The sequence below is a fragment of the Asterias amurensis genome, chromosome 10 (genome assembly GCF_032118995.1).
Source record: "Asterias amurensis chromosome 10, ASM3211899v1".
NCBI classification, from domain to species: Eukaryota; Metazoa; Echinodermata; class Asteroidea; order Forcipulatida; family Asteriidae; genus Asterias; species Asterias amurensis.
Genome location: NC_092657.1, coordinates 22107452 through 22224034, shown reverse-complemented (window position 1 = coordinate 22224034; position 116583 = coordinate 22107452). Strand labels below are relative to the sequence as shown.

General features: G+C 38.0%; 2 protein-coding genes across 3 annotated transcripts; one reads left to right on the top strand and one right to left on the bottom strand.

Moving 5' to 3' along the window:
- Window positions 1–1836: 1836 nt before the first annotated feature.
- LOC139942818 (uncharacterized) lies at window positions 1837–113489 on the top strand. 2 transcript variants are annotated; one of them, XM_071939593.1, is made up of 72 exons: window positions 1837–1969; window positions 9727–9948; window positions 11727–11874; window positions 13225–13290; window positions 15012–15080; window positions 15541–15606; window positions 15954–16031; window positions 17114–17182; window positions 18566–18715; window positions 19916–19987; window positions 20656–20727; window positions 21083–21154; window positions 21591–21677; window positions 23283–23360; window positions 24864–24995; window positions 25567–25716; window positions 28239–28316; window positions 29498–29635; window positions 30950–31093; window positions 32313–32528; window positions 33575–33643; window positions 34687–34752; window positions 36317–36391; window positions 37595–37663; window positions 39024–39092; window positions 39993–40064; window positions 41711–41779; window positions 45294–45434; window positions 46001–46072; window positions 49507–49578; window positions 52085–52150; window positions 52919–52996; window positions 54425–54612; window positions 56107–56221; window positions 56946–57139; window positions 57789–57852; window positions 59387–59605; window positions 60256–60345; window positions 61442–61620; window positions 61986–62083; window positions 63228–63459; window positions 64388–64531; window positions 65071–65243; window positions 72360–72529; window positions 73479–73690; window positions 74943–75083; window positions 76405–76592; window positions 78460–78613; window positions 81097–81260; window positions 82623–82685; window positions 83811–83913; window positions 84895–85074; window positions 86064–86197; window positions 86381–86515; window positions 87025–87099; window positions 87923–88072; window positions 90618–90722; window positions 91559–91666; window positions 92908–93067; window positions 93669–93852; window positions 95609–95694; window positions 96475–96570; window positions 96703–96884; window positions 99199–99435; window positions 100201–100373; window positions 101942–102085; window positions 103493–103678; window positions 105077–105174; window positions 106563–106633; window positions 107216–107281; window positions 107634–107760; window positions 111531–113489. In XM_071939593.1, the coding sequence occupies exons 2-72, from the start codon at window positions 9816–9818 to the stop codon at window positions 111716–111718; spliced, it is 8712 nt and encodes a 2903-aa protein (XP_071795694.1). In that variant the 5' UTR covers window positions 1837–1969; window positions 9727–9815; the 3' UTR covers window positions 111719–113489. The 2 variants fall into 2 exon arrangements, with proteins under 2 accessions (XP_071795694.1, XP_071795695.1); XM_071939594.1 differs by lacking the exon at window positions 49507–49578.
- On the bottom strand, window positions 67920–69923 carry LOC139943404 (uncharacterized). Its single transcript, XM_071940216.1, has 3 exons — window positions 69863–69923; window positions 69231–69431; window positions 67920–68641 (listed from the first exon to the last, which is right to left on the bottom strand). Exons 1-3 carry the CDS (start codon window positions 69921–69923, stop codon window positions 67920–67922), a joined length of 984 nt encoding a protein of 327 aa, XP_071796317.1.
- Window positions 113490–116583: the final 3094 nt, after the last annotated feature.

Sequence of the window (116583 nt, the reverse complement as noted above, 5' to 3'; positions counted from 1 at the left end):
TGTGACTGGTATCCGCTCAGGATCAGGAACAAAAGATTGTTAAAGGAACACGTTGCCTTGGATCGGTCGAGTTGGTCTTTGAAAAACGTTTGTAACCGTTTTTTATAAAATGCATATGGGTAGAAAGATGTTGTAAAAGTAGAATACAATGATCCACACAAACATGCCTCGAAATTGCGTGGTTTTCCTTTTACCTCGTCGACTAACACGTCGGCCATTTATGGGGGTCAAAATTTTGACTCCCATAAATGGCCGACGGTGATAGTTCGCACAGTAGAAGGAAAACCACGCAATTTCGAGGCAAACTTGTGTGGATCATTGTATGCTACTTTTAAAACATCTTTTCAACCATATGCATTATATAAAAAACGGTTAAAAACGCTTTTGTTTTGACCAACTCGTTCGATCCAAGGCAACGTGTTCCTTTAAAGGATTTGGTGACTTTTTCAAAATGTCCATAGATTTACATTAAACTTACAGGGTTTGAAGATAATGATAATTGAAAGCTTCCCTTCAAATCTTACTTACTGAGGTGCTGTAGTTTTTGAGAAATGAGTAAAATAATGTAATGAAAATACGTTTGTAAATGACTAAAATAATTTTCGTCTCATGAGACGAAAATTGTTTTCATGACATTGTTTTACTCATTTCCCAAAAAACTACAGCACCTCAGTAAAAAAGAAGCTTCAGGGAAGCTTTCTACTATCATTATCTTCAAACTGTGTAAGTTTAGTGAAAATCTGTGGTCATTGTGTTTTTTGTCCTACAAAGGTTACATAGACCCTGTAAAATCAATGCTAATAACAGATGTTAATTTTGCATCAGGGATGAACAATAATATAGGCCTAATTTATTTTTGTTGAACCATTTACACTGATTTGTGTTATGCACTGTATACTCAGTACTTTCCCAAATTATATAAAAACATCCACAGACAAATCTTGACGTATGGACTTTTTCCACTTTTATAAGGACTCTTAGAAGAATGAGGGTATAACTTTGAGCTTAGAGCCCCTTTTGAAAAATCACACCAGTACCCAATCTTCAAGAAAAACATTTCTCTTGAAAACTTTCACAGAGCCAAAAAAATAGTAATGAAGGACTCCTAAAACCACCATTGCTTATTTCCACACTGCATTTCTAATCAAATAAACTCGAATGCATTGTCCGATTCATGAAAATAGCATAAGATCGTTGATACTTATTTCTATTGCCAAGTTGGAATTAAATATGTTTTGACAAGCACAACATTTCAGACAGAATTCTTCTTGTATTTACAGCAATTTATATGGGGGGTCAAATTTTTGACTCCCATAAATGGCCGACGGTGATAGTTCGCACAGTAGAAGGAAAACCACGCAATTTCGAGGCAAACTTGTGTGGATCATTGTATGCTACTTTTAAAACATCTTTTCAACCATATGCATTATATAAAAAACGGTTAAAAACGCTTTTGTTTTGACCAACTCGTCCGATCCAAGGCAACGTGTTCCTTTAACCAGTACCTTCTGCTCAACAACACTGTATTCATAATTTCAATGCTGAAAGCACACAAACTTGCTAAGAATGGAATAGTATCGCTTAGAAGAAACAGGTTATCGTCCAAAATTACACAAGTGCCAGTACACATTGTTGTGACTTGTGTCTCACTCAATTTTTAGACAAGGAAATAAATTTTCAAAGCAGTATTTCCTGTTTAAAACAACTTTATGAAAATTTTGGGCCGTGTTGACAGTTACTGGGGTGATTTGGGCTCGATTGGGCTATTTTGGGCTTTACGGATGTAGATGCCATGTGCGGTGGTGTGTGTCAATGCATACATGATCCAGACAACCACCACACGGACGGCGCTAGACGATCTTTGGTCCATACCAAAATGATGTTGAACTTCTACCTAGTACCTGCATGCTTCAACCGTTGCTGTCTAAACTTTCTGGAATTATGTTGCTATGTGGCGTGAAACGATAAGGTAATTTGAGTAATTTACGTCTAGATTGGTGTTGAGTTGTCGATAATGTCTAACGGGAATTTGAGCTCTGCAACGAGAAAACAATGTATAGAATAGTTTTTGACTTTGCAAGTTGTTGAACTTGTAGTCAGTTCGTGCAGTTGAGGTTCGGTCCAGTACCTCCGATCAAATCGTTGTTGATTTGATCATGATCAAAAGGGCAACCATAGGTCATTGTATTGGTGGTTAATCTACTCTTGTTGCCATAGATTAGAAACTTGTATGTATATTTTAAGTTGTATTCGGCCTTCAGCATTAGGCCTATAAACACAGCCGCTGCTACTCGGTAGACCCGGCTGGGGCTCTCCTCTGTCCGTGTCTGTACTCGGCGGTGTTATATCAATTTTGCTACATAATGACATTTGCATTTTCGTACGAAAATGTGAGAGCCAAGTGATTTACTGTCTAAAGTTGTACTGCAGCCGGTTTCACGAAATGCTAGGATTAATCCTTTCACGGGTTAGAACGAGTAACCTGTCCTAACTTAATTTGGGTTTAATGTGACCTAACGTTCTATGGTATCATAAAGTATCATAATGTATCGTCCTAAGTCCTAGGTACTAGTAGTAGTAATTGTACGTAAGGATTAATCCTAAGTTGTGATGAGTTTGGTGAAATCGCAGCTGTAGTATTACTAATAAATGCTACCATTGCCATTAAATAAACATCGTTTGTCTCACCTACAGTGGGTGCGTTCGTTTAGCTTCCCTGGGTCGACCCTGGTGTGTGGCGTTTGTTTTTTTTTCCAGGACGAACGTGTGCAGATAATAACCCACGTTCGTCCTGGACAAAAACCCCGCCACACTCCGGGGTCGACCCAGGGAAGCTAAACGAACGCACCCAATGTATACTGTGATGTATTTTATTATTCATTGTACTGTAGTAGTGGTTTTTAGGCTATTTTAGAAATAAAAGCTTAACAGATTTGGAGGCTGAATTGAGTTTAATCTTTAACATCAAAAAAGAGTAGTTAAAAATATAATTTAATAAATATTGAAATTAAACACAATAAGTAGAATAATTATTTATAAAATCGTTTACCAAAGTACATGGATATGAGCATGACAACTAGACCCAGTAACTTGGGCGCTGCAGCCTATCTCACAATTTTGTCAATTTCGGTCGTACCAGTACGACCGTAAATGAAAAAAAAATGAAAAAAAGGAGTACAGGGCCCCAGTTACTGGATGACAACAAATAGACAACAATGACAGCAACTCACATAACATTGAGGCATGGGTTAAAGGATAGTTTTTTATAGTAGCCTTGATATTACCTCATGTAGAGAATCCTCTTATCTGATTGGTTAAAAATGGAGTCATGAAAATAGCTGTGCCCCCTTTTTCTACCAAGATGACGTCATAGTGACTACGCCCGGGGCATAGTCAATTCAGGGCATAGTCAATTGTTAATGCCTGCTCTAAAAATAATGCAACTTTGATGTAGAATATACACGAATAGCATTCCGTGTCACGGCGCGACCTTTCTTCGCAGATGACCTTTCAACGTATAGTTAGAGTGTTGTTGATTAGAAGAATCTTTATTCGGTATATAAAAGAAATATTGACTGCTTAGTAATCAGGAAACAGTTAAAATAATTATAGGCCCTCGGTGATTTTAAAACCATGGCTATGCCCCTCAGCTTCGCTTCGGGCATAGTCATGGTTTTGACATCACCTTGGGCCTAAAATTTTAACTATGCCCCTCATAGCAGTCAATATTTCCATAATAGTGTAGGCCTTATAGTTCCGGATCACTTCAACTCACAATAGACCCTTGCATTGGGCAAAACACTACAGGGGCGGCTGAGCTCACGCACAAAGAACAGCTTTCGTGTTCGTCCAATCATTTGCCTCCTTTGACCCTAGTGAGGGCGCTTTTTGACCTGAGTGAGGGCGCATTTTGAGCGTGTGACGTCACACGCAAGAGGTCTATAAAAACAAAACAATAAATTACTTCTTCTGTTTGTGAAAACACCAAATCAACAATCGAGCATAATATAAGCTGCCATCGTTGTAAAGTTTGTTTAGTTTATCACGGCTGGCGCCTGTGTATGCTTTCTTTGACAACAAAATGATATAAGGGGCCTATTTCACTGTGGGTCTTTTGTGAATTGGTACTGATTTCAGACTGGAGTCCAAGTCCAATAATCCATTAACAAACTAGAAACTCCAGTGAGTCCAGGTCTGGCTAGTAGGCCTGGGCGAATTATTCGAATATCCGGTTAATGGCGAATAGGTTTTCCTATCCGTAACCGCGAATGCCTTTTTTTTCTTAACCGGAAATTCCGCATAGGGCGCGAATAGCTATTTATAAACCGGATAGTTCTGTAATTACAACCAAGTAACCGGATATTCTTTAATATCCGAATATCCGCGGACGTCGGGCGACAACTGACATGAATGTTTTGTCTGAATCCTAATGAAACTTCTATTAAGACAGCATAAAACAGCATAAATTAAGTATTTAACTATGCTCACCTCTGGAAGAGTTAAAACAATGACATTTCTGACGTAATTTGTTCAAGGCTATTTTCAAGGCACACAAAACCATTTGCAGGGTCAACCAATTAATGTGAAAAGTCAAACAAAGCTAAACAAGTTGTTGGGAATTCCCCAGAAAGTTTGTAAACCTGGGGACCCAGAGAGAAGAATACAGGTCGTCCTTGGCGTGACAGTTTGGATGTAGATGGACTGAGTAGCTTTGCATTAAAGGCTCTGGATATGTTGGAAATTGCTCAAAATAGCTATAAAATAGCATAATATAAAACTTACTTGGCAACAAGCGATAGAGAGCTGTTGATAGTACATTGTGAGAAAAGGCTCCCTCTGAATTAACATAGTTTTTGAGAAAAAGGAAGTTCTCACACAAATATTAATAGGCTTAAAGGCATGCAGTGGACACTATTGGTAATTACTCAAAATAATTATTAACATAAAACCTTTCTTGGTTACGAGTAATGGGGAGAGGTTAATAGTGTAAAACTTTGTGAGAAACGGCTCCCTTTGAAGCGACGTAGTTTTCAAGAAAGAAGTAATTTTCCACAAATTTGATTTCGAGACCTCATAGGATGTGAGGTCACGAAATCAAGCATCTGAAAGCACACAATTTCGTGTGACCAGGGTGACTTGTCTGTCATTATAAACTCACAACTTCGACGACCAATTGAACTCAACTTTTTACAGGTTTGTTATGTTGTGCATTAATGTTGGGATACACCAAGTGAGAAGACTAGTCTTTGACAACTACCAATAGTGTCCACTGTCTTTAAACTCGAGATACAGGATTCCTTTGTAGAGCATTTTGTGAAATCAGCTGCTGTGCCTTTAAACAGACAAGTGTTTATGTAAAGATTTGGTTGAATGGTCTTTTGAGATGACTGTTGTTGGTCTGTACATCTGGACAGCCTTGGGGGTCAGTAGAGTTAGTAGAAGGGATTAACGATCTAAGGGTTGTATAGGGATTAGGCGGTTCAAAAGGATTGTGAATTGATTGCAGATGAACAGTTAGGGTAGTTAAGTGTTTGAAAAGCTTAGCACCCACAATAATGCATTGTGCCTGCATGCTTGACTGGGATTACCTGTCCTTACTCTTATGCCTAGACACCTTGTATAATCAATAGACAACACATCACTGCACATTGGTGGTAGAAAGTTCCATGAAAATCAACCAGTCTTTTCATGTTCAGATGGACAAATTTGATACATCTATAGGGCCTAACAAAAAATGTTGGGTAAAATATTATATAGGATTTGAGGCATTGCATGGTGAGGTATTAATGTATATTTGGTTTGCGGTAACACCATGTGTGTATCTACTTGCCAGGTAGAGTTGTTCTTAGAGAACTGTCTTGCTATATTCTACTGTCGCGGAGTAGATACTCGGAGGTTCGGGAGACTTCTCAGTTCTGAAAAGAACTGTCCTGCTTTTTAACTATTACCAGGGCGGACGGTATAGAAATAGACTTGACTATTACTTTAGTAAGAAAAACCGTGTTAGTCTAATAGATGAAAAATGAACTTATAAAAAAAAAAAATGCTCTTAAAGACTAAACTATTAGAAAAACTACTTCGCGTACAACAACTACTTCAATCATCAGGGATGTGATGAAGTAAGAGTTGTTGTTACAAAAGCTCAGAATGCAGTTTTTCTAATGTCAGTTAGTCTTCAAAAAGTAATATCATTTAAAGTTCTTGCTGTAAAATATTAATGATTAATTAAACAAAATTTCCCTGTAATTGCCCTCCCTTTAAGTGGGATGCATCCGGCATAGACTTATTGTAGTGCAGCCATCTTGAATTTCTCTCATTGATATCAATGTAACCAAACCGAGGCTAGAAGAACACAACAGTCAGATTCCTATTGCAAAATGATTATTCAAGGCAGTGGACACTATTGGTAATTGCTCAAAATAATTATTAGCATAAAACCTTACTTGGTAACGAGTAATGGGGAGCTATTGATAGTATAAAACATTGCGAGAAACAGCTCCCTCTGAAGTAACGTAGTTTACGAGAAAGAAGTAATTTTCCTAGAATTTGACTTCGAGACCTCAGATTTAGATTTTGAGGCCTCGAAATCAAGCATCTGAAAGCACACAACTTTGTGTGACACTTGAGGATGTTTTTTTCTTCCATTATTGTCTCGCAACTTTGACAACCAATTGAGCTCAAATTTTCACAGGTTTGTTATTTCATACATATGTTGAGATACACCAAGTGAGAAGACTGGTGTGTAACAATTATCATTATTAACACCCCTTACTAGTATTCTCCCTGCTCATTGGTTTAGAGCGCGTCACATGACATGTCTTAGTTTTGTCCGTGGATTGTAGCATGCAGGTCTGTAACTTAAATAATAATAGTCTGCTCCGGGGATCACCTCGGGAGTCATAGTTTTAACCATAGCACTCGAAGCAGTCAATATTTGTATAATAGTGTCCAGTGTCTTTTTTATATTGTTTTTTTGATATGAGGAACAATGAGCAAGATGGAGTCATCATGCAGTCTATAGACTGTAAACTTTGGGTGGTTTCTAGACAGGGGGGTACATGTTGTACCCGTGTAGTAGATCATTGCATGAATTGGTTTCATATTGGTTATTTATTAATAGACAGATCAATTGAAAACATGTACATTGGATACCGGATTGGTTTGAACTTGACGCATTGTATGTACATAGCCCAGCAATAATCACTCTCAGAAACCTTTAGAGACATGTTGCGATTTTGATTTGAAGTACAGTTGCGTGTAAATAAGCTATACAGTGTATAATACACTAGCCTACTGGGGTAATAAACTGTGCAGTTTAAAAAGGTTTTTCTTGCAATAAATGAATTGATTTTTGATAACCAAGTGTTAGGCCTAAAAGTAGAATCAAATTGATAGCCCAAAGGGAAACAATGGCAACATCTAGGTCCAGGATGAATGTTCCCCAGCCTATGGATGGACAGACAAAGATGACCTGGAGCCATACATGAAAAGACAGGACAAAAACGGGTGTAAGGCAGAAATATATTCCAATATCATACAATTTTTTAGCATGGTAATACAAATTAAGTTTGCAGTTAAAAAAATAGTTAAGAGAGTCTGTTGTCTACTGATTTTAAAGAGACTCAATTCTATTCCAGATTAGAGTGCAACACTGTATGCCATTATTGGACAATGAGTTTGATTTTTCTTAGCAGTGGCAGTCAGTAGACTAGTCCAAGGCTCTGTACGCAAGCACCGGCCCGCTCTGAATTCACCAGGTAGCGTTGGACGACGAACTGCATCAGTAGACTAGTCCAAGGCTCTTTACGCAAGCACCGGCCCGCTCTGAATTCACCAGGTAGCGTTGGACGACGAACTGCATCAGTAGACTAGTCCAAGGCTCTGTACGCAAGCACCGGCCCGCTCTGAATTCACCAGGTAGCGTTGGACGACGAACTGCATCAGTAGACTAGTCCAAGGCTCTTTACGCAAGCACCAGCCCGCTCTGAATTCACCAGGTAGCGTTTGACTACGAACTGCATCTGGTACATGTACTGGTATGGTACTGGGTATTTGATATAGTACTGTACTTGATACCTTGGGGTCGAAGCATAGTTTTCCGAGGTTTTCAAACCTCGTACGTTAACAAAGCCCCCAAAAACTTTGAAAAACCATGTTTCGACCCCACAGTACTGTTATACACCGTATAGTACAGGTAGCACTGTATCCACATCGATGCAGTTTGTGAATTCAGAGTGGGCCGGTGCTTGCGTAGTAGAAAGCCATGGACAGGGCTACAGCCGGGACTGCTAGAACACACACATGAAGTAAATAAACTAGTGCCACTAGAGTTTGACTGGCAGTGTAATCTGCTGGATCCCAAATTCACACATTGGACTGTTTGCAAGACTGCATACAACATGTACAATGGTGCCTTTTATATTCAGTTGCCTAGTTACTATCAAGTGCTTCAATAGCCAATGAATGTTGATGACAGTGCCAAGTTTCAGTGTGTATTGATGTTTGATATTGACCAGTATTTGTGCTTCAGAGAAGGGTTAGCCAATGAATGTTGATGACAGTGCCCAAGTTTCAGTGTGTATTGATGTTTGATATTGACCAGTGTTTGTGCTTCAGAGAAGGGTTAGCCAATGAATGTTGATGACAGTGCAAAGTTTCAGTGTGTATTGATGTTTGATATTGACCAGTGTTTGTGCTTCACAGAAGGGTTAGCCAATGAATGTTGATGATTGTGTACAGTGCCAAGTTTCAGTGGATATTGATGTTTGATATTTACCTTACCTTTTGACCAGTATATGTGATCAATTGGCAGGCTACAGCTACATGTATTAAAGATTTCATTCAGATAGGGGGACTTATTAAAGTCAGTTTAAAGGCAGTGGACACTATTGGTTATCATCATCAAACCTTTCTTGTTTACGAGTAAAAATGGGGAGAGGTTGGTAGTATAAAACACTGTAAGAAACGGCTCCCTCTGAAGTAACGTGGTTTTCGAGAAAGAAGTAATTTTCCACGAATTTGATTTTGAGACCTCGAATTTAGATGAGGTCTCGAAATCAACTTGCATCTGAAAGCACACAACTTCGTGTGACAAGGTTGTCTTTTCTTTCTTTATTATCTCGCAACTTCGACGACCAATTGAGCTCAAATTTTCAGAGGTTTGTTATTTTATGTATATGTTGAGATACACTAAGTGAGAAGACTGGTCTTTTACAATTACCAATAGTGTCCACTGTCTTTAAAGGAACACGTTGCCTTGGATCGGCCAACTATAACACAGTTGGCCATTAATATGGTAGTCAAATTTTTGACTCCCGTAAATGGCCTTCCGTGTTAGTTCGCAAAGTAAAAGGAAAACCGCGCAATTTTGAGGCAAGTTTGTGTGGATCATACTTTTAAAACATCTTTCTACCCATGCATTTTATAACAAATGGTTACGAATGCTTTTTACAGACCAATTCGTCCGATCCAAGGCATTGTGTTCCTTTAAAGCAGTTTTAACTCATTTGGTTTCAATTTTGTTTGTCCAAATGCCTTTAAAAACTGTAAAGACCCATTTGAACGAGCAAGTCATGATCTTTGCTGAATTTATTTAAAACGATTGTCAAGCAATAAAGAAATTGAGATCACATGAGTATAAATATATTTTAGTTGTGAAAAATAAGCACTTTGAATACCCTTCTCAGGTGCTTTGCAGAAAGATTCAAAATCATGTTTTTCTTTCAGTCTAAGAGTGTACTCTCAAGGTAAAGAAAGTGATCAATAAAAGTTTGGAACATCAATCAACAAGGCCTTGGTGCTTTGAACTTCTCAGGATGAGATCCAAGTCGACCCTCATCGTCCATCTTAGTTTCCTTTTGTCCACACTCAGTCGAACAGGAGCCAACTTCTATGGTGCAAACTATTGGAATGATCGTTACTCTGCGCAAGGGATCAACTATGAGACTGGTAAGTTATTGATAACAAGTTGACTGTTACAGAGATACCAACATACACGATTTGGGCGTAGCAAATACGATTTCGAGCCGTGACTACGACGCTACGATAATACTCAATAAAACACGCTAAACAAGCCACCCAATATAATTTTATTAAATCGTAGGATACATGCAAACAACGAATGAACTATTAAGTGGAAATAAAAATTAAGAAAAATATATAAATAATTGTAACAGAAAAGAAAAAACACTTTTAATTTGAGAACGCAGTGTTGAATAATAGCGGCGAATTCACTGTAACAATATACGTGTCTCGACGTAATGATTGTTGCGTGCCCTCTGATCCCCCGCTGGCTGGCTGGATGAGTATTTTTACGCTAGTGCATTGCTGCAAGATCGTACCCATTGATCTCTATTACACCATGGGGAATAGTGCACACGTGCGTGGGGAATGAGGTTGTGTGTGAGCTAACGTGCCCAAAGATCGTATAGCGCCGCCATTACAAACATTTGTAGCTGTTCTGGTGGTGCATACAGAGGTAATTGTTATTTCACGACAATGCCTGAAAATGAGCTAATTAGCATTGTAGAGAGTAGTAGAAAGATCATTTTAGGGAGCCCAGCCAAAGCCACGCTCGCCCTTAACTTTTGGGAGATGCTACTCTTTTTTAAAGTTCAATGTTGGCATCTCTGCTGTTATCAATTCTATGCAAATGTGGAACAACCTCCCAGTATTCATTAGAAACTGTAACTCTTTGCATGTTCAAGAAATCTCTTAAAACATCTGTACTCGGTTGTATCGACCCAGTCCCTGCAGGTTTTCAGAAGCCGACTGATGCAACTGCGGCTCTGCTAAATATTGCTGTTGCCTTTTGTTCTTTACTCGCACCCCCTTCATCACCCAGTTTATGGTCACTACTTACGCGTTCCTGTACCCACGCCCTTTGTACTGCACATAGTACGACATTACTCGAGGAGTCACCAAACTTCTAAGAGGAACTATACTTGAAGGAAGATAGATAGTATCAAATGTAATATTGTTGGCCATTAGTTTGCTCTTGTCATTATGTGTATAGCACTTTCCGCTCTGATCTTGTCATTATGTCAAAAAGGCACTTTGTAAATGCTCTGTCAGGCCTGTAATAATAATAATAATAAAACCGTTCTTATATAGCGCAATCACCGTGAGGTCTCTATGCGCTGTACATGTAAAAGGAAATTTATCAACAATTATTGTACAAAAAACAGATATGTTTTTAACCGGGTTTTGAATTGTTCCGATGTCTCAGCATGTTTAACAACCTCTGGAAGACTGTTCCATAACTGAACTGCTGCATATTGGAAAGAGCGAGAACCATACGACTTGGTTTTGATAACTGGGGGGGTCAGAAGGGATTTATTTGAAGATCGCAGATTCCTGGTTGTTTTGTACTCCTGAACTAAGCTTTGAAGATAAACAGGGGCAATACCATGGATACATTGATAAGTCAGAACCCAAACTTTAAAATCAATTCTAGCCCATATTGGTAGGCAATGTAAATCCTTATGCTTCAGTTTTGAAAGGGCAAGGTAAAGGATACCTCGATGAGGAAATTATAATTTTTTTACTGTCGGAGCATTTCAAGGGCACCAATCCAATGAGGGGCAGCGAAGCAATTACCTTAGTTGCCTCGGTGAAGTATCGGGCCTGATCTGTTGTAACCTACATGATTTACATGTAGGGCATGAAGATACTGTATTTGAGTATGTATTGTTTTAAAATGGCAGCTTGTGATCTCTCTTGTATAGGTTCTGATATGTTTAATGGTCTATGGTCGGCAACGAGTGCTGTGAGCGACAACTATGGCCGTCCCAATTCAGACTACTCATCAAGGTCTTGTTCCTGCGCTTGTAATGAGAATGAAATGACTGTAGACTGTACTGGGACAACAACTGTGTAAGTTAGTCTGTGTCCAAATCGGTGACTTTAGCTACACAGCTCTGGCTAGATCAGCGCGCCTGTCAGTGTTGAAAATAGGCAGATGGGCGCTATCACAATGTAGCTGTAGCTGTAGCCGGGGTGACTGTTTCGGACACAACCCTTCTCTCAATAGACCATGTTTAAGAAAAAAAAAAAGAAAAAAAAAAAAACAGCTTTAACCCCCCCCCAAAAAAACCCCACCAAAAACACACTCCTTAATCCTTTTTGTAACAGGCACGACGCTGGGATTCTCTGAAGCTTGTTAATTTGTACATCGGGAAGTCCTAAAAAATGATTACAAAAATCAATACATGACATTACATGTATGGAAGAGTCTCTCTGTTGATTTCTTGTTTATAGGCACTGGACATGTTTGGTAAATGTTTGGTAATTGTCAAAGACCAGTATTCTCACTTGGTGTATCTTGTAATGTGCACAAAATAACAAACCGGTGAAAATTTGGGCTCAATCGATCAGCGAATTTGCAAGAGAATAATAAAAGAAAAATGCCCTTGTTGTACAATCTTTTGTTCCCTCAGACGCACAATAAAAAGCTTCAGCTGTAAGTATTTAATTATTTGAGTGGAAATTACCCCATTCTCAAAAACTACGTTACTTCAGCTGGAGCAAGTTCTTACAATGGTTTATACTATCAACAGCTTTCCATTGCTTGTTACAAAGCCAAGTTTTTGTGCTAACAATTGTATTGAGTAACCAATAGTGTCCACAGTGCCTTTAAGAAGAGTCGTACTGAGACAGCACCCTAAGCCCATCACCAACCAGACCCCTCTACTCTAGGGCCAACAATGGCTAAGCAACTTTGGACAAAATTAAGCATGTTTTACGCAAGAAAAAACCTGACAAACAGACCTTGGAATACAAAACACAATGTTTTCATTGAATGACCAAATCACTGTCATGAGAAATGGATCTCTGCTTTGTGCAACCATGGGGACCCAATCATAGTATTGACCAACATAAATCATGGATAAAGACCAAGTAGGCCTTTACCTTGGTTTTTGGAACTGTTAAAAAAATGTAGACAATAAAAATACCACAGATATGTACAATTTTCATTGACAAAAAAGAAGGTATTTATTTATTATTATTATATGTTTTTTTTTTTTTTGGGGGGGGGGCGGGGAGCTTAAAGGGCAAGTTTGCGTTTGGTAATCACTCTTAAAACCAATGACAACATCTTTTGGTTAAAAGCCCTTACACCATTTAGACAGTAATTTTTCTTTGGAAGACTGGTACAGAGTATGAACTTAATAATCAATCAGCTTTAAGGTTGAATCTAATAAAGTTGCTTTTTGTTTGTTCTAGAACTCTGAAGAATTACAATTTTGAGAACCTTACTGCTGAAACGTTCCATCCGGGCACGACAGAAATGTGAGTATACTGCAACTTAAAACATCCCCCTCAGGTCTGGTCTGCTGGCCAGTTGAAACACCCAATTCCCAGTCGGAATTCTGTCCAACTAGTCTCGCTGGGTATTAGATCGCTGCCACTGCTACACGTAAACCACTGATATTTGAGCTCTACATTGGCTGCCTATTGACCCAATTCACCTGACGTCATCATCAGAATAATCTTGGATGCACCATATTGGTGGGCAATGTCACTGTGCGTTATTCAGTGAAGTACGCATTTTAGGCGATGCGGCGTTTACACGTAAACCTATTGACCACCAGAATTGTGAGCAAGGCACAGTCGCCGTGTGTGACGTGCGTGCAAGGGGTCAATACCACAAAGAATCCAATTCAAGATCCTCCTACTCACAACAAGGCTTCGTACTGGACTAGCTCCATCCTACCTCATAGAACTCATCAAACCCAAATTTCAAACTTCCTCAATACATCTCCGCTCATCATCGACAGCACACCTGCAACTAACTCCTGGTCCACATACCCATACTCGCTACGGTGAACAAGCCTTCTCCGTTTGTGCCCCCAAACTTTGGAACAATCTCCCTATCATCATCCGCGATTCCCCGACTGTGAACACATTCAAAACTAAATTGAAAATTTACCTTTTTATATTTTACTCATGAATTACACTTTTTTTCCTTGTTTATTCCTAGTGGTTATTTTTGTAAAGTGCTTAGAAACTTTGTATGAAGCGCTATAGAAACTACCTCTAGCCACCAGGCAATCTCGGTGGTCTAGTTGGTATGACACTGCTTTAGAATTGCAAAAGTCGTTGGTTCGAATCAGGTGATTTTTTTCACAGAACTCATGTAAGTACCGAGTATGTAGACAGTGCTAACACACATTGGTGTAAACGGGTAAAAACCAAAATGAAGAAATGTTATATTATAATTAATGATGGTTCATGATTCCAATAACGTACTGTAGATTTTTTGCTACATGCAGTACAATTAAAAAAGAAACGGACCTATGAAAAAGCTGGCGGACCAGTGAAATGACAAACTAACTGGTACTACTGGCTACTTGCCAAAGGGAAGGTACATGTTTGGTAATTGTCAAAGACCAGCCTTCTCACTTGGTGATCCCATCATAATGCACTTTTTAAATCTTTAATTTAATTTATATTTTTATTTTAAAGGTGCATAGATTAAAAAAAATCGCAATGTTTCTTTTTTCAAATAGGCATAATCATTGTTAAAGGCACTGTACACGTTTGGTAATTGACAAAGACCAGTCTTCTCACTTGGTGTATCCCATCATAAGCATAATATAACAAGCCTGTCAAAATTTGGGCTCAATTGGTCATCGAAGTTGGGAGGAAATGATGAAAGAAAAAACACCATTGTTGACGAATTTGTGTGCTTTCAGATAGTGAGAAATTACCTCTTTCTCAAAAACTAAGTTATTTCAGAGGGATTCATTTCCCACAATGTTTTTTACTATCAACAGCTCTCCAATGCTCGTTACCAAGTCAGTTTTTAAGTTAATATTTGTTTTGAGTAACTACCAAACATGTACCTTCCCTTTAAGGGCAAACTCTGACATAATTCAGATGGTACACAATGCGATTCATTGACACAGTACTTATGGCTCTATGCCCCTCCTGTTGTATTAGTTGTGAAGAAAACAAACCATCGCTGTTGATAAAGTTAAAGTTTTATTTGTTTCTATTTCTCTACACAGCACCATTGTCAGTAATCTGAAGACCATACATCCTGGTACTTTTGCACTTCTCAATAAGCTCACTAAATTGTAAGTAATAAAATACATTCCATAAATATTATTGATTTGTGTTATTGAAACATAGCCTCGTGACAAGTTAAAAATGTATGGTTTTGTTTACTCGGCTGTTCTTTTTTCCTGTTTTTTTTTATCTTAGGTAGACCTCTGCATGTTTTTACTCTCTTAGTATTGATTATTGTATAGTCACATAGCCATTTAGAAAGACTCTGGTAGGGTCAAAACATCAGGGCCCATGTTCATAGAGCTGCTAAGCTCAACAATTTGCTAAGCATGAAATTTCTTCCATGTGATTTTCAGGAAAAGGAAACAACAGCTGAATACCAGTAACAAGCAATATGCAACAAACAGAAATATGGTTGGGAATCCTGTTTTTATTAAGGAAGAAAGTTCATGCTAAGCAAATGTTTGTGCTTACCAGCTCTATGAAATTGGGCCCTGTCCATTAACCATTCTTGTTTATATTTTACAGAACGATTCACAACACAGATATAACAATATTCCCAGATGTATCAAACTGCACAAGTCTCATATGGCTGTAAGTATACTATTGTCTTAACAATGTATGGTTAAACAAGGGAGCATTGACTAGACTCAGGATATGAACCTGAGTGCTGGCGCTTTACCATGTTTACCAACTAATGCAGGCGTCAGTTTGAAGCCTGGACCCACCATCCTCACATCATCACTTTTCTTCACCTGAGCAATTTATTTGAAAGGTCAGGATCTTGACCCCATCACTTCACTCGGCAATGTATGTTAGTCTAGGGGCCTGTCTCAAACCTCGGCTTGAGCTCCACTTTGAATACAGTGAAAACACAGCAGTATGAACCAGCCTATTATATATATCTGTTAATCTCTTATGTTATTAATTTTCTTTCACAGGGATCTGACGAGAAACAAAATCAACTTGTCTCCACTGAACTACAAGACCATCACGTTTTCTCCAACGCTTGAACGAGTGTAAGTAATTGCGTGTCATCTATGATTGTACACATGGACTGGCAGTGAGGTCACTAGAGCACGCCTATTCCCTCGAGGGACCGCTAGTGACCAGAACAGGGATTTTGATTTCCTGAGGTCCAGGGTTGGATTTCATAAAGAGTTAAGATATACCTCGAGTTAGGATGAGTTTCTACCCATCCCATCTTAGGAATACTATAGCCTCAAGATTGTAGTACTTCTAAAGAGTCCTAGGACTAGTCCTAAGTTAGGACTAGTCCTAAGTTAGGACTAGTCCTAAGTTAGGACTAGTCCTAAGTTAGGACTATCTTTGTGAAATGGATCCTAGGTCCCTCTTCTGGTTACTGTCGGGCTAGAGGGGGGATAGACGTGCTTTATAAAATAAGTCTCTTCTCTAACCGTCCTAAAATGTCCAGTTTATTGAAGGCTTCGGCAACTATTTCCTGCATTACTACCCGCGTTTGATGTCTTGAGGTGCGTCTAGTCCATGGTGGCCTAAATCTCATTCAAAAGCCTATATTAGATTACCCCAAGTGGCAGTGTTTTGAATTTGAGCCATCGAGAATACAGGTCTAGCAAGAGGTTTGTTATGAAGATTTTTAACTCCTGGGGGTCGTGCCAATCTGCTGGCAGCAGGAACACAAAGGCTAGGACATTTTGTTTGATGGCATCACAAATAATGGGTTCGTTTGATCAGCTTCCCTGTGTTGACCCCACGGTGCTCATTTGGGTGAGCCCCTGACAAGAGCTAATCGAAACGACCACTTACCCTCTCGTGGTGATGTCATGCACCTCGGGGCCAGCCCCAAGTGACCCGTTCCACAAGCAGGGCACTTGGGGCTGACCGGGGTGAGCCCCTGGAATGACGTCAAAGCTATTCAACCTACCTTGGGCAGATCGGGGTTGACCCAGGGAAGCTAATCGAACGCACCCAATGAAGAAAGTTGGAAGACAAAAGGGGATGGAAGGGTCTAGTTTAGCCACAAAATCTAATATGGGAAGAAAGAGAACATTTATGAGGCAGACTATAAAGGGGGATATATATAATCCGTGATATCTTATTAATATTTATCTTTCTTCAGGAGTCTGATGGAGAATGAAATTGACTGGTTACCACCCGGATTCTTCTCAAAGACAAACATTCAATATCTGTAAGTCAAATGTCATCATATGTCCAAGGTCACTCATACATGTCGTAGATCCTTGCAGTGTGTAATCTTTGTTTTCTAAGTGGACTCCTCTATATTATGTGTATTCTTTATTTTACCTAACTATTCTTTTTGGTGTTAAAGGCAGTGGACACTACTGGTAATTACTTTAAACAATTATTAGCATAAAACCTTACTTGATAACGAGTAACGGAGAGCTGTTGATAGTATAAAACATTGTGAGAAATGGCTCCCTATGAAGTGACATAGTTTTCGAGAAAGAAGTCATTTTCCACGAAATTTGATTTTGAGATTTAAGAATTAGATTTTGAGGTCTCGAAATCAAGCATCTAAAAGCTTAAAACTTTGTGTGACAAGGATGTTTTTTCTTTTATTTTTATCTCACAACTTCGACGACCAATTGATGTCAAATTTTCACAGGTTAGTTATTTTAGTTATTAGACTTTTTACTTTATCAGCAGTGAGAAGACTGGTCTTTGACAATTACCAATAGTGTCCAATGTCGTTAAGCACTTTGACAACACTTTTGAAAATTATTATTATCAATATGTTGTTGGTGTGTTTTTGCTGAGTGGTCTAGTTCACCGTACCCATACTTTGGTGTTGTCAGCAGCAGAGTGTGGTTTCGAATCCTGGTCATAACACTTATGCCTTTGAACAAGGCACTTTTAACCGTAATTGCTTCTGAAATAGCTGGTGTATGAATATTCTCATTAATTTGGAATTGCACTGATACATCTGGGTTATAATAAACCAAATACAACTCTCTTATGTCACCCATTTATTTATTTATTTATTTATTTATTTCTTATTTACCCTGAGGAATCTTTTTGTGAGATTAGGGGCCTACTCATTTTCAAAGGTGCCCAGTATTAAAACATCCATTAAAAAAATGTATTAATGTAGTAACCTGCCGAATCGATAATGGAATTCAACTATAAATATGGCGAATGGAAAAGGCATCTACTTTGTGTCTTAAACAATGGACCAAAGCACCTTGCAATGTTACTTCCCCTGTGTGTTTTGACCCTAAGCCTTCTTGAAGCATCGTAACTCCTTCGGACATTGTGTCAGACATTGTGTCAGAGTATGCAGCACTGGCAGTCAAATAGACGATTAGGTTAAAAACAAAACAATAGAACAGGTTGCTTGTCATTCACATCAACAATCTCTACCTTAGCGGGTACCAATTTACTACTGGGTGATGAGAAGCAATTATGGTAAAGTGACATTCACAAAGACACAACAGAGATTCGAACCCCAATCTGAACTTAAGTTCAATGCTTAAGACCACACGTGTCATGGTCGGGATACGATTTGAAACTTGTTTTGCAAATAATTTCTATTTGTTATTTCTTTTGTCAGTGGTCTTAGCAGGAACACATTGACAAAGTTCCCTAGTGACTCTCTTCAGAATATGCTAAATTTGACGTTTATGTCGGTTGATGAGAATCAGATTACATCAATATCAAAAAGGAATCTGCTGCCGTTAGCTTCCACTGTTATTCAACATCTGTGAGTAGCTTTAAATTTTTGTTTAATAAGAATAAAAATATTTATGGTTTTACACCGGTGTCTGTTAGCACTGTATATTCAGTACTTACCCCAGTTCTGTAAAAAATATCACAGGCATATTACTCGGGTGGGATTCGAACCCAAGACCCTTGCAATTCTAGAGCAGTGTCTTACCAACTAGACTACCGAGGTTGCCCGGAAGCTAGAGGCAGTTTGAATCCTATGTTTTAGCAGCGGGTAAAGCTTCCTGGCAGTCTCGGTGGTCTAGTTGGTATTGGTATGACACTGCTATAGAACTCAAAGGTCGTGGGTTTGAATCCCACCCGAGTAATGTGCCTGTGATTTTTTCACAGAACTTGGGTAATAACTGAGTATACAGTGCTAACAGATTTCGGTGTGTATAGTTAAAGCTTGTGTTTTTGCTTTATTCTTACACTGTGATGGTTTTTCACAGGTATAGAACTTGGATGTGATTCGAACCCACACCCACACCATTGCAGATTTTTAAACCAGTTGGTTATGAAAGAAAGCTGTTTTTGTGTGAATCTTAGACTGGTTTGTGATGTGTTTTTATATCATTGGAACTTTGGAGGGGATTCGAACCCACTCTCACACCAATGTAGAGCAGATTTCTTAACCAGATAATCATTAAAGAAAACTATTCTTGTTGTGGTTGGTTTTGGCCGTTGGTCTGGTGTCATTCGCCTTTGGTCGTTGGTTTTTGGTCGATGGTATTTGGTCGATGGTAATTGCCCGTTGGTCATTGGTGTGAGGTTTTTGAAAGCAATTATTGTGTCTCCAATGATTGGAGTAGTTAATTGCTTGTGAGTTCTTGAGTAGTTGAAACGTGCTTAGGCTGAGTATTTGCTATGTTGTCCATACATAATTAAACACGGTCTTTGGTCATTGGACTTCGATCCTTGATCCTTGGCCAATGGTCTTTGGTCTTTCCCAAAGAATAGAACACTTTTCCAAATCACATCAAGGATGCTCAGACAATCAGATCAAGAAACTGCTCAAATTTTATCTTTTTTCAACAAGTGTGTTATTAATTTCATGTAACTGTCTTGAGCGCCTTTGAAATTTTGTTGTTGATTTTGGCGCTGTATAAATGTTTTCTGATTGATTGATTGAATTATACATGTATAGTTTGGTTCAAACATTTTTATTTTCATATTTTTTTTTCTTTTTTTTTTGCAGGAATTTCAGCAATAACTTGATAGACTACATCGCACCCAAAGCATTCAGACAACTCCAGCTTCTCAAGATTCTGTAAGTCTCATTTTGAAGCAGCCATCAAGAATGGTTACTTTATATCTAATGGCACTGGACATTATTGGTAATGAAAGCATCAAAACTTATTTGGTAACGAGCAATGGAGAGCTGTTGACAGAATAAAACATTCTGAGAAACAGCTTCCTCTGAAGTAACGTATATTTTAAGAGAAGGGTACTTTCTCACTGAAATATTAAAAAGACTGAAAGCACACAAATTTGGTGTAACAGAGGTGTTATTTCTTTTGTTATTCTCTTGCAATTTCAAGACCAATTGAGTCAAAATTTGCATAGATTTGTTATTTTATGCTTACATGTATGTTGGGATACACCAAGTGAAAAGACTGGTCTTTGACAATTACCAAAGGTGTCCAGCAGCCAATTTCACAAAACACTTTGATTAATCCTATCTCGAGTTAGGACGAGTAACCCGTCCTAACCCGTCCTAACTTAGGACGGGTTCAATGCGTCCTAACGTCTTCAGTTGCGGAATTAAAGTTGTCCTTCGTCCTAAGATTAATTCTTAGTTAGAAAGAGAACACAACCCCCAAACAAACATCATGATTGGAGAAACACTTAAAACTGATTGAAATACCAATGTTGTACTTATGTATGTATTGTCTTTTTGTTTTTTTTCATAAATTTAATTTGTTTTATTATTTGTAGTGAACTGCACAGAAACCTGCTGACTGATCTGCCTTCACAAACAATGGATCAAATCCCACAACTTCTACATCTGTGAGTAACAATTTATTGACTAATAAATAAAACTGCATTTGTGTTGTGCAAATCATTGCTACTGTAAGTCTCTATGCGCTCGATATAAAACAGGAAAAGAAATACCAGAAATACCAACGGAACAACTCGTTTCTGATGAACAGAGTGTGGGTTTGAGTCCCAGGCGTGACACCTGTGTCCTTAAAGCAAGACACAAACCGTGATGCTTTGTCCCATGTGTTATGAAAGAACCCAGTGCACTGGTGGCAAAGAGAAGGGGGTTTGCCCCGGTGTTTCTGGTTGGATTGGCAGCATAGTGTGCCACATGTAAACCATTACATGGTGCTATTTTGATTTTCTATTTGTTTGATTACAGAGATTTAAGCTACAACAAACTAGCAGCTCTGAGGGCCAAGGCTATAACCGATCTGCCGTTTCTACGAACATTGTAAGTCAAAGTCATGTCAGGATTTCTGAAGACAAATTATGATGCAATCAAGCTATATGAATATGTTGTGTGAAAACTGTTTTTATAAACCAGACAAAATAGCCAAACTACTTTTTTTTAAATTTTTTATGTTGGCAGCTTTCCTTCCTGATAACTAAAATCAGACAGGGTTTGAAATAAAATTTGTGTTGAAAGAAAATTTGTTGATTGATTATGTTCAATAAAGAACTCAACTTTATACCCCACGTTTTCTCTTGAGATCTCTTGGTGTTAAACCAAAAGTTACCCTTTACAATCCTTAAAGATGTCTTTGATCATCCACTTTTTTCATCACTGGTTGTTCCCCAAACCCATAACCTTGCGATTGCATGTCAACCAGTCTAACCGCTCTTTGTATGACTTCAATATTATTATTATTTGTATCTATATTTTACAGGGTGTTACACAATCAACTAGAGGGATTTGAATTGTCTGTCATTCGCTACAATGCTTTCATTGGAATAGGCGGAAATCTCACAGAACTGTAAGTTAAGCTGAATTTCTCAGTTTCTCTTTCCCTTTTTGATCATGCAACAAAAAACGTAATAGCCTGACATTTCAACCCTAGCAGAGTCTTCCTCGAAGGCTTAAGAAAGGCTCCGCTAGGGCTCCAACTATTTTAATTGTGAAAACCATTAAATATTTTCTCTGTTTTTGACCAAAATTCTTTTTTAAAATTATTTGTTATAACTAAGATCAAATTCGTAAGTCAATGAAGATAAAACCATGTTGAACACCTTAGATTGCAGAGTGGGGCTTTCTAAAGCCAAATATAAACTTATGTAAGCAGGCTTCACACTTGCTTGCTTTCAAGCTTGCAAGCTTTCACGCCTCCAGTCATAGTTCAGTTTGTTTTCAAAGGACTCTTTAATGGTGGTAGGCAGTTTTCAATAGCTAGTTCTGTTTTACAATTGACTTGAAACAATAGGTCATAGCACAAGAGCTGTCTTTGAAATAAACCTCAGGGAATTTTGGTAAATCGTGTACGGTATAAAACAAGCTGCCAAGATAAACTTGGCCGCTGTGCTGTAATTTACATGTAACTACGTATGACAGGTTTAAGTACAGTGTACTGCATTACTTTACAATCAATACAATGGTGAACTTGGATTTCACCCAAAATCCTTCCGTGGTGATTATGTCTTGTCCCGATTTCATAGAGCTGCATAAGCACAAAATGTTGCTTCACATTTGTCAGCGCTGCAGAAATGAGCAGGATACCAGTCACACAAGTACTTGTACTATGGTAGTTTGGCTGGTAACCGTATACTGGTAAGCATAATTTTGTTGTGCTTAGCTACTATTTTCCTTCTTACAAGCAGGTCTATAAAATTGGGCCATGGTAATGCGCATTTTGGACATGCATTAGAGACACAAAGTTCACAAACTTAGCCCTGTTGTGACACTTGTGTCCTTAAGCAAGCCTCTTAACCATTGCTTCATCCTTCGGTCTCGGACTTACACCCGTTGGTCCCATGTGTTGTGTAACGCATGTAAAATAACCCAGTGCACTTATAGAAATGAGAAGGGGCTCGCCCCGGTGTTCCTGGCTGTGGCTGCACCTTGTAAACCCCGATAAAGTGCTACATAGATGGGTCTCAGAATTCATAACTTCAATAATATATCTTCCTGTATTAATGTAATGATTAGGGTAGATGGCCCTAGCTTTCGATCCGAACCGGACCTTCTTCAGAGGCATAAAACAAATACAAACAAATAAATATCTTTTTATAGAAAAAGAGAGGGGAAAGGGATTAAGGGAAGGATCCAGAAAGAAGCGGGAAAATAACAGCCAATCAAAGTTTTTATTTCAGAAACAATTGGTGGCTATGTACCAATAGGAGTAAAGTGGTGAGGACAAAGGATGTTTAGTATGAAAGGATGGATTACTGGACCATGAAAGTGGTAAATGCATTGTTCGATAACAATGCAGGGAAACATGAAAGGGTAGAATTAGAGAGCAAGTTGCATCATGATGGGTTAATGTATTAACCCATATATATACTAAGCGCCGTGAGTAACTTGTCGGTAGATACGTGCTCTATATTAGACTTTGATGTTATTATTATGTCTGTTTTCTTGCCCTCAGGTATTTAAGTTCCAACAAACTGACGTCATTCCCCCATGGCTTTTTCTCTGAGGAAACATACGACAAACTTCGAGACTTGTAAGTGATTATTATGAAGCTAAAAGGCACTGGACACGTTTGGTAATTACTCAAAATATATTTATTAGCATAAAAGCTTACTTGGTGCGAGCATTGGAGAGCTGTTGATTGTATAAAACATTGTTAGAAAGGGCTCCCTCTGAAGTAACATAGTTACGAGGTAATTTCTCACTAAAATATTTGAATCTAAATAAAAGATTTCAGGCCTGAAGCCTTTCTCAGGCATCTAAAAGCACACAGAATTTGTGCGATAAAGTTGTTTTTTCTTTCATTATTTTCTTGCAACTTCGATGACCAGTTGGGTACAAATTTTCACAGCTTTGTTATTTTATGCACGGGATACACCAAGCGAGAATACTGACTGGTCTTTGACAGTTACCAAACTTGCCCAGTGCTTTTATATCATATATCCAAGTTCAGCTTAATGTCTCATACAACAAAATTGCCCGGTAATTTCTGCATAATTGTGCTTTATTGCTATAAAGCACAATAGCTAATGATTTAGTTCACCGGACCCAAGCTTCGTTGTTGTCAGCAGCAGATTGTGTGTTTGATTCCCGGTCATGACACTTGGGCCCTTGAGCAAGGCACTTAACAATAATTGTTTCATAAAAAGTAGGGAAGGCAGTGCATTCTGCTCTAGCAGCCAGGCTTGGATGATACCCATGCCTACATCCTTAGGGACTGTGAAGGGGGTAACCGTGTTTCAGCCCCAGGGGTAGGTGGCTCCTAGTGGATGATACCCAAGCATACATCCTTACGGACTGTGAAGGGGGTAACCCTGTTTCAGCCCCAGGAGTAGGTGGCTCCTAGTGGATGATACCCATGCCTACATCCTTACGGACTGTGAAGAGGGTAACCCTGTTTCAGCCCCAGGAGTAGGTGGCTCCTAGTGGATGATACCCATGCCTACATCCTTACAGACTGTGAAGGGGTAACCCTGATTCAGCCCCAGGAGTAGGTGGCTCCTAGTGGATGATACCCATGCCTACATCCTTAGGGACTGTGAAGGGGGTAACCCTGATTCAGCCCAGGAGTAGGTGGCTCCTAGTGGATGATACCCAAGCATACATCCTTACGGACTGTGAAGGGGGTAACCCTGTTTCAGCCCCAGGAGTAGGTGACTCCTAGTGGATGATACCCATGCCTATATCCTTACGGACTGTGAAGGGGGTAACCCTGTTTCAGCCCCAGGAGTAGGTAGCAACATGTCTCTGGTAAGAATTGATCCGGGTCAACAGTCAAAACCTGGGCCCAATTTCATGGCATTGCCGAATTCTGCGCTTATGGTCACAATTCTCCACAAGCATCCGCCAAATTTCTGTGCTAGCTGTGTAAGCGTAGAATGCCTAGTAATGTGGAGTACGCACGCGCACAAGCGCAGAATTCCCTGCTTCCGCAAGTTACCGATTCTTTGCTTATGGCAAGCAGAGACATGAAGTTGGGCCCAGTTAAATGTAGAAGTGAAGTGGTTGTCCTTTAGTTGAATGTTTTTAATTGCAGGCACATTGATCATAATGAGATAAGCAACATAACAGAGTTCACTGACGATCAGTTTGACGGCGCTCTGACTCTCTACAGCTACAAGTTGACTTTACACGACCCGTTTGCTAATATACCATACTTGGAAAAACTGTAAGTACACAGTTAGTTTGGATGATCTTCCCATCAAGATGGAAGTGTCGTGGCTGAGCGGTTAAGGGCACCAAATTAAAACTCTGGTGTTTCTGATCAGCAGAGTTTGGGTTCGTATCCCCCAGTCGTGACACTTGTGTCCTTAAGCAAGACACTTAACCATTGCTTCGTCCTTCGGATGGAACGTAAAGCCGTTGGTCCCATGTGTTGTGTACCACATGTTAAAGAACCCAGTACACTTATCAAAAAGAGAAGGGGTTCGCCCCGGTGTTCCTGGTTTGATTGGCAGCGTATTGCACCTTATAAACCATAACATCAGAACATGGTGCTTTGTTAAAGAAGCAGCTCTTATATTTCATATGTTGTCCCACATACCTTGCAAGAAAAAAATGCATTTTAAAGAGCCTTGGATGAGTGTCATATGAGTGATGGGTATGCACGCAGTATAAGAAACCACTACTAATATTGTTATAATCGCTGCAGATTTTCTATGATTTCTTAAAAAAAGGACCACAATTTGAAATGAAATTTCAGAGCAACTTGCATTGATTACTTGTTTTTGTTTTTGCAGGCATCTGGATTCAAATCGAATTGAAGGAATTAATCATGATGACTTGTGTAAAATGATCATCTTGAATTGGCTGCAGTTGGATTCTAATTTACTGACTGATGATACATTGGATGAGAATGCCTTTACGTGTCTTACCAACCTTGGAAGTCTGTAAGTATTTTTTTTCTTAATATATGGTTTATGGTTTATTTAAAAACATTCAAAAAATTGCGGTCCAACGATTGAATTGGATTTTGGATTTACAGTATTACATATCTGCCAACTTTGAGGAATGAAAAAGAGGAATCAAGCAAAATCAAGCAAAATCATGTGATTCTTACAAAAAGTATGCACCCTGAATGTGCACCCTAAAATAAAAAAATATTTAAAAAAGCGAGAAAAATGTTGTCTGGATTTTCGGCAAGCATTACGAAAGTTAAAACTGCAGCGTAGACAAAACATTCACAGAAACAAAGGCCACAATTCTTAAATTGTAACAATGTGTTGTGCATCCTCGTTTTCAAGATATTTTTGTAGCATTCCTTAGAGTAATTCCACAAGCGCGATGCGTCCTTGTGGGATCATGGTCGGACTGCCATATTACTTGTCGCAAAAGAACACACTCACATACACATAAGTCGTGTGGGAAAACCATGTGTGCCTAGTCTTGTCTCAAGGTGTTGGCTTTTTAATACAGCTTTTAGTAAAGCGCCCTCTCTTGGTGCAACCGAACAATGGCATTGAAGTACGTGTGTAATATGGCCATCGCGCTAGACAAAAAATAACAACAGCAGCTCCAATGAAAGACCAACGCGGAGCATTTTACGCATTTTACGCGACAAATATATTGCTTGGAAAACATCTACATGTACCTCCATGGGAAAACAAGACGGATAAATAATTGATACATCATACCGTTCAAAATATTCATAAATCACTGTATTTAATTCACAATGTACATGATTTTAAAGAAATGCGTAACAAAGGGTGAGTAATTAGTAATCCGTAACACAGCTCGTATTTCCGTAATATTTCCGTAATGATTACGCCAAAATCGGAATGGTTGGCAGGTATGGATTAAAAGACATTCAAAGCAAAAGGTGAAAATTTGCCCGAGTGCATAAAAAATGGACTGTAAAATTTTAAAATTTAAAAGAAAATATGTGTTTGGTTTGCAGTAATACCATGTGTGTATCTACTTGCCAGGTAGAGTTTGTTCTTAGAGAACTGTCTTTCTTTATTCTACTACCGCGGAGTAGATTTATCGGATTGTTCAGGAGACTTCTCAGTTCTGAAAAGTACTGTCCTGCTTTATGTACTACCCGGGCGGAAGGTATAGAAAATTGGCTGGGACTACTACTTTAGCAAGAAAATGTATACATGTATACATACATATACGTATTTATCAGGCGCCTTTTTTCCTAAGGTTACAAAGAGCCTACAGAAGATGCAACAGAAAAGTTGAAACTAAAGTTGTTCCAATACATGTATATAGTCATATAAAACAGTCAAGTATTTGGGTATAGATGAGTCTCAAGCATTTTCTTGTATTGTGTACTATGCATGCCTTTATAGCACAATATTATTGAAAGCTGGCATTGTTTATCATGCATTCAAAACCACAGACGATAATATAAAATGGTCAAACAGTAGGAGGGTTGACTATGCACTGCGTAGACATGGTATTGTAAGCATGGCTTAGTTTAGGCCAAATAAAACAAAATCTTGTTGATTGTCCTCTCTCATCCTTTTTTGAGGCCGCATCTTTTTGTTTAATGTTTTGTATTTTCCATAAAAAAAAAAAAAAATCATCTTTTTAGAACTTGTAATTACATAAAGTAAGTGATCACTTTATACTGGAGAAATTGGTTGTCAGTTTAAATGCTTGGAATGAAATACAAAATAAGAAGGCCCTCATCCTCATCTTTTTGGAAAAACCTGGACGATCAACTGGTATTTTGTTTTACTTGGCCTTATATCACTTATTAAACTCGTTGGTTTTATTAAATTGCAGGTATCTTGGTTCTAATAACTTCAAGTATGTCCCTCCAGCCGTCCAATACCAAGACAGAGTTCAATCACTTAAACTCATTGGTTTTATTAAATTGCAGGTATCTTGGTTCTAATAACATCAAGTATGTCCCTCCAGCCTTGCAGTACCAAGACAGAGTTCAATCACTTAAACTCATTGGTTTTATTAAATTGCAGGTATCTTGGTTCTAATAACTTCAAGTATGTCCCTCCAGCCGTCCAATACCAAGACAGAGTTCAATCACTTAAACTCATTGGTTTGATTAAATTGCAGGTATCTTGGTTCTAATAACTTCAAGTATGTCCCTCCAGCCGTCCAATACCAAGACAGAGTTCAATCACTTAAACTCGTTGGTTTTATTAAATTGCAGGTATCTTGGTTATAATAACTTCAAGTATGTCCCTCCAGCCGTCCAATACCAAGACAGAGTTCAATCACTTAAACTCGTTGGTTTTATTAAATTGCAGGTATCTTGGTTATAATAACTTCAAGTATGTCCCTCCAGCCTTGCAGTACCAAGACAGAGTTCAATCACTTAAACTCATTGGTTTTATTAAATTGCAGTTATCTTGGTTCTAATAACATCAAGTATGTCCCTCCAGCCTTGCAGTACCAAGACAGAGTTCAATCACTTAAACTCATTGGTTTTATTAAATTGCAGGTATCTCGGTTATAATAACTTCAAGTATGTCCCTCCAGCCGTCCAATACCAAGACAGAGTTCTCAGCCTGAGTACACTGTAAGTACCAATCTATTACTCCAATATTTCTTAAAGACACTGGACACTATTGGTAATTGTCAAAGACCAGTCTTCCCATCACTTGGTGTTTCTTAACATACGCACAAAATAGCAAAACCTGTGAACATTTTAACTCAATTGGTTGTTGAATTTGCGAGATAATAATGGAAGAAAAAACACCCTTGTCACACAATTGTGTGCTCTCAGATGTTTGATTTCGGGACCTCAAAATCTAATTCTGAGGTCTCAAAATCGAACTCGTGAAAAATTACTTATTTCTCGAAAACTACGTTACTTCAAGGGGAGCCGTTTCTCGCACTGTTTAATACTATGAACAGCTCCCCATTACTCATAACCAACTAAGTTTTTATGCTAACAATTATTTTGAGTAATTACCAATACCGCCACTGCCTTTAACCCTTTTGTTACCGAATTGTTTGGACATAAATCAGTGCTGGTGACTGCAGTATTTGACTACTCAAGCGTGCAGCACATATTTTTCAATAATAATATGAGGCATTTATATTGCGCATAATGCATGAGCCTCTCTACGCAACACAAAACAAAGAACAATTACAACATTTACTAAAAGCAATTGTTACAATAGAAACATTCAAACAAACAAGTCTTTAAAAGTCCCTTTAAAATCCAAAGAGAGGCATAGATACACCAAGTGAGAAGACTTGTTCACATTTCCCCAATTTTGTATAATTTACATTTGTTACCAGTTACGACACTCAAATGCAAACATGGTATAGCTCCTCAATACATGTATCTCAAAGAATTAATCCACGACTATTGCCGACTAGAAATCTTTGTTCTGGCTTGCAAAATCTCCTCACTCCTTTTCCAGCCACCACCAAAACATAATATGGCAAAAGGCTTTTCAGGTTGCATCTCCCTAATAATGTAGAAGAAAGCTCCTCTCTAGAACAGTTTCAGTCTATTTTGAAGACATATCTTTTTGTCAATAACTTATATTTTTCATTGCATGCATTTTGCAGTTCTTTCTGAATTGTTTGTCATTTTTGTGTTCAATAGTCCTGGTTTGTTTCTCTTGACTTTCCAAAGCGCTTTGAGACTTCACTGTAATTTTGCCCTACATAAAAACTGTTCATTATTATTGTTATTAATGCGAATTGCATTGAGTCTTATTTGAATGGTTGTTTTCTTATTTCTAGGAATCTAAGAAGCAATGACTTGACTTTTCTGTTAGCTGGAGCATTTTCAAACGTCACCACGCTAAGATCGTTGTCTCTTCATTATAACAAAATTATCTCTGTTGAGAATGGAGCTTTCCCATTGGATATTAGGACCATGTGAGTATTGTGGAATATGCCAAATTGTTATTACTAGTGTTATTAAAGACACTGGACACTGGTAATTGTCAAAGACCAGTCTTCTCACTTGGTGTACATGTATCTCAACATATGCATAAAATAACAAACCTGTGAAAATTGGTTGTGTGCTTTCAAAGTTGTGTGCTTTCATATGCTTGATTTCGGGACCTCAAATTCTAAATCTGAGGTCTCAAAATCAAATTCTTTCTACTACGTCACTTCAGAGGGAGCCGTTTCTCCCAATGTTTTAAACTACCAACCTCTCCCCATTACTCGTTACCAAGTTAGATTTTATGATAATAATTATTTTGAGTAATTATCAATAGTGTCCACTGCCTTTAAAGGAACAAGATGTTCTTTGGTACCAGTTTTCCTTTGGCTGGGGGGGGGGGGGGGGGGGTTGTATCTGAGGGTGGGCCTCTTTTGTTTGTTACTGTCATGGTTTTTTATTTGTATGTTTTATTAATTTATGTTTTAGCTCCTGCTTCATTGTTTTAAAAGTTGTTCTCTGTACCAGTTTTATTTTGACTGTTGAGGGTTTTTAGTCCATTCGTGTTTGCCTATGTTTTTGTTTTTAAACCGTTGTCCCTTCTTCTGTTGTTATGGTGTTTTGTGGATGCTGTTTTGGCAACAATCTGGATTTGCTTTTGTTTTAATGTTTTCTAATGTGTGATTTTTTAGCGTTTGAGCGCACTCTCCTTAAATACTGAAATAAGGGAATCAATGTGTGGTGAAGAGGTTTTCAACTCGAGATTTGATCTTGATCATTTTACCGAGACGAAAGAACCAGGTCTCGGCGGGTTTAAACCACGAGTTGAAAACCGATTCAACACACTTTGACTCCCATTCATAAACACCTTTTCGGTCAAAAACATCATCACTGTTTGGTCAAAAAGTAAAATAAATGCAAAAATTATAATTGTTAAATGATTTCTTTCAACACAACACCCCTCCAGCTATATGAAATATTAAAGCCCTCGGTCGCCCTCGGGTAAACAACTCCTTATAAGGGAATGCTTTGCGCGTCGCGCGTATCGCGTGATGTGGCACAACTGTTTCAGCCATTGCTCTCGACCAATGGGAATGAAGAAACTGTCTTATAAGAGTACTGTGCAAGGTCGTGTGTCACGCCCATGAATTAACACTTTTTACCGGGCATAAACAAAGGTTTATACACACCCACGTGATGCGCTCTCCACCAATAGGAATAGCGAAACTGTCTGAGGTATTTATGAATATATTTATATATTTTTTTAAAGTTATTAATTTGACAATTGTTTTGTTTATTTACAGAGACTTGAGTTATAATGATTTTTACTTCCTGCATGAGAACCCATTCCGGAATCTCACAATGCTGTCTTCTCTGTCTCTGCAATATAATGAAATTGATGTTATACCAGACACTGCGTTTGATGGTTGTTCATCACTAGCTAACTTGTAAGTAAATCAGCACATCTGTACAATATCAGTAGTAGTAATAGACATCCGTCCGTCAATACTGACGATGGACTGCGCCTGGTGGGTTGTCCTCTCTCTTGCAGCTACGGCTGTGGCTGAGAAGTCAATTTCTTGCATGGCAGTCTCTGCCACAGTTGTTGCAGACTTACAGGGAGGGGGCTGACACAGGGGGCTGACACAGGGGGCTGACACAGGGGGCTGACACAGGGGGCTGACACAGGGGGCTGACACAGGGGGCTGACACAGGGGGCTGACACAGGAGTGGGGGCTGCTACTCGCAATTTCCTCCTCTGCCTCTTCTCCTGCAGCAAGGAAGTGCGCCTCTCTTCAGCGTGGTGGACCCCTGTGGCAACTGTTTGTCTGTAATCAAGATCTATAATAATAAAAAAATGAGTAGGGTAGATGGCCTTAGCTTTCAGTCCAAACCAGATACTACATGTAATACCGTTTCTAAGCCCTATGCTGTGTGTGTCCTTTGAGACTATAGTAAAACCAGGGCAAAAGCATCAAATACAGAGACAAATTGTACAAAAACAATGCAATAACAAAAGCAGAAATCAACATGAGAAGGGTTAACAAATAACCAGAAATGACCAAGCTGCAGAATGGGGTTCTTACATAGATGTGAATAATCTTCAACATAGTTTTAAATATTAATAATTATATCAAAGTCTTATATGGCGCATCTACCAAACAAGGTACTCAAGGCGCTATGTACAAACTTTCAGAAAGATATGTTATTGAAGTGATGAATTATGAGACCCAATTATGTAGCACCTTATAAGGGTTTACAAGGTGCTACGGCGCTTACAGCAGCCACAGCCAGGAACACCGGGGCAAACCCCTTCTCTTTTCGATAAGTGCACTGTGTTCTTTGACATGCGTTACACAACAAATGGGGCCAACGGCTTTACGCCCCATCCGAAGGACGAAGCAATGGTTAAATGTCTTGCTTACACATGTATATAGGCAAAAGGGTCACGACTGGGGGATTAAAACCCACACTCTGCTGATCAGAAACACCAGAGTTTGAATTCTGTGACCATTGTTACAAAATTGCCACAATAGTTACATGTCTTTGTCAGTTCCTCCAATGACATCACAAATATCTCCATATCGATTCTCATCTGTATCGGCCTGTGTTGGATTATAGTCATCGGGACAATTGTCACAAATTAACATTTCTTTGTATCTACAGATATCTGTATGACAACAAAATTGGTCGGATCTTGAGAACCACAATTGAGGATTGTCCGCTTTCTGGCAATGTTTATTTTCATAATAATGAGATTGCATATATTGAGGATGGATCCTTTGCTCATATCACTTCAACAAGTCGAATTTATCTTCAGAATAATCGGCTCACCAAAATACCCAACGGAGGAGACTTTGCTGATATGAGTTTTTATTATATGTAAGTATTCAATAATTGAGACTTTACCTTTTGTACGGCTACCTAAAGCACACATTATTTGTGTCATTTCACATGTACATGTAGGTACCAAATGAGTGAGACCTTACCGATCGTGGTACTACATGTACTTAAAATATCACATAGTTGTGCCTTTATCAAATTGACTGCTTTTTGTAAGTAAGTACCACATAATTGAGACTTTACCGATCATATTGCTACCTAAAGTATCAATTACTTGAGCCTCTACCAAAGTGTCTGCTATTTATGTGCAAAATCCAAATAATTGAGACTTTACCGATCATATTGCTACCTAAAGTATCAATTACTTGAGCCTTTACCAAAGTGTCCGCTATTTATGTGCAAAATTCAAATAATTCAGACTTTACCGATCATATTGCTACCTAAAGTATCAATTACTTGAGCCTTTACCAAAGTGTCCGCTATTTATGTGCAAAATCCAAATAATTGAGACTTTACCGATCATATTGCTACCTAAAGTATCAATTTCTTGAGCCTTTACCAAAGTGTCCGCTATTTATGTGCAAAATCCAAATAATTGAGACTTTACCGATCATATTGCTACCTAAAGTATCAATTACATGAGCCTTTACCAAAGTGTCCGCTATTTATGTGCAAAATCCAAATAATTGAGACTTTACCGATCATATTGCTACCTAAAGTATCAATTACTTGAGCCTTTACCAAAGTGTCCGCTATTTATGTGCAAAATCCAAATAATTGAGACTTTACCGATCATATTGCTACCTAAAGTATCAATTACTTGAGCCTTTACCAAAGTGTCCGCTATTTATGTGCAAAATCCAAATAATTGAGACTTTACCGATCATATTGCTACCTAAAGTATCAATTACTTGAGCCTTTACCAAAGTGTCCGCTATTTATGTGCAAAATCCAAATAATTGAGACTTTACGGATTATACTGCTACCTAAAGTATCAATTACTTGTGCCTTTACCAAAGTGTCCGCTAGCAGTTTCAAACAGAAATCTGTTTTTGTTTTTATTTCCTTCTGTTTTTTTTTTATAGATCTTTCCAGCAAAATTTTATCACAAGCATCCAGAATGGAACCTTTAAAAATATCAAAGGAAGTTATCTGTAAGTTTAGGCTTTTTAGAAAAGCGTCTTAACCTTTTTACAAAACAAAAACCAAGAGCTAATTGTGTGAGATTCCCATGGATCTGGCAAACTGGAACTGGCCTGTTGTTACTGGCACACTCGGTCGTCAAATGATGGAATACTATGGTTATGGGTTCGAACCCCATTCCAGTAGCTTTCAGATCACTAAGATGGATTCGAATTTCACTTGTAGCTTTGGAATCACTGGGTGTTCTGATGGTAGAATACGATGGCTATGGGTTCAAACCATTCCATTAGTTTTGAGATCCCAAAGATGGTAAAATACGATAGTTATGGGTTCGAATCCCATATGTAGCTTTGGAATCACTGGGTGTTCTGATGGTAGAATACGATGGTTAAGGGTTCGAACCCCAGCAATAGCTTTGATATCCTTAAGATGGTAAAATACGATGGTTAAGTGTTCGAATCCCACTTGTAGCTAGGAGATCCCTAAGTTGGTAAAATACAATGGTTATTGGTTCGAATCCCACTTAGTAGCTTTTGAATAACTGGGTGTTCTGATAGTAGAATACGATGGCTATGGGTTCAAACCATACCATTAGTTTTGAGATCCCAAAGATGGTAAAATACGATAGTTATGGGTTCGAATCCCATATGTAGCTTTGGAATCACTGGCCGTTCTGATGGTAGAATGGGTTCGATCCCTACCAATAGTTTTGATATCACTCAGGAGTGAGATAGTAGAATGCGATGGCTATGTGTTCGAATCCCACCAGTATTTTTGTATTAAAACCTTGGTTGTTGGTTGTCATAAGCAGTGTTAGGGTGTTCAAACACAGTGCACTTATAGAAAAGAGAAGGGGTTGGCCTGGTGTTCCTGGCTTGATTGGCAGCATACATGTAATGCACCACAGCATCTTGTAACCCATTACATGGTGCTACTAACAAGGTGCTGTACTTCAAAATAAAGCTCCCATACCTTGCAGAAAAAAAATACTGAGCGTTTTAAGAACCCAGTATTATTTTATTATTTTATCACACAACTTTTTCATTTGTTTCAGTTACTTATCAGACAATGATATTTCCTTCCTTGAGCCGCATGCTTTCAAGGATGTTTCATGTACATAGTAAGTATCATTATAGGCACTGGACACCTTTGGTAGCACTAAGTAAGTATCATTATAGGCACTGGACACCTTTGGTAGCACTAAGTAAGTATCATTATAGGCACTGGACACCTTTGGTAGCACTAAGTAAGTATCATTATAGGCACTGGACACCTTTGGTAGTATTGTCAAAGACCAGCATTCCCACTTATTCCCACATACATGTATGTGTATCCCAACATATGCATAAAATAACAAATCTGTGAAAAATTTGCATGAATGGGAGACTTTTTGAAAGCTCTGCCACTAGAGGGCAGCAGACCTACCAGGTAAGGGTGCACAACTCCTATAGCAAACAATGGTAAATGATAAAAATTCAAAAATACTCAAAAAAATTTAGAAGTCTCTCAGCCTCTTGAAAATTAATTCAGATACATTGTCATATAACTAAACTTCAGATTTCATTTTTTGGTAGGTCAGCATTTTCGAATTTTTGTTAATTACCCTTGAAGACGCACTCCCAAAAACTCATGCACACCGCTTGTTATCCTTGGGGAACTCGTGTCCAGTACGTCCTGTTCCAGAACAGTTTGGTTTATGCTGGCAATGTGCTATGAAAAACAAAATACAGTTTGGCTAAATCTAAAATACAAAATCAAAAACACGTAAAACACAAGGTATTTGCTGTCAGTGACCGTCAGTCATGCTTCTCCTATTCCTAAGTTGTTGACATTACCTGGTGAAGAGCGCCCTCTCTTGGTGATTGGCAGATAGTCTAAAGTTTCCCATTGGTCATTGAAGTTGCAAGAGAATAATGAAAGAAATAACACCCTTGTTGCACCAATTTTGTGACCTTTCAGATGCCTAAAAAGGCTTCAGGCCTGAAGTTTATTACTATTTAAAATGAGAAATTACCTCTTTCTCACAAACTATGGTACTTCAGAGGGAGCCGTATCTCACAATTTTGTATACATCAACAGCTCCCCATTGCTCGTTTTAAAGGGTGCGTTCAGACACGGTACTTAAGTTGGTTTACACATAAGTCATGGTTCAACTCGATCGAGTTCAACTCAGTGTGTCTGAACGGATCTAAAGTTAGTCCGAATTGAGTTAAACCCACAAAAGATAAACCGTCCAGGGAGGGGGTTTATCTTTAGACCGCTTCGGGTTTATCTTTTAACACTGTGTGTGGACAGAATAAAAAAAGACCACATCCGGTTTAACTCACAACAGGCGACACATTGACCTCCGTAATCATTACGTAAACACACGGTGACCAATGAACAGGACAATAAACAGGATGTTAGAGTAACGGGTCGCGTTTTCTTTGACCTCTTAAAACCAAATATAAACCGGATCGGGTTTAACTCAGTGCTGTCTGAACGCAAAGGGGTTTTATTTTTACGATCACGCCTGCTGCTGGTAAAAGTTAAACCGGTTTGGGTCTAACTTAGTACACTGTCTGAACATACCCAAAGTTAGTTTTTATGCTAACAGTTATGTTGAGTTTGTTTGGGGCAAACATGCTTTAAAAAAATATATAAAAAAACCCGATTATTATTACTTGTTTTGTTTTTGTTTATAGTGACATTAGTTTGAACAGCAATCCACTATGGACAATGAGTTCCTATTCTTTCCACACAGTCAGCTGTAGATATTTGTAAGTATTCTTCATCACAAGGCTTAAAGATGACACTGGACACTATTGGTAATTGTCAAAGACCAGTCTTCTCACTTGGTGTATACCAACGTATGCATAAAATAACAAACCTGTGCAAATTTGAACTCAATCGGTCGTCCAAGTTGTGAGATAATAATGAAAGAAAAAACACCCTTTTCACACGAAGTTGTGTGCTTTCAGATCCTTGATTTCGAGAACTTAAAATCAAATTCTGAGGTCTCAATATTAAGTTCAAATATTTTAGTGAGAAATAACTTCTTTCTCGAAAACTACATTACTTCAGAGGGAGCAGTATCTCACAATGTTTTATACTATCATCAGCTCTCCAATGATCGTTAACAAGTAAGTTTTTATGCCAACAGTGATTACCAATAGTGTCCAGTGCCTTTAAGTCATGTTCCCATTTCACGTTTTGTACCGCTGCAACGCAGAGCGTTACAGTGACTTGCTTTGGTGTAATTTGTCCTTGCCATTACCACCTGGACTTACAAACCACTACGTTTGCGTTTTACAGTGGTAGGTTTACAGTCGCGCTAGGTTTACAGCGCGGAGCTGTTCCAATTTGACTTTTTAGCAGCCCTGTAAAGTTACCATGGCTGCGCAGAAGTGTTCTGTGACCTTCTTTGGCTTGTTAGTTTTACTTCACGGTTGTGGTAATTTGACGGGGAGGTCAGTTCACTGGCTTGCCCAAGGGCTGTTTTTTACTATCATCTTCATTAGACTAAGTTTTATTTAAATCTGTGATCTTAGACGAGTTTCTTACCAATTCTGTAATGTTAGCCCCCCTCATAATGTACAATTTTACTAATATTTGTTTGTTTGTTTGTTTGTTTGTTTGTTTGTTTGTTTGTTTGTTTGTTTGTTTGTTGTTTGTTTGTTTGTTTGTTTGAATGATCTTCCCATCAAGGGAACTTGGCAAACTCCCACAAAAGGATATAAACACCAAGCTGGCAACAGCCAATCTCTCTCATACAAACATTGGTTTAATGTCTAGGATTATGAGTTGCACAAATCAAGAAATTGTGATACAGTAACTAGACGACAATATTTATTCTAGTCATTGTGAAAACAGCGGTTAGCTGGGGGATTCGATCGAGCCCACAACCTTGTGATTGCAAGTCCTGCAGTCTAACCACTCGTGGCTATTTGATTATAAAATGAATATTGATATTGTTTTGGCAGGTATATGACATCATTAGGATTGTCAACTATCCCATCCTTTGCTTTCAGTGGATTAACTGCATCTAGATTGTAAGTATTCATTAGGATTGTCAACTATCCCATCCTTTGCTTTCAGTGGATTAACTGCATCTAGATTGTAAGTATTCATTAGGATTGTCAACTATCCCAATCCTTTGCTTTCAGTGGATTAACTGCATCTAGATTGTAAGTAGTCATTAGGATTGTCAACTATCCCAATCCTTTGCTTTCAGTGGATTAACTGCATCTAGATTGTAAGTAGTCATTAGGATTGTCAACTATCCCAATCCTTTGCTTTCAGTGGATTAACTGCATCTAGATTGTAAGTAGTCATTAGGATTGTCAACTATCCAATCCTTTGCTTTCAGTGGATTAACTGCATCTAGATTGTAAGTATTCATTAGGATTGTCAACTATCCCATCCTTTGCTTTCAGTGGATTAACTGCATCTAGATTGTAAGTATTCATTAGGATTGTCAACTATCCCATCCTTTGCTTTCAGTGGATTAACTGCATCTAGATTGTAAGTATTCATTAGGATTGTCAACTATCCCATCCTTTGCTTTCAGTGGATTAACTGCATCTAGATTGTAAGTATTCATTAGGATTGTCAACTATCCCAATCCTTTGCTTTCAGTGGATTAACTGCATCTAGATTGTAAGTATTCATTAGGATTGTCAACTATCCCAATCCTTTGCTTTCAGTGGATTAACTGCATCTAGATTGTAAGTATTCATTAGGATTGTCAACTATCCCAATCCTTTGCTTTCAGTGGATTAACTGCATCTAGATTGTAAGTATTCATTAGGATTGTCAACTATCCCATCCTTTGCTTTCAGTGGATTAACTGCATCTAGATTGTAAGTATTCATTAGGATTGTCAACTATCCCATCCTTTGCTTTCAGTGGATTAACTGCATCTAGATTGTAAGTATTCATTAGGATTGTCAACTATCCCATCCTTTGCTTTCAGTGGATTAACTGCATCTAGATTGTAAGTATTCATTAGGATTGTCAACTATCCCATCCTTTGCTTTCAGTGGATTAACTGCATCTAGATTGTAAGTATTCACTAGTAAAGAGACCCTTGCTATGTATTAATGGGTACCTGCTAGGGTAGAGGTTGATATTGTGTATGACAAAGCCTTCTGAGCGCCACGGCAGCTCGGGGCCGGCTGTATACTCCATGGGGAGCTGAGAAAGATTACAGGGATGTTATAAGCCCAATGACCAGGGCACTAATGTAAATGCATTGATACGGTTTATTGTGAAATGCGCTATATAAGAACTTAATATTATTATGTCAAATTTAATGGTTCGGGCAAGCTTTTGCATTGAAACCCTGGTATGATTGTGCAGTACACATTGTATACGCTGCAATCTGGTAACCTATTATTATTTTTATTGCAGGTATATGGAGTCCAATTCCATTACAACAATCGAGGAAGAAGCATTTGATGTGTCTATAAGTTCCCAACTGTAAGTCCATACTTTTGATTATTCTGATGTCGTATTAGTTTTTGTCAAATCTTGTGGTGTGTCATGGTCGAGCGGTTGAGAGCACCAAACTAAAACTCTGGTGTTTCTAATGAGCAGAGTGTGGGTTCGAATCCCAGTTGTGTCACCTGTGTCCTTATGCAAGACACTTTACCATTGCTTCAAATACTGGTCATTCTGAAGACCATAGAAGGCTCCGCTCTGCCTCTGACGCCACACGCATGGTTGTTCCTCGCTCCTATAAAATGGCAGGAGACAACCTATTTTTCAATGCAGATCCTAAGCTTTCGAACCAACTGCCCTGTGAAGTATTATTATTATGAGAACAGGGTCTCATACTTTAAAAACGTAACTTCACATACCTTGCAGGAAAAATACTGAGTGCTTTGATACGGTCCTAGGGGTATGATAAAAAGTGCTATATTCATGTACATAAGAACCAAGTATTATTATTATTATTATTATTATTATTATTATTATTATTATTATTATTATTATTATTATTATGGCCACTTGTAGTTGCTATGGCTATGGCCATTTAAAAGATTTTGTTTATGCAGGTGTCGAGACACACAAGGCCTAGAGGCTACTATAACAGGTGGGCTACATTGTACAATCAACTTTTTTTCTAGGGGCCGTTGCCACCTACTCCTGGGGCTGAAACAGGGTTACCCCTTTTACAGTCCTTGTATGCATTCTCGTACCCATGGGCTTATGGCGTGGCAAGATCAATCATCCCGGGGAACAAGGTTGTGCGCTAACCTGTAACCAGCTGGTCATTATCAACCATTTAAACACCCCCACGCGACGCACTCTCCACCAATCATGCCAATAGGAATAGCGAAACTGTCTTGGGTATTTATGACTATTCTTTACTTACAGGTACTTACAGAGTAACAAGCTGTATGATATAAGAGGCAAGATGTTTGTGGATGGATCAAGTGTTAATGAACTGTAAGTATTATTATTTATAACTAACACAATTCAAGAACTGACTCCACGGTTACAATTCTATAGTAGTGGTCCTGGCCAATTGTCTATACCTTCTGCATGGGTAGTAAATAAAAAAGCATGACAGTTCTTTTCAGAACTGAGAAGTCTCCCGAACAATCCGATAAATCTACTCCGCGTAGTAGACTATAATTAGACACTTATCTAAAGAACAAACTCTACCTGGCAAGACGATACACCCATGGTGTTACCGCAAACCAAATTTATGTCGATACCTCACCATGCAATGCCTAAAATCCTATATAACTAACACCCGTTCAGAAAGGCGCTCCAGTGTAGTGCCTAACCAAATCCTGAATTAACTACATTGACATCTGAAACATTTTGGAATGTGTGGATGCGCTAGAAGTCGAAAGATGGACGCTTGCAGTTGTTTTGAATGACTCTGGAGTGCCTTGGTTTCAGACGTCGATCTTGTAATAAGCCGAGCCAATGTATGTTAAGTTCCCCCCTCTGAAATGGAAATTTATTTGGGTCGACCTAGAGTTGCTCCTGATCTGTTTGGTTCGGCGTGACTCTGGCTCTCCAAGAAACTGGTGTAAGAGAAATTTATTTTGGTCGACCTAGAGTTGCTCCTGATCTGTTTGGTTCGGCATGACTCTGGTTCTCCAAGAAACTTGTGTAAGAGAAATTTGCAGTAACGCCTTGTGAAGATCTCTTTTGAGTAGTGTTGGTTCTGTAAAACAAATTATAAAAATGTGAAAAGGAAACAAAAAGTTTACAAAGTGAGTGTGAGCGGGTTTTAATAAGTCCAGTGATTCTGACCCACAGTAGGACTTTTTCACCGCTGTTCAGCATATTCTGTTATTTGTCATCAGCAACATGCTGATGACAAATAATAGAATATGCTGAACAGCGGTGAAAAAGTCCTACTGTATTTCTTTATTATAAGTTTTCATTATTACGTTTCTTATTTTATTTATCAGATTAGTTTGGTCGTTTTTGAATGATTCAAGGTTACTTTCATGTAAACACTTTTAAAACACTGTTCGAAATAATTTGCATAGAAACAAGAACCTGTGAATCGGTGATATTTGTGCCAATAAACTCACAGGCAGTAACACCATAAACCACATGTTTACACCTCATCAACTTTTGATAAAACAAGAAAGATCCTGTAAAAACTGCTCTTTCCCAAGCCAGTGAGTTTGTCATTTGAAAACTCATGTCTGCTTTATAAACACTGGACACATTTGGTAATTGTCAAAGACCAGTCTTCTCACTTGATGTATCTCAACATATATGCATAAAATAACAAACCTGTGAAAACTTGAGGCTCAATTGGTCATCAAAGTTGCGAGATAATAATGGAAGAAAAAACAGATGCTTGATTTCGAGAACTCAAATTCTACGTCAGAGGTCTCGAAATCAAATTCAAATATATTTGTAAAAAAATTACTTCTTTCTCAAAAACTATGTTACTTCAGAGGGAGCCGTTTCTCACAATGTTTTAACTATCAACAGCTCTCCATTCTGTGTTACCAAGTAACTTTTGATGCTAACAGTTATTTTGAGTAATTACCAATAGTGTCCAGTGCCCTTTCAATGGGGGATTCATGTAATGATGTTTTATTTGTTGTTTCCCTCAGGCATCTAGAGAATAATGAGCTACCTTCTATTCCTCCAGATGCTTTTGATGGAGCCACTTTGAGTACACTGTGAGTATACCGAGAGATCAAGTTAAGAATGCGCCTATTTTTGACCATGTGAGGACGCTCTAAATAGTATTTTTATCACTTCCGGGGGGCATACGCGATTCGTCCTGCACAGTTTCAATAGGCGTTCTGTCACTTTTGTTGCGCTGTAGTTTAAAGTTGCTTTAGAGGTGGATTATAACAGCCTTAAAAGTCTTATTGTCCGTGATGCATTGTCTGTTGGTAATGTGTTCCAGTCTTTAATAACTGATTTGGGTTTGAATGAATATCCCCTGGAAGTGATTGACAGCGCCCTCACGCGGTCAAAAATATGGCCCATTAGTAATAAATCAATCAATCAACTTTTTAGTCAATAAATGTGATGCAATCAAGTAAATAGTAATAATAATAACAATAATAATGACAATTTATAAAGCACCCATCCATGTAAACATGCTCCTGGACGCGGAACAACTAAAAGAAAACCCATTAAAATCCATACAGTTACAATCTACATGTATAATACCCTAGAGAAAATACAGTTCAAAATGTTATAAATGCAGAATTTCTACACAACAATAACTGCAGAAGGATTTGGCATATCAACTCCAAACTTGGTTTGTGGACTGGTCTTTGGATCCCCCAGAAGCCTATTGTTTTTGGAAATGTACATGTAAAAGTCATTGTACATGTATGGCTGAAACAAAAGAAGTGTTTTTCAAGCAATAACTCAAGAATGAGATTAATCTCAGCGGGGCATTTATAGAAAACTATATCACAGCGCTTACAAAAACTGAAAAATAAATGCACAATAAAACAACAAAAACCTATCGAAAAAGCTACATACACAATGTTTGAAAAGCATGAGAAAAAGAGAAAAGCTTAAACAGGGAAGAGATGTGTTTTCAGAAGTTCTTATACATGTAGCACCTTTGCTTAAAAAGTTGTAAAAGTATAGAAAAAAAAATAGATGCTAGAGAATGAAACCAAGAAAAAGGGGTTGAGTTGTCATTTGAAAAAAACATTGACAATTTTCTTTCAATGCTAATTTGAACCCTTTTCTTGTATGTACTCAAAACAAATTTTGCTTGGTGAGAAAGACTGAAACAAAATAATAGATTTATATTATTTTGAAAAAAAGCTTAAAGGCAGTGGACACTAGTGGTAATTACTCAAAATAATTATTAGCATAAAACCTTTCTTGGTGACCAGTAATAGGGAGAGGTTGATGGTATAAAACATTGTGAGAAACGGCACCCTCTGAAGTGCCATAGTTTTCGAGAAAGAAGTAATTTTCCACGAATTTGATTTTGAGACCTCAGATTTAGAACTTGAGGTCTCGAAATCACCTTCGTGTGACAAGGGTGTTTTTTTCATTCATTCATATCTTGCAAGTTCGATGACCGATTGAACTCAAATTTTCACAGGTTTGTTATTTTATGCATGTTGAGATACACCAACTGTCGAGGCTAGTCTTTGACAATTACCAATAGTGTCCACAGCCTTTAAATAGCTGGAGCCAATTTCACGAAACGCTAGGATTAATCTTATCTCAAGTTAGGATGAGTAACTCGTCCTAACTTAGGATGGGTTCAATGCGTCCTAACGTCAATGGATATGGAACTGAACTCTTCATGTCCTAAGATTAGTCCTAAGTTAAGAAGAGTTTAAATACAAAAATGAGTTAAATGAATAAATATAATATGTAAAATAATCATAATAATAACAATAACAACTACATGTAAATAACTAAATAATTCAGATACCCTATAAAATTGTTAAGTACGTGTACCCTCGGCTTGCCCCTTCCCACCCTCCTTCCAAATGAGAATGTGTTTACACCATTGTTGTTATTCTTTGTTTCCTAGACTTATGTACAGCAATGTGTTAACAACCTATCCTGCTAAAGCTTGCCACTCCACCCCCCCTTCCAAAAGAGAATGTGGTTACATCGTTGTTGTTGTTCTTTGTTTCCTAGATTTATGTACGGCAATGTGTTAACAACCTATCCTGCTAAAGCTTGCCCCTCCACCCCCCCCCTTCCAAAAGAGAATGTGGTTACATCGTTGTTGTTGTTCTTTGTTTCCTAGACTTATGTACGGCAATGTGTTAACAACCTATCCTGCTAAAGCTTGCCCCTCCACCCCCCCCCCCATCCAAAAGAGAATGTGGTTACATCGTTGTTGTTATTCTTTGTTTCCTAGATTTATGTACGGCAATGTGTTAACAACCTATCCTGCTAAAGCTTGCCCCTCCACCCCCCCCCATCCAAAAGAGAATGTGGTTACATCGTTGTTGTTATTCTTTGTTTCCTAGACTTATGTACGGCAATGTGTTAACAACCTATCCTGCTAAAGCTTGCCCCTCCACCCCCCCCCCATCCAAAAGAGAATGTGGTTACATCGTTGTTGTTGTTCTTTGTTTCCTAGACTTATGTACGGCAATGTGTTAACAACCTATCCTGCTAAAGCTTGCCCTCCCCTCCCCCCAAATGAGAATGTGATACACTATTGTTGTTATTCTTTGTTTCCTAGATTTATGTACGGCAATGTGTTAACAACCTATCCTGCTAAAGCTTGCCACTCCACCCCCCCCCCTTCTAAAAGAGAATGTGGTTACACCGTTGTTGTTGTTCTTTGTTTCCTAGACTTATGTACGGCAATGTGTTAACAACCTAACCTGCTAAAGCTTGCCCCTCCACCCCCCCCCCATCCAAAAGAGAATGTGGTTACATCGTTGTTGTTATTCTTTGTTTCCTAGACTTATGTACGGCAATGTGTTAACAACCTATCCTGCTAAAGCTTGCCCTCCCCTCCCCCCAAATGAGAATGTGATACACTATTGTTGTTATTCTTTGTTTCCTAGATTTATGTACGGCAATGTGTTAACAACCTATCCTGCTAAAGCTTGCCCCTCCACCCCCCCCCTTCCAAAAGAGAATGTGGTTACACCATTGTTGTTATTCTTTGTTTCCTAGATTTATGTACGGCAATGTGTTAACAACCTATCCTGCTAAAGCTTGCCACTCCACCCCCCCTTCCAAAAGAGAATGTGGTTACATCATTGTTGTTGTTCTTTGTTTCCTAGATTTATGTACGGCAATGTGTTAACAACCTATCCTGCTAAAGCTTGCCCCTCCACCCCCCCCCATCCAAAAGAGAATGTGGTTACACCATTGTTGTTATTCTTTGTTTCCTAGATTTATGTACGGCAATGTGTTAACAACCTATCCTGCTAAAGCTTGCCACTCCACCCCCCCCCCCCTTCCAAAAGAGAATGTGGTTACATCGTTGTTGTTCTTTGTTTCCTAGATTTATGTACGGCAATGTGTTAACAACCTATCCTGCTAAAGCTTGCCCCTCCACCCCCCCCCCCTTCCAAAAGAGAATGTGGTTACATCATTGTTGTTATTGTTTGTTTCCTAGATTTATGTACGGCAATGTGTTAACAACCTATCCTGCTAAAGCTTGCCCCTCCATCCCCCCCCCTTCCAAAAGAGAATGTGGTTACATCATTGTTGTTATTGTTTGTTTCCTAGATTTATGTACGGCAATGTGTTAACAACCTATCCTGCTAAAGCATTGGCCAGCCAGAATCTACAAGAGATCAATCTCAACAATAATCAGATTGGATCACTACCAGACAACGCTTTTGAAGGACAAACTAGTTTGAGAGAACTGTACGTAAACTAACAAATAGATTGTGTGACAAGATTAGGCCTTAATGTTAAAACAAACAGTAAGGTCTCAAATCACAGACTACGCTCTTTGAATGACAAACAAGCCTGAGAGAACTTAACGTTAAGTAATAAATAGATTGTGTGAAAAAATTAGGCCTCAAAGTTAAAGGCAAACCACAGACAGTGCTTTTGAATGACAAACTAGCTTGAGAAAACTATACGTAAAGTAGTAAATAGATTGATTGACAAAATTAGACCACAGAGTTGAATTAAAAAAATTATGCCTCAAATCACAGACAACGCTTTTTGAATGACAAGTGTCTTACCAACTAGACCACCGTGATTATTCCAATCCGTTATTTTAGCAGGGGGTACTGCAAACGATTTATTGGATGAACAATTGAGTTCAAATTTTCACAGGTTTGTTATTTTATGCATATGTTGAGATACACCAAGTGAGAATACTGGTCTTTGCTCCACTTTTACTTTAAGCAAAAAGTCCCCTTCCAATTTTTAAAGGGATACGTATTATTTTATTCATTTTCCATAATTGTATTTTTTTTCAGAAACTTGGAGAATAACCGACTCACCGATCTTCCAGCTGGTATTTTTGAACCCCTAACCAACTTACAGGAATTGTAAGTAAAATACATTCATATATTAAAACTCGATTTTCATTTCAACATTTAAGACATTTAAAAAATAGTTGCATAGATGTGATAGATGTGATACTGTCATTTCCTCTTGAATAGTGTGGGTGTACTGACCAATATCAGCAAATATCAATCATTTAAATTAATACACTCATTTAATTTCACGCATTTCCCCTAATCCACTCAAACTAGGGTTTTGTTTTAGGTACATTTATAAACTCAGTCAGTTTCCTTTTTTTTTTGCAAACACAATTTTTTATTTTGTTTTCTCATTTAGATTCGTCTCAGTCAATCTATTTCATTTAGGCATTCTAGACTACACTTTGACTATTCTTAAATTGAATGTCTACTACCTATTTAAACCCGATGAAGTTGAATGGTTGACCAGGTCTTGCTGCTGGCTTTTACCAAATTGAATAAGTCTGGTGGCCCAATGAAATGGAATGATCTTATTTGACCAGTGAATGCTAAACTAGTGAAATTGGATCACTCCTTTTGATTGTCGAAAGCTGACTTATTGTACTATTCTTTTGAATTAAAATTGAGTAAGCAGTATGTCGAACTGAATAAGCCTTTTTGAGGTATGGTGGACGTGATACGCGCGCGTCACACGACGCGACTGATGCCACGCTCACCACGTTGGTGGTCATTATGTAGGTTTATGTGTAAACGCCGCGTCGCCTAAAATGCGCACTTCACTGAATAAGATACGTTCTATTTCTATGGTCAATACGCACAAATTTACCACAACTTTACAGTATTGTAGCAATGTGTCCGCCATATCTCAAAAAGGCTTATGAATTTTTGTTGAAATTGGCCGGTACTAAAATATTTGCTTTTTTAAATGTAACAGTGTTCATGGTTTCATGCATTATCATTCCCATTTGTTTTCTTGCCGCTATTGCTGTATATTTGGTCTGCGGTAAGACCATCTACTGTACTTGCTGGGTAGAATTTATTCTTCCAAAGAGAGGCTATTTTGGTAATCACTCTTAAGATTCATGGCATTACAAACTTTGGGGTAGAAGCCTTTAGCCTTTGATAGTAGAAAGCATTTTTTGAAACTTTTCAATTCAAAATATTGTGGTTATGTAACAACATATATTATCTTTCAGTACGCGCTAATCCACCAATCAGTAGGCGCTAATCCACCAATCAGAAGCTCGAACTACTAGGGGGATAAAAACATTTATCTTCCAGTACGCGCTAATCCACCAATCAGAAGCTCAAACTACTAGGGGGATAAAAACATCTTCCAGTACGCGCTAATCCACCAATCAGAAGCTGGAACTACTAGGGGGATAAAAACATTTATCTTCCAGTACGCGCTAATCCACCAATCAGAAGCTCAAACTACTAGGGGGATAAAAACATTTATCTTCCAGTACGCGCTAATCCACCAATCAGAAGCTGGAACTACTAGGGGGATAAAAACATTTATCTTCCAGTACGCGCTAATCCACCAATCAGAAGCTGGAACTACTAGGGGGATAAAAACATTTATCTTCCAGTACGCGCTAATCCACCAATCAGAAGCTGGAACTACTAGGGGGATAAAAACATTTATCTTCCAGTACGCGCTAATCCACCAATCAGAAGCTCGAACTACTAGGGGATAAAAACATATATGCTACGACCTCTGTTTTATATCCCACTTCCTCTGTTTTTATTACACAGTGCGTATTGTGAAACGTCATTTTGTCACGCTCCGTATACGGACAGTGAACAAATTCCATTCTGAACTTTGTGCGCGTGATTGGTCGTGAAATAACGTTCTGAAATTTTGAACTTTGCACTTTGCACGTGAGACTGGAAGATAAAATCATTATCACACGTGCCCTCGTGAAATACAACAAATTATAGCGCGTCTGCGTTCCATATCCAACTCGGCCTTCAGCCTCGTTTAGTGGATTAAAACAATGAAAACCAAAGTATACTATGCCTTTCTGAACTTGTCTTGCTATTTATTCTACTGCCACGGAGCTGTGATTGCTTCTCCAATATTCAAAGCTTATTTACATTATTTTATTCATGTGCATTGCATTTGTACATAACCATTGTTATTTATTGCTATCTTAGCTTTATACCTATATCATTGCTACTGCATATTCATTGTTGCTTATTTGCATAAAGTCAAGGTTTTCATACCTTGATCATTTACATTTTTGTGATGCGATCAAGCTAAAACAGTCGTTTTGTTGGAAATATCTGTATGGAGAAACAAGCCAAAAACAGAGGCAAAGTTTTCAAAACTATTTTGTTTTGAAAAGTTTTACTCCAAAATATATTTCTCTATTTGAAGCTCCCTTCCTGATAAAAAAAAACACATCAAAAATAGGTTAGAATCACAGTGAAAAGAAAATATGCAGATGTATTTTCAATAAACTAATTCACCTTAAAGGGAGGGTACACGTTTGGTAATTGTCAAAGACCAGTCTTCTCACATGGTTTTGGGCTCTCAATTGGTCATCGAAGTTGCGAGAGAATGATGAAAGAAAAAACACCCTTGTTGTATGAATTTGTGTGCTTTCAGATAAGAATAAAATACTTTTATTATTTAAGTGAGAAATTACCTCTTTCTCAAAAATTATGTTACTTCAGAGGGAAGTGTTTCCCACAATGTTTTACATGTATATTATCAACAGCTCTCCAATGCTCGTTACCAAGTCAGTTTTTAAGTTAATAATTGTTTTGAGTAATTACCAATAGTGTACCTTCCTTTAAATGCTACATGTAAACCCTTTTTCTCAGTTTTTTTCTCTCACATCTCTTTGTGTTTCAACTTTTACAATTACTGAACCCAATGTTATATCAACATAGTTTGAACAGCATTAAAGGCAGTGTACACTATTTGTAATTGTCAAAGACTAGCCGTCACAGTTGGTGTATCTCAACATATGCCTAAAATAACAAACCTGTGAAAATTTGAGCTCAATCGGTCGTCGAAGTTGCGAGATAAATAAGAAAGAAAAAAACACCCTTGTCACACAAAGTTGTGTGCATTTAGATGGTTGATTTTGTGACCTCAAGTTCTAAATTTGAAGTCTCAAAATCAAATTCATGGAAAATTACTTCTTTCTCGAAAAATATGGCACCTCATGGAGCCGTTTCTCACGATGTTTTATACCATCAACCTCTCCCCCATTACTCGTCACCAAGTAATGTTTTATGCTAATAATTATTTTGAGTAATTACCAATAGTGTCCACTGCCTTTAAACCATATATTGTGCTCTGTCTAAATGTAATTTTGATAAAGGACATGGATCCAACAACACATTCTACTTCATTGCATCACAATTTTTGCCTGATTTGCATATTCATTTATTCATTCATTCATTCATTACTGTCTGTTGCTTTCATTCCATGCATACATAATCACTCCATTTCTTCTGAAAATGGTGCGCTATGTTACATGTAGATTGCTCTCCAATAATTTAATGCAGCATGTGGAAGGTGTATTTAGTAATGCACCAACAAGTCTACAGGAGATGTAAGTAAATCAACCATCACTTCATTTTATAACAGCCATACAGAATGAGTCAAAAAGAAGTTGACCGGGATTGGTGATGTTTTTCAAAACAAACAGTTATAATGACACCCAAACGTTCAGTAAGCATATATTTAACAAGCACTTTATTAGAAGAAAAATGAATGAAAGAAATTGATCATTCCTAAGAGGAGTTATGTCTATTTAAAAAAAAACACTCATTTTGCAAGCTGTCCACGTAATACTTGACAAAACAAATGAATGCTTTGTTTGTATACCCTTTGCTACTCAAACTAAAGATGTTTAGATTCAGTCCAGTATTAACAATCCATGGACAGCTTACCAACATGAGTGCTTAACATCTATTATATGAGTGCTTTCAGTAAAACAGCCATAACTTCTCTAGAAACTACCCTTTTTTTTTGCAGATAAGCAGGAAATAATGCTTGTTTAATATCTGCTTCACTGGGGGGTTTTGAGTTACAATTGTTGTTATGTTTTTATAGTATAATTCTCAGTCAACTTCATCTTGACTCACCCTGTAGAGGTATATTTTACATCTTTCTATCCCTTTTTGGTTTTGTTTTGTTGTCTTTGCTTTTTGCTTTTATAAAAGGGCTGTTCCACACGGCTTATTTGAACAGCCTCCTTACTTTTCATATGGTTACATTTTATTCAGTATCATTTTCATTGGTCATGTTTACTCTTTGCTTGTATTTTACTACTGTGAATGTGTCCTAATGATTCTGTCTTTTCTTGATGTGAGTGAGGACGATAATTCTTTATTGAAAGAAATAAAAATATATCATTGCTGGGTCCGAATTTAATGAATGCATATAAAATGTTATAGCGAACAGAGTAGTTAAAAATTGTACAGTTAAAGGAACGTTACAGAATTGATAAGAAACAAAAATCGTGAAGAGCACAGATTTACATAAAACTTAAACAGTCTAATGATGATGATAGTAAAACATATCCCTTGAAATATTTCTGTCTGAAATTTCATATTAGATAAAAAAATATATAATCTATTTTCGCATTTGGAGTTTATCGCTCAGGGTGCGTTTTACTCAATTTTATTTTGGCATCATGCTATGCAAAATTTGTAATTGTTTTTTTTACTATTCTCTTGTGACCCATATGGCTGATCGATCTCAAACTTCTACAGGTTTGACAGTTTATGTATATGGTGGATTACATAAAGTGCTTACACTGCCAGCAACTGTGATGCTAGCAAAACAAATTCTGTAATGTTCTTTTAAAGAAAATGAACAGTATGGAGCCGATTTGACAAGCCGAGGCTGGTAGTAATCAGTGTGCGGACAGACAGAGACAAGATAAACGGACAAACAGAGACAAGACCAACAGACAAACAGAGACAAGACCAATAGACAAACAGACAGTATGGAGCCCGATTTGACAAGCCGAGGCTGGTAGTAATCAGCCCATAGACAGACAGAGACAAGATAAACGGACAAACAGAGACAAGACCAACAGACAAACAGAGACAAGACCAATAGACAAACAGACAGTATGGAGCCCGATTTGACAAGCTGAGGCTGGTAGTAATCAGCCCGTAGACAGACAGAGACAAGATAAACGGACAAACAGAGACAAGACCAACAGACAAACAGAGACAAGACCAATAGACAAACAGACAGTATGGAGGCTGATTTGACAAGCCGAGGCTGGTAGTAATCAGCCCGTAGACAGATAGAGACAAGATAAACGGACAAACAGAGACAAGACCAACAGACAAACAGAGACAAGACCAATAGACAAACAGACAGTATGGAGGCTGATTTGACAAGCCGAGGCTGGTAGTAATCAGCCCGTAGACAGATAGAGACAAGATAAACGGACAAACAGAGAAAAGACCAACAGACAAACACAGACAAGACCAATAGACAAACAGACAGTATGGAGGCTGATTTGACAAGCCGAGGCTGGTAGTAATCAGCCCGTAGACAGATAGAGACAAGATAAACGGACAAACAGAGAAAAGACCAACAGACAAACAGAGACAAGACCAATAGACAAACAGACAGTATGGAGGCTGATTTGACAAGCCGAGGCTGGTAGTAATCAGCCCGTAGACAGATAGAGACAAGATAAACGGACAAACAGAGGACGTACAAAATAGGAACAAAACAACTTACAAACAACAACAACAACAACTTGTTTAACTAAAATGAAAATATAAAAAAAAAAAAAAAAATGATGATATACCTGGTAAAGCAGTCAATGGACAGCTCAGAGATAATGATTCTTTTGTAGGAGGCTCAAAAACGGTCCACTTACTATTATGGCAAATCTTGTCTCTGAACTTTATTTTCTCAAAATTGTATGTTTAGAGTTCAAGGCTGTTTTCCAATGGAAGGGCTGAGCGAACCTGTAGTGTTTTATGCAAGGATCTGTCTATTGACTTTTATAGACCCGTTACATAACGCTACCCTGTAACCTACTCCACGTTTTACCAATTTTCTTACAAATTTCTTTAATTTTGCAGAGATCTCTCGGGCAACGAGCTGAGTTTCTGGCCAACAATGCCAAGCCTACCAAACCTAAGAACACTGTAAGTCCAATTGTCAATTGAAAGTGATTTTCTTAGTTTAAAGTTATAGACATTGCCTTGGATTGGGCAATGGTCTATGAAAAGCGTTTGAAACCGTTTGTTATGAAATGCATTGGTTTGAAAGATGTTATTAAATACAAATATGCCTTGAAATGACACGGTTTTCCTTAAACTTCGTGAACTAACACGGCTCGCCAATTTGTGGAGTCAAAGTTTTAACTACACAAAAGGGCCGTTCGTTTTAGTTTGAAAATTAAAAAGAAAACTGTGCAATTTCGACGCATATTTGTGTGGATCATTGTAATCTACTTTAAAACATCTTTCTAACCATGCATCTCATAACAAACAGTTGAAAACGCTTTTTTTGTTCCTAAATTTTTCATTAACCATTTGTACATGTTATATCAGAAACAGATACAAAATTTCTGTTCCCTTTTTGACTACAATGGAAATCTTGATCTAAGGCCTTGAAAAAACCCAGCAGCAATTGATGTGGTGCCATGTGCAAGGTTCCAATGTTCAATAGTACATTTTCTCATTAGACATGTAAGATGTGCCGCTCACCACTGGAAAATTGCTGTGCCCCTTCAAGATCGAAGTTCAAGGACGGCAATTTGGCATGTCTTGCTTATGGACACAAGTGTCACAACCGGGACTCGAACCCACACTCAGCTCTCATTCGCTCGACCTCATATTCTTATGAAACGGGCTATTTGTTCAAAGATGCAATGGAATTACTGAACTGAACCTATTGTTGATTCTTTACAGGGATTTATCAAATAACAAGATTGAATCTGTTGGTATCCAAGCGTTCCATCAACTTAGCACAACTGTCTTCAGCACACTGTAAGATCTTATTAATATCCCCTACTACTACATAATTAAGGGTGTCTCAAGAAAAAACTAGACACTTTTGAAATGGCTGCCGAAATAAATATATGATTCTGGGGAAAAATGTGTATATGTATGGATAGCTTATGTACTCAACTTTCATATGACACCAAAAAGTCCAAAAATAATTCATGCTTGGGTGAGCACTGCTCACTTTTGTAAAAGGTATGAAAATGAGACTTTGAAGAAAAACCTTCACCCCACACTTAAAGGCAGTGGACACTATTGGTAAATGTCAAAGACTAGCTTTCACAGTTGGTGTATCTCAATATATGCATAAAATAACAAACCTGTGAATATTTGAGCTCAATCGGTCATCGAACTTGCGAGATAATAATGAAAGAAAAAAACACCCTTGTCACATGAAGTTGTGTGCGTTTAGATGGTTGATATTGAGACCTCAAGTTCTAAATCTGAGGTCTCGAAATCAAATTTGTGGAAAATTACTTCTTTCTCGAAAACTATGGCACTTCAGAGGGAGCCGTTTCTCGCAATGTTTTATACCATCAACGTCTCCCCATTACTTGTCACCAAGAAAGGTTTTATGCTAATAATTATGTTGAGTAATTACCAATAGTGTCCACTGCCTTTAAGTTATTGTAAGATTAGTTGAACATCTCATTGATTTACTTAATAACAAGATGGGAATTGATTATTCAAGATCAGTTTGTTGAATAAAGGAATGTCTTACATGTTGGCTACTTCTTCTTCAGGTTACCCATTGACCTGAAAAATAAAAGTAGCCATCATCTTGGATTGAATTTTGTAAGCTCCAAAGGACTTACCTCTCACAAATTGGAATCCTAATTCCTGCGCAGCCACATTTTCATACCCTTTTACAAAAGTGAGCAGTGCTCATCAAAGCATGAATTATTTTCAGACTTGTTGGTGTCATCGGTCATATGAAAATTTAATCCATAAGCTACATACATACATTGTATAAACCTTTTTCCGCAGAATCATATATTTGTTATTCTGCAGCCATTTCAAAATGTGTGCATGTATATTTGTTTATGAGACACACGGTATATTAAGGTTTGCAGTAACACCATGTAATGATACATAATCTTTAATTAAGTCGAGACTTTAGAGCCACCACACTCATTTAGAGGTTTTCATTACATGGTGTTACCACAAACCCAAAAAATCTTCAAGAAAAACATTTCTCTTGAAAACTTTCACAGAGCCAAAAAAATAGTAATGAAAGACTCCTAAAACCACCATTGCTTATTTCCACACTGCATTTCTAATCAAATAAACTCGAATGCATTGTCCGATTCATGAAAATAGCATTAAATCGTTGATACTTATTTCTATTGCCACGTTGGAATTAAATATGTTTTGACAAGTACATTTCAGACAGAATTCTTCTTGTATTTACAGCGACCTTGGCAATAACGTCCTGGGTTGTTCATGCAATATGTACTTCTCATTGGTCTACCACGATGACGCCATTAAAGGAGGTGAATGTTCCACGCCGCATGAAGCCGATGGAGTTACATTCGTTTATAGCAATAGCTACAGTGAGGACTATTTCCAACAATGGGATAACCAACTACTCTTCCAATGCGGTGAGTTGCTTTCATTTGCTCAACTGGTTTACTGTTTTAATGGGTGCGTTCGTTTAGCTTCCCTGGGTCATCCCCGATCTGCCCCCAATAGTCTTTGACGTCATTCCAGGGGCTCACCCAGGTCAGCCCCCAGTGCCCTGCTTGTGGAGTGGGTCACTTGGGGGCTGGCCCCAGGTAAACGACGTCACTACGAGAGCGGTGAGTGGTTAGCTCTTGTCAGGGGCTCACCCAAGTGAGCACCGCGGGGTAGACCCAGGGAAGTTAAACGAACGCACCCATTAAAGGGTATGGGTACTTTTTTGTAGGACACAAAACACAATATCCACAGATTTACATTAAACTTACACAGTTTGAAAATAATGATGTTAGAAAGCTTCCCTGAAAGTAATAATAATAATAATAAAGACTTGTTATGCACACATATCCACCCTGCTGGGTGTTCAAGGCGCAGTAAAACCAAAAAACAAAACAAAAACAAAACATAACACAAAGAAAAACAGACACAACAAAATTAATCCTTGAAAACCTGTGACATAAGATAAGTTTTGAGAAGAGACTTGAATTTTGCGGTACAAAGACAAGATCGAAGATTAAGTCATGTAAGTGGTAGAGAGTTCCAGATGCGTGGCGCGGCTGAAGAAAAAGACCTGTCACCCCATGAGTGTCAAGACTTGGGTTCAATAAGGAGAAGCATGGAACTTGATCGAAGATTTCTTGATGGAGTGTAAACTTGAAGCAATTCACTTGAAGTACTACTTGCTGAGGTGCTGTAGTTTTTTAGAAATGAGCAAAACAAATCACAAACATTATTTTAGCATGTAAAGTGTATTTTTGTGTCATTGTTTTACTCGTTTCTCAACAACTACAGCACCTTACCATGTAATATTTTTAGGGAAGCTTTCTACTATCATTATCTTCAAAAGGTGTAAGTTTAATGTAAATCTGTGGACATTGTGTTTTGTGTTACAAAAAGTACCCAAATCCTTTAACCAATTTGCTCTTTTATCATAGGTTCATTTTACTAAGCCATGTACAAGTGTGAGTGTCATGACTAAGAGTTTAGAGCATCAAATTCAAGTTCAGGTGGTTAAGTCACAGAGTGTTGGTTCGAATCCCGGTCATGACCCTTGTGTCCTTGAGCTATTTGCTTTACTATAAATGCTTCTCTTCACCCAGGGGTTTAAATGGGTACCTGCGAGGGTTGAGGTGAATATTGTGTTTGAAAAAAACCTTTGTAGCACCACGGCAGCTAAGAGCTGTATGCTCCCCAGGAAGGTGAAAAAGATTACAGGATTTTTATTGGCCCAGTGATCGTGAATTTGATTCTCTAAACCACTTAGTCATGACACTCCTTCATAACCACAGGGTCGCTGTGAAACAGTTGCAGAAGGAGACATCAAAGCCATGGCTTTCAAAAAGGGCTAACAAATTTATAAGATTTAACACAAAATTCACAAAGTCTAGTTTCTAATGTCGCTTATCTTTTCTCTACAGCTCCTTACAATGTATCTGCAACAGCACCAGATCTTGAGCAGATCCTAGTGACTTGGATGGAACCAGTCCAGATTAATCCAAACATCACAGTAAATGAAACTGACTTTAGTGACTGGTGAGTATGTACATGTAGTGGTCTACACAGATCTTGTCAAGTCCCCTCCTGCTGAAGAGCAAAACCTACCAAGTACAGAGGGAGGTGGTCTTTGCTGGTTGTAGGGGTTAATCTCTGATTTGGTTACTCTCTTTGATTCATTGATTTGTCTTATCATCTTTGCTTTTGTATATGCCCTTTCTTGCCTTGTTGTATTTTAAGATTTAGGAGACATACACTTTTGGGGGATAGTTATTTTTTAAACTTGTGTGCTCTCCTGGGCACCCCACTGTTGTTTTACTTTGGTTTCGTACATTAAGTATTTTTAATGTGTGTGTATGTGCTTGTTAATGTGTTTGCCAGAATAAATATTAGTATTAGTAAGATATTGTATAGGCCTATAGTATAATGTTGGCCAAGCTGTAATATGTAATATTAATATTAATAATAATAATACTAATGGAGTTTTGTAAAGCGCCATATCTGTGGTAATTGTGCTTTCTCGGTTGTTAGCTGCATTGAATCCTTGATGTACATGTATCTTTAGGAAATGATTCATGTACATGTACTTCTACATTTTCATTCCATTGTCCAGTTGCATTTATTTCAATATTGACTTTGAGTTGAGGTACAGTACGTGATGATAAAATATATTCAAATGATCTATTGATTTATTATCTGGTTATTGTGTAGGACACTTTATACAAACTATTTGTTAATCTTGTTTTTATTGTTTGTTTTGCAGGCAATTTAGTGTGACGTGCACCAGTGAGACAGCAATCACATTGTATGATATAACAAATAGTAGTTCATTACTCTTTGATGCCGATGACATGGTACAGACGGGTACCGACTATTTATGTCATGTGACGCTGATGTCTGGAAACTACACTAGTGTTGCGGATGAATATGTACCAGTGACCACGCTGGAGAGTGTGGGTACGTTAATCTTACATTATACTTCTTTTCCTTTGTGCGTTAATCAGGGATATGATTTCTTTGTTTTTAACCGGAAAACAATTTTTTTTTTAACAGAAGTTCAATTTGCAAATAGATGTTTAATTTTTTAATAGATGATAAATTTGTTTAAAAAATAAAAATAAAAATAAAAAAATAAAAAATAGATAAGTAGTTTTTATTTGTTAATATTAATTTGTTTTTAATAAAGATCAAATTCACAAAACATAGAGACACAAACCTTAAAGAATGCCCCAGATTGCAGAGCTAGGGTTTTTAACAGATAAATCTACATGTATGTTCATGTGTAAACAGGCTTCCCCAAATTGAGTTCACTACCTAAAGTTGTTTTCACTTATATATTATACACTGTACCACTTCAAGTGTGTTGTGTCTAATTTTCGAGAAAGACTCTGCTAGGGTCAAAACATTGGGGCATTCTCTAATTTGTTTGCATAGGTCCTTTTAGTTGGTAAACAGTTCGCAGCAGCTACATGTAATTCTACTTTATAAAGTTGTTTAAATTTTGTTAACTTCTATCAAATAGTCGTGTCTGTTTCCTGGACAGATAGGTGTATACTGTGTTGTTTCTTTTGTCTCATTTCTGAATGTCTTGGTTTTTTTTTAATAGCTGAGACGAATGCAACTGCTACTGGAATGGATCTTAAACTGGCCGTTAAATACTATGACTTCAGGTAAGCTTATGGAATGGATCTCAAACTGGCCGTTAAATACTATGACTTCAGGTAAGCTAATGGAATGGATCTCAAACTGGCCGTTAAATACTATGACTTCAGGTAAGCCAATGGAATGGATCTTAAACTGGCCGTTAAATACTATGACTTCAGGTAAGCTAATGGAATGGATCTTAAACTGGCCGTTAAATACTATGACTTCAGGTAAGCCAATGGAATGGATCTTAAACTGGCCGTTAAATACTATGACTTCAGGTAAGCTAATGGAATGGATCTTAAACTGGCCGTTAAATACTATGACTTCAGGTAACATAATGGTGGCACTCATAATCCTAGCCATAGTTTCTTATATTTGGTATGGAAGTGTCGTGGCCGAGTGGTTTAGAGCACCGAATTCAAACTCTGGTGTTTTTGATCAGCAGAGTGTGGGTTCGAATCCCCAGCCTTGACACTTGTGTCCTTAAGCAAGACACTAGATCATTGCTTCGTCCTTCGGATGGGAAGTAAAGGTGATGGTCCCATGTGTTGTGTAACGCATGTAAAAGAACCTAGTGCACTTTTGGAAAAGAGAAGGGGTTCGCCCTAGTGTTCCTGGCTGTGGCTGCTGTATGCGCCGTAGCACCTTGTAAACCCATAAGGTGCTAAATAATTGGGTCTCAAAATTCATCACTGCAATTACCTCTTTCTGAAAGTTTGTATATACTCAGCGCCTTGAGTACCTTGTTTGGTAAATACGTGCGCTATATAAAACTTTGATATAATTATTATTAGTATTATTATTTATTTATTTATTATTATTAGTCTAAAAATGAGTGATTATGAGTAGGAATTATGTGAAAAGTTGGGCTCAATTGGTCATCAAAGGTGCAAGAAAATATAGCAAGAAAAAACACCCTTGTTGCACAGATCTGTGTGCTTTCAGTTGCCTGAGAAAGGCTTCAAGCCTATAGTCTTTCTCAGATTCATATATGCCAATGAGGTGAAAAATTACCTCCTTCTCAAAAACTAAGTTGCAAGTCATTTTAAATAGTGTTTGAAACTGTTACTTATTAGAATTGATCACTAATCGTTCCCTTATAGTTTTGAGAAATCAGAGTTCACCAATTTTGAAAGGAAGTCATCACAAACTAAACCTACGCGGTGTCAGTGTTTTTATTTTTATTTTCAGAATTTCATGTCTGCATTATAAATTTCTCAATACCACTTTTTTATTTGTTTATCAAAACTTGCAAGTCATTGGAAAGTAAGGTTTTAAACTGTAACTAATTAATGATAATAATAAAACAGTATTTTATAGCGCAATTTGAATCAAACATTTCCAAAGCACTTCACAGCAAAATGAAAAGGATTTAAAAAATGAGTCTAATTCACAGTTTAAGCCTACCAGCAAAATTATATAAAATTAGGCAAGACCAGCTGTTACCTAAATAAATTCATTAAAAATACTAAAAACAACTAAAAGGAACTGTGAAAATATAGTTTAAGTACTCAGAAAACCTTTAATTCAACTTTATTACTAATTGTTCCTTTATAGTTTTGAGAATCCTGACTTCACTCCTGTTGGAAAAGATGTAATCTCAAACCCAACCTACGTGGTGTCACCATACGGAGCGTGGTTAGCGATATCAGAGAATCCTTCAGGAGATTCCTTCTCACGTTGGTTCCGTCAAGATCCATCGTTAAATATGTTGATAGAAACAGACCTAGTACTGGAGTGGGTTAACTCATCTGGTGTTATCAACCCAATAAACAGGTAAGAGGTTTACCCCTTAGATTAGACCCTAGCAGCCACAAACGGCTTGTACTGGAACGCCCATAGTAGCCACAATTGGCTCATTCTCACGTTGGTTTAGACAAGATCCACCGTTGAATATGTTGATAGAAACAGACCTAGTACTGGAGTGGGTTAACTCATCTGGTGTTATCAACCCAATAAACAGGTAAGAGGTTTACCCTAGAGACCTGAGCAGCCACAAACGACTCATACTGAAATGCCCATAACTTTTTGTTTTGGAAACGGTCGATTGTTTTAATTAGATATAAATGTAGATGTATACATGTACAACAAATTTAACTTGTGAGAATTTCATTTCAAATTGTGTTCAAATTTTTGAGATATCGCTGAAAATCTGGAAGTATGTCCACGCAGGAAGAATTATCCCTCAAACGAATACACAATCTCAGAAGCGTTACTGCAGTACGAGGGCACACAAACTGATAATAATTTACATAACCACATTACATGTATTTCACATTGATGCTTTTCAGTTTTTTTTTTTTGGGGGGGGGGTTACAACCAAAAGTATTATTATATAAGCTCTCATTCTGTTTTGCCAGGTATTACTCAGCTTCATATTATCCAGTTGATGGTCTCTTATATAAGCTCTCATTCTGTTTTGCCAGGTATTACTCAGCTTCATATTATCCAGTTGATGGTCTCGGCTTCACTGCACAGGGTCAGAGAGATTGCAACTTCATTCTTCATAACTTTGGGTAAGTTCATATCTGCCAACTATTCACATTTAATTGAAATTGTCCAAAACTGCTGCAACAAAATCAGAATGTTCCAATTTCTGACAAGAGCTGCAATGAATAAGATAGAAAAGTTCAGGCAAAAGAGGGTGCCATTTGCTTTAAGACAGTAGAAACTTTCTTATAGTGTACAATTAGATTTGTACATTGCTTTTTTATCATGTGTATATGTAAGTACTAAGCTTTCTTGCACAACTTCTTGCGTTGCTATCTGTGTACTCATAGATTGTTGTTTCTGTTTTTGAAGTTTCAATGTTGCAGGTTAATGTAAGTTATTCCATAGAGTGGTTGAGCACTGTGGTTGTAATGCTGTCTTGATTCCTACTCTACCTAAAAGATAAATTAACTTCCAGTAGTCTACTTGAACGGGGGGGGGGGGGGGGGGGGGGGGGGGGGGGGGCTGCTCTTCACTATGCTTGCTGCCTGCTTCCCCGTCAGCGCCCTGTGCTGGATATCCAGATGGAGTTTGCACAGTAGCTATCAAGTATAGATTTTGAATTGGGTCATGGTACTTGTGTCTTTTAAAGGAACACGTTGCCTTGGATCAGTCGAGTTGGTCTTTGAAAAGCGTTTGTAACCGTTTGTTATAAAATGCATATGGGTGGAAAGATGTTGTAAAAGTAGAATACAATGATCCACACAAGGTTGCCTTGAAATTGCGTGGTTTTCGTTTTACCTTGTGGACTCACACGGTCGGCCATTTATGGGATTCAGATTTTTGAGTCCCATAAATGCCTGACCTTGTTAGTTCACACAGTAAAAGGAAAACCACGCAATTTCGAGACAAATTTGTGTGGATCATTTTATTCTACTTTTAAAACATCTTTCCAACCATACAGATTTTATTTAAAAAAACGGTTACAAAGACTTTTTATAGACCAACTCGTCCAATCCAAGGCGACGTGTTCCTTTAAAAGACACTTTAAATTTGCAGATAATTTTGGCAAATGTCTGAGAAAGTTTTTTCATTCTTTATTCCAATGGAAATATTAGATAAGAAATGGGTCTCCTAATTGATGTAAATTATTGAGTTGAATGTTTGTTTTTGTCTCCATAGATTTACAAGTGCAATACGTACTGGTATGACGTTTAATGGTTCAGAGATCATTACTATTGGAGGTGGAGATGAGATCTGGTTTTATGTCAATAAGATTCTAGTCTTGGAACTTCATGGAGATATCTCAGGAAATCCTATTAAATGCAAGAAGATCAACTTGGCTAACGCTGGACAAGAAGGTAATATAGGAATGAGGGAAAACAATAAATATCAAATGGAGCTACTGTTATAAAAGTGGCTTTTTAAAGACACTGGATACTATTGGTAACTGTCAAAGACCAGTCTTCTTACTTGGTGTACCTCAAAATATGCATAAAATAACAAACCTGTGAATCTTGAGCTCAATTGGTGGTTGTAACTGCGCGATAATAAGAAAAAACACCTTGTCACACTAAGTTGTGTGCTTGGAGATGCTTTATTTCGAGACCTCAAAATCTACTTCTGAGGTCTCAAAATCAAATTTGTGGAAAATTACTTATTTTGAGAAATAATCAATAATGTTCACAGTGCCTTAAATGACACTATTATCTGTTTTGTTTCGTAGGAGGAGGATTTGTCATACCAGAGGAAGGAACGATTGTAAATGGAGAATGTGTCATTACTGGCTCTTTGACTGATGAGCAGGTCTTCTTACAGCTAGAGGTAAGTGGGTTCAGAATGATTCAATGTTTATACCAGAAGAAGGAACGATTGTAAATGGAGAATGTGTCATTACTGGCTCTTTGACTGATGAGCAGGTCTTCTTACAGCTAGAGGTAAGTGGGTACAGAATGATTCAATGTTTATACCAGAAGAAGGAACGATTGTAAATGGAGAATGTGTCATTACTGGCTCTTTGACTGATGAGCAGGTCTTCTTACAGCTAGAGGTAAGTGGGTTCAGAATGATTCAATGTTCATACCAGAGGAAGGAATGATTGTAAATGGAGAATGTGTCATTACTGGCTCTTTGACTGATGATGAGGTCTTCTTACAGCTTGAGGTAAGTGGGTTCAGAATGATTCAATGTTCATACCAGAGGAAGGAACGATTGTAAATGGAGAATGTGTCATTACTGGCTCTTTGACTGATGATGAGGTCTTCTTACAGCTTGAGGTATTAAAGTGGGTTCAGAAATCATTAATGTTCAGGTCACCTTGAATTTTCCTGCGTTGTGTATGGGACTTTATCTTCCAGTACGCGCTAATCCACCAATCAGATGCTCGAACTACTAGGGGGATAAAACATATATACTACTTCCTCTGTTTTATATCCTACATGTACTTCTTCTGTTTTTATTACACAGTGCGTATTATGAATGTCAATGCGTCACGCTCCGTATACGGACAGTGCAAAAATTACATTCTAAACTTTGTGTATGTGCATGCTGTTTGTCGCGAAATAACGTTCTGAAATTTTAAACTTTGCGCATTGCACGTGAGACTGGAAGATAAATTCGTTATCACACAAGCGCGAGTGCAATACAGATAGGATGCAGAAATGCTATATTTATCCGCATTCCACTCGCGCTTGTGTAACTTATAATGTGTTGAATTATGAGATCTACTCTTTTTAAAAAGCACCATGTAATGGTTTACACATTCCTCATTTTGTCTTCATTACAACAGGCTGGAGTGAGTTATTTCTTTGATATCTTCCACACTGAGCGTAACCCAGTTTATATAAACCTACTTCTCACGTTATTATATCCACAGACTGGAGTGAGTTATTTCTTTGATACATGTATCTTCCACACTGAGCGTAACCCAGTTTATATAAACCTACTTCTTACGTTACTATATCCACAGACTGGAGTGAGTTATTTCTTTGATATCTTCCATACTGAGCGTAATCCATGTTCCTCAGAGATCTTCCTGGAGCTTCAAGGGGTCACCTTCCTCTCCATTGAAGCTGAGAACCCACCGGTTGACTACTCAGTAACGATCAATGAAGATCTACATCTTAACGCTGTCATTGAATCCATTTGGGTCGCTGACGTCTTTTCTTCTGGACCCAACTTTCAAGTCACTATTACAAAAGGTGTGTACATCAGATTTTGTTTGTTTGTTTTTAAAACCCTTCTACTGTCTGGCCATTAAATGATCTCCAGGTTTGGTCACAAAAACACACTATGTGTACATCTTGAAAAAAAAACAAGAATAATAATAAAAGACGCTCTACCAACTAAACTAAATCACAGCGCTCACAAAAAAACATCAAGTACAGGAACAAAAAAATATAATAATGAAAAATTAATTGAATTACATGGAATGAAAGCCACCTGTAATGCAAGAAGACAGAATATGTAAGAATGGAATATGGGTCCCCCATGTCTTCTCTTCTGGACCCAACTTTCAACTTTAAAGTCATTATTACAAATGGTTTGTTTATCAGATAACCCTCACTGATGATGATGTGGTATGCTATGCTGATCTCGTTTATTCTTCACTGAAATGCTAGGTTTACTTCTTAACAAATTTTACTTTTAAGTTTCTACAAAAGTAGGTTTAATATTTAGTACTGCCTAAAGACACTGGACACTATTGGTAATTGTCAAAGACTAGCCTTCACAGTTGGTGTATCTCAACAAGTGCATAAAATAACAAACCTGTGAAAATTTGAGCTCAATCGGTCATCGAAGTTGCGAGATAACAATGGAAGAAAAAACACCCTTGTCACACAAAGTTTTGTGCTTTCAGATGCTTGATTTCAAAATTTGAGGTCTCAAAATCAAGTATTTGTACGTGGGAAAATTACTTCTTTCTCGAAAACTACATTACTTCAGAAGGAGCCGTTTCTCAACAATGTTTTATACTATCAACCTCTCCCCATTACTTGTTACCAAGAAAGGTTTTATGCTAATAATTGTTTTGAGTAATTACCAATAGTGTCCACTGCCTTTAATTGGTGAATTGTCAGAAAAAGAAATTAACATTTTTGTTTAATTTTTTGGTTTGTGTTTTCCCAGGGAACGAGGCCAGACATTTCACACTGAAAAACAACACAGCAGAAAATATTGCTGATGGTGCTGAGCCCCCAACTGAGCCACCTCCAGATACCTATTATGCTAATGGTACAGCCTTCATTATATGTGACACTGTACCACAAATCGGTAAGTTCATTAGCAAAAAGGTGTGGTTGATTGGTTAGATTATGCAATTATCAAATTATCAAAAGTTAGTTGAGGTTTTGTTGTTTGCAAAAAGGTTAAAAGACCTGGGCCCAAATTCATAGTGCTGCTTAGCGGCCAATTTTTTGCTTACTGTGCGATGTCTATTTCATAGCGCTGCTAACCAGAAGCACACGAAAAGGCATGCTAACCTTCCGGTGCTTACCACACAAAAATAAATGACGTCACAATGCAAATCCACGGTAAACACGCAATATGGCCGCCCAATTTTTCTGCTAACCTGTGAAATACGCCAAGGCTTAAGCAAATTTGCTTACCGTTAAGCAGGGCTATGAATTTGGGCACCGGATGTTTTGACCCTTCTAGAGTCATTCTTAGAGGCAAAACATCATTCTTTCCTCACTTTTAAAGCTAAAAGGTTGGTTCATTTTTCCCTTGGTCATGTTGGTACATGCATGTGTGTTCAAGAACACACGATTTCAGGTATTGAGAGCCGTGGATTGTTTTCATTATTGTTTCAGTACCTGAACTGAATGTAAGTGAGACGGAAACCTTTGATGTCCATTCTGATAAAGCACTAATTACCTTGGCAACGGAACTGGACTTTGAAGCTGGGTCGTCATCATATCTTCTTATAATCAGCGTGATTGACGTCAATGCAAATCCACAGTATGAAGGAAGTGTTACAGTGCAGGTGAGAACAATCCCTGTTTACCAGGGCGGGGGACCAGCCACCGATTTCACAAATTGCTAGGATTAATCTATTCAAGAGGCTGAGTAACTCGTCCTAACTTAGGACGAGTTCATTGCATCCTCAAGTCTTTGGTTGAGGAACTTAACTCAACCAAAGTCCTAGGATTAATCCTAATTTAGGAAGAGTTTGGTGTAAGCGACAGCTGGCACTCAAATGTTTGTATTCTTAGTAATACCGAATAAGAGCAAGAAGAAAGCTCAATTTTCATCTTTGTCCGCTGTGCATGTCAACTTATTGGCATGTCGTTGCCCAGCGGATAAGAGCATTGAATCCAAGTTGTGGTGTTTCCGTTCAGCAGAGTGAAGGTTCAAGTCCTGTCCATGACTCTTGCGTCCTTAAAGACACTAAACACTATTGGTAATTGTTAAAAACCAGTCGTCTCACTTGGTGTATCTCAACATACATGTATGCATAAAATAACAAACCTGTGAAAGTTTAAGCTCAATCGGTCATTGAAGTTGCGAGATAATAATGAAAGAAAAAACACCCTTGTCGCACAAAAATGTGCGCTTTCAGATGCTTGGTCTTGAGACCTCATGTTCTAAATCTGAGGTCTCGATGAAAATTACTTCTTTCTCGAAAACTCTATCACTTCAGAGGGAGCCGTTTCTCACAATGTTGTATACTACCATCAACCTCTCCCCATTACTCGTTACCAAGTAAGGTTTTATGCTAATAATGATTTTGAGTAATTCCCAATAGTGTCCACTGCCTTTAATGCTTTATGGTGGAAGTCTAGCTATTAGAGAGGTTTACTGTTATTGCTGCTTCCTTCGGGTTGGGCATACACTAAAGCAGCTAGGTTCCATGTTCTGTTGTGTAAACAATAAGTTCAATTGTCACAATGAGAAGGGGTTCGCCCCGGTGTTCCTGGTATGGTTGGCAATATTGTGCCTCAGCACCTTGTAAACCATTACAGGTACATGTATAAAGGGGTTTATCTTCAAGTACGCGCTAATCCTCCAATCAGATTTGCAGAATGGAGTGGTGATAAAAACCTATATTGCACGGCTAATATCTGCTAATATCTAATACCTGCGTCATATGTCATGCGTCTCGTGGGATATGGGACGCAGGCGCTATATTTTTCCGTATTCCACTTGCGCTTTTGTGATAACTTATATTGTCTTGTACTAAAAATGCCTCACAGGAAAAGCACAAACTGTTGTAGCGTACCCTGAGTGTCACTGAGTGACGAGTTTAAGTCCCATAATATGACACAACTTTTATGCAGTTGAATACGATGGAAGTCTTTATCTTAATGCAAGAACTGCCTCCGACATCAAGTTTGTCTCCAAACAGAGTATTAGCTACATTTATTCTTTAACACTTTACATATTATGTATTTATTTGACTACAGATTCAACAGCCAGTGTTATATAAAGTAAATTAGAGAAGTGTTCAGTTTTATTGTAACAATAATAGTAATATTTGTTTGGGGGATGGGTCGAACAAAGATATCACTTGAGTGGGATTCAAACCAACGACCTCCGGATTAACGTGCGGGCACTCTACCAACTGAGCCATCTAGCCCTATGTTGGCGGTCTCCCTATTTTGTCAATATCTTTGATCGGGGGTGCCAAACAATAATAATAATAATATTATAATAATAACAATAATAATAATATTAATAATAAAATGCATTATGGCATTTTATGTAAAATACCCCAAAGGCATTAACGTAAAAACATAAAACCAAGACAATGACATATTTTACAATAAACACATTTCAAACTTAAAACTCAAGTAGCCAAACAATTCAAAATGAAATTAAACCCAAAAGCCTTACAAAGCATTGTAAAATCACAACAAAAGATCTTAACACCAAGTTAAAGCAACTCTAATTTGTTTTAAACCTGAAAAAAAAAAAAAAAGCAATTACAAAAAGTGACAAAATTTAACTAGTGTAAAAAACAACATCCTTGCAAATCACCAAGTGAAAAAAAAAAAAAACAATTGTGGCTGGGCACTCCTCATTAGGGTTAACCCTTGTGATATATGTAATACAAAGTACACAGTCAACCCTCCTACTGCCTGACCATTCAACATCATCTACTGTTTATTGAGTGAGGTGCTCTATTCAATATAATATGTAATACAAAGTACACAGTCAACCCTACTACTGTCTAACCATTCAAGATCATCTACTGTTTTTTTAGTGAGGTACTCTATTCAATATAATATGTAATACAAAGTACACAGTCAACCCTACTACTGTCTGACCATTCAAGATCATCTGTTTTTTAGTGAGGTGCTCTATTCAATATAATAGGCTATATGTAATACAAAGTACACAGTCAACCCTCCTTCTGTCAAGTCTTAAAATCATTCAACATCATCTACGGTTATTTTGAGTGAGGTGCACTCCTCAACATATGCAAATACAAAGTACACAGTCAACCCTCCTACTGTCTAACCATTCAACATCATACTGTTTATTGAGTGAGGTGCTCTATTCAAAATAATATGTAAATACAAAGTACACAGTCAACCCTCCTGCTGTCTGACCATTCAACATCAACTACAACCAAGTTGGTTTTTATGTTAACAATTATTTTGAGTATTACCATTAAAGTGCAGTGCCATTAAAAGGTGCAAACAAAATTGTATAGTGATTATTTCATGAGATTTTTGATCTGGTCTTGGTTTAGGAGACGATCAAACATCATGAGATTGCTGTATGCAGCTGAACCACTGTATGTGGTTAACATATGATTCTCATCAACCGTGTTAGGCATACCCAAGTACAGCTTAGTGTAGCGCCCCTCGATACCAGCGATTGGGGTTCTAGTTTCATCTTGTAGCATGAATTCCCCATCAATGTAAAGCTTCACATCCTTCACTACTTTCTGTTTTATTTCAATAGTTACAGCCAAGTGAAACCAACTATCTAAAGGGATTCTATTTTTCTTATATCTCTTATCAATAGTATTTCTCACCGATCGGGAAATAAGTGCAAACTTTTCTAAGTCGCTTTTGTACAACAGAGCAAAACCCACGGCCTGACTGGATTGTCCTCCAGAGCTAATGTAGTAACGGTTCCCAGTGAAACCTGATGACGTATTAATCTTGAGCCATAAAGACCACGTCATAGATTTACAGAGACCCGGGTCAGATATACAGGTGTCTTTGAAGTCACCAAGATCTAGGTATGATCCTACCTCAGCATACACAGCGCATGCGTGATGAGCTACGTCAGGACCAGGAACCATCTTCACAAGGTCAGGGTTCCCTCTGACTTCAAACCTGTTGGGATTCACCGATTGGTTCCTACATGGGATGTTAATGTCTCGCTTTGCTCCAAGACTTCGATGAAGAATGACATTGGGGAGCTGAGCTTGTTCTGGAAAGTGAACATGAAGATGTAATAAAAACAATTAACAACTCTTATATGGAACTCGGTTAACACTCACAGGTCCAGGTTATCTTATGACAAACCCGCCTTGACAAAAAGTGCAGTATAAATTGATATTATTATTATTATCAAAAGCATATCACCCCCATTCTAAACCCCCATCCATGTAGCTAAACCATCTTTGAAGTGGTGTCTAGGTTCAATTATGTTTAGATGTGGCTTGGTCCAAAGTCCAGCTAGTGAGTGTGGTCAACATCTGGTCACCTAACCTTAAGCCAACCCAATCACCGGTCAAGAGCAGCTTGGATCTGTCCCGCCCAAGTGCGCATCCCTCCAGCGATACTTAAGCTCAACCACCACCAGTATGCTCTTGAAGACGAGCAGAGTATACTGTTCAAAACGTCGAGACCATGGGCTCTTCTCAGAGCCATCACTCACACAAAAGAGATTTAAACATGGTTGCAGCCGCAAGTTTGCTATTGATTTCTACATATAGTTTCTTCCTTTAAATCCACACCATGCAAGAAAAGCTTCGAACAATCTTTAACGTATAGTCTATTTAAGAACTTACTTGAACAATTGAGCCATTGTTTGATGTCACCCAAGTTGATATCATCGAAGTAGTTGACGTTGAAAGGTCGATATGGTGTAATGGTGTTCCTACCACCCAGTTGAAGATCAGTGCAACTACATGGGTCTATCACTGGGATCACCCAACGAAGCTGCTGGCTTGACCCAGGGTCAGGCTCTTGACCAATCAAGCAAACCATTGCTAAGGAAGACAATAACAATAGCAAGGGGTGAACAATGAAAGGTCGATAGGGTGTAATGGTGTTCCTACCACCCAGTTGAAGCTCAGTGCAACTACATGGGTTTATAACTGGAATGACCCATCAGAGCTTCTGACTCGATCCAGGGTCAGGCTCTTGACCAATCAGGCAAACCATTGCTAAGGAAAACAATGTAGCCCACACCTTGAAGTGGCCTTCAGGCCTTGTGTGTCTGGTGACTTGCATAAAAAAATAAAATAATGCGCCTCAAACAAATATATTGACTGTTTATGGAGAATGTTAGCGTTACACATTGTCCATATTTAGCTCAGTAGGTAAAATCCCAGAAGGTTAATCAGGAGGTACACATTCAGCCCTGGCCAATTCGTTTTGGTTAAATACCAAATGAAAACAAATATCTTATTTCTCTTACCAGCATATGATGCAGTGATGGCCAATGATAGAAATACCGTCTTGTAAAGTTGAGGAGACATTGTCATTACACGTGTACACGATCAGCAATCGTTGATCTCAGTTTGTTCGTAACAGAGTGTGAATGCCTTTGTCGCTCCTCTGTGGTTCTTATATAAAAATGTAATTTGCTAATTACAAAAGCTTCACTTAATGATGGAGAAACGCTAAGTGGATGCAAGCATTATCCCTGTTGGAGTTACGCCTGACTTGTTGTAATTAGTAACACTCAATTAATTAGGCAAATTATCTCTTATTATATATTCATCTTATCCTAAGCGAAATTTAATGGTCTAGAGTTTTAACCCTGGCAGAGTCTTTCTTGAAGGCTAAATTAGTCAAACTCACTTAGGCAAATTACATCCTATGTTCTATTAATATCTTGTGCAAAAAATAAATTGCATCGCAATGACATGTATGTCTTTATCATAAGTCAAAGGTCTGTAGTTTTGACCCTGGCAAAGTCTTTCTCGAAGGCTAAATGTCCCTGTTGGAGTTATGCTTGACTTGTTGAAATTAGTCAAACTTAGGCAAGTTATCTCTAATTATCTATAATTCTTATCCTGAGTGTAAACTACACTGCCTCATAACCGCGGCTTTATGATAAGTTAATGGTCTGTACTTTTGACCCGGGCAGGGCCTTTCTCGAAGGCTAAATGTCCTTGTTTGAGTTATGCCTGAATTGTTGAAATTTGACAAACTCACTTAAGGCAAATTACCTCTTATTATCAATTCATCTTACCTTGAGCGAAAACTAAGCTGGTTACAGGTTTGGTAACTACTCAAAACAAATATTAACTTAAAAACTGACTTGATAACGAGCATTGGAGAGCTGTTGATAGTATAAAACATTATGAGAAACAACTCCCTCTGAAAAAGCAACATGTAGATTTTGTGAAAGAGGTAATTTCTCACTAAAATAATAACTGAAAGCTCACAAATTTGTGTTTTTCTCTCATCATTTTCTCGCAACTTCGACGACCAATTCAGCTCAAATTTTCACAGCCTTGTTATTTTATGCTTATGATGGGATACAACAAGTGAGAAGACTGGTCTTTGACTATTACCAAACGTATACCTTCCCTTTTAATGAACTGGAAGTTTGTCCCTGGCAGAGTCTTTCTCATAAGCTACATGTAAGTGACAATACGACACACATAAGAGGTATTCTAGTGTAACCGCAGCAGTGAAGTTGAAACAAAAAGGAGGGGAAGTAGAAAACAAACAGAAAAATCTTGTATTAAAACTTCTGTTGCTTATCTTTCATTGCATTAATGGTTCTGCTCCTATATATAACATTTCTTTGGTAAAAGCTTATACTCCTGTGCGATCTGTCCGATCTTCCAATACATGCATGCTTCAAGTTACTAAGAGTAGCAAGTCATGGGGCGATACATGTAGGTCTTTGACTGGACCCTCACTTCTGGAATGACTTGCCTCTTCAAATCTGAAACATTTCTAATCTCAATACTTTCAAGATTAAGTTGAAAACCACATTGTTTAATCTCGCCTACGTGTAAGTGTAATTGGTCTATTTTGTCTTATTTTCCTTGCTGTGTGTGGTTCCCCCTCCTGTGCGCCTTGAGCACCTCATTTTGGTGGATTTTGGCGCCCTATAAATATTCTTTATTATTATTATTCATATTATTAATAAAAGGCAAGGGATGAATAAGGAAAAACAAAGGGCATGGAGGGGGAAGGGATGGTAGAAAGGAGGATGGAAACATAAAAGCAAGACTAAAATGAGCAAAAAAGAGAAAAGGAAACTGAAAAAAAGAGACACAACCCCACACGGCCACGACCTTCCGACCTTCGCAAGTCACTGCCACACTGAGTCCATTTAAAGGGTCCAGCTACTTTTTGTAGGACACAAAACCCAATGTCCACAGATTTACTTTATAACTGGACAGTTTGAACTGGACATGATGGTAGAAACCCTACCTCAGGCCTGTATGCTTCGTTTTTGAAAGGGCAAGGGCACCAAGGCGTTTTCTCTTTGGCAAAAGGCACCCTATGAGGAAATTGTAAATTTTTACTGGAGCATTTCAAGGGCACCAAGGCAATGGCAAGGGGCAACGGAGGCAATCGCCTCCGTTGCCTCCGTAAAGTATCAGGCCTGCTACCTTAAAAAAAACCTTGCTGAGTTGCTGTAGTTTTTGAGAAATGAGTAAAAACAAGAGCAAAACAAATTTCGTTTTAGGAGATGAAAATTATTTACATGTAGCATGTAAAACGTATTTCCATGACCTTTTCTACTCATTTCTCAAAATGCAAAAACTACACCACCTCAACAAGTAATATTTTTAGGTAAGCTTTCTACCACCATTATTTTCAAACAGTGTAAGTTAAATGTAGATCTGTGGACATTATGTTTTGTTTCATAAAAAGTACCCAAATCCTTTAAACCACTGTTATAATAAAATTGTAATTTTTTTTTTTTCTTTTTCTTTTTCTTGTAGATAACGGTTCTGGATGTGAATGACAATTGCCCTGTTGTAGCAAATAACAGTCTGGCGTTTTTCCCGATACCGGTACTACAGCAAGAATCCTTGACTAACGTTCTAGCGACGGATGCTGATAGTGGAGTCAATCAGGATATAACTTATCATACATCAGATATAACACAGATGTAAGTTGGGATAGAATATTTAAATAATTTTGGGGGTTGAACAAGAATTGACTAGAGTGGGATTCGAACCAACGACCTATGGAGTGACGTTCCGGCGCTCTACCAACTGAGCTATCTAGCCCTATATTGGCGGTGTTCCTATTTTGTCAATATATTTGTTCGGCATGTTAATCCGGAGGTCGTTGGTTCGAATCCCACTCTACCCATTTCTTTGTTCAACCCCAAAAATCATTTCAAAATTTACCCAGTCAGTTTATATAGAATATATAAATGCAAAAACAAAACACAAACGTCCACAGTTTTACATTTAACTAACATGATTTAACCCTTTGGTGCACAGATTTATTTAAAAATAGTATATGTCTTTAACCATGTTTTTCTCAAAATGTTTCAATAGAATGCCCTGTTGAACATCACACCAAACGAAAGCTCAACAATCGATCTAATCAACCCAATTAGACGTGTTTTTGGTCGTTGCTAGCGACCACCTTGTGCACCAAATGGTTAAGATAGTTAAAGTAGAAAGCTTCCCTGAGAACTGAAGAATATTACTTGCAAAGTAAAACATTTCACCAGTATAACTGTTGTCTCAATGAAACATAAACTCTGTTTGCATGGTTAACAGATTTTGTGCGACTCTCCTGAAACATTGGTTCATTGTTTTTCACTAAGCTCTCAAAAACTTGACAACTAATGATGCTGAAACCTCTATAGGTAAATTATATCACATACACCTTCATTGACAGTGAGTAGGGATTCATGTCACGGCCAAAAACGTCATCTACCCTGACTTTTTTCGACCTTAGCAGACTCGTTTTTTTATGACAACACAACACACATCAACAAGTCTCTTAGTCATTTGCAAATATGTGAATATTTAATTATTTACTCTTACCTTGTTTTGTTAATAATAATTAATGTGAATGTTTTTCTTTGTGTAATCTTACAGCCCGATTGAGAACGACACTTTCTCTATTTTGGAGTTAACAATAGCAGCCATTGATGGCGGAACCCCAACCCGTGGAACCATTGTTAACATCACAGTGACTATCAGTAATACCTGTTTGTATGACGCTATCTATGAACCAATCGATATCCACTTTGATTCAGCGAATAATGGTTTCTTTCTACGAGTCCCGAAATATTATGTTATTGTGTTTGGTAAGTATTTTATTGCTTTTTAGTGGTCTTGCTTCTAATGGTATTACATGTAGCCCTTATCGTTTGTTAATGTTTTTCATGTGTCAATGTTTTTCTGTATGCGAGCATTTGAATTACCCTTTTTGGGATCTACATGTAATAATATAAGTTATCACACAAGCGCGAGTGGAATACGGAAAAAATATAGTGCTTCTGCGTCCCATATCCAACGAGGCCGAAGGCTGAGGTGGATATGGGAGGCAGACGCGCTATATTTTCCGTATTGCCACGAGCGCGCGTGTGATAACTTATATTATTACATGTAGATCCCAAAAAGGGTAATTCAAATGCTCGCATACAGAAAAACATTGACAAATATTGACACATTGGCAAACTTGGCGCGTGACATAGAACACACAAGACGCATGGTAGTGATATTAGCCGTGCAATATAGGTTTATATCACCACTCCATTCTGCGAATCTGATTGGAGGATTAGCGCTTACTTGAAGATAAAGATTATTGTATTTTATTGTATTATGTATTGTGTTCAAATTCAAAATTTAAATCAATTCAATTCAGAATTGGGTTTAAAAACCGGGACAACTTCACATGAAAAGGGTGCTTTGTGGTACAGTTTTGCACAAGTAGTCTCCACATTAAGAACTCACTCCGAGGTAGTGCAGTTATTGTCGATCCTTTCAGCTTAAGTAGTATGTCCCAGCCAATTTTCTATACCTTCCGCCCGGGTAGTAGTTACAAAGCAGGACAGCTCTTTTCAGAACTGAGAAGTCTCCCTAAAAATCTGATAAATTTACTTTGCGGTAGTAGAATATAACAGCAAGACAGTTCTCTAAAGAACTACCTAGCAAGTAGTTACACATGGTGTTACCGCAAACTCTTCTGGGCAATAGGTCCTTTTCTGTAGCTTTAGCCAGGGTGTGGAACCAACTCCCACTGACTGTCAAATCATCTCCATCCATCACAACATTCAAGACAAACTCACCTGTTTAAACAAGCATACTCACACAATCCTCAGTCCTAACTTGTCTTTCTCTCCTTAAACGCCATGAGCTCCTTCTTTAGGCGGCCAGCATTCTACTTTAAAATGTGCTCTTTATTATTATTATTATTAATTATTAATAATAATATTTGTACCAGGCAATAGATACAATATCATTTGATTCATCCCTAGGAAACTGTAAACATCGGCCTGATGAGCTTTATTGGCTCGAGACAGACTTGACTTGACTAAATAATGTTTTCTTCTATAGATTGTAAAGATGATCTTGGTTTACGGAGCGGAGTAATTCAAGACTCTATGGTGTCTGCTTCATCCCATTACGATGAACCTCACACAGCGAATCGAGCGAGACTTTTCGCAAACGCTAGCTCAGATGGAAAAATCGGCTCAGGTGAGGCATTTCTAACAATAGAACTTGATCATGCTGCCTCCATCTTGGTCATGTTTCTTGTATCAAATAACAATTATAAATGCTAGTAATCATTCTGCAAATAGGAACCAGACTATTTTGTTCTTCCACCCTTGGTTTGGTTGCATTGATCTCAAACTGATCTCAATGGGTGAAATCAATATGGCTGCACCATGATTAAGGTCTATTACATGTACAACTTGGTATAATAATAATAAACATTTATATAGCGCCAAATCCATTAAAAATGCTCCCAGGCGCTTTACAACAACAAAAATTTTAACCACAAAAACAAAAAAATTAAAAGGTCCAAAATTAAAATCCATAATTAAAATCCTGCTTACCGCCAAATTCTGCGCTTACAATCACCATTATTTGCTTACATAGGCAAGTGCTAAATTTCTGTGCTAGCTTTGTAAATGAAGAGAGGCCTAGTAAGGTGGATTATGAATGCGCATAAGGACAATTTCCTGCTAACCCGTGAAATGCGTTGATGTATATGTAAGTGCGAAGTTCACTTTTTGCATTAGCACTGTGTCTTTACTTACGGTAAGCAGAGCTATGAAATTGCTCAGTTATCAATCACTCAGGGCTCAAATTTGGAGGTAAAACCAAGAAGACTGTAGGGCTTGCAGCTTGAAACTTTTACCGGATTAGATAATTTGTTACAAGACCACAAAACAGGAATCAAAACAAGAAGAACACTTTCTAGACAGTTTAACTTTTGAGCTGTTTTTGGAAGCACTAACAGAAAATTATCTAAATTTTTCGTAGACAGCTTGGGTCAATCCTGCCGATCTCTTAAATCCATACTTTGTAGCAACATGTAGGCTCCAGACTCTGTCAACCTTGTTTGGTGGGCTCAGGCCAGTAGCTCGAGCGGCCTCTAGGTCTTCACCAACCAGATGCCGATGGGATTCTGCCCCTGCAATTTTTGGAAATTTTTTAAAAGACTTATTTTTTGCTGGGCAACGTGACCACTTTGGCCAAAAGTACCTCTCTGCAGTGGTGAGCATCACTGAGCTGAGTGCCCGATGTGAGCGCTAATTAAGATGGACAATTCAAGAAACTACAAAAGACTCACGTGTACAGAGAGACTTGACTGTTTTCTTTCTATTTACATTGGAATATCTTTGAGTTTGGACTTCTTTGTTGCATCTTCTGTAGGCGCTTTGTAGTCTGTGGGAAAAGGTGCCCCATGTAAATGTTGATTTGTATGCATGAAGTACAGGTTATATTAAGTTATATTCTTTAGCCCTGATGCAAAAGTAACATTTATGCATCTCTCCTTGTTAAACCCCAGGTTGGATTGCCGGTGCTTCCGACACCAATCAATGGCTTCAAGTTGATATGGGAATTGTTAGCATCTTCTCTGGAGTAAAGACTCAAGGAGTCGGTGACGTTGAAGCTTGGATTGAAACTTACTACGTAGAATACTCCAATGACTCTAGTACATGGATTAGAATTCAAGATGCTGATGGTAATGATGAGGTAAGATTGATTGGTTAAGAAGGTTTACATGTAATTGTTTAATTGTTTAACCATTGGATAGAGACTTTGGCCGTGTCCGAAACGGCGACTTCGGCTACAGCTACGGCTAGATCGCGTGAGTCTGCTATTGTTCAACACTGGTAGACGCGCTGATCTAGACGTAGCTGTAGCCGAAGTCGTCGTTTCGGACACGGCCTTACTGTATAGAATACTCCAATGACTCTACTACATGGATTAGAATTCAAGATGCTAATGGTAATGATGAGGTAAAATTGATTGGCTAAGAAGGTTTAATTGTTTAAACTTTTAACTTTAACCGGGTGTCTCTAAACTTCCTTACTGTTAAAAGCAGTGGACACTATTGGTAATTACTCAAATGAATTATTAGCATAAAACCTTACTTGGTAATGAGTAATTGGGAGCTGTTGATAGTATAAAACATAGTGAGAAACAGCTCCCTCTGAAGTGACGTAGTTTTTGAGAAAGAAGTAATTTTCAGCGAATTTGATTTTGAGACCTCAGAAATAGATTCTGAGGTCTCAAAATCTGAAAGCACAAATCTTTGTGTGACAAGGGTGTTTTTTTTCTTCTATTATTGTCTCGCAACTTCAACGACTAATTGAGCATAAATTTTCACAGGTTTGTTATTTTATGCATATGTTGAGATACACCACGTGAGAAGACTGGTCTTTGACAATTACCAATAGTGTCCAGTTTCTTCAACATGTTCAAGGTTAAAGGCAAAGTAAACCTTTCTTTAAGAATTGTCCGATAGCTTTGATCCTTCGTAAATGTAGTTGTATTGAATCAAGTTAACCTTTGAAAATTTCATTTCAAAAGGTGGTCGTGTTTGTATATCACCCAAACTACCGAACAAATATGTCCATACAGTAAGACAAATTCCTATAGGAATACACAATCTGAGCAGGTACTGCGGAAACGTTTCTTATATCTAAGTTTTACCCAGTCAGTTTCCATTGTGGTTTATATTGATATCTGGAACAAAAAAGTCGCATCCCTAAAGGTGATCCCCTAGCTGCCGCTTCCCAGGTTGTATCGTAATTTGGGTGTGATCCCTGGCTACACGGCAGTTAACGGTTGTATGGCTTCTGACTGGCACCCCCGAACAAAGATATTGACAAAATAGGGACACCGCCAATATAGGGCTAGAAAGCTCAGTTGGTAGAGCGCCGGCACGTTAATCCAGAGGTCTTTGGTTCTAATCCCACTCTAGTCAATTCTTTGTTCAACCCCCAACTCTAAGTTTTTTCGGCGATAAAACTTGATTTTTATTTTATTTGATAACGTAGTTTTTCAAAGTGAAATGTTTCTAAAAATCTATTATACTATCCAAAGCTTGTGTACATCTAACCATGTTAGTTGTTATTGCCCTTAACTTTCAGAGTCATTACTGAACGTATACATTGTACAGAGCCTTTAAACAATCTTACTAGCCAACAAAATTTAGACTTAGCCTTTCAGCTTGCCAAGAGAGAATTTTTCCCCTAATTTGGTTTATAACAATGTCAAATAACAATGTCAAAAAATAAACCACAAGGGAAACTTAAAGACAATGGACACTATTGGTTATTGTCGAAGACCAGTCTTCTCACTTAGTGTATTAATCTTTGGCTAAATATTAATTAATGTTTTTTTTTACCGGTCTGGAATCCACAAACAAAGATATTGTCAAAGCTGGGATGCTGCCAACATAGGGCTAGATACCTAAAATACCAGATATGCAACTTTTCAATCACCCAGCAATATTTGTTTTCTATTTTATCTCCTAGCTCAGCAATTAGAAAATTCAAAACTTCATAAATACGCAAATGTCAACGTTTCTATAATCAATGTTTTACGTTTTCAGTTATTTACAGGCAATGTAGATCAGGATTCCGTCTCATTCGCTTACTTTGACGAGGTCTACGCCCGATATATTCGTTTTCTACCTCAAAGTTGGCACAGTTTGATTGGATTACGGGCTGAGATCGTTGGCTGCTCCACTGATAAACGATTCAGATGTAAGTATAAACCTTTATCATGCTACCTCCATCTGCACAGTATAGGGAGAGGATGATCTTGGTCATGTTCCTTGTATCGAATTACAATAATGAATGCTAATAACCATTATGCAAATAGGAACCAGACTATATTGTTCTTCCAGCTTTGGTTTGGTTTAATTATTATCAATAGGGAAAACGAAGATTGCTGCTCCACCATGATAAAGGTCTAAAGGCTGTCAGCTCGCTAAGGAGAATAATTATATCATAGTCAAGTTTAGTTGGTTCAGGTGACCGATACTGGCCACAAGCTCTTTCATTTCCTATTCATAACATCACACATCTGCCACAATGCCTACCTGCCATGGCGATAGTGTGAATGCAGTAAATGGTAGAAGGGGTAGTACCTCCCGTTAATGACGACGACGCTGTTTAGCATCTGCGTCTGCTGCTTGCCACTTCAGCTGAAGCAGATCCAACTTGCACTGCAGCTTGCCAGGCTGTCCTATTCTTAACTGTTTAAGGTGCATGCAACCCTTTTTTAAGATTACTTGCATGTGATAACACAGGCTGAAACAGCGTCCTCACGCTGATGTTAAAGAAAGACCCGATTGGCTGATTATGGTGTGGTATGTGCATGTGCTCGTAACTGTTGTTTCTGATTGTCAGTTGAGACATGAGAGGAATTTATACTTGTTGCATGCTGAATGCATTCCGATAGCAACATTCTAACACTGGATTTCATAAACAATTTTCGTTTTTCATTTCGAAAAACATGAGTGCATATAGTTTTAAATTTATTTAACCCTTTTAAGTCCATTAATTTTTGTATGATAAAATCACTATTCACCCATGAATAATATTTTGGTTTTGTTTATCTCCAACTGTTTCAAACTGTTGACTCATAGTCGGGCATCTTTTGTCCTCAGTAACTGACAGCTTTTATCAATTTTCTACTTTTCCACCTGCATGTGAAATAATGTTTTTGAGTGATGCAATCAAGCTTAAAAGATCCTAGCATTAAAACACGTGTGTCAATGTTTTTTCAGTAAACAACTCGACTTTAAACTCTTTTTCTCTGTTTTATTCTTTCGCATCTCTTGGTACATATTTCTTCTTTGGCAAGTTTTTAGCTAAAGGTTGTATCAATAAGGGTTTTTTACAGTGTTACAGCCATTATACACTTTCGGTAAACAGTATTGTCCAAGTCCCACACTTCGTGTATCACAACTTATATATAAAACAACAAACCTGTGAAAATTTAGGCTCAATCGGTCATCGGAGTCAGGAGAAAAAAACATGAAAACCCACTCTTGTTTCCGCGCGTTTCGCCTTGTCATGACATGTGTTTAATATAAATACGTAATTCTCGCTAACGAGAATTTTTATTGTTTCAATGTTTTCTCAAAAAGTAAAGCATTTCATGGACTAATATTTCAAGAGAAGTCTTTCACCATTACCTTCTGTAAACCCTGTAAATTATTTGTAAATCTGTGAACTTTTTTTGATTTTTCTGTACCGAAAGGGTCCAATGGCTTTAAAGCGTAGATTATGTATTTTTCTAAATGATTTTTTTTTGTGTAAAGAGCTTGATCGACGAACAACTATTTTTCTCCTGAGGATGACAAAAACAAGCTACGTGAAATGTTGAGACCAACTACAAAAAAACTCACTCCACGATATTGAAGTTTGAAACGAGAAGTCCCCTCTGTCCACTATTAAGTGGAAATAATAATCCTGGCCTGTTACTCATCCTCTTGTCCTAACTTAAGACATAACCTTAAGTTTTTAACATCTCCTAGGGCCAGTCCTAACTTACAACTTTCTTTGTGAAATCCACCCCTGGGTTGACAAAATCTCATTTTTGCATGATCGAATCTAAACCTTATAATTTACCACTTAAAGACACTGGACACTATTGGTAATTGTCGAAGACCAGTATTCTCACTTGGTGTATTTCAACATTTTTTTTGCATAAAATAACAATACTGCGAAAATTTGAACTCCATTGATCGTCCAAGTTTCGAGCTGATGGTGCAAGAAAAAACACCCTGATGTGCTTTCAGATGCTTGATTTTTAGGACCTCAAAATCTAATTCTGAGGTTTCAAAATCAAATTCTTGAAAAATTACTTTATTTTAGAGGGAGTCATTTCGCACATTGTTTTATACTAAACAACCCAGCTCTCCACTGCTCGTTACCAAGCAAGTTGTTATTCATAACTAATTATTCATTGTTTCTTAATAACGTTTTTTATGTTTTGTCCTCTAATTTTGTTTTGTATGTTCGTGGTTTGTTGTGAGTGCATATTATGTATGAAATAAAAAAAAAGAGCTTGCACTTCAAAAAAAGAAGTTGTTATGCTAGTAATGATAAATTACCAATAGTGTGCACTGCTTTAAATGAGAATGTACATGTACATGTACATGTATACTTCTAATACAATAACCAATAACTTGCATGCCTGATGTCTTCCTAACTATATATATCTATCTACACTGTAGATCTAACACAATGTGTACGTTGTGAGACGACTAACTACTGTATCGGGGATGGTATCCAACGACCATGCGGCCGATGTGATCCACCTTCAGACTCATGTAGTAGATCCGCTTCTGAACATTCATTTGGACATGCTTATGAATGTGTGTCATGCCCTATTGGATGGGTAGGTAACATCAAGGGGGTAGCCTAGCAGTTATAAGGGTGGGTTTGAGTCCCATTGCAGCCATCCCAGTTTAGCTTCTTACGTGAGCTGTTTAGGGATTAAACTACTCAAGATGACACTTCTAAACATTGTGAATGTGTGTCATGTCCTATCGGATGGGTAGGCACAACATCAATGGGTAGCCTAGACGTTATTCAGAGCACTGGACTCAAGCTCTGGTGTTTCTGATCAGCAGAGTGTGGGTTCGAGTCCCGGTCATGATACTTCTAAACATTTCTTTGAACATGCTTATGAATGTGTTTCATGCCCTATCGGATGGGTAGGTAACATCAGGGGTGTATCCTAGAGCTTAAGAGCCATTAGGGCGGTTAAGAGAACCAGACTCAATCTATGGTGTGGGTTCGAGTCCTGGTCCTGACACTTCTGAGCACTCGTTTATGAATGTGTGTCATGCCCTATCGGATGGGTAGGTACCATCAATGGGTAGCCTAGACGTTATTCAGAGCACTGGACTCAAGCTCTGGTGTTTCAGGGGTGGATTTCACAAAGGTACATGTAGTCCTAACTTAGGACTAGTCCTAGGCAATGCTAAGAGATAGGACCAGTCCTAAGTTAGGATGAGTTACTGGTCCTAACTTAGGACCAGTCCTATCTGTTAGCATTGCTTAGGACTAGTCCCAAGTTAGAACTACCTTTGTGAAATCCACCCCTGATCAGCAGAGTGTGGGTTTGAATCCCAGTTGTGATACTTCTAAAAATTCATTTGGACATGCTTATGAATGTGTGTCTTACACTATTGGATGGGTAGGTAACATCAGGGGGAGTCTAGTGGTTAAGAGTGTGGGTTCGAGCCCCAGTCGTGACACTTCTGAACATTCATTTGGACATGACTTCATAATATAATCCATACATTAAAGAACAAAGTAATGCCTCAAAAGAACGAGGCGTTTTAATGTAGATCAAATGTCTTCAATGTGAGTTCTATTCAATGGCTTTTCCTCTTATGCAAACCACTTTTTAGTTTAGTCAGAATGATGAAAACTTTTGCCATTGTGTTGATTTATTTGTAGTTGCATGTCGGACGGATATGCCAGTTGTCGATTTCACAAAACTCTTCCTAATCTTATGACTTGGGACGAGTCCCAACCCTGCATGGTAGCATGCAGACCTTAAGATTAATCTCGACCTAACTAATCTTAACTCGAACAAAAGACGCGTCCTAACTCTTTGTGAAATCGACGGCAGACCTTGTAGTCAGGAACACTGTTTAAAGTGTGTGACCACTCAGGCTGATATGAGTTTCATTCTTTTCAGAACTGCCAATCATTGCTGATTTAACTGATTTTGTTGATTTATTTGTAGTTATGTAAAGATGGTTATGCCACTCCTTGTCCAACCTATCACCACGGTAGATGCAATGCAACGGTAAGTGAGTTTAAAGGCAGCAGACACTATTGGTAATACTTGTAAGCATACAACCTTACTTGGTGACGAGTAATGGGGAGAGGTTGATACACGTAGTATAAAACATTGTGAGTAACGGCACCCTCTGAAGTGACGTAGTTTTTCGAGAAAGAAGTAACTTTCCACTAATTTGATTTTGAGACCTCGGATTTAGAACTTGAGGTCTCGAAATCAAGCATCTGAAAGCACACAACGTTGTGTGACAAGGGTGTTTTTTCTTTTATAATTATCTCGCAACTTCGACTACCAATTGAGCTGCAATTTTCTCAGGTTGATTATTTTATGCATATGTTGAGCTACATCAAGTGAGAAGACTGGTCTTTGACAATTACCATTAGTGTCCAGTGTCTTTAATCTCTAACAACTGTAACAATTTAATAGATGGAAATTGGCACATGGGATAAAGAATATTAAGTTTCTTTTTAACTTGGTACATTCTCAAGCTCTGTGAAAATGACTAGTTGGCTAGTCGGATAAAACAACACTAGAAGCTTAAAATATCTCATATCTGCCTTGCCATCTTGGTGTGTTCCTTTCTTTTTCTTATGTGAGGATTGCAGTAGCACCAAGTGTAAATCGGTCTTTAGTAGTACCAGTTCTGAATAGAATCGCTGGTTTAATTTCATTTCATTTAATATTTCTGGTTGTGAAGCCAAGAACTCTTAGAAAAGCAAACTTATTCACTGTAATAATATAATAATAATAACAATAAAGGTGTTTATATAGCGCCTTTAACACAGATCAAAGCGGTAAACAACAAATAAAACAAGAACAAAGCAAAGAAGGAAAGAAAAATAGAACAACAAAGGATTAATGACGAGGCTGACTGAAACTGTACTAGCCGAGAACCAAAATGGAGAGAAGACAGGAAAGGAAGTTTCCGTTTTAGATGTGGGAGGGGAACCCCAGATAATTAATTCAGGGAAAACCCACTCACCCAGGAAGGGACTGAAAACCAGATAGACGTACATGTAGTGCCCTTGGTTTGATTTGAATCGGGGTTCCATGGGTGGAACGATACCACTACACCAACCTGGCTGCTATTGGCTGTCAAGCCTCTTTCAATAACTCTTTTTCTTTGTACAGTATTGTCCGGAAACCTGCACCCTATGTGAGCCGGGTACCGCTTGCTTCAGTGGTGTCCAGTCCATCTGCCCAAGAGGATACTTCTCAATAGGGTCTGACTCAGGTGAGCAGGGATGAGATTTTCTCCAGGTTTTTTATAACTTTTTTTCTTTTCCTTGTTTAAATGTTTTACATTTAAAGCCATTGGACTCGGTACAGAACAAAAAACAAAATTCACAGATTTACAAATAACTTACAGGGTTTACAGAAGGTAGTGGTGAAATACTTCTCTTGAAATATTATTCCATGAAATGCTTTACTTTTTGAGAAAACAGTAAAACAATATAAATTCTCGTTAACGAGAATTACGGATTTATTTTAAACACATGTCATGACACGGCGAAACGCACGGATACAAGGGTGGGTTTTCCCGTGATTTTCTCCCCAGTCTGATGACCGATTAAGCCCAAATTTTCACAGGTTTGTTATTTGATATAGAAGTTGTGATACACGAAGTGTGGGGCTTGGACAATACTGTTTACCGAAAGGGTCCAATGGCTTTAAGATCAAATAAAGATGAAATTCACAAGAACATGAAGATAAAAACTTATGAAACCACCCAAATTGTAGAGTAGGGCTTACATGTAAAAAAAAAAAAAAAGTATGTATGTAAAGCAGGCCTCGCCCCTGGAGGCTTGCATGCTCGTTAGCTTTCATGCTTTGTGCACGCCGTGCTTTCACATTTTGCGCTTATAGTTTAGGTATTTTGCAACAGCCTACACCTGGGTAAGTGATTTGAGGAATTTCTAGGCATGTCTATCTGATAAGATATTTCTAAATTTTTGGTTTTTACCCTTACACCGATGTGTGTTGGCACTGTATACTCGGTTACTTTCCTGAGTCCTGTGAAAAAGTATCACAGGCATACTACTCGGGTGGGATTTTGTCTTTTCTTTTTTTCACAGGACTCGGGGGAAAGTACTGAGTTTACAGTGCTAACACACATCGGTGTATGGGTAAAAACAAAAAATTAATATTCTTTATCCTCTTTATAACATCTATTATATGATAAAATGTTGCTGTTTTGTTGTTTATTTTTCAATAGAGTTTTGTAAGCAATGCAAGCCTGGTACATACAATAACGATACAGCGCAATCATCATGTCTGAACTGCCCTCCAGGCTACCAGAGCACTTCAGCCAAGACGTCATGTGCACCATGTGAGGTTACTGAGTGGTCTGTTGGAGATGGCACTCTCTGTAAATCATGCTCCAGTCAAGCGGAATGTAAGTTTCAAAATTCTTCTTTATTCCAAAGGACTCATTAAAATAAAACCTCTCCTCGATACTTTACTGAATTTACCACCAGTCCAATCACACACTCCTTTCAAGCTCAGATACAAGAAGGATTTTCACAAAACCTCAAACCAGATACTCTTCATCTTTTAAAGCAATCTTTCTTGTCAATAACGTCATTCACTTACTGAGTTCAAAACATTGCTTAAAACTCACATTTTCTAAGATTATGTTGTTTACTCTAAAGGCTTTTTATTTCCTTCTCGTTTCTTTACTGGGAATAGTTGATTGTTGTAATATCGTTGTTTTAAACTGTTGTCGTAAGAAATGCTATCCAAATGCTTAAATTATTTTAATTAGTACTGGTATAGAACTGGTGGTGTGTACAAACAATCAACTGCAATTAAACTCAAGAATTGGCAATTATGATCAGCAGAGCATTGGCTCAAGTCCCAACTTAAGCGTTCTTAAAGACACTAGACACTATTGGTAATTGTCAAAGACAAGTCTTCTCACTTTGTGTATCTCAACATATGCATAAAATAACAAACCTGTGAAAATTTTAGCTCAATCGGTCATCGAAGTTGCGAGATAATAATGGAAGAAAAAACACCCTTTTCACACGAAGTGTGTTCTTTCAGATACTTGATTTGGAGACCTCAAAATCTAAGTTTGAGGTCTCGAAATCAAATTTGTGGAAAATTACTTCTTTCTTGAAAACTACGTTACATCAACAGCTCCCCATTACTCGATACCAAGTAAAGTTTTTTTTTGAGTAATTACCAATAGTGTCCACTGCCTTAAAGCAAAAACAAACAAATAACCATTAATGCTTTATCCTTCGCATGGGTCATAAAACTGTAGTCTCGTTTGACCTAGGAAGCTGGAGTTGTTATGATACTTGAAGTAAAGTGTTAATATTAAAACTGAAATTATTTGGTGTTGTGTATTTTCTAATTTTCTGTAATGTACTTGATCAGGTCCATGCATGTCTGATTCCGGACCCTGTGCTGATGGTGTATTCTGTGTGAATCAAGGCTCAGGGAATTATGTGTGTGGGGAATGCCCTAATGGTTTCTCCGGAGACGGACTAAACTGTGCTGATATTAATGAGGTAAGGTTTCCTTTCTTGATTAACAAGGGTTTATCCCTTGGTTCATTCCCCTGTAATTAATTGGCTGTGTTTAAAAAGAAACCATTTTCAAATCCTCTTATTCTTCTTTGATTTACATGTAAACAAGCATCAACAACTTTGGTTTATTTGTCAAATAATCTTTCTTGTATGTTTTTCTTGAAGTGTGACACTCATGATCCGTGTTGGGGAACTTGCATCAATCTAGTACCAGGCTATGAGTGTAGTGCTTGTCCAGCAGGTTTTGTAGGAGACACACCTCATGGTATTGGTGTTGATCATGCTCAGGCAAACCAACAAGTAAGTCTAGTTCCTTCTTGCATCAATCTAGTACCAGGCTATGAGTGTAGTGCTTGTCCAGCAGGTTATGTAGGAGATACACCTCATGGTATTGGTGTTGATCATGCTCAGGCAAACCAACAAGTAAGTCTAGTTCCTTCTTGCATCAATCTAGTACCAGGCTATGAGTGTTGTGCTTGTCCAGCAGGTTATGTAGGAGATACACCTCATGGTATTGGTGTTGATCATGCTCAGGCAAACCAACAAGTAAGTCTAGTTCCTTCTTGCATCAATCTAGTACCAGGCGATGAGTGTAGTGCTTGTCCAGCAGGTTATGTAGGAGATACACCTCATGGTATTGGTGTTGATCATGCTCAGGCAAACCAACAAGTAAGTCTAGTTCCTTCTTGCATCAATCTAGTACCAGGCGATGAGTGTAGTGCTAGTGCAATCAAGCACCAGTAAATACAATTTGCCATCTTCAGGATAAAACTAAAAAAAAAAAAATTGTGATTGTGTTTTTTTCTCAGGTTTGTACTGATATTGATGAGTGTTCTATGAACAATGGCGGATGTGACCCCGTTGCTGAATGCATTAATACTGACGTAAGTTTTCTACATATTTATGGCCCTTTGGCATCAAATTTCTTAATTTTAGTCTCTGAACAGCCTGTTTAGTTCAGACATTTATATGGTTTGTACTTGTATCATATTATTTATGGACAAATTGAATGTGCTTTGGACACCATTACCAAACCTTAAAGGGTCTATGTAACTTTTGTAGGACAAAAAACATAATGTCCACAGATTTACACTAAACATACACAGTTTGAAGATAATGATAGTAGAAAGCTTCCCTGAAAATATTACGTGTTGAGGTGCTGTAGTTTTTGGGAAATGAGTAAAACAATGTCATGAAAATAATTTTGGTCGCATGAGACCAAAATTATTTTAAACATTTACAAACATACTTTCTTGACATTGTTTTACTCATTTCTCAAAAACTACAGCACCTCAGTAAGTAACATTTGAAGGGAAGCTTTCCACTATCATTATCTTCAAACCCTGAAAGTTTAATGTAAATCTATGGACATTTTGAAAAAGTACCCAAATGTTTTAATAGCCTTCACCGTACATGTATGGTGTCAAGTGATGTATGAGGCTTTACATGATAACAAATCAAGAAATAACTCTAACTATTAAACTTGCAAGTGTTGGTTGTACTTTCAAGATAACAAGTTAGGTTATTCATGATGCATCTGAAAGCACACAAGTTTGTTCTTTCATTGTTTTCTTGCCATGTCAATGACTAATTTAGCCAAAGTTATGCACATGTTGGGATAAACCAGTGAGAAAACTGGTCTTTGACAATTACCAAATGTTTCATGTGCCTTTTCATTTGTTTTGCTTTTTTTGCTTTTATCCACAGGGAAGTTACAGTTGTGGTTTCTGCCCTCCTGGTTACCTTGGCAACGGTATAATCGGATGTACACCTGGTGACTATTGCATTCTGGGTAAAAACAACTGTCATGAAAATGCAACGTGTATATCAACTGGAGCTGGTACATTTGTCTGTGAGGTAGGTCATATTATGAGGAGAACACTATTACAAGGGTGTCATGGCTAAGTGCTTTAGAGCGGCAAATTCAAGTTGTGGTTGTAAGGATTTGGGTACTTTTTCAAAATGTCCATAGATTTACATTAAACTTACAGGGTTTGAAGATAATGATAGTGGAAAGCTTCCCTTCAAATATTACTTACTGAGGTGCTGTAGTTTTTGAGAAATGAGTACAACTATGTCATGAAAATATGTTTATAATAGCTTAAAATAATTTGGTCTCAAAATTATTTTCATGACATTGTTTTCTACTATCATTATCTTCATACTGTGTAAGTTTAGTGTAAATCTGTGGACATTGTGTTTTTTGTCCTACAAAAAGTACATACACCCTTAAAAGGCAGTGGACACTATTGGTAATTACTCAAAATAGTTATTATCATAAAACCAATTACTTGGTAACGAGAAATGGGGAGAGGTTGATAGTATCACACATTGTGAGAAACGGCTCCCTCTGTAGTGACGTTGTTTTCGAGAAAGAAGTAATTTTCCACAAATTTGATTTTGAGACCTCGGATATAGATTTTGAGGTCTCGAAATCAAGCATCTGAAAGCACACAACTTCATGTGACAATTGAGCTCAAATTTTCACAGGTTTGTTATTTTACGCACATGTTGAGATACACCAAGTGAGAAGACTGGTCTTTGACAATTACCAATACTGTCTAGTGTCTTTAAGTCATCGGAGTGTGGGTTCGAATCCTGGTCAAGAAACTTGTCTCCTTTAGCAAGATACTTGAATTGCTTCTCTTCATCCAGAGGTATACATGTAAACTGCTCACAAAAAGTAAGGAAACTTTTTTCAATCCAGTATATTTGTTGTTATTTAATACTCTCTTTGTATATGGTATATATCAATGCAAAGCTGAACCGTTCCTCTTTAAAATGATACCACATTTGCAATGATTACATGTTGCTGGACTTGGCTACACGAATAACAATGAGGCAAAGTCACAAATCAAATGTGCCAAAATTACCGTTGTCTGTGAATGGTCAATAGGTAATGCTCAATAATCAAACTGATCAAGCTTTTCAGAACCATTAATGGTTTACATCATGATTTGCACCAGTGAGCTCATCGGAAACAATTAACCCTCATCTCATGAAAAACACCTTGTTTGATGGGTATTTGCAAAACGATATTCTACAGCCGAATGCAGTCCCATACTTGCAGACTCTTGAACCAAACGCCATCTTTCAAGAGACAACGCTCGCCCCAATCGAGCCCGACTGGTGACTGGCTACCTGAACAATGTTGGGGTGGACTGGATGGATTGGCCTGCTAACAGTTCAGACCTGAATCCCATGGAACATCTGTGGGACCAGCTTGGCCTCACTGTTTGCGCCAGAACCACCAACACATCAACTGTGGCTGACCTAACCAGGTTCCTTAATGAAGAATGGAATGCCATCCCTCATCATCAGCGAATCACAAGACTTGTGTGCAGCATGAGAAGAAGGTGCCATGCTGTCATCAAGGCTTTCGGATCATCCACTTGTTACTGAACTTTTTGTATCAATAAAGTGTATTAAGATCAGTAAGTTGTCTTGCTCTATACCAAACTTCTTGTCTCAATAAAGTGGATTAAGATCAGTAAGTTGTCTTGCTTGTTTGAATTACAGTGTCAATTTGATTGTTCACACAGTAACACAAAATTGCTAATTTTGGCACATTTGATTTGTGACTTTGTCTCATTCTCATTAACGTGGTCAAGTCCAGCAACATGTTATCATTGCAACTGTGGTATCATCTTAAAGAGGAACAGTTCAGCTTTGCATTGATATATTTTTATACCATATACAAAGAGAGTATTAAATAATAACAAATATACTGGATTGAAAAAAGTTTCCTTACTTTTTGTGAGCAGTTTACATGTAATTGGGTACATGCGAGGAAAGAGGTGGATATTGTGTTTGAAAAAGCCTTTGGAGCGACACGGCAGCCAGGGTTGTTTCACTCTCCAGGGAGCTGAGAATTTTATTGGCCAAGTGACCAGGGCATTGTAAATTAAAAGTACAGTGAAACACTTATTTTTAAATATGCTTTGTAAGAGCTACATGTAGTTAATATTAACAAACTTTATTTGACAGTTTATAGTAACATTGTTGTATTTGACTGATGTTACAGTGTCACAGTGGCTGGGCAGGTAACAGTAAATTGTAACATTGTTGTATTTGATTGATGTTACAGTGTCACAGTGGTTGGGCAGGTAACAGTAAATTGTAACATTGTTGTATTTGATTGATGTTACAGTGTCACAGTGGTTGGGCAGGTAACAGTAAATTGTAACATTGTTGTATTTGACTGATGTTACAGTGTCACAGTGGTTGGGCAGGTAACAGTAAATTGTAACATTGTTGTATTTGACTGATGTTACAGTGTCACAGTGGCTGGACAGGTAACAGTAAATTGTAATATTGTTGTATTTGATTGATGTTACAGTGCAACAGTGGTTGGGCAGGTAACAGTAAATTGTAACATTGTTGTATTTGATTGATGTTACAGTGTAACAGTGGTTGGGCAGGTAACGGCGTGTATTGTGACGTAGACATTGATCTTGATGGCCGTCCAGAGTTCACGCTCCTATGCAGTGCCTTATCATGTAAAGCTGTAAGTATTTCATAATATTCATCTTTGTCAAGCTCTAGCTCTAGGGAAGGTGGGTTCTTTTTCTTCACCTTCCACCTTTTTGACCCAGGTTCCAATCCCACCGGTGTACGGTATTCTCCTCTTAACACCAAAAAAGACGCCTTGCCCAAATCTCAGTTAATCTCCAAGGCACTGGACACCTTCAGTGACTGTCAAAGACCAGTATTCTCACTTGGTGTATCTCAACTAATGCATCAAAAACAGACCATTGAAAATTTGGTGGAAGTTGCGAGAGTTTAATGGAAATAAAAAAAAAAACCTTGTTTTGTGTGAGTTTTTTAGATGATTTTGAGACCTCAGCTGAGGTCTCAAATTCAATTCAAATATTTTAGTGAGAAACTACTTTTCTTTCACAAACCATGTCACTTCAGAGGGAGCCGTTTTGCACAATGTACATCTGTAGTATACTATCAGCAGATCTCCATTGTTCGTTACCAAGTAAGTTTTTTTATGCTACAATTATTTTGAGTCATTACCAATAATGTCCAGTGCATTTAAGCAGCATCTACATGTAGCAACAGAGTCCAGCATTCTCATGAAGACGATTTGTGCATACTGATCGAAACTTAGAACCACTGGTTTATTTCAAAACTGAAAACGATTTGTGCATACTGATCGAAACTTAGAACCACTGGTTTATTTCAAAACTGAAAACGATCCCAGCATACTGATCAAAATGTTGAGTTGTCAACCACTGGTTCTTCATAGAACCAACACTACTCAAAAGAGATTTACATACTGTATTTACATATGGTACCACCGCTAACCTCTGATTATTTTTTCTTTCTTTCTATCAGGACAATTGCCCACAACTTCCCAACAGTGGTCAAGAGGACACTGATAGCGATGGCATTGGTGACTTATGTGACAATGACGATGATAATGACAGCATATTTGACAGTCAGGTAAATCCGCATTAATTTGTATCCTTTATTTTGTGCAAAACACAACATCCATCCAACATGTTGTGTCATGGTTGGCTTGTGCGTAAAGCACTCGCCTCTCACCAAGGTGACCCCGGTTCGATTCCCGGCCAAGGCCGTAAGTGAGTTGAGTTGTGCGTTTGTTCTCTGCTGTGCCTTGAGGGTTTTTCAGACCATCTGGTTTTCCTCCCTCGGAAAAAATCAACACTTTTGAACTTGGCTGTGCTCCGTGGTCATAATGTGTTGATGTGGCTGGCAGCCAAAGGCGCCCTTGCATGCCTGCTTCTTGAACACATTGTAGCTGCGTCAATCGCGATTCAGCTCGTAGCTGCGAGTAAGGATGATTAGCCCCCCCAAATTATTATGATGTTTTAATGTTATCAACCAAAGCTACCCATTTGTACTCCTGGGGTGGATAGAAGCAATCATGGTAAAGTGGGTTGCTCAAAGGCACAAGTCCACGACTGACCAGGCCAGGATTCGAACCCACATTCTGTACATTACAGAACTTGAATCTACCGCCCTGGACCTCTCGCTTGCGACACCCTTTTAAAGGTGATACAGTAACATTTGAATGCAGCCAACAAATTCCAGACAAATAAACAAATTAGGGCAAACCCCTAATACCTGACTCGGTTTTTTTACAAGCATTACACGTCATATGAGACTGCTTGTTTTTGTATTTCCCATTTCAAAGGGCGAATCATTTATAGTTGAGTGTCTTGCTGACGGACATAATAATGTGTCAGACCAGGGCTCGAACCCATATTCTGCAGGTTTGAAAACTTGGTGCTCAACATGACGCATGGTTTCATTGTGCGCTTGTGAGTTTATCCCCCTAGACTGCTCGGCCACGACACCCCATTTCTGACCTTGTATTTGTCTCATTCAGGATAACTGTCAGTATTTAGCCAACTATGCCCACAAGTAGACTCTGATGGTGATGGAGTGGGTGACTCTTGTGATAACTGTCCCTCACTGTGTGCTTGAATCCACCCCCCTAGACTGCTCGGCCACAACACCCCATTTCTAACCTTGCATTTGCCTCTCCTATTCAGGATAACTGTCAGTATGTAGCCAACTATAACCAAGTAGACTCTGATGCTGATGGAGTGGGTGACTCTTGTGATAACTGTCCCTCACTGTGTGCTTGAATCCACCCCCCCTAGACTGCTCGGCCACAACACCCCATTTCTAACCTTGCATTTGCCTCTCCTATTCAGGATAACTGTCAGTATGTAGCCAACTATGCCCAAGTAGACTCTGATGCTGATGGAGTGGGTGATGCTTGTGATAACTGTCCCTCAAACAGCAACCCAGATCAAGCTGACACTGATGGAGATGGACAGGGAGATGAATGTGACTCTGACAGTGACAATGATGGTAGGAAAACAAATCCCTTTTGAATAGTTTTTACTACCCAAAATCAATACAGAACTTGAAGAAGGTGACTCAAAATTACTCAACGTTGCAAGAGAAGTACACAAGTTTGCACTGGTTTGAACTTTTATAATTATTGAACCTTCACATTCAAATGAACTACTTTGCTCTCAATTATTACCAATTCTCAACCTGGTTCTTGATAATTTTACCGAGACAAAGTCGAGGTAAATTATCAACAACCAAGCCTCGGCGGGTTTAAACCACTAGTTGAATACTGATTCAACACACTTTGATTCCCATTCATAAATATCTTTTCGGCCAAAAAACATCAACACTTTTTGGTCAAAAAGTAAAATAAATGCAAAAATTTAAAATGTTCAATGATTTCTTTCAACATAACACCCCTCGCGCTATGTAATGGTAAGGCCCTCGGGTAAACAACTCCTTATAAGGGAATGCTGTGCGCGTCGCGTGTATCGCGTGATGTCACGCCCATGTTTCAACACTTTTTACTGGTCATGAACAGGTTTCCACCAATAGGAATAGCGACACTGTCTGAGGTATTTATGAATAACTGGTTGTGTTTTTCTCTAAACTGTAGGTATTGATGATGTTTCTGATAATTGTCCCCTCATCCCCAATGTGGCACAAGATGACAGCGATAGTGACAATGTCGGTGACGTTTGTGACAATTGTCCCGATGACTATAATCCAACACAGGCCGATACAGATGAGAATCGATATGGAGATGTTTGTGATGTCATTGGAGGAACTGACAAAGACATGTACGTATTGTGGCAGTTGTGTAACAAATGTCATAGATTTCTATTTAATGGAAGTGTTTCTAGGATAGGAAGTAAACTTGCGGGTACAACCATGTGTAAAACCTCTTTAGTTTGAGTGTTGGCTCTGAAAAGAGCCGGTTTGGTCTTGGCGTTTCGAACAGTATACTCTGCTCGTCTTCTGGTGTTTCTGATCAGAAGAGTGTGGGTTCGAATCCCCAAGCAAGATACTTTTGTCCTTATATGTATGTACAAGACACTTAGCCATTGCTTCGTCCTTCAGGTGAGACATACATGTAAAGCCATTGGTCCCATGTGTTGTGTAACGCATGTACAATAACCCAGTGCAATTATCGAAACGAGAAAGGAGTTTTTGCCCCGGTGTTCCTGGCTGTGGCTGCTTAATGCGCCGTAGCACCTTTTAAACCCTTATAAGGTGCTAAATTATTGGCTCTTAGAATTCACAACTTCAATACCCATATTGGTGTATAAAATGTATACACTAAGCGCCGTGAGTACTATTGTTATTATTATTATTAAATCTGAGTTTGATATTTGTCACTACAATTGCATCAGTTTTACATTTTGATTTGTATATGTTCTTGCTAGGTAGATTATGTTCCTTTTGTAGCCCTGGCGGTCTTACACTTTCGTTTTGTACTACAGTGATGTCCTGGACATCAGGGTACATTTCTGGGGTGGAAAATTTTCACAGCTTCATAACTCAAATCTTACCTGCAACAAGCCACAAATTTCAACAGATTCACATTCTATGGCGGCATACATTTTTCTGCGGTGGGTTTTGGTCCTCATATATTCCTCACAAATCCGTCATTTTCGTGAAATAATGCAGCTTCCAACGTAAACAAATTCCCGTTTTGATCGTTTTCTCACAGTGTTGTCTGTTGCCGGCCGTGCGTACGCGTATACATTCGCGTGCAAGACGCATGATGCAAGCTTAGACGCATGAATTCTCGGTCACCGTATCTTGACTGCACAGCGTTAAACACGCAACACAACTCAAAATTTGCGCGTCGTCCGTGCGTCTTGCGTACACACGGCAGACTGTGAGAGGAGTACGAACAAAAATGGGAATTCCTTATTGTTGGGAGCTGCATTATTTCATGAAATTGACGGATTTGTGAAGAATAACTTACGATCAAAACCCACCGCAGAAAAACATATGCTGCCATGGAATGTGAATCTGTTGAAATTGGTGCTTTCTTGCAGGTCAGATTTAAGTTATGAAGCTGTGAAATTTTTCCGCCCCAGAAATGGGCCTCAATAGTTAGGCATGTTAGGACTCTGTTCCTGTGTACAGAGAAAGAGTCCTATATAGGGCTAGTTCCTTTTGTAACTTGTCTTGTTATTTATGCTACTGCAAAGAAATAGATTTTTTCAGAATTTGGGACAAGTTTTCAAAAGAACATAACCTATCCAACAAGTCAATCTACACATGGTGTTACCGCAAACCTAATACTCAATGATACCTAACCATGCAAGATGGATATTTGCCAACCATAATGTGTGTGAGAAATAATATAAGCGGAAGTGTGTAACCCCAAAGGGCAGAAGATAGACCAACATTTTATGGGGCCCAAATCTGTCAAAGAGGAAGCAATAGAACTGCGGAGCACAACAATTTTACAACGTGGGGTCTGGTCCCCATATTGGCCCCCTAGGATCCATCCTTCCAAACCCCTACCCCAACCCAACCTCCCCCAATTGTTTTTAATTGATTTCTTCTTGTTTATTATAGGGATGGTGACGGCATTTTAGACATCTTTGATAACTGTGAGAGTAATCCTAACTCAGATCAATCAGACAATGACATGGATGGTATTGGTGAGTCAATTAAGAAAAAAAAGTTGTTGGGGTTGAACAATGAATTGACTAGAGTGGGATTTGATCCAACGACCTCCGGATTAACGTGCCAGCGCTCTATCAACGGAGCTACATATATCTAGCCCTATATTGGGGGGTGTCCCTATTTTGTCAATAGCTTTGTTTGGGGGTGCCAGTCAGAAGCCACATAATCGTGTGGTATATAAAAAACCTTCAGAATATTACCAGGTTTTACGTTTCTTATATTAATCCTCTTTGTCTCTGTATTCATTGTTTACCCCTCGCTTTTACAACCTTGTGGTTTAAAAAAAAAAACCTTCAGAATATTGCCAGGTTTTACATTTTCTTATATTAATCCTCTTTGTCTCTGTATTGATTGTTTACCCCTCGCTTTTACTGTGTGCTTTCAATTTTTCTTTCTGTCTCTCTATTCACAACCCTCCTTTCACAGTGATGTTCGCAAGTGAGTTGAGCAAAGTTGTACTGATGCGAATATTCGTTGCAAATTTGTGACGTCAACATTCGTATTGCATTCGCTTTCGCAGGAAGTATGAACCGGGCTTTACACTTGTCCATGGTTGTCAATAACATGTAGCCTTCAAGAAAGGTTTTCCAATGAAAGTACCTTTAGCAAATGAAAATGGCTTCTTAGAAGATTTTCTTTGAGAGTCTGTTTGAGAATGACTCTAAAACCGCTTTTGAGAATAACTGTCATGGGTTAAAATGTGAGACAATTTAAAAACTTCAAACCTTTTTCTACTTTGTAACATTTTATCTCAGGTGACCTTTGTGACAATGATAAAGATGGCGATGGCATTACAGATGACAATGACAATTGTCCCTATGTGTCAAACAGTGGACAGGAAGACACTAATGGTAAGGAATACAAACAAGTTTTCTTGATATTGTGAATGAAAAGTTTCAAATCTTTGTGACACTGCAAACCCTACTCCTTTGAAATAGTTTCCACCCTTTGCAAAGTTTTAAATTCTACTTATTGTCTAACAGGAAACAATATTGGAGATGTTTGTGAGACTGACTACGATGGAGATGGAACTATAGATAATGACGACATCTGCCCAAACAGTAACTTATATCAAGTAACTGATTTTGCGACAGATTTCCTTTCTGTTGAGCTGTATCCAACGTTAACAGACGCTACAAGTCCTATATGGATTGTTACAGATACTGTGAGTAACAAAACCTTTAACCAAAAAATCACTCTTAAAGGCACTGTAGGCATACACGCTTGGTAATTACTCAAAATATATAGACACTGCTCTAGAATTGCAAGGGTCGTGGGTTCAAATCCCACCCGAGTAACATGCCTGTGATATTTTTTCACAGGACTCGGGAAAGTACTGAGTATACAGTGCTAACACACATCGGTGTATGGGTAAAAAACTAGTATTCTTTATCCCCGATGCAAATTTAACATCTATTATATCAAAATATATATTTGCATAAAACCTTACTTGGTAGCAAGCAATGGAGAGCTGTTGATAGTGTAAAACATTGTGAGAAATGAATCCCTCTGAAGTAACATAGTTTTTGAAAAAGAGGTAATTTTTCACTAAAATTTTTGTCTAGAAGCCTTTTATTTTTACCTAAAAACACTATTTTGTACAACAAGGTTGGTTTTTTTCTTCATCATTTTCTTGCAACTTCAAGACCAATTAAGTCAAAATTCTCACAGGCTTGTTTTTTATGCATATGTTGGGATACTGGTCTTTGACAATTACCAAAGGGTTTTGGTACCTTGTGTAGATCAAGTTTTCAACAATGACATGAATCCCTACTCACTGTGAATTCAAATTTTCCTCTAGAAGTTACGGCTTCATTAGTCGTCACGTTTTTGGGGAAAAAAGTAAAAATCCAATTTTAGTATTCCGTGGAGCTTGTGGATTGTATTCATTCTTCATTCATTCAATATACGTTTATTTTATTGCTGCCCTTCATACATTTTCACATTGTAACAAAGTTTGTCAATTATATTCAAATTATAAGAAGTAGTACACAGTAAGATATGACAAAATTTATAGTTCACAATGGTTTAGATAGTTATTTTGTTTATTTTTATTTAAATACCTTCATTGCACAAATACAAAAAAATGACATCAATGCAAAAGGGAAACTCTTAACAGGCACACAGGCCCACTAAATGGGGACATTTGTTCACACATCAAAATCAAGACAAGGGACAAGCACAATTACAATTAAACAACCGAAGAAAACAAAGAAATACTACAAAAGTAAAAAATAAAAAACATAAAGAAAATAGAAAAACTACAATTTAAAAATGGCAACAAAGTATTGCACAAGCATTGTAAAAATAAACCGTTATGATTAATAAGTTTAAAGTAGGACAACAATTACTGCAAGGTGAAGCAGACTTTTTGTGCATTAAAGGGAAGGTACACGTTTGGTAACTACTCAAAACAAATATTTACTTAAAAACTGACTTGGTAACGAGCATTGGAGAACTGTTGGTAGTATAAAACATTGTGTGAAACGGCTCCCTCTGAAGTAGACTTCTAGCTAGAAGTCTTTTATTCCTCTCTGAAAGCACACAAATTTGTTCAACAAGGGTGTTTTTTCTTTTATCATTTTCTCCCAACTCCGATGACCAATTGAGCTCAAAAGTTCACAGGTTTGTTATTGTATGCATATGTTTAGATGCACCAAGTGAGAGGACTGGTCTTTGACAATTACCAAAAGTGTACCTTCCCTTGAACCTATTGACAGACAAACAGTAAATACTGTACAGGATATCAAAAAGCGTTCTGCGAATCCTCATTAGCTTTGCATTCCATATAGATAATATATAAAGTGAGATATTTAATAAAAGTGTTAAAGCCATTATACACTTTCGGTAAACAGTATTGTCCAAGTCCCACACTTCGTGTATCACAACTTATATATAAAATAACAATCCTGTGGAAATTTAGGCTCAATCGGACATCGGAGTCGGGAGAAAATAACGGAAAAACCCACTCCTGTTTTCGCGCGTTTCGCCGTGTCATGACATGTGTTTATAACAAATCCGTTATTCTCGCTAACGAGAATTTATATTGTTTTACCGTTTTCTCAAAAAGTAAAGCATTTCATGGACTAATATTTCAAGAGAAGTCTTTCACCATTACCTTCTGTAAACCCTGTAAATTATTTGTAAATCTGTGAACTTTTTTTTTTTTTTTTTCTGTACCGAAAGGGTCCAATGGCTTTAAAGGTTGATATAAAAGCAGCTTTGAATCATAAAATAAGACCACATATATCTTGAGAAATAGAATAAGAAACAGTAAGAGTTTGTCCCTACCTTTCATCATTTTTGTGACTTGTTACCAAATGTTTGCCTGTGGAGTGCCACCTTATTACAATTACTCTGCTATGACAACAATTGGTTAGGGTTAGGGTAACAATGATTCAGAGATATTTGGTTATTCGGAGATTCATAAAAGGGAAATGATTAATGAGTTCTAATTTCTATTTTATTTAACCAAACAGGGCAAGGAAATTCGTGACATCAGCAATACCATCATGCCTTGCATGCTTCTTACCCACGTTGCCATGGCATCAGTAGACTACACTGGTACCATGTATGTCAACACCAATGAAGGCAGTGAATATATGGGCTTTGTTTTTGGTTACCAGTCGAATCGGAAGTTTTACGTTGTAATGTGGCGGCACAGTAATGCTAATAATCCTTCTGACAAGGCTGGCATCAGAGGGATTCAAATTAAGGTAAGCTTGAAATTAAAATAAAAAATGATTTTATTGATTGATTGACTGATTGATTTTTTTTTTTTTTTTCTCATGTTTTGTTCTGTATTTGATTTACTTGTACTATTGAGGTCGAAATATAAAATAATAATTAATTAGATTGTATTGTACTTTATTTATTTCTATTATTTATTACAATTATAACAAAATCTAAACTTATAATACAATAAAGAACGGGGGGACAGCAAGAACAAACACTTAACTTAAAAGTAGAGAATGTATTTACTTCACAACAAAATTCATAATGGTTTTATCTTGAGAACTCAATACAAATAAATTTGTCCTTCTCAGATAATGAAAGGAAAAATCTAAATAACTTTGGAATCAAACAATTTCTTTCTGAAAACAGTTTACTGTGGGCAAAAGCAAATGATACAAGAGTGTTCAACTGAAAATAGTGCCGAGTTAAAACACCTTTGTTTGTAGTTTGCTGGTCCAGTCAATATAAACTGATGTAAACTACAGCTTTATTCCAAATGGGAAACAAACAAGAAAATACCCAAGATTGTTTTGCTTTTCTTTTTTCTGTTTATACCATGGGTGGGCCAAATCAGTGCGAAGAACTGGTTTCCATTTGGGCCCTGCATATTAAAGTTAAGAACAAACAATTCATATTAAAAAGTATACAGACGATCGCATTATAAAACTAATGATGGAAACCTGTTATAGTAGTAAGTGTAAAAGCCTGTTCTCACCTAAGCATCAATTTCTTGTTGATTTGTGCAGAGAGTGAACTCCAACACAGGACCAGGTCTGACGTTAGCCAATGCTTTGTATCACTCGTACACAACAGCGGATCAGGTGGAGTTACTATGGCATGATCCGTATCTACAAGGATGGCAACATCAGATTGCATATAAATGGTTCCTCACTCATCGACCCGACATTGGCCTAATAAGGTACTTACATTTATCCCAAACCATTATGAGCTTATGTAGACTCACTACTATGGCATGATCCTTATCTATGGCAATATCAGATTGCATATAAATGGTTCTTCACTCATCGACCCGACATTGGACTAATAAGGTAGGCCTTACACTCACATTTACATGTACCCTGACCCCAAAAGTAACCAATATGGGTTTACATAGAATCCCTACGGCTTAATCCTCCAAAGTTAACTGATATGAGTTTGTAGGATGCCTACTGCTTTAATCCTCCATAATCAACCAATAATGTAAGAATATATGATTGCTGTACTGAATTAATCCTCCAAAATCAACTGATTTAACTGATTTTAAAGGAACACGTTGCCTTGGATCTGAGGAGTTGGTCTTTGAAAAGCATTTGTAACCCTTTGTTATAAAATGCATAAATGGGTAGAAAGATGTTTTAAAACTGGAATACAATGATCTACACACATTTGCCTCGAAATTGCGTGGTTTTCGTTTTACTTTGCGAACTAACACGGTCGGCCATTTATGGAAGTAAAAAATTTGACTCCCATAAATGGCCGACTGTGTTTGTCGACGAGGTAAAAGGAAAACCACGCAATTTCGAGTGATACTTGTGTGGATCATTATTTTATACTTTTAAAATATCTTTCTAATCATATGCATTTTATAACAAACAGTTACAAACGCTTTTCAAAGACCAACTCGATCGATCCAAGGCAACGTGTTCCTTTAATGATGTGCAAAACCATAGGTGTGACACCAACCAATGGTGAACCATCCCTTTATTAGTAGGGGATTTGAATGATTGTACTAGTCTTCCAAAAACAAATGATAATGATATACCATCCCTTTATGATGTGAAGTGGCCGCACAGATATGAACACCGAAGTCAAGCTGTGGTGTTTTTGATCAGCACAGTTTGGGTTCAAGTCCTGTTCTGAATAATAGTAATAATACTCTATTCTTTTATTGCGCCCATTCCATAAAACGTACACAAGCGCAAACAAATAATACAACTGGTAAAAGTGGGATGGGATGTACAACCATTGGTTCTTTATGTGAACTTATCGTAAGGCAAAGGGGCTCACCCCGTTGTTCCTGTTTTGATTGGCTGCGTATTGCACTTCAGTACCTTGTAAACCATTAACATGGTGCTATAAAGGTGAGGTCTCTTACTACAATAACTTAGCTCGGCATACTTTGCAGGACACTCATGGGGTGACAGGTGTTTTTCTTCAGCTGCGCCACGCATCTGGAACTCTCTGCCACTTAATCTTAGATCTTGTCTTTGTACCACAACATTAAAATCTCTTCTCAAAACTTATCTTATGTCACAGGTTTTCAAGGACTAATTTTGTTGTGTCTGTTTTTCTTTGTTTTGTCTGTTTTTCTTTGTTTTGTTTTGTTTGTTGTTGGTTTTACTGCGCCTTGAACACCCAGCAGGGTGGATACGTGCGCATTGCTAATAATTATTATTATTAGCATACTGCTGAGTGCTGAACGTAGTATTCTTCTTCCAATAACCAATAATGAACCATTCCTGTGTGATTTTTTTCTTTTCTTTTCAGAGTGGTAATCAAAGAAGGTGAAGACACTTTGGTTGATTCAGGTGACTTGTATGATACTACCTACCTAGGTGGACGGCTTGGTGTCTTTGTCTATAATCAACAAGATGTCATATGGTCTAGACTCGGCTATAAATGTGCTGATAGGTAAGTCACTATACTGGTTGATTCAGGTGACTTGTATGATACTACCTACCTAGGTGGACGGCTTGGGGTCTTTGTCTATACATGTAATCAACAAGACGTCATATGGTCTAGACTCAGCTATAAATGTGCTGATAGGTAAGTCACTATACTGGTTGATTCAGGTGACTTGTATGATACTACCTACTTAGGTGGACGGCTTGGGGTCTTTGTCTATAATCAACAAGATGTCATATGGTCTAGACTCGGCTATAAATGTGCTGATAGGTAAGTCACTATACTGGTTGATTCAGGTGACTTGTATGATACTACCTACCTAGGTGGACGGCTTGGGGTCTTTGTCTATACATGTAATCAACAAGACGTCATATGGTCTAGACTCAGCTATAAATGTGCTGATAGGTAAGTCACTATACTGGTTGATTCAGGTGACTTGTATGATACTACCTACCTAGGTGGACGGCTTGGGGTCTTTGTCTATACATGTAATCAACAAGACGTCATACATGTATGGTCTAGACTCGGCTATAAATGTGCTGATAGGTAAGTCACTATACTGGTTGATTCAGGTGACTTGTATGATACTACCTACCTAGGTGGACGGCTTGGGGTCTTTGTCTATAATCAACAAGACGTCATATGGTCTAGACTCGGCTATAAATGTGCTGATAGGTAAGTCACTCTACTGGTTGATTCAGGTGACTTGTATGATACTACCTACCTAGGTGGACGGCTTGGGGTCTTTGTCTATACATGTAATCAACAAGACGTCATATGGTCTAGACTCAGCTATAAATGTGCTGATAGGTAAGTCACTCTACTGGTTGATTCAGGTGACTTGTATGATACTACCTACCTAGGTGGACGGCTTGGGGTCTTTGTCTATAATCAACAAGACGTCATATGGTCTAGACTCGGCTATAAATGTGCTGAGTGCTGATAGGTAAGTCACTATTAAGCTTGGGCGGTTCCAGAAATTTGGGGCTCAGTTCCGGTTCCGAAAAAAAGCTTGGTTCTGAGACATACCCGGTTCCAATTCAATATAAAACATAAGCCGCCCGTCCCGAGCTCACACACACACAACTGAGCCGATCTATTTTAACTGAAAATAACCAAATTAATCAGACATCGGTCCCGAGCTCACACACACACAATTGGAGCCACCCCAAGTCAATCAGACATCGTGCCACCGAGCACCTATTCTCCCTGCATTTAAACAAGTCTTTGATTTAGCCGGCAGTATGTCCGTTGTGTAGCAGTACGTCTGTTGTGTAGCAGTACGTCCGTAGTGCAGTACGTCCTTAGTGCAGTACGTCCGTAGTGCATGCAGTGTGGCAACAAGAGGAAGGAATTAAATTTGCATTGATGGATTATTCCCTTCAAGATATTTTAATTGGTTTATTTTTGCAGAGTGAATCAGGCCTTACAGCTAGATGGAGTTGATGATTACGTCATCCTACCTACCATAGAAACGCTACAATTAACATTAAGCTTCACGTTGGAAGCATGGGTGTATCTGCCGTCTGGCTACCCCTCTACCATCATGCCTGTATTATGTACATTGGATACTACACTGTGTATGTACATTGAGAATGGGTAAGTCTAGTGAGTTGTTTGTGAGTAGCTGTGAGTTGTTGATGAGTAGGTTTGGTTTGAGTCTTTATCCATCTACCAGAATGGGTGAGTCTCATGAGTTGTTTTTAAGTCCGTTCACTTTTCCGAGTGCCTTTTGACTGGGACCACTAAATGATGGGGCCCACGCTTAACATGGGTCCACTGGGCTGAGGCCAATGGTCTTAGGGACGAGCCAGTCAATTTATAATCATGTGACAATTGATTAACAACGCATGTTTCTCACTGTGAAGGATCTTAAACAAAAACAATTTATAATAAATTGTTGACTTTGAGTCTGATTTAAAGGGTGAATGTACTTTCTGTTGAACAAAAAACACAATGTCCACAGATTTACACTAAACTTACACAGTTTGAAGATAATGATAGTAGAAAGCTTCCCTGAAAATATTACGTGCTTAGGTGCTGCAGGTTTGGGGTAATGAGTAAAACAATGTCATAAAAATAATTTACGTCTCATGAGACGAAAACTATTTGAAGTACCGAATTCCTTCAATATTTTTGAATTGTGTACCTTCCCTCTAATACTTTTGAATGATATTGATTAACGAAGTATTCTTAAAACACAAGAGACTTATAAAAAATCAATCTTCTCTTAGTTAGTAGGGATTCATGTCATGGCCTAAAACTTGATCAATGAAAGCACCAAGAGAGCTAATCACAGCAACATTGTCCTTACCAGATTAAGGTTACTAACCAAACTGCTATGTCACATTTACAATTTGTGACTGCTGACCTGCTCATTTCTGCTAAGCAGAATTTTTTGTAGCTACATTTTCTTCTGAGCAGCTCTTTGAAATTTGGCCCTGGGGTCGATATAGTCCTAAGTTAGGACGAGAAACTCATCTTAAAGCCATTGGACACTTTCAGTACAGAAAAAAAATAAAAAGTTCACAGATTTACAAATAACTTACAGGGTTTACAGAAGGTAATGGTGAAAGACTTCTCTTGAAATATTATTCCACGAAATCCTTTACTTTTTGAAAAAACATGAAAACAATATAAATTCTCGATATCGAGAATTACTGATTTATTTTAAACACATGTCATGACACGGCGAAACATGCTGAAACAAGGGAGGGTTTTCCCGTTATTTTCTCCCGACTATGATGACCGATTGATCCTACATTTTTACAGGTTTATTATTTTATATAGAAGTTATGATACAGAAAGTGTTGACCTTGGACAATACTGTTGACCGAAAGTGTCCAATGGCTTTCTCATGATAAGACAAGTCTTAACTCATTTTGAAGTCCACCCGTAGTCAGTTAAACCTTGATGATTAAAATGAGGGTAATGCCCCAGAGCACAAAACTATTGTTTCTTTTTCTAATTTGTATTTGTTTGTGTTATTTATTGAAGGAATCTTATTGCTAAAGTAGGGAGTCAAGTTGCTGTAAGTTCATCCACTGTAACTAACTCTACTTGGAAACATCTCGCTGTAAGATTTGATGCACAAAGTGAGTATAGGATGTTACAGACCAAGAGTGGATCTTTTTCTCGTTTGTGACAATCTTATAAATATTCGTTTTGCAGTAACACCATTGTGTATCTACTTGCCAGGTAGAGTTTGTTCTTAGAGAAATTTCTATATCCTACTACGGCGGTGTAGATTTAATGGATTGTTTGGGAGACTTCACAGTTCTGAAAAGAATTTTCCTGATTTTTAACTAGTACCTGGGCGGAAGGTATAGGACATTGTAAAGTATATAACTACTTAGGCTTATAGGATTGTATTAACTGCACTACCGCTGAGTCAGTTCGTGAATTGGTCTCAATGTTTCGACTAGCTTGCTCGAGTCATTATTAGGAGACAATCTTGTTTGGAATAAAGAAACAAGTCCAGATTTGTCCTAGTGATTATAGTTCATGTGTATCTACAAAGCAAATAAGCTCACAACAACTTGTCCTCCTCACACTTTAAATTGAGGGAATACCTTTGGGTAATTTACTCACCAAAAAAGAGATACCATAAAAACGTGCTTGATAAGAAGTATTGCAGCTGTTGAAAATGTACACAATTTTGAGAAACAATTCCCTTTAAACATACAGGGATTCAAAAAATATTTGACTCTGAGAAACATTTCTGCAAGAAACATTTCTCAGAATGTGTATTCCATTATTGTTTAATCTTCCTCTACAGACATAATTCCTCTAAATTTGTGTGATATCTCAAAAATGCTACCACCTTTAAGAATGAATTTTGCTCAGGTTAGTTTTATCAGATAATATTATATCAAAATGTTACATGTAAAAGGGTTAAAACAATCAGTCAGAACAAAAAGCAAAGATAAACTTCTGTTTTAACTGATCTTAAGTTAAGGTTAATACATTTCATATTGGCTTAATTCCAACCTCGTCCCATTAAAGCCATTATACACTTACGGAACAGAAAAAAAAAAGTGAAGACTTCTCTTGAAATATTATTCAATGAAATGCTTTAGTTTTTGAGAAAACATTAAAACAATTATTAATTCTCGACATCGAGAATTACGGATTAATTATAAACACATGTCATGACACGGCGAACAAGCGGAAACGAGGGTTGGTTTTCCCGTTATTTTCTTCCCATTTCGACGACCGATTGAGCCTAAAATTTCACAGGTTTGTTGTTTCATATAAAAGTTGTGATACACGAAGTGTGGGCCTATGGAAAATACTGTTTACCGAAAGTGTCCATTGGTTTTAAGACAGCCTTGTTTCCATGTGGATTGAAAGTAACTAGAAGGGGCTCAATCATTTTGAGAAGGAGGTTGATATGATTGTTGGATTAACTGCAACGGGGCTGGGACCAATCAAGGCCTTTCCTGATTGACAAATTTTGTTAATTTGTATATGATTTTTTCAGATGCTGAGCTGAGTGTGTTCATCGATGGTGTACTGGAAACTACAGAGATAAGTGTAGCAACTCATAGTTGGGTAGGTTGTTAGTTTTAAAAAATCTAGGAATACAAATTAGAATCATAGAACTAGAATATTATATGCCTTTATTTTGAATAACAAATCGCTTTTTAGGTATGGAATTATATCTTTGAGGGGGCAAGGCCCTTTTTACTTTGCAGAGGGCATTTCCATTACAAAATCTTATATCTAGCGGGGAACCAAGGCCAAGACCAGTGGCCTACGTGTAGTTCCAGGACCAGAACAATTTAATTTTAAACTTTTTTAATTGTAAATTTATTGTAAATTTACTATTTGTTTGTCAAACTGCAAGTAAATTTACAATAAAAAAAAATTAAATTAAAATAAATCACAATCACAGTGGAAAAACAATGATGAGTAAAAACAAAACAAAAACAAATGTACATAAAAATTATTACACATGGTAATAAACTTTTAGTAAGCAAATGAAAGGAAAAGGCATTGAAAGGAGAAATTTGAACTATTGTTCAGAATACAGACAATGTAAGGCAACTGACAGTACATACAGAACATCAGGTCACATTGGTGACAGAATGAGTCAGTTTAATAATGAATTATTTGGATTTCTTTATTCTTCAGGTAAATGGTACTCAGTTGTTTCTTGGACGAGATGAGAACAATTTCTTCACAGGCATTTTGGATGAGGTAAGGTCTTTTTTGTTAAGATCATAAGATGTTATGAGGTAATGTTACTAGTTTCGGAGTTTGATCATTTTTACATTGAGAAAGTAGTTAGGATTGGGGGTGGGGGGGGGGGGGGGCACCAGAGCTCACCCGCTCAGCGGAACCAACTAGAGTAGCAAAATGTACAAAGGAATGTTTTGATGTAATAACCGCCCCCCCCCCCCACAAAAAGATTAACAGTAAATGATGTTTTGCCCGTTGCACCAGCCCCTCCCCACCCCCCATATTGATATGTCCAGTTACACCTTCGATAATTTACCAAAATCTTCTACCCTATTTCTGATCAGCAAAAGTCATTATTGTTTTGTTCTAGGTTCGTATTTGGGGACTGACTCTGACTGACACTGAAGTTCAAGAGCATATGCAACTTGCTAGTCTGGCTCGACAGAAACATAAAGACCTACTTGACGCTCGCTACAGTATGGACGATGAAGAACAAGGTATACATTTATAAACTACTTGAAGGCACTGGACACGTTTGGTTCTCAACATATATATCAGCATCAAAAGTTACTTGGTTATGAGCAATGGAGAGCTGTTGATAGTATAAAATTATAAGTTGTGAGAAACGGCTCCCTCTGAAGTAACGTAGTTTTTGAGAAAAAGGTAATTTCTCGCTAAAAATTATAAAAGACTTCTGGCCAGAAGCCTTTATTCCTATCTATAAGCACACAAAGTAATGCAACAAGGGTGTTTTTCCTTCATCATTTTCTTGCAACTTCAATGACCAAATGAGTCCAAATTTTCGCAGGCTTGTTATTGTATGCATATGTTGGGATATATTAAGTGAGAATACTGGTCTTTGACAATTACCAAACGTGTTCAATGCCTTTCAAGGGAAGATTTACATGTGAGTTTAAACCAATGGTAATACAAACTATTGGCTCTAGAAGCTAAAAGCAGCGTTTGATTGTCTGAGGAATTAAATATTTAAGTGGTACTTGTGATCAAGCTTGTGATCAAGCTTGTGATCAAGCTTGTGATCAAGCTTGTGATCTAGCTTGTGATCTAGCTTGTGATCAAGCTTGTGATCAAGCTTGTGATCTAGCTTGTGATCAAGCTTGTGATCTAGCTTGTGATCTAGCTTGTGATCTAGCTTGTGATCAAGCTTGTGATCTAGCTTGTGATCAAGCTTGTGATCTAGCTTGTGATCTAGCTTGTGATCAAGCTTGTGATCTAGCTTGTGATCTAGCTTGTGATCAAGCTTGTGATCAAGCTTGTGATCAAGCTTGTGATCTAGCTTGTGATCTAGCTTGTGATCAAGCTTGTGATCAAGCTTGTGATCAAGCTTGTGATCAAGCTTGTGATCTAGCTTGTGATCTAGCTTGTGATCAAGCTTGTGATCAAGCTTGTGATCTAGCTTGTGATCTAGCTTGTGATCAAGCTTGTGATCAAGCTTGTGATCAAGCTTGTGATCTAGCTTGTGATCTAGCTTGTGATCAAGCTTGTGATCTAGCTTGTGATCAAGCTTGTGATCTAGCTTGTGATCTAGCTTGTGATCAAGCTTGTGATCTAGCTTGTGATCTAGCTTGTGATCAAGCTTGTGATCAAGCTTGTGATCAAGCTTGTGATCTAGCTTGTGATCTAGCTTGTGATCAAGCTTGTGATCAAGCTTGTGATCTAGCTTGTGATCTAGCTTGTGATCAAGCTTGTGATCAAGCTTGTGATCAAGCTTGTGATCTAGCTTGTGATCTAGCTTGTGATCAAGCTTGTGATCTAGCTTGTGATCAAGCTTGTGATCTAGCTTGTGATCTAGCTTGTGATCAAGCTTGTGATCTAGCTTGTGATCTAGCTTGTGATCAAGCTTGTGATCTAGCTTGTGATCAAGCTTGTGATCAAGCTTGTGATCAAGCTTGTGATCTAGCTTGTGATCTAGCTTGTGATCAAGCTTGTGATCAAGCTTGTGATCAAGCTTGTGATCTAGCTTGTGATCTAGCTTGTGATCAAGCTTGTGATCTAGCTTGTGATCAAGCTTGTGATCTAGCTTGTGATCTAGCTTGTGATCAAGCTTGTGATCTAGCTTGTGATCTAGCTTGTGATCAAGCTTGTGATCAAGCTTGTGATCAAGCTTGTGATCTAGCTTGTGATCTAGCTTGTGATCAAGCTTGTGATCAAGCTTGTGATCAAGCTTGTGATCAAGCTTGTGATCTAGCTTGTGATCTAGCTTGTGATCAAGCTTGTGATCAAGCTTGTGATCTAGCTTGTGATCTAGCTTGTGATCAAGCTTGTGATCAAGCTTGTGATCAAGCTTGTGATCTAGCTTGTGATCTAGCTTGTGATCAAGCTTGTGATCAAGCTTGTGATCAAGCTTGTGATCTAGCTTGTGATCTAGCTTGTGATCAAGCTTGTGATCTAGCTTGTGATCTAGCTTGTGATCTAGCTTGTGATCAAGCTTGTGATCAAGCTTGTGATCAAGCTTGTGATCTAGCTTGTGATCTAGCTTGTGATCAAGCTTGTGATCAAGCTTGTGATCAAGCTTGTGATCAAGCTTGTGATCAAGCTTGTGATCTAGCTTGTGATCAAGCTTGTGATCAAGCTTGTGATCAAGCTTGTGATCTAGCTTGTGATCTAGCTTGTGATCAAGCTTGTGATCAAGCTTGTGATCAAGCTTGTGATCTAGCTTGTGATCTAGCTTGTGATCTAGCTTGTGATCAAGCTTGTGATCTAGCTTGTGATCTAGCTTGTGATCTAGCTTGTGATCAAGCTTGTGATCAAGCTTGTGATCAAGCTTGTGATCTAGCTTGTGATCTAGCTTGTGATCAAGCTTGTGATCAAGCTTGTGATCAAGCTTGTGATCAAGCTTGTGATCAAGCTTGTGATCTAGCTTGTGATCAAGCTTGTGATCAAGCTTGTGATCAAGCTTGTGATCTAGCTTGTGATCTAGCTTGTGATCTAGCTTGTGATCAAGCTTGTGATCTAGCTTGTGATCTAGCTTGTGATCTAGCTTGTGATCAAGCTTGTGATCAAGCTTGTGATCAAGCTTGTGATCTAGCTTGTGATCTAGCTTGTGATCAAGCTTGTGATCTAGCTTGTGATCAAGCTTGTGATCTAGCTTGTGATCTAGCTTGTGATCTAGCTTGTGATCTAGCTTGTGATCTAGCTTGTGATCAAGCTTGTGATCAAGCTTGTGATCAAGCTTGTGATCAAGCTTGTGATCTAGCTTGTGATCTAGCTTGTGATCAAGCTTGTGATCAAGCTTGTGATCTAGCTTGTGATCAAGCTTGTGATCAAGCTTGTGATCTAGCTAGTGATCAAGCTTGTGATCAAGCTTGTGATCAAGCTTGTGATCAAGCTTGTGATCAAGCTTGTGATCAAGCTTGTGATCTAGCTTGTGATCTAGCTTGTGATCAAGCTTGTGATCTAGCTTGTGATCTAGCTTGTGATCAAGCTTGTGATCTAGCTTGTGATCTAGCTTGTGATCTAGCTTGTGATCTAGCTTGTGATCTAGCTTGTGATCAAGCTTGTGATCAAGCTTGTGATCAAGCTTGTGATCAAGCTTGTGATCAAGCTTGTGATCAAGCTTGTGATCTAGCTTGTGATCTAGCTTGTGATCAAGCTTGTGATCAAGCTTGTGATCTAGCTTGTGATCAAGCTTGTGATCAAGCTTGTGATCAAGCTTGTGATCAAGCTTGTGATCAAGCTTGTGATCTAGCTTGTGATCTAGCTTGTGATCAAGCTTGTGATCAAGCTTGTGATCTAGCTTGTGATCAAGCTTGTGATCAAGCTTGTGATCAAGCTTGTGATCAAGCTTGTGATCAAGCTTGTGATCTAGCTTGTGATCTAGCTTGTGATCAAGCTTGTGATCTAGCTTGTGATCTAGCTTGTGATCTAGCTTGTGATCTAGCTTGTGATCTAGCTTGTGATCAAGCTTGTGATCAAGCTTGTGATCAAGCTTGTGATCAAGCTTGTGATCTAGCTTGTGATCTAGCTTGTGATCAAGCTTGTGATCTAGCTTGTGATCAAGCTTGTGATCAAGCTTGTGATCAAGCTTGTGATCAAGCTTGTGATCAAGCTTGTGATCTAGCTTGTGATCTAGCTTGTGATCAAGCTTGTGATCAAGCTTGTGATCTAGCTTGTGATCAAGCTTGTGATCTAGCTTGTGATCAAGCTTGTGATCAAGCACAGCATTGTACCAGACAAACTCCAAATCTAACCTGCAAATTGCTTACTGATCGGCTAAAACTAGTGTCTTTTGTGTTTTTTTCTTAAGGTGCCAGTATGCTACTCGATCAAGGTTCATATTCCCACCATGGTCTTATCATGGGAGGAGCTTTCTTCACCCCAAGCTCTCTAGACCAAGCTCGCTTCCAGGTTACCTACCCAGATAACAGACGTAGACGGCGCAGGAGACGTAGTATAGATGATCTACACTTTGAAGAAAGCCATGGAGAACTGTAGACTTAAACCTGGGTCTATCATGGGAGGAGCTTTCTTCACCCAAAGCTCTCTAGACATAGCTCCCTTCCAGATTGCCTACCCAGATAACAGACGTAGACGCAGGAGACGTAGTATAGATGATCTACACTTTGAAGAAAGCCATGGAGAACTGTAGACTTAAACCTGGGTCTATCATGGGAGGAGCTTCTTTTACTCCAAGCTCTGTAGACCAAGCTCCTTTCCAGGTTACCTACCCAGATAACAGACGCAGGGGACGCAGTATAGATGATCTACACTTTGCTACTTGGACCATCAGTGAAGAAACCACGGTCCTGAGGCTGGTGGTTGACCAGCCTGGTTGACCAGCCTGGGTTCGAGTCAAAATGAGTGCACACTCCAACTTGTTCCATGTCTCTGGCCCAAGTTCTCCTGTTTTGGCTGAAGTAGATTTGTGCTTTGGTTTTGTCTGAGCTCTTTGGTTTTACTCCGTCCAGAATACTCAAGCTCTTTTAGTCTGCCTACTTGTGTGTATTCTCTTAATTCAAAGGATGCAATAACAAATACACATTATAAGATTTGGAGAACAGAAATACGTTCAACAGCTGCTTACAAAAAAATTACAGAAATTATTTAAATTTGCTAAAAAATCTTCTGTATTAATTTATTAACAACAAACGAAAATATTTTTTCAAAATGCTGACGAACAAGTGAAAATAAACCTTTTCATAATATATTTGGTTGTTACACCCATTTTCATTCCGTCCTTAAAGAAATTATATAAGTATTTTAAGACTGGGGAAAAGCACTGGTTGTTTGTTTTGTTCATTTTTTTATTATCAGTAAACACAATTTTAATTCAGTATTTTTTAGAACTTGTGTGAAGTCTTTCAGAAGAAAAGTATGATGACTCCGGATGGAACTGTTTTTCGAGAATATGCAATTTTGTTTTTGTTTAATTAGTTAAAGGAACGTTACAGAATTGGTTTTGCTGACAAAACAATTGCTGGCAGTGTAAGCACTTTATGTAATCCACCATAATACATAAACTGACAAACCTGTAGAAGTTTGAGATCGATCGGCCATCTGGGTCCCGAGAGAAAAGTGAAAAACCGACCCATTCAATTTTTGCACTGACATATCGATTAAAAGAAAATACTGAAACGCCCACTGAGCGATTACTCCAAAACGGGAAAATAGTTGTATCAATTTCTCATCAAATACAACATTTCGGACAGATGTATTTCAAGGGATGTTTTCTACTATCATCATTGTTAGACCGTGAAAGTTTAATGTAAATCTGTGATCTTAGAAGAGTTTTTATTTCTCACAATGTTGTTGTAAAATGAAAGATAATAAAGTGACGTCACATAAATGGTTTAGGTAATGTTCCTCTAAGAGTAGTTCGTTTTGAATGTAGGTGCAATTTTCTTCATATAAAAACTCAAATTCCAATAATGACGATTTTGTATATAGTATTTGAGGTATGGACAAACTTTTTTATCTTTTTTAATTATTTGTAGATTATGTCTGTATACTGTCCAATTAGTTGATTTATTTATCATTCCATATTTGAAGTAATGTTATTGTTATCTGTAAATGTTGAGAAATGCCGTCCACGTTTGTGCAGCTTATCAATATTGAGTTATTATATATTTTTTAAATTTTATACACAGATTTTTTAAAATGATATTTTCAATGAAATAGCTTCAGAGCAATATTGTTTGTTTGAGGAAAGGTTTATTCGTTTTTATGTGAAGGATAGAATAAAGCAATGAATATAATAATTTGTAGATTTGTTTGTTTGGTAAGACGTATTATATGTTTGTCTTGCCTTGAGAATGCTGAGAAACCGGTTGCTCATTATTTTGTTTTGTGACTGGGCAGAGTGTAAATGTTAATTAGGCACCTCAAATTTGCAAAATTCTTAAAGCCATTAGACACTTTCGGTAAACAGTGTTGTCCAAGGCCCACACTTCGTGTATCATAACTTATATATAAAATAACAAACCTGGGGAACGTTAGGTTCAATCAGTCACCGGGGAAAACCCACCCTTGTTTCCGCACGTTTCGCCGTGATTGTGTTTAAAGTAAATCCGTAATTCTCGACATCGAGAATTGATATTGTTTTAATGTTTTCTCGAATAGTAAAGCATTTCATGGAACAATATTTCAAGAGAAGTCTTTCACCATTACCCTCTGTAAAACCCTGTAAATTATTTGTAAATCTGTGATTTTTTTTTTATTTTTGTTCTTTTTCTGTACCGGAAGTGTCCAATGGCTTTAACAACTTGCCGGACCTACACGTTCTTAGAATTTAACTGTGTGGTCAAACCGCAATTTGTTTATGTAGGGCCTGTATCAAACCTGCCATCCTCAAACATTTTCCTTATGTTTTGTTACGGACTCCCTTTTCGAATTGATTTAGAAGAGTAAAATCCCACATTGAAAAACACTGCGACGGATAACATCAATGCATTTAGGTTGTTTTTATCGTTCTATGGTTATTTGTCCTTTGACTTTTGACCTTTGTCTGAGCTTTTTAAAGGCAGTGGACACTATTGGCAATCAACTAAAAATATTCATCAGCATAAAACCTTACTTGGTAACGAGTAATGGGGAGAGGTTGATGGTATAAAACATTGTGAGAATTGGCTCCCTCTGAAGTGCCATAGTTTTCGAGAAAGAAGTAATTTTCCACGAATTTGATTTCGAGACCTCAGATTTAGAACTTGAGGTATCGAAATCAACCATCTAAACGCACACAACTTCGTGTGACAATGTTGTTTTTTTCTTTCGTTATTATCTCGCAAGTTCGATGACCGATTGAGTTACACCAACTGTGAAGGCTAATCTTTGACAATAACCAATAGTGTCCACTGCCTTTACGTGCGACTAGGTTATACTCCGGAGGTTTCTGCACCGTACACAAGATGTTACGCAGTTACGGCAGACCGAGCGCCACGCCAGGGAACCGAGACAGTTCGAAATATCCGCGTGATGGTTCTGATTGACCTCTTGAGGGCGTGTTTATCAAACAGACATGTTGCATGCATCAGCAGCTTGTTGCAGCTCGTATGGAAGGATTTTATTTGTGTTCTGGAAATGGATTATAAAATTATTTGCCACCGCTCTTATGGAACCCTTGAATGTATCTTTGGAAGGCAGCTCCAGCAGCTCATCGGTACTGTAAGTTAACCCTCTATTTTGAATTCCTGTTTCTGAGTAGTGTGTTCCAAAATGTCTTTGGCGTATATCATTCATGGCTAGAGAGAGCACTCTTATTAAACACACAACTGCACTTGCCCACCGTGGGTTCGAATCCCTCTGGGGAAACTACGTACAGTTTCCCCATACAAAACCTTGCCTGTGTGATCTGATGCGTGACCCGTGCAGTGTACGATGGGTCATCATGGCGTTTTCTCGATGGCAATTTCTCACATTATTTTGTTAATTATGGCGAAGACGCATTTAGACCGGTCCCAGTTTTGTTTTCCTCGCGAGCCTGGAAGTGTGACGTCAGATTTGGCAATTACGTACTTTCAGACGTAAGAGGGCGTTGCATAATGTGAGTTAGCGGCTGGCTGCGGCTAGGCTGCTGTGGCTGCCCTCGCGCGTTTAGGAGTACATGTATTATGCGGCAATTGCAACGCCCTTGGCAAACAGTCGTGGTTGTAGCCGTAGCCACCGTCTTAATATAATACAGGATCAACTGATAGCTACAGTTCGTAAATATTGTGTACAACAAAGGCTAAGCAACCAATAATGTAATGTATTTTATTTAATAATAATATTGACAGTTAGCAGAAAATATTGATTTTGTTCACATCGGACACACAACTAAATGTTTTGGGAATGCTCGGCCATACGACCGTGCAATAATATGTCTAATTAACTGCCCTTGCAGATAATGTTCTGCCTCAGTTTTAGAATCGTATTGCCATCGTGAATATCGCAATATTTTATCAGAAATATCAGTAATGCTTTCAGTAATAAAGGGTCGGGATTTTGGATGAGTTTTGTTCAGACTATGCGTTTTTACCATAGGCCTTTTGGTTTGTAAGTAGTTTGCAACAACTTTTTATAACTGTTCTTGAGTCACGCAATTTGTGGACAAACAGATACAAGATAAATGGACAAACAGGACGTGCGAAAAGGAACAAAACATCCTACAAACATCAACAACGCTCAATTAACTTTAACAAAAAAATATATATATGTAGGCGTATAGGCCTATAGCCTTTTATGAAAAAGAACAAAACATGATGACATACCTGGCAAATCAGTCAATATTGGAAGACAGCTGGAATCTATTTGCTCCTATCACCCCAGAGGTCAATAAACAATATCTACCAATCCAATGTAGCTCCTTTGATTTGATCTCGGTTTCAGACATGTTTGTCAGATCTACCAATCCAATGTAGCTCCTTTGATTTGATCTCGGTTTCAGACATGTTTGTCAGATCTACCAATCCAATGTAGCTCCTTTGATTTGATCTCGGTTTCAGACATGTTTGTCAGATCTACCAATCCAATGTAGCTCCTTTGATTTGATCTCGGTTTCAGACATGTTTGTCAGATCTACCAATCCAATGTAGCTCCTTTGATTTGATCTCGGTCTCAGACATGTTTGTCAGATCTACCAATCCAATATAGCTCCTTTGATTTGATCTCGGTCTCAGACATGTTTGTCAGATCTACCAATCCAATGTAGCTCCTTTGATTTGATCTCGGTTTCAGACATGTTTGTCAGATCTACCAATCCAATGTAGCTCCTTTGATTTGATCTCGGTTTCAGACATGTTTGTCAGATCTACCAATCCAATGTAGCTCCTTTGATTTGATCTCGGTTTCAGACATGTTTGTCAGATCTACCAATCCAATGTAGC

Excerpts from the sequence above, each read along its gene's own strand:
- LOC139943404 (XM_071940216.1), bottom strand. The coding sequence starts at position 69,923 with ATGTCTCCTCAACTTTACAAGACGGTATTTCTATCATTGGCCATCACT. Across the intron at positions 69,432-69,862 it reads CATCACTGCATCATATGCTG|CAATGGTTTGCTTGATTGGT; the intron begins GTAAGAGAAATA and ends TGTCTTCCTTAG. Across the intron at positions 68,642-69,230 it reads ACAATGGCTCAATTGTTCAA|CTCAGCTCCCCAATGTCATT; the intron begins GTAAGTTCTTAA and ends TTCCAGAACAAG.
- LOC139942818 (XM_071939593.1), top strand. The coding sequence starts at position 9,816 with ATGAGATCCAAGTCGACCCTCATCGTCCATCTTAGTTTCCTTTTGTCC. Across the intron at positions 15,607-15,953 it reads TGCACAAGTCTCATATGGCT|GGATCTGACGAGAAACAAAA; the intron begins GTAAGTATACTA and ends TTTCTTTCACAG. Across the intron at positions 34,753-36,316 it reads AAGGATGTTTCATGTACATA|TGACATTAGTTTGAACAGCA; the intron begins GTAAGTATCATT and ends TTTTGTTTATAG.